The following is a 144,179-nucleotide window of genomic DNA, read 5'->3' as shown; positions in this document are numbered from 1 at the left end:
GCTGATGGTCTAGAGGGGGAGACCAACACTGGGATTAAGAAATGAATAATGAGGGGGAGACCCGGGTTCAGGTAGTCTTAATCCTCCCACAAGAGAATCAATGTGGTTTAGCGGAAAGAGCCCGGGCTTGGGAGTCAGAGGTCATGAGTTCTAATACCGGCTCCTCCACGTGTCGGCTGTGTGACTTTGGGCAAGTCACTTAACTTCTCTGGGCCTCCGTTCCCTCATCTGTAAAATGGGGATTAAGACTGGGAGCCCCACGTGGGACAGCCTGATCACCTTGTATCCGTCCCAGAGCTTAGAACAGCACTCAGTACAGTGCTAAGCGCTTAGTCCTGTGCTCTGCATACAGTAAGCGCTCAATAAATACGATTGAATGAACAGTGACACGCAAATTAGCGAAGCGTTCCATATTTTCGGCCTGTTTGCTTGTCTTGCTGTCTGCCTCGCCCCGTTTGGACTGTGAGCCCGCTGTTGGGCGGGGGTCGTCTCTATTTGTCACCAAATCATACTTTCCAAGCGGTGCTGTGCACACAGTAAGCGCTTAATAAATATGACTGAATGAATGCTCGGCACGTAGTAAGTGCCTAACAAATACCATGGTTGTGAAGTAAGCTCTCGATGACCCGGAAAGGTCAGGCCCCATGGAGGCCCGGGGCACCGGCAAGTAGGGCTCAGCGGAGAAAATAGCCCGGCCGCCGCTGCCCACCCTTTCGGACATGAGGAGCCCGCCTAAAATTAGCTGGACGGCTCAGAGCCACATCCACCACAAAGTGGCATTGGCAACGGACTGGGGACGGGGACGGGAGGATTCTGGCTGCCACCCGGGCCGAGACCCTGTGCCCAGGTAAGGCCCGTGTCCCAAGGGTTTGGGGGTCCCACCTGGGGCGAGGTTTGGGGTTTGGCTTTCCGGGGAGGCCTGGGGCTGCCCCCCAAACCGCTCTCTTCCCTGCCGGCCGAAGCTGGGGGGCCGCCATCCCCCTGCTCGGCCCAGTGGGACAGTGCAGGATTTGGAGAAACAGCATGGTCCAGTGGAAAGAGCCCGGGCTTGGGAGTCGGAGGTCACGGGTTCAAATGGGCTCAACCGTCAGCTGAATGACTTTCTAGACCGTAAGCCTGTTGTTGGGTAGGGCCCGTCTTTCTATGTTGCCGACTTGTACTTCCCAAGCACTTAGTACGGTGCTCTGCACCCAGTCAGTGCTCAATAAAAGTGGAAAGAGCCCTGGCTCTGGAGGTTCCAATCCCAGCTCCAATCAATCAATCAATCAATCGTATTTATTGAGCGCTTACTATGTGCAGAGCACTGTACTAAGCGCTTGGGAAGTACAAATTGGCATCACATAGAGACAGTCCCTACCCAACAGTGGGCTCACAGTCTAAAAGGGGGAGACAGAGAACAGAACCAAACATACCAACAAAATAAAATAAGTAGGATAGAAATGTACAAGTAAAATAAATAAATGAATAAATAACCACATGTCTGCTGTGTGACCTCGGGCAAGTCACTTAACTTCCCTGAGCCTCAGTTACCTCATCTGTAAAATGGGGATGAAGGCTGTGAGCCCCACGTGGGAAAATCTGATCACCTTGTATCCCCCCAGCGCTTAGAACAGTGCATTGCACATAGTAAGCACTTAATAAATGCCATCATTATTATTATTAATAAATACGATGGAATGAATGAAAGTCACAGCTTCTCTGTGCCTCAGTTACCTCCTCTGTAAAATGGGGATTAAAACTGTGAGCCCTCCCATGGGACAACCTGATCACCTTGTAACCTCCCCAGAGCTTAGAACAGTGCTTTGCACATAGTAAGCGCTTAACAAATACCAACATTATTATTATTATTTATTTGGGAAGGGGAGCTCCAGGAGTGTGCACCGAGCTCTGGTAGGACTGGCCCACACGGGTGGGTGATGAGTGATGGGCAGGGGAGGGCAGGAGGAAGCCAGACTGGGCAACACATCATCGTCATTATTATTATTATTATTGTTGTTGTTGTTGTTGTTGTTAAGTGCTGTCAAGTCATTTCCGACTCCTGGTGACCACATGGATATACTTTCTCCAGAACGTTCTGTCCTCTGCCAGAATAATAAATAAATAATAAATAATGATTATGGAGAAGCAGTGTGGCTCAGTAGAAACAGCCCGGGCTTGGAAGTCAGAGGTCATGGGTTCTAATCCCGGTTCCACCACTTGTCTGCTGTATGACTTTGGGCAAGTTACCTAACTTCTCTGGGCCTCAGTTCCCTCAGTTCATTTTACAGGTATCATCTGTAAAATGGGGATGAAGACTGTGAGCCCCACCGGGGACAACCTTGATAACCATGTATGTCCCCCAGCGCTTAGAACAGTGCTTGGCACAAAGTAAGTGCTTAACAAATGCCATTCTTATTATTATTATTACTTATTAAGTGCTTACTATGTACCAAACACTGTTCTAAGCGCTGGGGAGGTTACAGGGTGATCAAGTTGTCCCACGGGGGGCTCACAGTCTTCATCCCCCTGTTACAGATGAGGGAACTGAGGCACAGAGAAGTGAAGCGACTTGCCCAAAGTCACACAGCTGACAAGTGGCGGAGCTGGGATTAGAACCCATGACCTCTGACTCCCAAGCCCAGGCTCTTTCCACTAAGCCATGCTGCTTCCCTGTAATAGTAATACATAATCCGACAGGGAACCAGCTCCATAAAGCCGGGACCCCGTCCCCGGGGAGGCAGGGAAGGAAAAGTGAGGGGTTGGAGGGGAGCCGCCGGGTGGGACCAGCGGCAAGGCGAACGACCTCTCCCGCCCCGTGGCCCGGACCCCCATGAGCTGATCAGGAGCCCCAGGTTGGCAAACCCCTTGCAGACGGGGGCCGAGTTGAATATTCTGACTTAACACCTCTAATTCAGGAAAGCAGCGTCATCCTGGGGAAAGAGCACAGGTCTGAGAGCCAGAGGATCTGGGTTCTAATCCTCGCTCTGCCACTTAATAATAACAATAATAATAATGATGGTATTTGTTAAGCGCTTACTACGGGCCAAGCACTGTTCGAAGCACTGGGGTAGATACAAGGTCATCAGGTTGTCCCATGTCTTAATCCCCATTTTACAGATGATGATGATGATGATGATGATGGCATTTGTTAAGTGCTTACTATGTGCAAAGCACTGTTCTAAGCGCTGGGGGGGGATACAAGGTGATCAGGTTGTCCCACGGGGGGCTCTCAGTCTTCATCCCCATTTTCCAGATGAGGGAACTGAGGCTCAGTGAAGTGAAGTGACTTGCCCAAGGTCATTCATTCATTCATTCATTCAATTGTATTTATTGAGCACATACTGTGTGCAAAGCTCTGTACTAAGCGCCTGGAAAGTACAAGTTGGCAACATATAAAATGGCCCCTACCCAACAGCGGGCTCACAGTCTAGAAGGGGGAGACAGACAACAAAACAAGACATATTAACAAAATAAAATAAATGGAATGAATATATACAAGTAAAATAAATAGAGTAATAAATATGTACAAACATATACAGGTGCGGTGGGGAGGGGAAGGAGGTAAGGCGGGGGGGATGGGAAGGGGGAGTCAGAGGTCATGGGTTCAAATTCCAGCTCCGCCAACTGTCAGCTGTGTGACTTTGGGCAAGTCACTTAACTTCTCTGAGCTTCAGTTCCCTCATCTGTAAAAGGGGGATATTGACTGTAAGCCCCCCTGGGACAACCTGATAATAATAACAATAATAATAATAATAACAATAATAATAATAATAATAACAGATGAGGTAACTGAGGCACAGAGAAGTTAAGTGGCTTGCCCAAGGTCACACAGCAGTCTGCTGTGTGACAAGTGGCGGAGCCGGGATTAGAACCCACGACCTCTGACTCCCAAGCCCGGGTTCTTGCCACCAAGCCTCGCTGCTTCCGTTGTTCCGTGACCTTGGCTAAGCCACCTCACTCCTCTGGAACATGGTTTCCTCATCTGTAAAATGGGGGTTAATTCCTCTTCCTTCCGATTCAGACTCGAAGCCCCGTAAGGGACAGGGACTTGGTCCAACCCGATAATTTTGTATTTACCCCAGTGTGTAGTATGGGGCCTGGCACATAGTAAGCACTTCGCAAGTTCAAACAATCAGTCTATCGATCAAATCACAGGGGAAGTAAACTGAAAGGAAAAAGTAGATTTTAGGCTTTCATGCCATAATCCCTTTTTCAAATTATTTTTGAATAAGTAGAGGGGTGGAGAGCATAGTGGTGTGACAGTACTAGGTCAGAGGCTAGGAGATTAGGGTTTCAATCCAGCTTCTGAGTTACTGAAACATTGCCGTGGTCACAGAAATACTTAATCCTCGCACCACTTCCCAGTTTTCTGGGCCCTTTCGTGGCCCAGTCCTCACCTTCCTACCAGGTTCTCTGGTGTTTCTGCCCATTTTTCTTCAGAATTCCAAGTCTCTTGGAAGTAATGGCTTTGGTGTTAGAGGGACAGACACTAAAAATAATATTGGGAGGAAGAGAGGGAGAGCAGGTTGTGGAGGATTGGCTAGATGAACCGCAAAGAGCCCAACAGTCACAAATCACAAAGTGGCAGACAGAGCGCTGCCCGTTGTACCCGAGATGGAAAAGGCAGCTGGTTAGATATCTATCTTCACAGCTACATTCATATATCCTGGTCTGAACACCAGCTCGGCATCATCTTACAGAGCTCCTTGACCAACTCAGAGGTGCCGACGACGTCCACGTTGGCGGAGATGACGGGAATCCCTGAGTAACTCTGTTCAGATTTCCAGAATACAGAGGATCCTGTGAGATGCACCTCACTGCCAGACTTCAGGGTGCTGTGCTTGGGTCTCAACGAGACATTCTTGAAGTCGAGTTTCACGACGTTGTCCATGCGGGACACGGTGGGAAATTCTGGGTGATGTAGTCCCTGTGGAAAGATGGGGAAGGGGAAAAAGGGAGAGGGAGATGGTTGAAAGAAAAGCAGGTCAGATTGGAGGATCTAGTCTGATCACAGAGACTCTCATTTTTCTGACACCCTTGGGGACAAGGTCCTGGGGACAGGACTAGTCTCTTTCTCCAATGAGGTCAGAGGTCCTGGTGGTCTGTGCTTGGCTCCAAAAGATGCTCTCTCTCCTCCCTGTGCATTGTCCCCCTCACCATTTCTGCTTGCCAAAGCCCTTTAATTGTCACTCCTCAGCTGGCAAGAGCTATGTGACACTGCCAGACTTAACGCTTCAGCCTGCCCCGATAAGCCAGTGTGCTTGTGACAAGATTGCAAGCTCCTCGAGGCCAGGGATCATGACTACTAATTCTACTGTAATCCAGCAATCTCACTTCGCTCCTCTACCTACTTACAGTACCTAGATCTTGTCTAACTCACCGCCGACCCCTCGCCCACATCCTGCCTCTGGCCTTTAACTCTCTCATTCATTCATTCCTTCAGTCATATTTATTGAGCGCTTAGTGTGTGCAGAGCACTGTATTAAGCACTTGGGAGAGTACAACAGTAAATGGACACATTCCCTGCCCACAATGAGCTTAAAGTCCCTTCCCTTCATATCTGATAGACCATCACTCTCCCCACCTTCAAAGCCTTATTAAAATCCCATCTCCTCTAAGAGACCTTCCCTGACTAAGCCCTCATTTCCCTTACTCCCTCTCCCTTCTGCTTTGCCTTTGCACTTGGATTTATACCTTTATCCACCTCACTCTCAGCTCCACAACACTTGTGTAACATATCCAAAATTTATTTTAATGCCGTGTCCGTGTCCCTGTTGTAAGCTCCTTGTGGGCAGGGATTGTGTCTAGCAACTTTGTTATATTACACTCTTCCAAGCATACAATCAACTTATCAATCAACGACCAATTGATAATAAGCTTTGTAGGTCTACCTCTTAATGCTCCACCCCTTAAAAGTCCATCCCTCAGTTCAATAAGCTAAAATTCTTCCACACTGCTCACAGAGGTAGGCCACCTTTCTACATTGTTTCAAAAACAGTTGTGTGTATGTCAGTCAGGAGGAGATGATGTGGTGATTTAATTGAATTCTGTGGCCAAGCACTTTTTATTCTTTTCAGCCTCTTTGTAATTTCATGTTTCTCTTGGGCTGCAATTCAGTGCCAGTGACCTTGGTCCACAAAGTAGGCTCATTCATTCATTCAATCATAATTTTTGAGCTCTTACTGTGTGCAGAGCACTCTACTAAGCACTTGGGAAATACAGTTCAGCAAGAACTAGAGACAATCCCTGCCCACAACGAGCTCACACTCAGTTTTAGAGGTGGGGCAGACTGACTTGTAGAGCTCCAACCCAAAACCCTATTTTCTGGTGGCCATGTAGAAGGACTGGACAAGTAAGATACAGGCAAATGGCAGGGAAGGAGGAGGGCATTCGACATTTTTTATACATCCAAATCCCTTGCCCTGTTTAAAGAAAGATAGGAGATAAGCAAGAATAAATAGGCTGACAGATGAGAAATGAGGCAACCATTGTGAAAAGGGTCATTAGAGTAGCACAATAATTTCAGGTATGAAGAGCAATTCATACCTGCAAACATACAAACACAGGGAATCATCAAATCTTTTTCAGAAAAACCTTCTCATAAAAAGTCAATTCTTCTCATAGATTAAAAAATGGAGTTTTTTTGTTTTTGCTAGACTGAATCCCCAATATTTTTCTATTTTATCTTGTCTTGGGTGAGAAAAGCCTTAGATTTTCTTTTCAGTCATACCCATTTTTTGCCCTGTGTTTGTCAAATGATGTAATGGCATGAAATTCTTGGCTGAAGATGTGCCAAGAACTTGCAACAAACCTTTCGCTATCTCATTATCATAAATGAGGTGGGTGGATCATAAATGAGGAAGGCTTTCTTGCTATTAACAGTTGAACTTTTCATTTAGGTTAAGCCCAAACCTTTCTCTCACATTTCCCATTTTAGCCATGAACTAGCAAAACAAATGATTCAAAAGAAAGGAGATACACAGAGCCTTAATATGCTGATGTCACTCATTCTATTGTTGCAGTAAAATGGATAGAACCCTGGGTTAAGTAGATTTCAGTCCTAGTTTTAGCTCTGCCATTACTTAATAAACATGTTTGTACTGGGGAGATTGATTTTTTTCACTGAAAACATTGTTTTGACAGTATTTCTACATAGCGTAAGTGATCAATGAGTATTACACAATAGTAAGAGATAAAACAAATAACAGAGACATATACAGCATGTCTCCCATTCATACTCACCCAAAAAACCCTAATACATGTGCCCGAAAGGGAATAGTCACTTCAGCCCAGTTTAGTTGATGACATTTTCCAGATGTCCAATAAGGGATAATTCTGTTCTGTAATTAAGTGACTTTGAAGAGATTAATGAGCAGACAGCTACAGAACTGAACAGCTATACCTCCTCAAGTTAGGAAAAGCTTCACCCCAGGAATCCTATAAAAGGGTGACTTCTCCCCCAAATAAAACCTCAAAACATAAATAGTTACACGAGGCTTTTCTGCTCAACCCTTACACGCCCACCTGACCCCTTTTTTATGTTATTTATTTTGCACTTACTATGTGCCAGGCATTGAACTAAGCACTGAGGTATATACAAGATAATCAGGTTGGGCTCATCCCATGTCCTGCATGGGGCTCAAAGCCTTCATTCCCATTTTACAGGTAAGGTAACTGAGTCACAGAGAAGTTAAATGACTTGCCCAGGTTCACACAGTAGACAAGTGGCAGGTCCAGGATTAGGACTCAGTCCTTTTGATTCCCAGGCCTATGCTGTATCTGTTAGCCTCACTGCTTCTCTATCATCCTCTTCCAAGGTAATAATAATAATAAATGTGGTACTTGTTAGCCTCTTATGATGTATCAAGCTCTGTATTAAAGCGCTGAGGTTGATACAAGATAATCAGGTCTAACACAGCCCCTTTTTCACATGGGGCTCAAAATAGGAAGAGGGAGAACAGGTATTTAATCCCCATTTTGCATATAAGGAAACTGAGGCACAGAAAAATGAAGTAATTTGCACAAAGTCACACAGCAGGCACGTGGTGGAGCCAGGGTTAGAACCTAAGTCCTCTGATTCCCTTACCCATGCTTTTTCTATTAGGCCATGCCAATGATCCTAGGCAGGCAGACTCCAGCTCTTTTTTTCTCAGATAAGGAGGACAGAGGAGCAACAGTTATTCCCCCAGAGATTAATCTTATCCTCTCAGAGACAGCTTAGAACCATCAAGTTCCTTTCCTTCTTTCTACTTGTTTTATTACCTTACCATGTCTCCTTTCTCCACCTTTAAACCCCACAATTTTCTAGGCAGAATATGTGAAGTGGCCATTTCTGCCGCCACTGCTAGGCCTTAATGATGGTATTTGTTAAGCACTTACTATGTGTCAAGCACTGTTCTAAGCTCTGGAGTACATACAAGTTAATCAGGCCTCCCTTGAAATGTTCTCTTTATTGCCATCATTAGCAGGAGACAGTCATCCCAGGGTTAGGTGGAGATTTTGGGGTGCTCATGATCCTATATTGGTCGACAGTCCAATCTTTGACAAAACCAGACTTTGATATGCCTGCCTAGATTCTAACCACTAATTCTGAATCGATCAATTGTATTTATTGAGTGCTTACTATGTACAGAAGCATAAGAGAGAAGAGAAGCATATAAGAGAAGCAGCGTGACTCAATGGAAAGAGCCTGGGCTTTGGAGTCAGAGGTCATGGGTTCAAGTCCCTGCTCCGCCAATTGTCAGCTGTGTGACTTTGGGCAAGTCACTTAACTTCTCTGGGCCTCAGTTCCCTCATCTGTCAAATGGGGATTAAGACTGTGAGCCCCCTGTGGGACAACCTGATCACCTTGTAACCTCCCCAGCACTTAGAACAGTGCTTTGCACATAGTAAGTGCTTAATAAATGCCATAATAATAATAATAATAATTATTATTATTATTATTATTATTATTATTATTATTATTACAGAGTACTGTACTAAGCTCTTGGGAGAGTAAGACACAACAGAACTTAGCAGACACATTCCCTGCCCATAACAATCTTACAGTCTAGAGGGGGAGACAGACATTAAATGAATAAATAATGTATAATATATAATTTAAAGGTATGTGCATACATGCTGTGAAGTTGGAGGTGGGGCAAATATCAAATATCCAATACAACAGAATTAGCAGATGCATTCCCTGCCCATAACAAGTTTACATTTTAGAGGGGGAGACAGACATTAACATGAATAAAACAATTATGTATAATTATAATTTAAAGCTATGAACACAGTTCTGTGGGGTTGGGGATGTGGTGAATATCAAATGTCCAAAGGTCACAGATCCAAGTGCGTAGACCACACAGAAGGGAGAGCGAACCAGGGAAAAGAAGTCTTAATTGGGGAAAGCCTCCTGGAGAAGATGTGACCTTAATAATGCTTTGAAAGTGGAGAGAGCCATGGTCTGGCATATATGGAGAGGAAGGGGGTTCCAGGCTATGGGGAGGATGTGGGAATGGGATTAGCACGGTGAGTAAATTGGCGCTAGAGGAGTGGAGTGTGCGGTCTGGGCTGTAGTAGGGGATTAGTGAGGTGAGGTAGAGTGGGGCAAGTTGAATGAGTGCTTTAAAGCCAATGGTAAGAAGTTTCTGTTTGACGCAGAGGTGGATGGGCAACCATTGGAGGTCCTTGAGGAGTGGGGCGACATATGGCATAGTGGTTAGAGCACGGGCCTCAGAGTCAGAAGGTCATGGGTTCTAATGTTGGCTCTGTCACGTTGCTATGTGACCTTGGGCAGGTCACTTTATTTCTCTGGACCTCAGTTACCTCATCTGTAAAATGGGGATTGAGACTGTGAGCCCCACTTGGGACAGGGGCACTCCCTTCTAGGGTGCATTTGAAAAGAAGCCACAACTTCTGAAGGATTGTTTTACACATTTTTGCTGGGCTCTGCAGAGCAAGCTGGGGACCAGGGGATCTGTAACACATCCAACAGTGAACATGGATGAACAGTAAGACTCAACTCCAGTACCACCCACACACCCCCAACTTTGAAGGGCTGTTACTCATCATAGCAAACAGTGACTAAACTACAGGGCACCCCATTAAAGCCACAGTAAGGCTCCATTGAGTCAAGGGCAGAGAAGCCTAGTGGACTCCTGAGGCCAATGTTGGCCCTCTCTCACCGACACCAGAGTGTGTGAGAATCTGCTTCTACATGTGTGTTCCCTTGCCTTAATCTCTGGGGCTATGTTCATCTCAACAGCAGCTATGATAGAGATCACAAAGAGAAGAGTAGTAAGAGGTAAGGGAAAAAGAGTTGACTATGTTTCACATAATTTGTTATCCAACAACAAATACCTAAAAGATTAACATATACTGGAATATAATTGTCTAATCTTCAATAGTCGATTGATAAATTAACAGTATTTATTGAGCAATTATTGTGTGCAGAGCACTGTACTAAGCACTTGGAAGAGTAAAATTGAGTTAGAAGATATAATCCTTGCCTCCAGATGCTTACAATCTGGTGGGGCCATCAGACATAACATAATTATATTTAGAAGAAGAGAAAGGAAAAGTGGGTTTGCAGGGAGTAAGTGCCATACAACTACTATTACTACTACTACTACTACTACTACTACTACTACTACGAATAAGAATAATAATAATAATAATTCTGGCATTTGCCAAGCACTCTACTAAGCCCTGGGGTGGATGCAAGATGAGCCTGGGAATCAAAAGAATCTGGGTTCTAATCCCATTCGGCCACTTGTCTGCTGTGTGGCCTTGGGCAAATCACTTAACTTCTCTGGGCCTCAGTTACCTCAGCAGTAAAATGGGAATTAAGACTGTGAGCCCCTCGTAGGACATGGACTGTGTATAACCTGATTAGCTTGTATCTATGCCAGTGCTTAGTATAGTGTTTGGCATACAGTAAGTACTGAACAAATGCCATAAAAAAAGAAGAAGAAAAAGTCTTTGTCCTAGGTGAGACTCACGGAGCCTATGGAGAAGAGAGAATCCCCAATTTACAGATGAGATAACTGAGGCCCAGAGAAGTTAAATGACTTGCCCAAGGTCATACACCACTCAAGTGGCAGATGCAAAATTAGAACCCAGTTCCCCTGATTCCCAGACCTGTGCTCTTTCCACCAGGCCACACTACTTTGGTGGGTTGTACAGAGTGTAAGTCATTAGGTACAGAATTGTTATGTGTGGTTGTGGGTGCACAGATGTGCAGTTGAAGTAGTTGTGCTGAAGTAGCAGTTGGGGGGGAATATGAACTGGGAAAAAGAAAGCTGAATTAGGAAGATCCCCGGGAGGTGATATGATTTCAAAAGGGTTTTAAAGATAGTCACATCTGTGGTCTTGGGAGTGTTCTGGGCATGAGGAAAAATGTGAGCTAGGGGTCAGTGGTGGAAAGAAGGAGAACAAGACATAGTGAGTAAGCTTATCTTGAAAGGAGTGAAAAATGCAAGCAGGGCACATAATGGGAGAAAAGAGTGGATAAGTTAGATGGAGAGATCTAATAAAGTTCCTTTAAGGTAATGGTTAGGAAATTCTGCTTGATGTAGAGAAGAATGGGTAACTCCTGATTGTTTTTGAGGAGTGGGGAGATGTGGGCAGAGCAGTGTTTTACAAAAATGATCCAGGCTATGATGTGAAGTGTAAACTGGAGATGGGAGAGACTAGAAGCAGAGAAACCCATGAGAAGTCATTTGACTGGGATATGACAAGAGTCTGGGCAAAGCTGTTGGCCTTTGGATGAAGAGGAAGTGGTGGAGCTGGGAAATGTTGTGGAGGAAAAGCTAATAGGATGTAGCAGTAGACTGTGCAAGTTGAAAGAGGGTAAGGAGTCATGGATGATGCAAAGGTTATGAGCTTCAGAGGCAGGGAAGGGAAGCAGCATGGCATAGTGGATAGACCACGGGCCTGGGTTCCAATGTTGGCTCTGCCCCTTGTCTGCTGTGTGACCTTGGGCAAGTCATTTCACTTCTCTGTGCCTCAGTTACCTCATCTGTAAAATGGAGGTTGAGACTCTGAGCCCCATAGGGGATGGGGACTATGTCCAACATGATTTGCTTGCATCCACCACAGCACTTAGTACAGTGCCTGGCACATAGTAGGTACTTAACAAATACCACAATTATTATTATTGTCAATTGCAATAGAAAAACCAAGGAGAGGAGAGAATTTGGGAGCGAAGATGAGGCATTCAGCATTGGACATAATGAGTTTAAGGTGAAATATCCTGGATGCAAGATGACATGAGAGATTGCAGAAAGAGAAGTCATGGAAAAGCAAGGTAGATTAAGAATCACCCCCACAGAGGTAAAATTTTAAACTATGGGAACACACTCCCTTATCCATCACCCTTACTTACACTTGGATTTGCATCCTTTATTCAACCCTCTCTCAGCCCCACAACACTTGTGTAGCTATCTGCAATTTATTTGTTCATATTAATGTCAGTCTCCCCCTCTAGACTGTAAACTCATTGTGGGCAGGGAATGTGTCTACTAAGTCTGTTATATTGTACTCTTTCAAGTCAGTCAGTCAATCATACTTATTGAGCACTTACTGTGTGCAGAGCACATACTAAGTGCTTGGGAGAGTACAGCATAACAATATTGCAGACATTCCCTGCCCACATGAGCTTACAGTCTAGAGAGGGGGACAGACATAATATAAATAAATGAAATACATACATCATCCTCTCTCAGGATCACATCTGGAGAGTTTCTAGTACTCTACCAGTCTCGGCTATGGGAGGAAGAGTCAAGCAGAGACATACCCATTCCATTCCTAGCTTTGGCAGTGGCTAGCGAGTGGGAGGCAGTCTGCTACAAGTGAAAACTCACCTGTGCTGGGCAGCAGCGGCATGGGAGAGAGTCGAGGATGGAACTCAAATTTACTGTGCGAAGGAAGGCAATGGTAAACTGCTTCTAACAAAAGAACTTTATGGATACACTACAAGAATGATTGCAGATAGAGGTGGGGCATTCTGGAAGAGATGTGTCCATGGAGTCACTATGGGTCAGAAACAACTCGACAGCGTAAGACAAGACAAGACATAAATTACAGATATATACATAAATTACTCTTGAGTGCTTAGTACAGTGTGCTCTACACACAGTAAGCACTAAATATAATTGATTGGCTAATTGATTGATTAGGGCTAAGAACATATCCTTGAGGGTCATCCACAATTGGAGAATGGGAAGCCAGGAAAATAGAAAAAAGAAGGAGAGGTCAGAGAGGTAGCAGGAGGGCCCGGAGAAAATAGTCAATAAAAAAACAAGGATAGGCAGTATTTCCAGGAGAAAGAAATATTCCACAGTGTAAATGGCAGCTAAGAGGTAGAGGATTAGGACAGAGTAGAGCCTATTCGATTTATCAAGGATGAGGTCATTGTTGACTTTGGATAGTGAGTCCAGCCAAGTGGAAGCAGCAGAAACTTGGATTCTAGAGAATCAACAAGGGAGTTGGAGGAGAGGAAGTAGAGGCAGTGGCTGTAATCATTCCGTTTGGGGGAGTATGGACAGGAGTAAGAGCAGGGAGATGGTGAGACAGCTGGAGCGTGCGATGAGATCCAGACAAGACTTTTTGGTATATGAGAGATATGAGGGTGTTTGAAAGCGGAGGTTAAAGAGCCATCGGACAGTGAGTAATTAAAGATGGTGGTCAGGGAGGAAACAAGAATGAAAAATGTGTTTAAAGGTGAGAAAGGATGGGATCAGAGGCACAGGTAGAGGAGGTAGACTTTGAAAAAGGTGATTGATGGTTGGGAATGGTCAAAGAGTGGATGTAAAGATGAGGGAGTTGGGAAAGGGTAAGAGAAATTTTGGGGCCCTCAAGCTCCAATCTTGGTCAACAGTTTAATTCCTGACAAAGCCAGCTTTTGACATGCTAGCATGGAAGTGCTAGTAAGCGCTTAACAAATACTATTATTATCATTATTGTTATTAAAGAGGATCTAGGACCAAAAACAATCAACATCCAAGGCACTTGCCTTATGAGTAGTTTCCCCTTCTAATATTGAAATACACGGCCTCTTCTGACAAGACTACTTTTTATCTCTTTAAAGAAGCAGTGTTGCTTAGTGGAAAGAGCCCGGGCTTGGAAGTCAGAGGTCATGGGTTCTAATCCCAGCTCTGCCACTTGTCAGCTGTGTGACTTTGGGAAGTCACTTCACTTCTCTGTGCCTCAGTTACCTCATCTGTAAAATGGGGATTAAGACTGTGAGCCCCCATAGGACAACCTTATTATCTTGTATCTACCCCAGCGCTTAGAACAGTGCTTGGCCTATAGTAAGCACTTAACAAATACTATCATTATTATTATTATTATTGTTCTCTGTGCCTCAGTTCCCTCATCTGTAAAATGGGGATTAAGACTGTGAGCCCCACGTGGGACAACTTAATTACCTTGTATCTACCGCAGCGCTTAGAACAGTGCTTGGCACATAGTAAGCACTTAATAAATACCATCATTGTTATTATTATTATCACATTTTGTTTGAGATATTTACACTTAACTCCACCTCTCGGTATTCCTGATAAAAAGAGAGCTCATATCAGAGAGTGGACGGGCAACACTGTGATTTGTCACTACTCTACTTATTTGGATAAAGTTAGTTTGTTTGATACTTGGGTTGTCAGATCAGATCATATTTTAGTACCTTTGGCTATGTTTAGCCCCCTGGCATTAGGTGAGGTGGGAGTTATGTATTTAGGGACCAGATGGCTCGGGGGTCTGGTAATGGGATATGGAACATTTTACTCCTAGGTCATTGGTTTAAATCTGGATTGGCTTAAATCTGGGCTGCTATTGGCTAATTCGTGGTCTATATGAAATGGAGTAGTGGCTTATTCTTATCTGTAATCGGCAGGACTCCAAGTTACAAAAACTCATCACTCTTAGTTCTAATTGGCATCATCCTTGTTATCGGCTTCATTAAGAAAGCCAAGGGCTGAAACTCGAACTCTGTATCTGAGTCAGTCTTTGGGGCCCATTCAACTTTTGGCCATTGTGTAGAGTCTACAAGTCAGTGGACCATACCATCTCAATCTCTGCCTGATCCCACACCACAAGGTGTAGAGCCAACTGAGCCATGGCATATCCCTGCCCTTGACTTTATCAATCAGATTAGAAGATGGCCTACTTAGGCATCTTTCCAGAGATGCCACTCTTGTTGCTCTACCTGGTCATCAGATTTTTCTTGGGAAACTTAAGAATTACGTAGGTAATACAAAATGACTTTTAAGATGATAATGGTGGTATTGATTAAGCACTTTGTACAAAGCTCTGGGGTAGATACAAGATAACAGGGTAGACACAGTCCCAGTCCCTCTCAGGTCTCACTGTCTTATCCACATTTTACAGAAGAGAAAACTGAGGCCCAAAGAAGCTAAGTGACTTGCTAAAGCCAAGCTGCCAAAGATCACTGTAATCTGCACCTTAGCGAGTGTTTTGTTCCCTTTAGCGTCACAATGGAACTGGATTGTCTAAAGTTCCAGGGCTTCCAGTAATCAATCAGTCAAATTTATTGAGTGCTTACTGTGTGCAGAGCACCGTATTAAGGGCTTGGGAGAATACAACATAACAGATTTGGTAGATCTATTTCCTGCCCCCAAGGACCTCACAGTTGCAACTCAATGTTTCATACACAAAATCTATTTTGGATTACTATAAAACTGCTTGGCTTCCTGAACTTTCTTTAGTGACTTCAAGTTACTAAATGGGGTTGAGTCCTTTTCCTAAATTCAGCCATAGCAAGAAACTATTGTATCAAGCCCTAATTGAAATGCATAGTATAGTATGATATAGTATATACTATATGTAGTGTAGTATATAGTATGTATTATAATATAAGCTATACATAGCCCCAAAGCATTTATATATATATATATATATATATCTGTAATTTGTTTATTTATATTAATATGTCTCCCTGCTAGACTGTGAGGTTGTTGTGGGCAAGGATTGTGTCTGTTATATTGTTGAGTTGTACCTCCCACATGCTAAGTACATACTCTGCACACAGTAAGCACTCAATAAATATGATTAATTGATATTTTGAGGACTAGAAATGCCTTGATGTTTTATGTGCCTCACAAGTAAGTTTGTACCCAAAGATGCAGATTAACTCCTGAGTTATAAAGGACAGGAAAAACACCTTCGTTCAAAATCACTGCTGTAGGTTATTTTGTTTTAGACCTTAAAGAGACCACCATTAAAAATGGATTCTGGGTGGCCTTTTTAATAGACTTTAGGTTGTTTACTCAAGAGTTGAAAGTGTGTGTGGAGCTGGGGTTTTTTTTAATGGTATTCGTTAATCGCTTAGTATGTGCCAGGTACTGTACTAAGTGCTGGGAGAGATACAAACTAATCAGTTTGGACACAGTCCATGTCCCATTTGAGGCTCACAGTCTCACTCCCCATTTTACAGATGAGATGACTGAGGCACAGAGAAGTTCAGTGACTTTCCCAAGGTCACAGAGCAGATAATTCGCAGAGCCGGATTTAGAACCCAAGTCCTTCTGATTCTGAATGCCCGTGCTCTATTAACTAGACTACCCTGGCTGGATATTTACTTTCCAAGGTTCAGAATGAATTTTTTAAAAAAACTATCTGCTCCCTCTCCTGATCCTCTAGATATCCTAAAGAGAGAATAGCCACTTACATCACGGAATGTCCTATTCATTCAGTCAGTCAGTCAGTCAGTCAGTCATTCAATTGTATTTATTGAGTGCTTACTGTGTGCAGAGCACTGTACTAAGCACTTGGAAAATACAATATGACAATAAAGAGAGACAATCTCTGCCCACAGGCTTCCAGTCAAGAGGGGGGAGACAGACATCAAAACAGGTAAACAGGCATCAGTATAAATAAATAGAATTATATATATATATATATGTACATATATATATATGTGTTGCGGGGATATACAAGAGCTTTCCCTGCCAACATCAGTTCAGTTCTTTCTCATCTCTTTGTATCCCATCACAAATGGACTAAGTCTTACTTAATTGTGACTGAACATCCACGTACTGATTATTTTCTAATTTGAAAGAGGGGAATGTAGGAAGAAAAAGAGAAAAAAAATAGAGAGAAATTTCTGCTCACTGGACCCTTTCACCTTGCTCACCAAACACGCATGTAGTCATTTAGGTAAACATAGAGATCTGAATTTTGCAAATATCTCTTTTCTGTTAATATGTAAATTGGATTTTTCAACCCACTGCTTAGATAAAATGAAAAAAAGCACTCCCTTTAAATATGGGTCACTGTTGGAGTCCGTTGATTCAGAAACAAATGCTTAGTTTATTCACAATATCCCAGAATGTCTGGGCCTAAGAAATTTGACCTTTTAAATAAGGAAGTTGGAGTAATTGTACAAGCTGTGCCATCTTGCCTGGTGAGGTTAACTACAAAGGACTCGAAAATATTATTTTCTAGTTTAGTAATCACACATTTGCTATAATTATTGCCTAGAGAGGAAGACTCTTTAATACAGTATGACTATCCCAGGTATGTGTACATGGATTTATTAAGCACTTTGTCATAAAGCACTTTACAGACTTTGGGAGCAACTTGCTTTATATTTTTTTAGTTGTGAAAAAAGAACAAAGGTGGCTTTTCTGAATTCACCCTGTAAAAATGGTAATGAGGAAAGAGATGATGTCTCAGTCTAGTGACCCAACCACTAAAGAAAAGAGAAGCAACGTAACTTAGCAGACTTAGTTAAGTAAAGAAAATTTGCAAGGCTTTGATAAACTGTGTTTTCATGACAATTCTCTTGACTTGCTTTGTGAGATTCTTCTCTGTTCCCCAGTTCCCTCAAGCAAAGATCATAGAGACCCACTTTATGGGAGTGAGTACTTTCAGTGGTCTGGAAATTTGCAGGTGGAGAGAAGAGGGAGCAAAGCTTACTACTGTTGCCACACCAACTCTTTTAAGTTGGCTTCTATGACCAGTCATAAACATTGGATTATTACTCTATTTATTTATTTATTTTACTTGTACCTATCTATTCTATTTATTTTATTTTGTTAATATGTTTGGTTTTGTTCTCTGTCTCCCCCTTCTAGACTGTGAGCCCACTGTTGGGTAGGGACTGACTCTATATGTTGTCAGCTTGAACTTCCCAAGTGCTTAGTACAGTGCTATGCACACAGTAAGCGCTCAATAAATACGATTGATTGATTGAATGGAGCTAACATTTACTTAGCTCCAAACTTTTTGAACAATTCAAAGTACAGAACTTGGAGCTCTTTGTTGGCATTGTACTCTTTTGCACTGTACTCTTCCACTGCTTAGTACAGTGCTCTGCACAGAGCGGTCAATAAATACCATTGATTGATTGATTGGAAAGCTCCTTTTAGGCAGAGACCATCTATCCCTGCTCTTTCATATTGTACTATCCCCAGCGCTTAGTACAGTGCTCTGCCCACAGGCAAGGATCAATAAATGCCACTGATTGACTGATTGAATAAGGAACTTCGTCAATACAGAAAATTACTGCTTTACGGCCCTAACCCACCCCACAACATAACAAGGAGGCTGTCTGCTTTTCTCCGGAATGTTTTTTGAGTTTTAGTCCAATTTAGTTACAAAAGTGAAAAAAAGAATCATTTGATATTTTTAATTTTAGGATATTGACTTTAAGAACTGGGGCTCTTTGCTAACAGCTCTTAATAGGTTCCGTGAAAATAGAATGTTAAGCCAAAGATCAGATATACAGTTTTGAGTCCCATAGGAAATAATGTAAAGTGCATTAAATACATTCCAAGATCCAAAAAATCCACCACATCAATATTGACCACATCGACATTTGCTATATGTGTATGGAAATATCTGGGTGATTTTGATCCTGATCATTTGTACTTAAACTTGATTCAGGTATGCATTGCACAATATTTTAACCTTTACTATTTACAAGAGATGTTATCATCTTCATGAATAAATGTTTAGTACCAGGATGATTTTCCCTCCACTTATTTCTGCCTGATGAAATATTGCCTTTGAATTCCTTCTAAGCTCCTCAAGGGCAGGAATTGTGTCTTCCAATTTTATTGTACCTCCCAAACACTTAGTACAGTGCTCTGTACACACTGAGTGCTCAATAAATATTATTGATTGATTGGTAGTGTGATTTTTCCTGCCAGTTATTTCTGCCTAGTAAAATATTATCTTTGAATTCCATGGCTCCATTTTGGATCTATGCCTTTAACAGTAATCCCTAAACAGTGGAATACACATACAAGATTGAAATTATATCAGTCAATGACATTTATTGAGTGCTTAGTGTGTGCAGAGTACTGTACTAAGTGCTTGGGAGAGTACAGTAGAATGATACAAAAGAATAATGAGCCCATTTTTTTATTAGTGATGTGTATATATCTATAATTCTCTTTATCTATTTTGATCATATTGATGCCTGTCTACTTGTTTTATTTCGTTGCCTTTCTCCCCCTTCTAGACTGTGAGCCCGTTGTTGGGTAGGGATTGTATTTGTTGCCGAATTGTATTTTTCAAGCACTTAGTACAGTGCTCTGCACACAGTAAGCGCTCAATAAATACGACAATGAATGAATGAACGTTGGGTAGGGACCGTCTCTATATGTTGCCGGTCTGTACTTCCCAAGTGCTTAGTACAGTAAGCACACAGTAACCACTCAAAAAATATGATTGAAAGAATGATTGATAATGAACATCACACACACACAATCACTCACACACACACACGCACACTCATATAGAATCATTGGCAATTGCCACACACAAAATTACTACGTAATAGTCTACAAAGGAAGAGATAATTTTATGATTATATTGTTTGGAAACAGTCTCTGAGAAAACAACAAACTGCCTGTTGAAACCAGTAACAACAACAGTTTAATACCTCTCTACTTAGATCTATAGTTTTTGTAAAACCAATTGCTGAGGGAAAAACATTTTTTTGTTATCTTGGATCTTATTAGCTCAAGTGAGGAAGATGCTATTCATAGTTTGCTAAAATTTCTGATTTAATTAACTGAGGAATTAACAGCCTAATGGTGATTCATGTAGTTAATGCTAATGTGATTACCGGTGTGGAGTACAAAAACAGTTCTGACTTTTTTAGCCTCCTGATATGTCCACACGTTCTAAAAATAGAAACTGAGTGGAATCACCCAGTGCCTGGCATACTGGGATTGAGAGACTCACCACACAATGTTATGAATAGAAATTATTCAAACGATATTATCTTACTAGTGCTTTGCAAATAGCTATTGACACATCTTCAGTGCTTCACGGAGGAAATTAAAACAAAGGAACGAAGATCTTAAAAGAGCTGAAGATATATAAAGTAAACAAATTCAAACCTCCCTAATCATAATTAAATCTCCTATGCTTCAAATTTCCCAACTGAAGCAGTGATCACAGTAAAACCCCAACTTTAAGGAAGAAATGATCCTTCAATTATCAGTCCTACCCCCCGCTTCCACCTCCTCTCCCCAGGTTTGCAAGGTATTTTTGAAAGAAGGATATTTTTCACTATAACAGCTAACAGCGGTTACTTAGGGCAGGGGAGGGGGGAAAGTGTGCTGCTCACAAGGACTAGCTGCTTTTCTGTTTGCTGCTATTGGCTTTAGAGCCATCACCCGATTTTCTTGTCCATGGTCTTGTAAATTCATCCATTCACTTGTATTTATTGAGCGCTTACTGTGTGCAGAGCACTGTAAGTACAAGTCAGCAACACATAGAGACAGTCCCTACCCACCAACGGGCTCAGAGTCTAGAAATCACTTAACTTCACTGTGTCTCATTTTCCTCATTTGTAAAATGGAAATTAAATGTCTTTTCTCCCTCCTATTTAGACTGTGAGCCCATATGGGACAGGGGTTGTGTCCAAACAGATTATCATGTGTTTATCCCAGCATTTTTTTAATGTAAATACTAAGTGCTGGGATAGATACGAGTGAATCAGGTAAGACAGTCCATGTCCCACATGGGCTCAAAGTCTTAATCCCCATTTTACAAATGAGGTAACTGAGACACAGAGAAGTTAAGCAACTTGCCCAAGGTCACAAAGCAGATGAGTGGTGGAGCAGATTTAGAACCCAGTTCCTTCTGAATCCCAGGCCTGTGCTCTTTCCATTAGGCCATGCTGCTTCCCAATACAGTGTTCGGCACATGGTACGCATTTAACAAATAGCACAATTATTATTATGTTCTTTATTCATGATAGATTTAACGGGCATGAAACTTTATAGGCAGGAAGTGCAGGCTTTAGCATTTTTAGAATTTGAGTTCTTTAATATAATAAAAAGTTAACCTAAAAGATAACCCAAAAAATAGCACAGCTCTTCCAAGGTTTGGATGCTTTGACTTAGCCAAATTTAAATTTCCCCTAGTGATTCTCAAAGAAATAGGAATTTCAATATATACACAACTGTTAAGGATGATGAAATAAATAATTTCAGGTCCACCTAGTTGCTTTATGGTATTTATGATATGTTTTATTATAAGACCCAAAGCTTTTGTAGTTCACCTGCAACCCCAAATTTTACTTCTGATTCTTAAATTCAGGAGGTTACAAGACCTTCCCCAATTAAGCCCTCATTTCCCCTACTCCTTCTCCCTCTGCATTGCCTATGCACTTGAATCTGTACCCTTTAAGTGCTTGATATATCCATACATACACCCTCAGCCCCACACCATGTACGTATATATCTGTATTTTATTTTAATGTCTGTCTTCCCCTCTAGACTGAAAGCTCCTTGTAGGCATCTACCAACTCTATTGTATTGTACTCTCCCAACACTTAGTACAGTGCTCTGTGAGCCAGTTGTGAGCAGGAATTGTCTCTGTTGCTGATTTGTACTTCCCAAGCGCTTAGTACAGTGCTCAGCACATAGTAAACACTCAATAAGTACAATTGAATGAATTAATGAATGCTCTGCACACAGTAAGTGCTCAAAAATATCACAGATTGATTTTGCTATGTCAGAAAGGCAAATTCCGATCTCTTGATGTTCTTCCCAGAAATCACATGGGGATGCTTTCAAGTTACTTTAGAAATGAGAAATGGACTTCGAGTAGGGTTATTAAGCGCTTAGTACAGTGCTCTGCACACAGTAAGCACTCAGTAAATATGATTGAATTCATTTATTCATTCATTCATTCAATCGTATTTATTGAGTGCTTACTGTGTGCAGAGCACTGTACTAAGCGCTTGGGAAGTACAAGTTGGCAACATGAAGAGACAGTCCCTACCCAACAGTGGGCTCACAGTCTAGAAGGGGGAGACAGAGAGCAAAACAAAACATATTAACAAAATAAAATAAATAGAATAAATATATATAAATAAAATAAATAAATAAATAGAGTAATAAATACATACAAACATATATACATATATATAGGTGCTGTGGGGAGGGGAAGGAGGTAAGGCTGGGGGGATGGGGAATGAATGAACATATATTTCCATATTTCATCAAGCACTGATAGTATAAACATATGAAGCTTTGCAGGCAACAGGAAGACACAGCCTCGATGTTGTCCTAGCCACAAATCTCTGTGTGGGTTTCTCTTCCTTTTCTTACCAGTTCTTCTTCATTCATTCATTCAATCATATTTATTGAGTGCTTACTGTGTGCAGAGCACTGTACTAAGCGCTTAATACCTTCTTGTAACATTCTTGTTACAGAATACCTTCTTGTAACATTGCATCCAGCAAACAGTAATCTGTGATAGGCCTGTTTTTCTTAGCCATTTCTCCTCTTCCCCATGCTTTTGTAGATCCGGCTGCTTAATACGTGGGTGTTCTTTACCTCCGTTTGCAACTTTGAAATAGCAATCTGTTCCGAATGACTGCGCCCTGGATCTACAGTGGAATCCTGTAATATCCCTCATTACTTTCTCACAGTAGTATCAGATTGCTTTAATGTTCCTTTTGCTGTGGGACATGCAAGTTAAGGAGTGAGACTCATTCTGTCAGTGCTGCAGATAAAGGAATGACATTGCTGCCATCAATCAACGTATTTATTGAGTGTGTGCTATGTGCAGAGTACTGTACTAAGCGCTTGGGAGAGTACAATACAACAGAATTAGCAGACACGTTCCCTGCCCATAACCAGCTTGCCAGGTTAACTCTAAATTTATCGGCATCTACTTGACAGAGTAGTGTTTTCAAGTTTTCTGCTGCTGTTTTTCGGTTTTCTTTCTTTCGGTTTTCCAAGCAAGTACTTGCAGGGTCATTTGAATCAGAAAGGAATCAGAAAGGACAGTCTTCTTGAAAATCTATTGATTAATTTCTAAGAAAAGTGTGAATCTCTTATAAAACCACTGGTCTGAAGCCCATTCACTTAGAGAGAGAAGCAGTCTGTGATTTGGAATTTTCTCTTTTCAATGGTTTAACAACAAGCAGTGCACCTTTAGAATATCAATGGCAACTAAAAACCTTCAAGTGGTTTTGTTCGCTGCAAAATACCTAGCTTTAATTCATTCATTCATTGTCGTATTTATTGAGCGCTTACCGTGTGCAGAGCATTGTACTAAGTGCTCGGGAAGTACAAGTCAGCAACATATAGAGACGGTCCTTTCCCAACAATGGGCTCACAGTCTAGAAGGGGGAGACAGGCAACAAAACATGTAGACAGGTGTCAAAATAGTCAGAACAAATAGAATTAAAGTCATATGCACATCATTAACAAAATAAATAGTAAATATGTACAAGTAAAATAAATAGAGTGATAAATCTGTACAAACAGGGGCTGTGGGGAGGGAAAGGAGGTTGGGCGGTGGGGATGGGGAGGAGGAGAGGAAAAAGGGGCTCAGAATTTGCAATAGGTTAACCAGATGTCATTCATGTTTGGAAAGAGATTTGGGACAGGCATTTTTGCATTAGAGGAAATGCGTGGGGGTTTATGAACACCACCAACTTCAAAGTGCTATGAATAGAAGGTCTAAGAAACTACACCCTTTCTAGACTAAACTTCAGTGGAGTAAGTCCTTAGTAAATACTGTCACTACTACTACAAGGGAAAATGTTCTTTCTTCCTCTCAGCAATTACACAATTGTCCAAGCCTTGACTCTTGATGGTGCTCTGAAGAATAATGCAATATTGAAAGTGATACTGTACTCTCAAAAAAAAAGATTAATACTGTTTCATTCAATCGCATTTATTGAGCACTTACTGTGTACTAAGCGCTTGGGAAGTACAAGTTGGCAACATGTAGAGATGGTCTCTACCCAACAACGGGCTCACGGTCTAGAAGGGGGAGACAGATAACAAAATAAAACATGTGGACAGGTGTCAAGGCAGCAGAGCAAATAGAATTATTACTGTTTAGTTATGGACACCTGACAATCGAGTTCCTTAAGATTAAAAATTCCAAGCTTCTATTTAAAAATGCACCAGGGTATGGATGTAACAACTCTGTTGCATTGTACGCTCCCAGATGCTTAGTATAGTGCTCTGTACACAGTAAGTGCTCAATCAGTGCCACTGATTGATTGTGCAGGTCAGGATTTTAGAATGGTCATTTTCCAGGTCTTTGGAAAAACATAATAAATCCAGAAAACTCCTTCTATTTTAATATAATATTAACTCCCAGTGTTAGCATTCTATTGAAGGCTTCCAGGATCACGGATCTTTCAGTTTCCCAGACAGTTCCATGATCATCCCCAAGTAAATAACCCTTCTATAGTTGAATGGCTGATTGAGAAGCAGCGTGGCTCAGTGGAAAGAGCACGGGCTTTGGAGTCAGAGGTCATGGGTTCAAATCCCGGCTTCGCCAATTGTCAGCTGTGTGACTTGGGCAAGTCACTTAACTCCTCTGTGCCTCAGTTACCTCATCTGTAAAATGGGGATTAAGACTGTGAGCCCCCCATGAGACATCCTGTTCACCTTATAACCTCCCCAGCACTTAGAACAGTGCTTTGCACATAGTAAGCACTTAATAAATACCATCATTATTTATTCATTTATTTGAAAAACACCTGAAAGGCATTTCCAAGATCAGATTCATCTGTGTTCAACATCTATGCAAGTTGACTCTTACCTTCCTGGGGCATTTTTAAATAGGAATCAGGAATTTTTAACTAAGAAACTGGATTGCTCAGGGTCTGAAACTAAGCAGCATTCATCAACTTGTTGGAGGGGAGTACAGTATCACTTTCAGTATCACATAATTCTTCAGAGCCACCGCCAGTACTTGAGGCATGAACAATTGCTGAGTGGATGAAGGGAGAAGATTTTCCTTTATAGTGGTAATAATAGTATTTATTAAAGGCTTCTGTGGGCACTGAACTAACTACTGGGAAAAAATATAAAGGTGGAAATTAGGCACAGTTCTTGTCCCTTGGGGGACTCACAATCTGAAAATAAAAAGGGGGAGAGGGGACTGGAGATGGACACATACTCACTCTGTTCTCAACTCACCTCTTAAAACCAATAACGACTCTTCATGAGGGACTTCATAAGGAGCATGGAAACTCAGGAGGTAACTCAAGTCGTTGTATTTTTCTCTTCCATTTTTGCCCCATCATCTGTAAGACTGGGATCCCAACATCAGATATATTCTGAATTAGCACTCATTGAGAAATATATATTTTTTTAAAGATCACAGTATTCCAGTGTCCAGAAGTAGAAAGCATCGAGCTAATTTCAGCTAATTTTCTGGACTGCTCTTTATACCTGTGAGACAGATAGGTTTGGAGGCAGTAGAAATGTTTAGATCTAAGGTGTCAACAGAGACCAGGGGAAATAGGGAGTCTTCATTTTGTCAAGAAAGTTGTAGAAAGAGCATTTTTCCCTAGAAAAATTTTGCTTCAGATTAGAATTTGAACTGGCGAGAAGCCAACTCTTGTGGTAAGTACAGACAGGGCAACTTTCCTGGAACCACATGCTGGTAGCTTCATTTCCAAATCCACTCTTGGAATCATGGCATTAGCATGACTGGCTGATGATAGGTAATATTTCCAGCTTTCTCCGGCCCAGCCCTGGTCTACATAACACTGGGAAGCTAGGCACTTTGTTTCCACAGTGATGATGTTCTTCAGTTTGCCAGACCCCCAGGTAACAGTTTGTCATAAAGATGATATCCTTCCCCTAAACGGCAGGTACAGTGGTAATTCAGTCTCGCAAATAAGTTCAGAAAACAGTTATCCCACAGAAAAACAATTTTGACTAGTCTGCCCCCCCACATAAGAGAAAAAGATGGTGTATGTGTTTATTTATAAGGGGTATGGGTTAGGTTGTTTATTTACATATTACATTCTAATGAGTTCTTTGTGTTAAAATATTATTGCTGTGGACAGATCCTATACATGGAAGTAATGTGGCTAAAAGACCTATAGTCTATTTAACAATCCTTCCCACTCTGAGTACATGTAAATATTGTCTTTACCTCACTGATATGTTTGATATATTTGAAAAGTGCTTACTAGATGTCAAACATCATTCTAAGTACTGGAGTAGATTCGAGTTAATCAGGTCAGACACAGTCCCTGTCCCACATGCGGCTCCCAATCGAAGTAGAGAGAAGAACAGGCATTGAATCCCCATTTTACACAAGAGGAAAGTGAGGCACAGAGAAATTAAGTGACTTCCCCAGGGTCACATAACAGGCAAATGGTGGAGCCAGGATTAGAACCCAGGTGCTTTGACTCCCAGGACCATGCTCTTTCTACTAGGCCACGCTCCTCTTTTAATATGAAGGACACGTTACCTATAGGTCTATATAAATAACCTAACCCATATTAACCCCTTTAGACTGTAAGCTCCTTGTGGGCAGGGAACATGTCTACCAACTCTGTTTTATTATACTCTCCCAAGAACTTGCTCTGCACACAGAAGCACATTCAATAAATATGATTGACTGATTGACATACACCTGTCACTGTTTTTAAATCTGTCTTTTGGGCTTCCACATTTTTCGATGCTCTGCTCAGAGATTAATCTATTGGTAGCACATTGTCTTATTTACTCTGCTATTTCCCAAAGGTCCACCAAGCAATCAGTCAATTGGTAGTCTTTATTGAATGCCTAACTTTTTACTAGATGGTTGGGAGAGTACAGTAGAATTAGTATATGTGATTCCTTGCCCTGAAGGACTTACAGTCCAGTGAAGGAGACAGGACCTAACCTAAATTACATAGAAGAGGAAGTAATAGAATATATAAGATATGTAATTAAGTGTTATGGAGAAAATATTGGAGCCACGTTGAGAGAAGCAGCCTGGCCTAATGGATAGACCACAGACCTAGGAGTCAGAAGGACCTGGGTTCTAATCCCAGCTCTGCCACTTGTCTGTTGTGCGACCTTCTCTATGCCTCAGTTATCTTATATATAAAATGGGGAATAAGACTGGCAGCCCCATGTGGGCCAGGGACTGTGTCCAAAGTGATTATCTTGTATCTACCCCAGTGCTTAGTACAGTGCCTGGCACATAGTAAGTGCTTAACAAATACCATAAAAAAATAATAATATCCTCTTTTTTATGTCCTCTGAAGCACATTCATCAAATCAGGTAAGTGTCTGGATGACTGTCTTAAAAATTCTTCATGGTGCTTATAGCTTGAGCATCGGAAGAGTTTCCCAGGGGTTCAGAAGTGTATTTTGACATGAGATTCCAGTTCCCTCATCATATCCTTAAGCAAGGCTGCATAGAATAGATTGAAGAGGATTAGACCTTCCACACAGCCCTGATACATTTTAATGGTGTTGAAGAAAGATGGACCTTCAAATATGAACTTCTCAGAGCAAAGATGAGAAATATTACACTGAAACACTATATTCCATTCTCTAAGAATCCCATTTAGCAGGGCATATTTTTAGAAATTTTAAAAGTAATTTTATTTACTACGCAAGGCATATTTTTAGAAATTTTAAAATTAATTTTATCTACTATGCCCCTTCACTTTGACAAAGTAGATTTTGATCAGATGATGGTTTGCTTAGGGATTCTCATTAATAGGGAATGTGACAGGAGATATCTGCCTTCATTTTCGAAGTGGTGTCTTTGAATTTAAGATTTCAATGGGCATGAATGGGAATTGGGTTAAATTCTTACACAATCATTCATAGCCAGCATTTATTGAGTGTCTATCTTTTATTAAGCACAGGGGGACTTGCACTAGTACTAAATGACATGACCCTGACCTCAAGGAACCTCAATGCATTATTTTGAAAATGTAATAAATAATATAGCGGTTTTGATATTGAAACAGATTCTGTGTGTGGCTTAGTGGAAAGAGCCTGGGTTTAGGAGTCAGAAGTCGTGGGTTCTAATCCCGGCCTCGCCACTTATCAGCTGTGTGACCTTGGGCAAGTCACTTAACTTCTCTGTGTCTCCGTTACCTGATCTGAAAACTGGGGATTAAGACTGTAAGCCCCATGTGGGACAACCTGATTACCTTGTATCTACCCCAGTGCTTAGAACAGTGCTTGGCACATAGTAAGCGCTTAACAAATACCATCATCATCATCATTCTAAAGGGGCTTGCATAGTGCTGTCTGGTTTTCTTTGTTGTTTTTTCTCCCCCTTTGGGAAGATTTCTGAAGCAGCGTGGCTCAATGGAAAGAGCCCCAGCTTTGGAGTCAGAGGTCATGAGTTCAAATCCCAGCTCTGCCAATTGTCAGCTGTGTGACTTTGGGCAAGTCACTCGACTTCTCTGCACCTCAGTTACCTCATCTGTAAAATGGGGATTAAGACTGTGAGCCCCCTGTGGGACAACCTGATCACCTTGTATCCTCCCCAGCGCTTAGAATAGCACTTTGCACATAGTAAGCGCTTAACAAATAATAAAATTATTATTATTATTATTAATTCCAACTCCACCGCATGTCTGCTGTGTGACCTTAGGCAAGTCACTTCACTTCTCTGAGCCTCAGTTACTTCATCTGTAACATGGGGATTAAGACTGTGAGCCCCACCTGGGACAACCTGATCATCTTGCATCCCCCCCAGCGCTTAGAACAGTGCTTTACACACAGCAAGTGCTTAACAAATGCCGTCATTATTATTATTATTATTATTATTATTATTATTATCTTTTGTTATGAAGTCATGCTTGCATCTGTGTCTTGTAAATTTGCACACCCCATATGTAATAAGGAGGGGCTTATGAACACTTGTAATGACATTGCAAAATTATGGTTTCATTGGTCCTTACAATGTGTGTTTTCTGTTTTAGAAAGCATTAAGACCCTGGACAGAATGGTAAACAGCATGACTTAGTGAACAAAGCATGAGCCTGGAAAACAGAGGACCTGGGTTCTATTCCCTGTTCTGCCACTTGCTGTGTGACCCTGGGCAAGTCACTTAACTTATCAGTGCCTCAGTTTCCTCAATTTCAAAATGGGGATTAAATAGCTATTCTCCCTCCTACTTGACTGTGAGCCTCATTGGGACAGAGACTGTATCCGGCCTGATTAACCGGGGCGACCTCAGCACTTAAAACGGTACTTGACACATAGTAAGTACTTAACAAATACCATTTTAAAAAAAAGAATTAGCAGGGGTAAAAAGGCTAAATCCAGACATTTCTTTTTGAAATGGCCAGTGCTCATTATTTGGAAAAAAAATTAAATGTGTCAGTGCATTTTTAGGTTCATCCCAAAGGTGAATCAGCAAACCTACCTGAGGATCTAGCTAAAAGGTGAAATTCTAGAGGTAGCACGAGGGACTGGTTGCCTATAGGTGCCGTTCCTGCAGTGGAATCCCTTTGCTCAGTGTTCTCCTGTCCAATCAGGTGGAATGTTTCCCAGGCACATGGTTTATACAGCTCAAAATAACTCGGGACCTGGGAACTGACAAATGCTCCGGCTCCGGTGGTGACAGGTTGTCCAGCTTCTTACAGCCATCTTCGCCGAAACGAAGGTTAACTCCTCATGCCCAATGGACTGCTGCTTTGTCCCCAAGGAAGAGAAGAGTTTCCACATTTTCTCTCGCTGTTCATCTTAAACTTCTCTTGGATAACTGTCATCGTTGAGAAGAACCAGAGTTGGACAGCCCCATCTGGGTCAATTTAAAAAGTAAGGTAATGTCTGATCTTTCGTTCACAAGTGTGTTTTGATAACAGCACCAAGGCGCTCTAACTGTGGGAGAAAGAGTATTGAAGAATGCTACTTCAAGTTGATATGTTAGTCATGGAAAATGACTAACTTTCTAAATATGTGGCAATGTCTGATGTGTTACATAAAGTATCAAGAAGGAGAAACAGAGTGTTCTGCAGAATAATAAAACTTAGAGGGGGTTGGTGACACTCTCAGAAGCTACTCCCTGTTTGGGTCCTACAATAGAATCAGCAGAAGGAAGTCGTGCCATGGAATCTTTAGAGTTGGGATTTTCCTGATGTTCATTTTCCTGTGTGCCTGAGCAGATAATGGATTGACCCTAGAACATATGATTCCAGAGTAATGTATATTTCTTTCTTAAAGAAAAGCAAACCCAAGACAATATGACCCATAGAGACTTTCGTTTTAATTTTTTTAAACATGTAAAAGGATACGGCTTGCTATATTTAGTGTTGGGAGATCTGCTGTCTGGATTAATGTACACAACAGCTGCAGAAACAGTCCTGCTCAAAGGGCACTGCTCTTTCTCTCCCTCTTTCTCTCTCTCTCTGCCTTCCCAACTCCACCAGAATGACGTTTGAGTGTCAGTAGCAAGTGTTTGGCCCAATATATTGCAATATTAAGCAGTAATTAGAGGCACATCTAGAATTATATTTTTAAAAAGCACCTAAACCTTTAGAAGGGAGAACAGATGAATGCCTGTTATCCCAGGAATAGGGGAATATTACACTAGTATTGAAGGAATTCATTACTTTCTTGCCAGGTTTTTTTTGTTCAGTTCTTGTTGTTTACAGATCCTATGTCCTTGTGTTAAAAACTTCAGCTAAACCTAATCACTACCAAAGGATCGTGTTTCACGAACTTCAGTACTGTCTCTATATGTCACCGATTTGTTCTTCCTAAGTGCTTAGTACAGTGCTCCGCACATAGTAAGCGCTCAATAAATACGATTGAATGAATGAATGAATAATTATTTTTTAAATAATTGGTTTTTTGCTCCTCCTCTGCCTTAAATACAAATCATTCAGTTAGTGGTATTTAGTATTTGTCCAACAGAATTAAAATGTAGTGATTTCCTAGCTCTGCAAAAAAAAATATTCTTCAGGAAATTGAAAGTTTCCTAAGTTACAGTAGTTCTGGAACAATTTTTTCAGATGTGACTGTGCTTTACAGTAATAAACCATGACACGAACAGTTGGGCGCTAGCTGAATTCTGGAGGTTTGCACTTTTGCTTCTGCTTGCAGAGGTCTGGCTAACACAATTTGGAGCTCAAGATATTATTTGAAATCTCTGGACCTTCTTGTTAGCATTGGCTATCTGGAAAAGGCCGGGGAGGGTGAGAGGACGGAGGTCTTGATTGCCAAAGGGCCTAAGGTTCCTATCAGTGGATCTGTCATGATAGGGAGTAAAACAGTACATTAAGAAGAACTGGATTCTCATTCCTTAACTGGTGAGGATAAAATAATTGTTTCCGCAACCCTAACCAATAGGTGGGAAGAGCCATTAGGTGTAATCTGGGTCCCCGGTGCAAGTGATTTTGCAGATTTAGCAGTTTTAAAAGAAGTGAATGTTTTCTAAGTCGTTAGGTGTTGACTAGTCCAGTGGTGTTCTTAAAGGCAGCATCTAGTGTAAGAGGCAGAACATGATAAGGATATGTTGAGATTAGATTTGAAGGTGACAGATACTCCAGATGTTTGACCAGTTACCGCCATTATCATTGAAAGCGTATTTTGAGTACATACAGTATATAGACAGCACTGTTCTAAATGACTGAGAATATAATAGTGAAAGCTGTAAAAGAATAAAAGATGTGGTCCCTGCCCTCAGGGATACTCACTCCTGAGGAGTTTATCTCAGGAACCAACAATTTTGATATTACTGCCCTCAGAGAAATACCAACTGTCTATACTGATTGGGATCGAGGGTCATTTTCATAATGGAAAATTGAACCAAGTATTCATGGTGCCACTTACTCTCTTAGGGCACCCATGGCCATAATAATAATAGTGGTATGTGTTAAATACTGCGTAATAAGTGCCGAGGTGGATATAAAATAATCAGATTAGACCCAGTCCTGCTCCCAATTTCGATCACATTCTAAGTAGGAGAAAGAACAGACATTTCCATTTTACACATGAGGAAACCGAGACACAGAAAAGCTCAGAAGCAGCATGGCTTAGTGGAAAGAGCATGGGCTTGGGAGTCAGAGGATGCGGGTTCTAATCCCAGCCACCACTTGTCTGCTGTGTGACCTTGGGCAAGCCACTTCACTTCTCTGTGCCTCAGTTACCTCATCTGTAAAATGGGGATTAAGACTGTGAGCCCCACGTGGGACAACCTGATTACCTTGTATCTATCCCAGTGCTTAGTACAGGGCTTGGCACATAGTAAGTGCTTAAAAAAATACCATAATAATAATTATTATTATTAATAAAAGCTAAGTGACTTGCTTAAGGTCACCTAGCAGGCCAGTCCTCTGACTCCCAGCTCTTTGTTCTTTTCACTAGGCCACAGTGACACCTAAGAAAGAAGTCAAGAAGCAGGTCATTTCCTCATAGGGGCACGTGCCTGCATTGAATAGGTGGGAATCACCTATGGCCACCTTAGTTATTAGTCAGAGAATGCCTTATAGTTATCTTTCAGGAGGGCTTTGGCTAGTGGGGAACATCCGTGTTTCTGCTTGGCCTTGTTAATTGGCGTTCTACTGACCAGTAAGTGGACTGAGATGCCAAAGTTATCTTAATCTTAAAGTAAACAGTGATCTTCAAGTGCTGATTGTATGGTCTAAATATAATGAAACATAGTAATATGTAATGTACTACAAATTATACAAGGTATATAAATATGTATGCCATTAAATTAGGTTTGTCTTTTTTTAAAAGTGGGAAGTATGCTTTACACTGTAGCAATGTTGATGTGTAAGGAATATTATCTAAGAAAAGACTTGGGAAAATAATTACTGGGCAAATCCCAACTTTTAAGAAGCGTGTTGGAGACTAGCATACAGGGAATTCCCAGACAAAAGCCCGAGTGGAAAGTCTAGGACACAGCATTTCCTAGTGGAAAGATCATGTGACTAGGAATCGAGATATGAATTCTAATCCCTGCTCTGCCACTGGTCTGCTGTGCCTCAGTTTCCTCATCTATGTAATCAAGATAAGATACCAGCTCTCCCTATCACTTAGATTGTGAACATCATATGGGGCAGGGACTGTGTTGTCTGATCTGTTTTCTTGTAACCACCTCAGAGCTTAGCAAATTACATGGCACATTGTAAGTTCTAATCAAATTTCTCCCCTTCTCCCCAAGAAAGACACCTCACTTACAACCTCCAGATGTCAAGGGGAATCAAGCTCAATAATTATCAGTGAGAAATTCTAAATCAACATTTACCATCAGAGTCATCTCAATGTTGGGTATTTGGTAAGGTCTCTTGAACATGGAGCTCTGTGTTCAAATTAATCAGATTAATCAATCAATCAGTGGTATTTACTGAGCTCTTGCTGTGTGCAGGGCACAATACTAAGTGCTTGGGAAAGTACGGTAGAGTTGGTAGACATGATCCCTGTCCTTAAGGAATTTACAATCTAGTATGGGAAACAGACATTAAAATAAATTGCAGGTAGGAGAAGCAACCAGGTGTGACATATGTACTTGAGTGCCAAGGGGATAGATGAGTATCAGAGAGCTTAGGGGTATGGATTTAAGTGTATAGTTGATGCAGGAGGGAGGGAGAATAGGTTGGGGAGATGAGAGATTAGTCGGTGGGGGCTTCCTCCCCAAGGACCATGTTCAGTAAGGAAAACAAACAAGTCTTTGGGTGGCTGGTTGCTTGTACACAGTTCGTTTCCACCAATCAATCAGTGGTTTTTGTTGAGTGCTTAATGAACAACTTATGAAGCGTTTGGAAGAATATAATACTATGGAGTTGGCAGGCACAGTCACTGCCCTCAAGGACCTTACAATATAGTGAGGAAGAAAACCTTTTCTCTATCCTAAAACCCAGGACTGGCTTTAGAGATTTGGTCACACTGAGGCAGGAAAGAATTTGTCGCCCCTCCCATTACTTACCATATTATTATCTAATACTGAAAACATTGGCACCATTACAGATGACATGATGTTACACTGCGTGTGCATACATCATCATCCTTGGCATCATTGGAGAAACAGCTTGGCTCGGTGGAAAGAGCACGGGATTGGAAGTCAGAGGTCATGGGTTTGAATCCCTGCTCTGCCACATGCCTGCTGTGTGACCTTGGACAAGTCACTTAACTTCTCTAGCCTCAGTTCCCTCATCTGTAAAATGGGGATTAAGACTGTGAGCCCCACGTGGGACACCCTTGATTACCTTGTATCCCCCCCCAGCGCTTAGAACAGTGCTTTGCACATAGTAAGCACTTAACAAATGCCATCATTAGTATTATTATTATGTTATACTGCACGCAAATTCAGCAGAGTGTAATGATGTCATACACCGCTCTCTTATTCCAGAGTTATTGTGTTCCCTTCCCAGGTTCACACAGGCGCTTCCTCCTACAGGTAAGGTGACAAGCCACCACACACGCCTGCCCCCCTGCTGCCGCCCCTGCCATGCTGCACCTTGAAGCAATTGCCTCACCTTCTGAAGACGGTTTTCCTAAAACCCCATGGAGTAGTTGGAGAATTTAAATTTCTTTTCCTTTAATATGTGTTAAGATGTTAGGAAAAGGACAGAAAGTAGCCATTTTACAAAGTACAGATCCATAACGTGCTATATCTTCCCCCTCCCCATCCCCCCCCACCTTGCCTCCTTCCCCTCCCCACAGCTCCTGTATATATGTTTGTACATATTTATTGCTCTGTTTGTTTTTTCTTGTACATATTTACTATTCTGTTTACTTTGTTTTGTTTATATGTTTTGTTTTGTTGTCTGTCTTCCCCTTCTAGACTGTGAGCCCGCTGTTGGGTAGGGACCGTCTCTATATGTTGCCAACTTGTACTTCCCAAGCGCTTAGTACAGTGCTCTGCACACAGTAAGCGCTCAATAAATACGATTGAATGAATGAATGAATATCTGTGATTAAAATTCACTCATTCATTCAATTGTATTTATTGACCACTAATTGTGTGCAGAGCACTGCACTAAATTCTTGGGAGAGGACAATATAACAATAAACAGATGCATTCCCTACCTGCATGGTTTAGTAAAGGTTAGTGGGTGTTCCCCAACCTTATTCTTCTTTCCAGTTTTGTGAATTCTGATATCCATGCAGTTGAATGTTCTTTCAAGAACATGAGAAGCAGCATGGCCTAGTGGCTAGAACACGGGCCCTGGAGTCAGAAGGTCATGGGTTCTAATCCCTGGCTCCGCCACTTGTCCGCTGGGTGACCTTGGGCAAGTCACTTCACTACTCTGTGCCTCAGTTACCCCATCTGTAAAATAGGGATTGAGACTGTGAGCCCCATATGGGATAAGGACTGTGTCCAACCTGATTTGCTTGTATCCATCCCAGCACTTAGTAAGCACTTAACAAATACCGCAGTTATTATTACTATTATTTCAATAAGGGTTTTTAGGCACCAATTATAGTTTCCATCAGCCTGTTTCCCCATTTCCTACCACAGAGCCCTTTCTCATGTTCTGATCAACCTGCACATGATCTACTTTCTTACTTGTTCCCCATCTCCCAGTCTCCTTCAGCTCGAAATCATTGATCATTCAGCCTAAAGTGTTTTCACGAAGATGCCTTCACCAGCGCAAACATGTACTGTATAAATTGAGCCATTACTGAGTGCCAATTTTCCGGTTTCAACATTGTCATTCCATTATGGCAAGTTACCCAGGGCCTTGACATTACCCTCTCAAAGCAGAGAGAAAAAAAGAGATTGTGTGTGTGTGTTTTCTCCTACCCCACTTAATCTCCATCCTTTACCCTAGCTGCAACTGAATTTAAGCGCATGTTAGCTGACTCAAGGCTATCAGTTCCAGGATGGGAGGGTTTTAAGAGTCAGAATGACTCGCTGATGTGCTAATTCTGCTCCTTAAACCACTTCCTTCTAGGCCACGCCAATGAACTGTTGATTCCGAGGACTGATTTATTCTAACAGCGTGTTTCTCTTGCCTTGTTTTTCTTTTACAATTTTAAGGTTTTTGAGAATTTAGACAATGATTTTACCTCGTGTTCAGTCTGGATTTCAAAATGGGTGCTGCAGAGTTTTGGCTCCTGTGAATGAATGCCCAATAAATTCCTCCTGATTAATGGACAGATCTTTAAAGAATGTATGTTGGGAATAGAAATAGAGTAGGATTAGAAATCTCAATAGCATCATACTATTTTTGCTAGGTAAATGGAGGACGTTTATCTGAAGTACACTATATGGAGTGACCTAGAGAAGCAGAGTGGCCTATTGGAAAGAACATGGGCCTTGGCGTCGGGGGACCTGGGTTTTAATTCTGGCTCTGCCACTTGCCTGCTGTGTGGCCTTGGGCAAGTCACTTAACTTCTCTGTGCTTCACTTTTCTTATTTGTAAAATGGAGATGAAATACCTTATCAGTCAGTTGTATTTGTTGAGCACTTACTATGTACAGAGCACTGTATTAGGCGATTGGGAGAGTTCAGTACAACAGAATTAGCAGACATGTTCCCTGCCCATAACGTATTTGCAGTCTAGAGAGACTGTGAGTCCCATGTGGAAGAGGAACTGTGTCTGGCCTGATTGCCTTGTACATACACAGTGCTTGGCATATAGTAAGTGCTTAACAAATACCTCAATCATTATTGCCGTGATCCATCAGGCTTTTCATGTGGCTCCGAACTCTGCACGGGGCATGGACCATCGCTTATTGGCTATAGCCCATTTCCTCAAATACTGGCACCCAGAACTAACCAGATCCCTGGGATCCTTCAAGATTAGCCAACTACAATCTCATACCACTAACCCACAACCCTGGATCACCTCCGCAGCCCGCTTCCTCCGCTGCTGTTGCAGAGTGCCACTGGAGGAAATCCAGACACCTGGCGGACCTCATCCATCTCAGATACGTCCTCACCTGTTTTAATTTTGCCCTCTCCTCTGCGCAACAAAAATACTTCTCCATCGTTATTGACTCCCATACCCATTAACCCACACCAGCTGTTCCCAATGTTTAATTCCCTCCTCAACCTCCTGTCCCCTGACCCACCCCCAGTATCTTTCCTCTAATGACCTGGCCACATATTTTACTGACAAAATAGAAACCATCAGTTGTGATCTCCTAAAATCTCCTCTGCTCCTCTCCAGTCCTTCCCTCTTCCTGCACCCTCTTGGACTCTCCTAATTTTCCCAACAGCATTTCAAGAGGCGATATCTCTCCTCCTCTCAAAATTTATTCTCTCCACCTGCAACACTAGCTCCATCCCTTCATACCTTAGCAAAACAGTTGTTCCTTCCCTTCTTCCCTTCCTGGCTGCCATTTCCAACCATTCACAACTTCTCATAGAAGATTAGAACCTTCTGTGTGACCTTGGGCAACTCAATTTCTCTGTGCCTCAGTTACCTCATCTATAAAATAGAGATTTAATACCTCTTCTCCTTCCTCTTAGATTGCAAGCCCTGTGGGGGACAGGGAGTGTCTCTGCCGTGATTATCTTATATCTTCCCCAGTGCTTAGAACACTGTTTGACACATAGCAAGCACTTAAGTACCACACACTAAAGAAAACCTATGTTCATGTATTCCCTATTATAAAAAAAATCCCTCCTTTGGCCCCTTGGCTCCCTCCAGTTATCACCCAATCTCCATCCTACCATTCCTCTCCAAACTCCTTGAGTGAGTTGTCTGTACCTGATGCCTCCACTTCCTCTCCTCCAATTCTCTCCTTGATTCCCTCCAATCTGGTTTCTGCCCCCTTCATTCTATGGAAATGGTCCTTGCTTAAATCACCAATGACTTTCTTGCCAAATCTGACAGCCTCTACTCCATCCTAATCCTCCCCGACATCTCAGCTGCCTTCGACATTGTACGACTTCCCCTTCTTGAAACATTATCCAACTTGGTTTCACTGACACTATCCTCTCCTGTTTCTTCTGTATCTGCATGTTACTTCTCAATCCCATTCACAGGCTCCTTCTCTGCCTCCCACCCTCTGACAGTGGAGGTTCCTCAGGGCTTAGTTCTGGGTCCCCTTCTATTTTCCATTTATTCCTACCCCCTTGGAGAATTAGATCACTTTATGACTTCAACTACCATCTTGATATGAATCATTCCCAAATTTATCTCTCCAGGCCTGACCATTCTCTTTCTCAGCAGTCTGGCATTTCCTCCTAGCTTCAGGTCATCACTATCTGAATGTCCCACCAACATCTCAAACTGAACATGTCCAAAACAAAACAGACTGTGAGCCCTGTGTGGTACAGAGACTATGTCTGACCTGATTAACTTATATCTACCTAAGCACTTAGAACAGTGCTTAACACATAGTAAATGATTAACAAACACCATGTAAAACTCTGTCCTCTCCGTGCCCTTCCCATCACTGTAGACACCACCACTCTTGTCCCTGTCCCACAAGCTCTTAACTTTGGCATTAACCTCAACTCACCTCTCATTCAACCCACATATTTAGTCTGTCACCAAATCCTGTCAGTTCTATTTTCACAGCATCGCCAAAAATCTACCCTTTCATCTCCATCCATCCAAACTACTACTGCACTGATTCAAGCACTTAATCATATACTGCTTTTAATAATAATTATGGTATGTGTTAAGTGCTTACTACGTGCCAAGCACTGTTCTAAGTGCTAGGGTAGATACAAGGTAATCAGGTTGCCCCACATGGGGCTCACTGTCTTAGTCCCCATTTTACAGATGAGGCACAGAAAAGTTAAGTGGCTTGTCCAAAGTCACACAGCTGACAAGTGGCAGAGCTGGGAGTAGATCCCACAACCTCTGACTCCCAAGCCCGGGCTCTTTCCACTAAGCCACGCTGCTTCTCTACTTCATCACTTCACCGCTTCTCTACTTCACCACTTTTACAGCGTCATCAGCCTCCTCATTAACCTCCCTGTCTCCTGTCTCTCCCCTCTTTAGTCCTCAATTCATTCTGCTGCCACATCATCTTCCTTAAAAAAAAAAAACCAGTCCAAGAACCACCACATCAAAGCAGAAACTCCTTACCATCGAGTTAAAAACTTAAATCAGCTTGTCCCCTTCTGCCTTACCTCACTAATCTCCTACTACAGCCCAGCCCACACACTTTACTCCTCTAGCACCAGTTTGCTCACTGTGCCACATTCTCATGTAACTCACCGCTGATTCCTTTCCCATCTCCTCAATCTGACCTGGAACTTCCTCCTCCTCCATCTATGACAGACCTCCACTCTCCCCACTGTCAAAGCCTTATTAAAATGATATCTCCTCCAAGAAACCTTCTTTAATTAAAACCTCTTATTCGCTACACCCTCTCATTTTTTCATGGTATTTGTTAAATGCTTACTATGTGCCAGGTACTATATAACTATATATAATTGTGTAATTTTCTAACCACTAACTGTATGCCAGGGACTGTACTAAACGATGGGGTGAATACAAGCAAATCAGGTTGAACAGTCTCTGTCCCACTTGGGGCTTACAGTCTTCATCCCCATTTTATAGATGAGGAAACAGGCATGGAGAAGTAAAGTGACTTGCCCAAGGCCACACAACAGGCAAGTGGCAGAGGTGGGATTAGAACCCATGACCTTGTGACTCCCAAGCCGTGTTCTCTATCCATTATGCCACGTGCTTCTATATTAAACACTAGGGTATATACAAGCTAATCCGGTTAGACACAGTCCATGTCCCACGTGGGGCTCACAGTATTAATCCTCACTTTACAGATGAGGAAACTGAGGCACAGAGAAGTTAAGTGACTTGCCAAAGGTTACACAGCAGATAAGTGTCAGAGCTGGGATTCGAATCAGAAGCAGTGTGGCCCAGTGGAAAGAGCCCTGGCTTGGAAGTCAGAGGTCATGGGTTCTAATCCCGGCTCCACCACTTGTCTGCTGTGTGACTTTGGGCAAGTCACTTAACTTCTCTGTGACTCAATTACCTCATCTGTAAAATGGGGAAGAAGACTGTGAGCCCCACGTGGGACAACCTGATTACCTTGTATCTACCCCGGTACTTAGAACAGTGCTTGGCACATAGTAAGCGCTTAACAAATACCAATATTATTATTATTATCTTCATTCAGCTTCTGATGGTGATTTGAGAAGCAGCGTGGCTCAGTGGAAAGAGCACTGACTTGGGAGCCAGAGGTCATGGGTTCTAATCCCAGCTCTGCCACTTGTCAGCTGAGAGACTCTGGACAAGTCACTTCACTTTTCTGTGCCTCAGTTACCTCAGCTGTAAAATGGGGATTAAGACTGTGAGCCCCACTTGGGACAACCTGATCACTTTGTATCCCCCCACAGCACTTAGAACAGTGCTTTGCACATAGTAAGCGCTTATCAAATGCCATCATTATTATTATTATCCTTCTGACTCCAAGGCCAGTGCTGTGTTCTCTCTCTTTGTGTTGCCTACCCACTTAGATATGTAGCCTTTAAACACTAGATGTTCACCCTACCCTCAACACATATGTACAAACCTGTAATTCATTTATTTATAGTCAGTCCCCTCCAGAGTGTAAACTCCTTGTGGGCTGGGAACGTGTCTACCAACTCTGTTGGAGTGTACTCTCCCAAGCGCTCAGTACAGTGTTCTGCACTCAGGAAGTTGCTCAATAAATACCATTCATCTATTAGCCTCTCTTCGTTTGAACAGTGGAGGTCAAGACCAATTTCCCCAGTTGTGTCTTTCTTAAAGGGTGTTCTACTAATAGTAGAATATATAGCAGAACATTATATGGCATTATATATATATATATATATATATATATGTATCTGTTATATATTCTGTTGTACGTGTAGAACAGAATGTGTCTGTTTTACTGTTATATTGTACTGTCCCAACTGCTGAGAAGCAGCTTCAGCCTGGCTTAGTGGAAAGAGCACGGACTTGAGAGTCAGAGGACATGGGTTCTAATCCCAGCTCCACCACTTGTCTGCTGTGTGACCTCAGGCAAGCCACTTCACTTCTCTGTGCCTCAGTTACCTCATTTGTAAAACCCATAAGACTGTGAGCCCCACATGGGACAATCTGATTATCTTGTATCTACCTCAGCACTTAGGGCAGTGCTTGGCACATAGTAAGCATTAACAAATACCATAATCATTAGTAGTAGTAGTAGCAGTAGTAGTAGTAGTGCAATGCAGAGTAGTGACTGACTAACTAGTAATAGATTAAAACTGGTTGAAATGCCAGCTCCAGGAATTGCAAATTCTGGCAATGTTGTTATTAAACTGCCCCTTTTATCATACCATCCTTTCTAAAGACTGAGAGAAAGGTCCATCTTTCCCTAACCACAGGTTCATTTTATAATGCTTCCAACAAGAAGTGGCATCACATAATAATGATAATGGCATTTATTAAGCGCTTACTATGAGCAAAGCACTGTTCTAAGTGCTGGGGAGGTTACAAGGTGATCAGGTTGTCCTATGGGTCACAGTCTAAATCCCCATTTTACAGATGAGGTAACTGAGGCACAGAGAAGTTAAGTGACTTGCCCAAAGTCACACAGCTGACAATTGGCGGAGCCGGGATTTGAACCCATGACCTCTGACTCCAAAGCCCATACTCTTTCCACTGAGCTGTGCTGCTTTACATGACCTTTCAGGGTAATTTATCAAGTTTTAGTGCTTGGTTTGGGCCTGCTGAGTATAGAATATTTCCATGATAGAGGACAAAGCCCTTGGAGAAATATAGCTTTAACCCAACATTTTTTCTTGCAACACCATTCTATAAGGCTGATGGATCATGACTAAAATGGAAAAATACAAACAGCTAATAATCCAAAGAAGACAGCTATTGAATTGTACCAAATATATTCTCCTCTAGTCTCTCTTCTAGAATCAAATTCTTAATGGTTCAGCATCAACATGTGTGCATAATCCTTTCTTTCAATCCCACATCACTGTATCCAGACAGTGTACTTTTGTTGGAAGAACATTCCTTAATTCCATCTTCTGGTTACTGCCAGCTTCCATTGTCAAAAACATGTCATCTGGCTGAACTAAATGTAGTCCCTTCCCTGTTTCCTGATTACTGCCTCCTAATGTGAGATTGAGGTGTCTAGAAGCTCTGGAAATTTTATAGTTTTAAGAAGGAAAAAAAAAGTTCCCAGTCTCTATCCCAACCATGGACCTATTTCATTGGTCTTAAAAAAAAAAAGATATCTGATCTGAGATCTTGTCAGATCCCATTTATTTTCATCCTGACCCGTTTCCCTTCAAGTTTTTTTTTTTAAATAGTATTTGTTAAGTGCTTACTATGTCTCAACATTCAAGGCACTGGGATAGATAAAAAATCAATTGGGTTGAATACAATCCCTCACACATGGGGTTCACAGTTGAAGTAGGAGAGACAACAAGTATCAAATCCCTATTATACAGATGAGGAAACTGAGGCACTGAGAAGTTAAGGGTCTTTCTAAGATCAGACATTAGGTAAGTGGCGGAGCTGGGATTAGGACCCAGGTTCTCTGACTCCTAGCCCCGTGCTCTTTCCTCTAGAGACTCTGAAACACTTAAGAAAAAAAAGACATACAAATCTACTGAATATTTTATAAACTTACCCAAATGCACCTTTTCCTCCAACCCCCAACATCAGATTCAGGAATTTCACAGTACTTTGTGGCTGAGGTTTTGATTAAGAAGACATGGAATACGCAGGAGGTTCATCCCTCCAGTAGTACTTTTTGTCAAAATTCAGCTGTGTGGGGCAGAAAAGCATTAGGTTGAGCTTGGGGAAAGGGTGTATTTTTTTTTTCCAGTGGAGCTGCAGCAGCGTGGCTCAGTGGAAAGAGCCTGGGCTTGGGAGTCAGAGGTCATGGGTTCTAATCCCGGCTCCACCACTGGTCAGCTGTGTGACGGGCAAGTCACTTAAGTTCCCTGAGCCTTGGTTACCTCAACTGTAAAATGGGGATTAAGACTGTGAGTCCCACGTGGGACAACGTTGCTTACCTTGTATCTCCCCCCAGTGCTTAGAACAGTGCTTGGCACATAGTAAGCGCTTAACAGATATTATTATTATTATTATTATTATTATTATTATTATTATCTGGAAGTTCTTCTGGTTGCTAGCAGCTGCTGTGAATGTGGGTGGTCTTGTTCTTCCTCCCGGAACTCTGGAGTCTGAACTGAGGCCACTCAAAGTGGCAATGAGAGAGGAAATACAGTGCGGGGGTGGGAAGTCATTAAATGTTGATGGGCAATTGGACATGCTGACACCATGCCAGGTTCCCATGGCAGGATGGGAAACTAAAATAAAGTATGTATGTGGCACCAAAAGTGACTCCAAAAGTGATAATGCTGTATAATCCCTTTTGACACGTTCTCGGCACTTAACGTGAGTTTAGCACTGCAAGCTCAGCAGGACGAAAGCATTTTTCCAACACAATACCCACTTTACAAGTTATATATATCCTATATAGACAAGGCTAAAGGGTTGAGTTAATCAATCAATGATATTCATTGAGTACTTACTGTACGCGGAACACTATATGAAGCTCTTGGGAGAGTACAGTCCAATAGGGTCAGTAGACATGTTCTCTGCCCACAGCGAGTTTACAGTCTAGAGGGAAGAAAGACATTAACATAAATTACAGATATGTACATAAGTGCTCTGGGGCTAAGAGTGGGGTGAATATCAAGTGCTTAGGAGATACAGACCCAAGTGCACAGGTGATGCAGAAGGGAGAGGGAGTAGGGGAAATGAGGGCTTTCAGGGAAGGTGTTTTGAAGGAGTTGTAATTTTAATGAGGCTTTGAAGGTGGGGAGAGTTGTGGTTTGTCATACATGAAGCAGGAGGAAGTTCCAGGCCAGAGGAAGGAGAGGGCAAGGGGTCAGTGGCAAGGTACAGTGGGTTGGTTGGTGATAGAGAAGCAGCATGGCTCAGTGGAAAGAGCCCGGGCTTGGGAGCCAGAGGTCATGGGTTCTAATCCCAGCTCTGCCACATAACAATAATAATAATAATAATATAATGGCATGTATTAAGTGCTTACTATGTGCAAAGCACTGTTCTAAGCACTGGGGAGATTACAAGGTGATCAGGTTGTCCCACGTGGGGCTCACAGTCTTCATCCCCATTTTACAGATGAGGTAACTGAGGCACAGAGAAGTTAAGTGACTTGCCCAAAGTCACACAGCTGACAATTGGCGGATCCGGGATTTGGACCCATGACCTCTGACTCCAAAGCCCGCACTGTTTTCCACTGAGCCACGCTGCTTCTCTACACACATGTCCGCTGTGTGACCTTGGGCAAGTCACTTAACTTCTCTGAGCCTCAGTTCCCTTATCTATAAAATGGAGATTAAGACTGTGAGCCCCCGTGGGACAACCTGATCACCTTGTATCCGCCCCCCCCCCCCAGCACTTAGAATAGTGCATTGCACGTAGTAAACGCTTAACAAATGCCATCATTATTATTATTATAGAGGAGCAGAGGGTTGGCTTTTGTTACAGTGAGAGATCACCAAGGTAAAATGTTAACTTAAAGTGTGGCCTAATGGTTACAGCACAGGCCTGGGAGTGAGAAGGACCTGGATTCTAATCCTGGCTCTGCCACTTGTCTGCTGTGTGACTTTAGGCAAGTTGCTTCCCTTCTCTGTGCTTCAGTTCCCTCATCTGTAAAATGGGGATTAAGACTCTGAACCCCACTCGGGACAGGGACTATGTCCAGCCTGATTAGCTTGTACCTACCCCAAAGCTTAGTATGGTACCTGGCACATAGTAAGCCCTTAACAAATACCACAATTATTAATATTAAGAATTATTAATAATATTAATAATAAAGTAGGAAGAGGGAAACTGCTTCAAAGCCAATGATAAGGTGTTTCTGTTTGATATGAAGATGTATGGGCAACCACTGGAGGTCCCTAAGGTGTGGGGAGATGTGAACTGAATGGTGTTTCGGAAAAATGATCCAGGCAACAGGGTGAAGTAAGGACTAAAATGGGAGGAGACAGGAGGCAGATAGGTCAATGAGGAGGCTGATGCAGTAGTCAGGAAGGGATATAATAAATGCTTGGTTCGGCATAGTAACAGTTTGGAGACGAAAGGGCAGATTTTAGCATTGTTGTGGAGGTAAAACTGACAGGATTTAGTGACATTGAATATGTATGTTGAATGAAAAAGATGAGTCGAGGATAATGTCAATTTACTGGCTTATGAGACACAAAGGATGGTAGTACCATCTGAAGTGATGGGAAAGACAGAGGGAGGACAAGATTTTGGTGGGAAGGTGAGGAATTCTACTTTAGACATGTTTTGTTTGTGGTTTCGGCAGGACATCAAAGTAGAGATGCCCTGAAGTCAGGAAGGAGGATGAGACTAGAGAAGGAGAAAGGTCAGGGTTGGAGAAGTAGATTTGAGAATCATTTGCGTAAAGATGGTAGTTGAAGCCATAGGAGTGAGTGAGATCTCCAAGGGAGTTGGTGTAGATGAAGAAAAGAACCCAGAACTGAGTCTTGAGGGACTCTCACAGTAAGAGAGTTGGAGGCAGCGGAGGAGCCTGTGAAAGTGACTGACAAAGGCAATGACAATTCCTTAGCCTATGCAACCAAAATAAAATACAAATTTCTTGTGAACTGTTTATTTTATCATCTCTAAATTAATCCCGGAAGGAAATGTAGTTGAACCTAATTCACCATACATGTTAGAAGCAACAAAAGTTTACCTGCTTTGTGAGAATGACTATTTATAATTTATCTGGTTTAGATAGCTGAGTGCAATCTCATAATGCTATGCTGTTTCTTCAGCACTTAAAATGTACCAAGTACTGCATTAAGCACTGAGCAGACACAAGACAGTCACATCAGGCAGATTCCGTCCCACATAGGGCTCCATAACAAATCAATCATATTTATTGAACACACTGTGTGCAGAGTACTGAACTAAGCACATGGGAAAGTACAGTATAACAGAGTTCGTAGACGCATTCCCTGCCCATGAGTTTACAGTCTAGAGGATGAAATAGATATTAATATAAATAAATAAATTACACATATGAACTGTGGGGTTGAGGGTTGGGTGAATAAAGGGTGTAAATCCAAGTGCACGGGTGAAGTAGAAAGCAGTGGAAGAAGAGGAAACGGGGGCTAACAGTGAAGGGCTGCTGGAGGAGATACGCTTTAAATAAGGCTTTGAAGGAAGGGAGAGTTATTGTCTGTTGGATATGAAGGGGAAGGGAGTTCCAGGTAAGGGACAGAAAGTGGGAGAGGGTCAGTGCCAAGATAGATTAGATCAAGGTACAGTGAATAGGTTGGCATTAGAAGGGTAAAAAGTGTAGGCTGGTTTGTAGTAGGAAATCAGAGAGGTAAGATAGAAGGGAACAAGATGATTGAGTGCCTTAAAGCCAGTGGTAAGGAGTTTCTGTTTGATGTAGAGGGGAACAGGCAACAACTGGAGGTTCTTCAGAGAGGGAAAACATGGACTGAATGTTTTGTAGGTAAATGATCCAGGCAGCAGAGTGAAATAAGGATTGGAGGTGGTAGAGGCAGGAGACAGGGAAGTAATCAAGGTGGAATAGGGTAAATGCTTGAATTATTGTGGTAGCAGTTCGGGTGGAGAGGAAAGGATGGATTTTAGCGATGTTGTGAAGGTTTAAGTGACAAGATTTGGTGACAGATTGAATAGGTTGAAAAAGAGAGATGAGTCGAGGATAATGCCCAGGTTACGGGCTTACAAAGCAGGGAGGATGGGAAAGATGTGGGAGGACAGGGTTTGGGTGCAAAGATGAGTTTTGTTTTGGACATGTTAAGTTTGAGGTGTTGGCAGGAGGAAATACCAGACTCTAGAGAAGGAGAAAGAGCAGGGCTGGAGAAAGATTTGGGAATCATCCACATAGAAATGGTAGTTTAAGCCTTGGGAGCGAATGAATTCTCCAAGGGAGTGGGCGTAGATAGAGAATAGAAGGGGCCGAGACACTGAGCCTTGAGGGACTCCCACAGTTAAGGTGTGGGAGACAGAGGAGAAGCCTTGGAAAGAGACTGAGAATGAGCAGCCAGAGAGGAAGGAGTAGAACAAGGAGAGGACAGTGTCAATGAAGATTAAAGTTTTGTTGGATAGTATCCAGTTTTTCTTGTTCTGGTTGAAAAGATTTCAAAATAAAACAAAATCTATAAGCTGGTAATACAGAAGAAAATAAAAAATGAAGTTACATATAATGTTTGATCCCCAGATAGAGAAAAAAAAAAAGCACAACAGTTTGGGGATTTTTCACAGTTTCCATGACAGAGATTTGTTGAAATAAGATTTTTAGGAAGAAGTCAAATTGATACCTGTCTCTTTCTATATACCTTGAAAGAGATACAGAAACAGAGGCACAGAGGTAGAGAAGAAGTGTGGCCTAGTGAAAAGAGCATGAATGTGGGAGTCAGGGGACCTGGGTCCCAGTTCCACTTTTTTTTAAATGGCATTTATTAAGCACTTACTATGTGCAAAGCACTGTTCTAAGCGCTGGGGAGGCTACAAGGTGATCAGGTTGTCCCACGGGGGGCTCACAGTCTTAATCCCCATTTTCCAGATGAGGTAACTGAGGCACAGAGAAGTTTTAAGTGACTTGCCCAAAGTCACCCAGCTGACAGTTGGTGGAGCCGGGATTTGAACCCCTGACCTCTGACTCCAAAGCCTGTGCTCTTTCCACTGAGCCATGCTGCTTCCCCTTTTCTGCTTCCACTTGTCTGCTGTGTGACCTTGGGCAACTCATTTAACTTCTCTGTGCCTCTCTTCCCTCATCTGTAAAATGGAAATTAAAACTGTGAGCCCTATGTGGGACAGGGACTGTGTCCATCACGATTATACTTTATCTATCCCAGTGCTTAGTACAGTGTTTGGTACCTGGTAAGTGCTTAACCAACATCACTAAAAAAAATTATATAAATTACCAGGTCAGGTCCATAGAAGATACTTTAATATATATATTAAAGCATATATATATATGCTTTGTTTTGTTGTCTGTCTCCCGCTTCTAGACTGTGAGCCCATTGTTGGGTAGGGACTGTCTCTATATGTTGCCGACTTGTACTTCCCAAGCCGCTTAGTACAGTGCTCTGCACACAGTAAGCACTCAATAAATACGACTGAATGAATATATATATATATATATATATATATATATATATATATATATATATATATATGTATGTATAATGTGGTCTAGAGGAAAATGCATGAGGTTGAGAGATAGGAGAAAGACTCTATTCCCAGTACTGTCACTCATCTGTTGTGTGACCTTAAGCAAGTTACTGAACATGTCTCTGGGCCTTATTTTCCTCAACTGTAAAGCGGGGGCTAATAAAAACTGTGATTTTTTACTTTGAGGGGATGTTGTAAGGACATTTGGAAGCAATATGGTAGCATTTTGTAAAAGAAAAGCACTGACCAAATAGACTGTAAGTACCTCTAGGGTAGGGAGTATTCATTCATTCCATCATATTTATGTGCAGAGCACTGTATTAAGCGCTTGGGAAAATATAATACAACAATAAAGAGTGACAATTCCTGCCCACGAGCTCACAGTCTCGAGTCTACCAACTCTATTGCATTGTACTCTCCTAAGCGCATAATACAGTATTTTACACCTAGTAAGTGCTCAATAAATACCATTGATTGATTGATTAAGGTGTCTTTGTTCTAATGTCACCTATAATAATGATGCCATTTATTAAGCACTTACTATGTGCAAAGCACTGTTCTAAGTGCTGATGCCTTGGATTTTTTCTGTCTTTTTAAAAATAACTCCTTTATTTAACCAGATATGTCTTTTCCATGAGTCTGCCTAGTCATTTTTTTATCTACCTAACTATCCTTTATCTTCATGTTTTTCAAATTATATAGCTAGAGAAGCAGTGTGGCTCAGTGGAAACAGCACGGGCTTGGGAGTCCGAGGTCATTGGTTCAGATCCTGACTCTGCCTGTTGTCAGCTGTGTGACTTTGGGCAAGTCACTTAACTTCTCTGTGCCTCAGTTACCTCATCTGTAAAATGGGGATTAAGACTGTGAGCCCCACATGGGACAACCTGATCACCTTGTATCCTCCCCAGTGCTTAGAACAGTGCTTTGCACATAGTAAGCGCTTAACAAGTGCCATCATTATTATCATTATTACTGAGATATCTAATTACTAGGCCCTCCTTGTCCTACCAAGTTACCAAAGAACACTGACACAGAAGTACACGTACCTGAGCAACAATAGAATTACCAGGACTTTACTAAAAGTGCCTTTGACACTATATCCACACAGATGGTGATAAGCATAATCAACCATTGATGGATTCATTGACTGATTTGTTACTACTGGTAATTTTGCAGGCAGAAGAGTTTGGATCAATTTATGGGTAAAAATAAACTCCTTAGAAGGCGCTAAAAAGATGAAATAGATTAATGAATGAAGTGTTCATGATGGGTTGTTAGACGGAAAACTTAAAGTTATTGGGAAGTACTTCCCTATCACTGAGAATGTAGATCAAAGATGTCAAACAGCACCATGCTATTTCTCTAAATATCCTCACTGCCATAACCGAATGCAGAAACCTGTGCTAAATGGATCATTTGTCTGCTCCAGTAGAGTATTGCTCATGTTCTTATGAAGGTATTCTAATTCTGGCTTTTCCACTAGCTGTGAGATTTTGAATAAATCATTTTCATTCTACGGAAATACTCAGGGCACATCACCCCCTTCCTCAAAAATCTCCAGTGGTTGTCTATCCACTTCCATATCAAACAAAGACTCCTCACTATTGGCTTGAAAGCTCTCCATCACCTTGTCCCCTCCTACTTCACCTCCCTTCCCTCCTTCTACATCCCAGCCCACACACTCAGCTCCTCTGGTGCTAACCTTCTCACTGTGCTGCTACCTCTTCTGTCTCACTGCCGACCCCTGGACCACGTCCTACCTCTGGCCTGGAATGCCCTCCCTCCTCAAATCCAACAATCACTCTTCCCCCTTCAAATCCCTACTGAAGGCACACCTCCTCCAAGAGGCTCTCTCAGACTAAGCCCCGCTTTTCCTCAGCTCCCTCTCCTTTCTGCATCACCATGACTTGTTCCCTTCACTCTTTCCCCATCTCTCTGCCCATAGCACTTATGTATATAAGTATATATCTATAATTCTACTTATTTATATTGATGCCTCTTTACTTGTATTGCTGTCTATCTCTTCCCCTTTAGCCTGGGAGCCCACTGTGGGCAAGGATTGTCTCTTTTTATTGCTGTATTGTACTTTCCAAGCACATAGTATGGTGCTCTTCACACAGTAAGCACTCAATAAATACGATTGAATGAATGAATTAATTTATTCTTTGTGCCTCAGTTTTCTCAATTATAAAAAGGAGACTGTGACATTTCACCTGAGGAATACTCTGGGGAGATGAATAATTAAGGGTCATTCAACCCTTACTATCGTCATATGTGTTATACATTGGGCATGGCTGACTTAAAACCAGAAGTTGCTTTCACAGCCTCATGCCAAAGCTTTGTGAAAGAACGTGATTCTAAAGAAGTCTCAGAAAGACAAAAATTCCAAGCTTCCTTGCACGGCCTGAGTTTTAGTAATGAAAACACGTTTTGGCAAGACTGTGCTTTGCAATTTATCTTTCCTACCCTTCCCTGGGGTCACTTCAGCACCAAAACGTTTGATAATTTTCCTATCTGTAGCAGTGGTGAATATCAGCAGAGACTCAGATAGTGCCTTAGGAATTTGGCTGTTGGCCTAAAAAATACAGATTGGGATGAAACTGGGACAGAGAGAGCTGGGACAGGGATGCTTCCAGGAAAGAGGGAGAAAAAGAATGAGCACTGAAACTTTTGTCTGAATGTAAACCCCATATTTATTATTTAAAAAAGCCAAATGAAATTGTTCTCATCACATTTTAAAGAACCAAGAGAGAAAAACATAAGAAAAATTGGGGCAAAAGAACTTTATGTAGTCATGGCCTGGATTTGCCATTCTTTTTACATTCATTATATTATTAGTAATAGTACTTCTTACTGTTGCTAGGTTATAATTAGTAGCATCAATGATGACAACAGTGTTAATTAAGTTACCACAGTGTGCTTGGCATACTATAAATCATTTAGAGAGAGGCACTGTTTGTGCATTCAGGGCTTCACATTCTAATGTAGAAAAGGTAGTTGTGAATACAACTACCTAAAGTCATAAAAATTTTCTGTTTTGCTTTCTTGCCTACTCTTGTTATCATATTTTGGAAAGTGAAGTCATCCCATTATGTGGTTCTACTGAAAAACATTTATTTGCAATTTATTACTCACTGTATGGGAGTACTTTACATTTGTGAATAAATGAATCCCTCAGATCCCTGAAACCTTGTAATAAATCAATCAATTGTATTTATTGAGTGTTTACTGGGTGCAGGGCATTGTACTAAGTGTTTGATAGAGTATGACACAAGAAGCAGCATGGCTCAATGGAAAGAGCATGGGCTTGGGAATCAGAGGTTATGGGTTCAAATCCTGACTTTACCAACTGTCAGCTGTGTGACTTTGGGCAAATCACTTCACTTCTCTGGGTCTCAGTTACCTCATCTGTAAAATGGGGATGAAGACTGTGAGCCCCACGTGGAACAATCTGATCACCTTGTATCCTCCCCAGTGCTTAGAACAGTGCCTGGCACATAGTAAGCGCTTAATAAATGCCATCGTCATCATCATCATCACCATATAACAGACGGATCTCTGCCCACAGTGATCTTGCAGTCCAGAAGGGGAGATAGACATTAATATAAATAAATAAATTACAGATATGTACATAATGCTGTGGGACTGGTTGAGGGGAGGAGTGAATAAAGGGAGCACATCAGGGTGTCACCCTCGCACTTGGATTTGCGCCCTTTATTCACCCTTCCCTCAGCCCCATTGGCACTTAGGTACATATTTATTCACTTATATCAATGTCTGCCTCTCCCACTTACTGTAAGTCTATCATGTGCAAGGAACATGTATACCTACTCTGTATATTGCTATAATGCACTCTCCCAAGATCTTAGTACAGTGCTCTGCAAGGGTGACACGAAAGAGAGTAGGAAAAGAGGAAGTGAGGGCTTAGTCGGGGAAGGCCTCTTGGAAGAGATATGCCTTCAGTAAGGCTTTGCAGGTGGGGAAAGTAGATGTCTTTCAGATATGAAAAAGGAGGGTGTTCCAGGCCAGAGGCAGGACATGGGTAAGAGGTCAGTGGTGAGATAGATGAGATTGAGGTACAGTGAGTAGGTTAGCATTAGAGGAGTGAAGTGTGTGGGCTGGGCTGTAGTAGGAAAGCTGTGAAGTGAGGTAGGAGGGGCAAGGTGATTGAGGGCTTCAAAACCAATGGTAAGGAGTTTCTGTTTGATGCAGAGGTGGATGGACAACCACAGAAGGTTCTTGAGGAGTAGGAAAACATGTACTGAATGTTTTCGTAGAAAAACAATCCAGGCAGCAGACAGAAATATGGACTGGAGTGGGGAGAGAGGAGGCAGGGAGGTTAGAGAGGTAGGTTATATAGTAATCAAGGCAAGATAGGATTAGTGCTTGGATTAACATAGTGGCAACTTGAATGGAGAGGAAAGGATAGATTTTAGCAAAGTTGTGAAGATTTAACCATCAGGATTTAGTGATAGATTGAATATTTGGGATGAATAAGAGAGAGAAATCAAGGATTGCCAAGATTATGGGCTTGTGAGACAGGAAGGGTGGTGGCGCCATCTACAGTGATGGGAAAGTTATGGAGAGGGCAGGGTTTGGTTGGGAAGATAAGGAGTTCTGTTTTGGACATGTTAAGCTTGAGGTTACAGGGGGACATCCAAGTAGGGATGTTTCGAAGGCAGAAGGAAATGTGAAACTGAAGAGAGGGAGAGCGATCAGGCCTGGAGATGGAGATTTGGGAGTTATCTGCATAAAGGTGGTAGTTGAAGCCATGGGAGTGAACGAGTTCTCGAAGGGAGCAAATGTAGATGGAGAATAGAAGGAGACCCAAAACTGAACTTTGAGGGACACCCACAGTTATGGGGTGGGGGATAGAGGAGAAGCCCATGAGAGAGACCAAGAATGAGTGGCTAGAGAAAACCAGGGGAGGGCAGTGGCAGGGTAGCCAAGATTGGATAATGTTTCCAGGAGAAGGGGGTGGTCGACAGTGTCAAAGGCAGTTAAGAGGTTGAAGAGGTTTAGGATGAAGTAGAGGCCATTCGATTTGGCAAGAAGGAGATCATTTGTGATCTTTGAGAGGGTGGTTTCTGTGGAGTGAAGGGGATGGAAGCCAGACTGGAGGGGGTAAAGGAGAGAATTGGAGGAGAGGAACTTGAGGCAGTGGGTGTAAACAACTCAAGGAGTTTGGAGAAGAATGGTAGAAGGGCGATGGGACAATAACTGGAGGGAGCCATGGGGTCAAGGGACTTTTTTTCTAGGATAGGGGAGGCATAAGTGTGTTTGACAGCAGTAGGGAAGAAGCCACTGGAGAGCACACAGTTGAAGTTGGCACTCTGTGAGGGAAGAGGTAGGGGTTTTGATAAGGTATGAAGGGATGGGATTAAATGTACAGGTGGAGGGGTGGATTTTGACAGAAAGCAGATCTCCTCTTGAGATACTGCTGGGAAGGAAAGGGAGTTGAAGAAAGGGCAGGAGGAGGGAGGGACTGGAGAGGAGAAGTGGAGATTTTAGGAAGATCGGGCCTGATAGTTTCAATTTCCTCAGTAAAGTAGGTAGCCTGGTCATTAGAAGCAAGGGATGGAGGAGACGGGGAGACAGGGTTTTTGAAGAGAGAGTTTGATTGATTGAAGAGGGAACTGAAGTAAAGAGGGTTACCCATAGTAATAATAATGATGGTATTTTTTAAGCACTTACTATGTGCAGAGCACTGTTCTAAGCCATGATTACATAGCAGTGGCAACATCTGGAAGCATAATCTTCTACAGTAAAGGGCTTTCCTGAGAAAAGAAAGAAAAGTGTCACATTGTTGGTAGCCAAGTTAACTTAGTTTTTTTTTTCTATCTTGAATGTCTAGCAATGCATTTTCTGTCAGAGGTGAGTCTGTTAATTGACAAAGGATATTTTATTCTGTTGGTGTGTGTGCATGTGTGTGTGTGTGTGTGTGTGTATTGATGCTATTGATGCCTGTCTACTTGTTTTTTGTTTTGTTTTGTTGTCTGTCTCCCCTCTTCTAGACTGTGAGCCCATTGTTGGGTAGGGATTATCTCTGTTGCTGAATTGTACTTTCCAAGCGCTTAGTACAGTGCTCTGCTCACAGTAAGTGCTCAATAAATACGATTGAATGAATGAATGAATGAATGAATGTGTAGCTGTTTGTTTTTCCAATGGTATTTGTTAAGCACTTGCTATGAGCCAGGCACTGTACTGTACTGGAGTAGATACAGGCTACTCAGGTTGGACACAGTCCATGTCCCATATGGGACTCACATTCTTAATCCCCATTTCACAGATGAGATAACTGCAGCACAGAGAAGTGAGGTGACATGCCCAAGGTCATACAGCAGACAAGTGGTGGATCCAGAATTAGAACCCAGGTCCTCTGATTCCCAGACCCATGCTCTTTTAAATAGATCACACTGCTTGTCATATATAGTAGAAATGGCATTACTATTACCAGATCGTGATGGTCATAGTCTGTATTTAAGTCCTCCCCCTATTTCAGCCAAGCATAATTGAGTTCACATTTATTTCATATTTTGAGAATAATCTCAGAGTCTGTGGAGTAAATGATGTATTACCAGTACCTTACTTACAGTCATATCTTGTTCTAAGTTTCTTGTTTTTAAGAAAACGCAGTAACAAATTGACCATTCCTGAGGAATGATCCTGTTCTTCGCTTTTGTTGATAGCATGCAAGAAGACAGCATAGAAGCTTCCACTTCTATATCTCAGCTCCTCCGGGAAAGCTATTTGGCTGAAACCAGACATCGAGGAAACAGCGAGAGGAGCCGGGCAGAGCCATCCGCCCACCCTTTCCATTTTGGCAGCGCTTCTGGAGCGACTGAGGGAGGAGGAGGAGGAGGAGGAAGAGGAGGAGGAGGAGGAGGGGGACAGGATGACCTTCCAGATCTCTCTGCCTTCCTGAGCCAAGAAGAATTAAATGAAAGTGTTAATCTAGCAAGGCGGGCTATCAATCAGGATCCCGTGGAGGAGACCCAGTCCCATGTGTGCCGTCCTTCTGAGCAGCTGAAAAACTCTCCAAAATTGGGTTCGAACAGGCAAGTGGCCCAAACTATTCCAACTCTCTGTCAGGAGCTCTCGCGGGCTCCGGCCGACTCTAAAGACAACACCAAGGAGCAAAAGAAGTCTCAGTACAGTTCCGAAGCTCAGTCCAAAAAAGTCTTCTTGAACAAGGCCGCAGACTTCATTGAGGAACTGTCTTCGCTTTTCAAAGCCCACAGCTCCAAAAGGATCAGACCCCGAGCCTGCAAAAACCACAAGAGCAAATTGGAATCTCAAAACCGTGTGGCACAGGATACCAGTTCTGGAGTCTCCGATTTGTCAGAAAGGCGAGAGAGATCTTCAGTCCCCATCCCCATTCCCCGAGACACCCGGGATAATGAAGTGAATCATGCCCTTGAGCAGCAGGAGGCCGAACGGCTGGAAAACGAACGAGCTGCCAATGAAGTCGCCAGTGGGGAGGTCACCCCGGGATCGTCGCCTTCTTCTTTGTATTATGAGGAGCCCTTGGGACAGCCGCCTCGTTTTACTCAGAAATTAAGGAGCCGAGAAGTTCCCGAGGGAACCCGAGTGCAACTGGATTGCATAGTAGTAGGGATTCCTCCGCCTCAAGTCAGGTAAACCTATCCCACCAACTACTTTGCAAGATCAGTAAGTGCATTTTCCTTGATAAAAAAAATTTCCCAGAAGCAGTGTGGCTCAGTGAGAAGAGCACAGGCTTTGGAGTCGGGTCATGGGTTCAAATCCTGGCTCTGTCAATTGTCAGCTGTGTGACTTCGGGCAAGTCACTTAACTTCTCTGTGCCTCAGTTACCTCATCTGTAAAATGAGGATTAAGACTGTGAGTCCCCTGTGGGACAACCTGATCACCTTGTAACATCCCCAGTGCTTAGAACAGTGCTTTGCACATAGTAAGCACTTAATAAATGCCATCATTAGTAGTAGCTGTAGTAGTAGCAGGGACCAGTTGATCCCTTTAAGGAAAGCAGATGCAGAGGAGAGCCAACTGAATCAGCTCACTGGTAAGCATGTTAAAGGAGAGGGTCGATTTTAGAGGAGAACAGTGAAGTTGATACTCTGTAAGATGTTGGTGTTTTTCTGAAGGATGCTAATTCTCAGTCAGGTTAAAAGCTTGATGTTTGACTATGTGATGTCTATCGTTCATGGTTATGAACTTGTTTTGAATCTGATTTAAAAGGCATCAGTGTCTAAATCCCTCCTTGGGAGTAAATTAAGCCTCATGGAGTGCACATCATCTTATTTAGGCCAGTGGGGCTTAGTTAGTTTATTTACTGCTGCACAGTTTATGTAATGTATTAGTTCTTTTATTGCCACAGAGGGTCTTAGGCACTGAGGGAAAATCTGTCTTAACATCCTAGAATCCATAAGAGAGGAGTTTTGGCTTTGTGTTGGGACACAGTTTATGTGGATAGAATCCCACACAGGATTTTTTTTAATCCCAAAAGTTCTGAGCATTTGGGATTCAATTGACGTAAGGACACCATGAGCCATGAAGCAGACATCCTATAGACTTGTTGCCTTAGAAGCAATGTAAAAACTGAGATCCAGGGCTTTGCTACCAAATACCAGCCTAGTTGGAGGATAGGACTTCTGGAAAAGATGAGTTGCTGCTCTCAAGCCTGTGGGTACCTATGCAGTTTTTTAAAAAAAAATGGCATTTGTTAAATGCTTACTATGTGCCAGGCACTGTTCTAAGCACTAGGATAGATACAAGCTAATCAGCTGTGACAAAGTCCATATCCCCCTTCTATACTGTGAGCCCATTGTTGAGTAGGGACAGTCTCCATATGTTGCCAACTTGTACTTCCCAAGCGCTTAGTACAGTGCTCTGCACACAGTAAGTGCTCAATAAATATGATTGAATGAATGAATGAAATCCCACATGGGGCTCCTAATCTTAATCCCCATTTTACAGATAAGGTAACAAACACAGAGAATTTAAGTGCCTTAGCCAGGGTCAAACAGGAGACAAGACAAGTGGCAGAGCAGGGATTAGAACCCAGGTCCTTCTGACTCCCAAGTCCAAGCTATAGCCAATAGGCAATGCTGCTTTAAAGACAACTTCTAAAAACTGAGGAAATTCCTGAACAATGAAACCTTAGGAGTCAGGCCTGAATCCCAAGTGCTCAGGACTTTTATGATTAAAAAAAATCCTGTGTGGGATTCTATCCACATAAACTGTGTCCCAACACAAAGCCAAAACTCCTCTCTTATGGATTCTAGGATGTTAAGACAGATTTTCCCTCGATGCCTAAGATCCTCTGTGGCAATAAAAGAACTAATACATTAAGTAAACTGTGCTTCCACTGGAAAATCCTTCTGGGCCAATACCCATGGGGAACTGATCCATGGCGCATTGGCCATCATGAGCAACTGTAGATGGTAGGAGCTGTCAGCTAAAGGCCATAAGTGAGTAGCACCTGGAAGTTGAGAGATTTCGACTCTTCAGACCTCCCTCCCCACCCACTCTCAAATTTTCCTGCTGAGACACTTGAAGTTTTACCAGTAATGGTATTTATTGAGCACCAGTTGCATTTATTGAGTTTATTGTGTGCAGAGCATTTTATTAAGTGTTCAGAAGAGTACAATATGGAAGAGTAGATAGAGACCAACCCTGCCCACAAAGAGCGTAAAGATCAGAGGAGGAGACAGACATTAAAATAAATTGCTGATAGACATGTATATAAGTACTGTGGGGCTAGGGGAGGGCTGAACCCTTTTAGCATTCTAGGCTGTAAGTTCACTGTGGGCAGGGAATGTGTCTGTTTATCATTATATTGTACTCTTCCAAGTGCTTAGTACAATTCTCTGCACACAGTAAGCACTCAATAAATCTGAGCGATTGAATGAATGAACAATGGCATTCATGAACTTGCTATTGACCAATTCTGTTTCTTTGTTCTCTCTTACTGCTTATCCCAGTTGTTACTCAGGATGGATGTAGCACAATACAAAATCAGAGCCCTCTTCAAGTTGCCATAATTTTATTTCAGTCTCCGACCGTTCTGCATGTGCAAAAAATTTACCAGCCCACAAACATTTTTTACAAACCAATCCTTCCCCTATTATATTGCTTTATGGTGGGGAAAGTAAGAAAAATCAGTTTTTTGTACAGACCTTCCATATGTTGTCACTGACTCCTGTCATATATGGGTCTAGTGGCTTAGTGGAAAAAGCACGGGCTTGGGAATCAGAGGACATGGGTTCTAATCCCAGTTCCGCCACTTGCCTGCTGTGTGACTTTGGGCAAAGTCACTTAACTTCTCTGTGCCTCAGTTACCTCATCTGTAAAATGGGGATTAAGACTGTGAGCCCTACAGGGAAAACCCAATAACCTTGTATCTACCACAGGACTTAGAATAGTGCTTGGCACATAGTAAGTGCTTAACAAATACCATTATTATTATTATTATATTTCCTAAATGCTTCTCATAAATGCACACTAATAATAATTAATAATTAATCATAATAATAATTATGAGAAATAATATATGAGAATATATGAGAAATAATAAAGATAAATAATAATTTCTCCAGGGAGAGTAGCACAGAATACGGAGTAAATTCATTTTATTCCCAGTGTAACTTTTAGGTGGAAAGCAGGATAGTAAAAAAAGTTGAGGATGATTTTAAACATACCGCAAATCTGGTTCATTGTCGTATTCAGGAAATAAATACTGTGGAAATGAATCGGTCACATTTCACAATGTGAAATAGTTGGGTAATTCAGTCTATCCTTTTGGGAATTTTCCAATCAATCAATCATATTTATTGAGTGCTTACTGTGTGCAGAGCACTGTAGTAAGCACTTGGGAGAGTACAATATAACAGAATTGGTAGACATGGTCCCTGCCCCCAACAATCTTACAGTCTAGAGGACTGTTAATTTCTCAAGTGAAATTAATTTACTTAACCATTCTTGTTGCAGTCCTTTGCATGCATAAAAAAGTGTGTTATCAAAAAGAAAAGTTCTTATTCCCACTAATGAATCCAGTGTAGAAATGGGATTTAGAACCCCTTAACAAAGGGTTCGGAATTTCTGCTGGATTGTGTTTGGGGTTTGGTGAAAGCATACAAATCTTGGCTTCATATTTCTTGGGGTCATGGCAAATATATCCTTGAAAAACAGAGAGTTCTGTGAGTAACCCATAATAGAAATCAGAGGAAAGAGCTGTAGGAATTTACAGGAAGTTGCTCTGATCCTCCTTCCGTAGCTAAACTGCAGTGATTATCCAAGAATGTGCAGCTGGTTGTCTTGGAAAGGTATTTATTCTCCTACTACTTCTGAAGCAATGTAAATAAGCTTTTACCAGATACTGGCTCCTCAGCTGTAAAATTCTGCTGGTGGTGCTGCCTGCTAGTTCTTGCTGAAAGTAGTGCTGCTCAAGAAAGACAAGGCTGCCATCGTTACGTCAGTGTTTCTTACACAAGTCAGTTGAAATGGTCATTAATTGATCAAGAAGCTCTAACCATTGGGTTGTATCTCCAGTGCCCTGGAAGCTCTACCCTGAAGCTTCTTCAATAAGGCTCTTTTGTTTTTCTCGAGAGCTGTAGCTCTCATTTTATAGTCAGGGGTTGAAACCCACACAGAACAGGGTAAATAGTTTACTATCACTGTTTTCATTATTTTAGTGAACATTATCAAAATTTTTTGATTCTTTGGTCAATTTTTCCTGAACAGTGGTTCTTATACCACAAGTAATCTCCATACACATTTGTCTCTCTGTGTAACATCCGGAATGGATGTGTATCAGAGAGGTAGTAATGTGACTTCTCAGCTGATTCACAAAATGGTCATATTTGCATGTGTCCACTGTATATTTGAAGATAGTTTTTTAGTAGAAAAACTCTGTCTGTTGGAGACAAACCCCCATTTGCCAAATCTAACATTTAATGGGGATTAAACAGTGCAGACAAAATTAACGTTCTTGGAGACACTGACCACTAGACCTGCCTCCAAGTCAGGTGCGGGAAAAATGATGTCAGCACGTCTATCTGTCTTCATTTGTGGCTTTCCCACTTATCAAAGCCTGCCTCTGTGATGGAGCCCATCTATGCTCAGAGACAGAGTCGGATGAGATGTTCTCTAATTCAGAGGACAGGCTTGTCTCTATTTGTTGCTGAATTGCACTTCCCAAGTGCTTAACACACTGCTCTGTGCAAAGTAAGTGCTCAATAAATACGATTAAATGAATGAATAAATGAATGAATGAACACCCTGCTGGTCTATATGTGCATATCCAGCAGCTAATGGTGGCTTGTTTTCCCCTGGCAATATTGGGCTGTATATCAATACAATTCCTCAATCACTTTGTGGTTTCTAAGCATTCCCTGAACTCTTTGAATCCTGAGGTCATTGAAAAACATTGATCAGTAGTATCAGTGACCCCAGGACATCCTGGGGTCTGTGTAGCCCCTATGTTGGGAAGGGGACAGGTTGTTTTTAGTCCACCTGGTTGAGGACAACCTCATTAACAGAGCCCAGGGGTGGATTCTGATCCAGCAGAGGTACTCTCCAGCCCATCAGGGCCTAGGCAGAGAGGAAAGGGGCAAAACACAAAGCCAAGCCTTTGACCAGGTGAGGGAAAACAGGGGAAGAAACATAGAGTCTCAGGTCAGTGGTAGTAGTGGTAGTAGTAGTAGTAGTAGTAGTAGTAGTAGTAGTAGTAGTAGTAGTATTTAATGTGTGCCTAATGTTTGCAAAGCACTGTACTAAGAGCTTGGGAAAAAATACATTGAGGAGAAGCAGGTCCATCAGTAGAGGAATCCCAGGCTAACCAGGAAGCATATGTAAGGATGAAAAATTTACAGTATTCTTTGGCTAGCCCATAGTGGAACTATGGTGAAGAAATTACTTTCAAATATTTGATTATATGCCTAGTCAATATGATGGGAAAGTTAGGTGGAAGGAAGAGAGGATTTGTGAGGGAAGATGAATTTTAGACATATTTTTCTTGAGTTGCTGGTGGAATATCCACATAGGGATGTCCTAGAGTTAGGAGAAAATGTGATATTACAGAAGAGAGAGATAAGGACTGGTGAAGTAGTGGGATAAGAAGAAGCATAAAAGTGATAGTTGAGGCTATAGGAGTGAATGAGCTCATAAAAGGAGTGATTGTGGATTGAGAAGAGAATATAGAATAGAGCTTGAGGGACACACAAACCCCCTGACCCAGAGTTCAGGAATGGGGGTTAGGGGAAGAGTGCTGGAGGAAGAGTCAGCAAAGATACGGTCAAAGGTTGGCCAGAAAGAGAGGTAAGAGGAGAACCAGAAAAGAATTGTGTTGGAAAAATCAATGTTAGGTAGTGTTTCCACAATGTCAAAAGCAGCCAAGATGTCAAGAAGGTTTTAAAAAATGTAAAGTTCGTTTAATTTGGCAAGAAGTAGGTCACTGGAGGCTTTTGAGAGAACAAACAGTCTCAGAGGAGTGAAAATCAGATTGTAGATGTCCAAGGAAAGAGTTGGAAGAGAGGAAATGGAAGCAGCTTATATCTATAACCTATCGGAGGATTTTGGACAGGAATTGGTGCCAGAAGATGGGGGCGATAGCTGAAACATATAGAGGAGTCCAGATTGAATGAATGAACGAATTATGGCTTTTTTTAGGATAGGGGAGATGTGGCAGAGTGACATACTGCTTGACCTTGGTCAAATCACTTAAATTCTCTGCGCCTCAGTTTCATTGTCTGTAAAATGGGGATTCAACACCTGTTCCCCTTCCTTCATAGACTCTGAGCCCATGTGGGACAGGAACAGGGTCCGATCTGATTATCTTGCATGTACCAGAGCACTTAGTACAGTGGTTGGCACATGGTGTTTAATAAATACCACATTTATCTATGCTATTATTATGATTATTAGAATGAACTATCAGTGAATAAGTATCTTAAGATGGCAGTCAGGGAGGGAAGGGAGTGGGAGCAATCGTTTTTAGAGGGTGAAAAGGGTCAAAGGCACAGGTATAGGGGTTAGATTTGAAATGTGGCAGGCTATCACCTTTTGAGAAACACCAAGAAGGATGAGAGAGTGGATGTGTGGGTGGGAAGAAGCTGGGAAGGAGAGGGAGACATTTTGGGAACTCATGCTGTTTCAATTTTGTTGAACCAAGTATTTAGCAATATCATCAAGGGCTGGAGAAGAAGGCGATGATGGTCCTGAAGGTTTCAGGAGGGAGATGAGAGGGGCAATGGGCATGGCAGTCATGATATTTCTCCCAAGTTCTGAACAGGGATAAGTAGCAGCCAAACAGCAGACTAGAGTTATACAATTAGGGAGGACTGTAAGAATGCACAGGAGGTTCCTCTGCCTATTTCTCCCTCATCTTAGCTGGGGAATTTGGAAAAGTAGCAACCCCGTCAGGAATTTTCCTAGACGATTAAAAGGTCATCTTTCTTATCATTTGGAAGTGCCCTCATCTTTTCCAAACTGTTTGACTCATTTCTGCAGGGTTAATTTTACTCATGAATCACATCTGGCATGAGCTGCCATCCAGAAAGCACCATGAGAATTTGAAGCTCTAAAACCAGGCAGCTTGTCATAGCATTTCTATGAACGCATTCCCTGTCAGACACTCAGTCAGATGTTTTTACCTCACATTATCCTCAGAGGTTTTACTCTCCAGCTAGGTCATTTGTAACAAAGTAGCCAGATGATGTGTTCATTTGGAGTAGGTCATGAAAGCATTTTTATAATAATAATAGTGTTGGTATTTGTTAAGCGCTTACTATATGCAAAGCACTGTTCTAAGTGCTGCAGGGATACAAGGTGATCAGGTTGTCCCACGTGGGGCTCACAGTTTTAATCCCCATTTTACAGATGAGGTAACTGAGGTACAGAGAAGTTAAGTGACTTGCCCAAGGTCACACAGCTGGCAGTTGGCAGAGCCAGGATTTGAACCCATGATCTCTGACTCCAAAGCCCGGGCTCTTTCCACTGAGCCACGCTGCTTCAGGGTGGATGTTCTTTGTGTTGGTTGTCTGCTTGACCTGCATGGAAGCTATTGCAGACATCCATGGAAGGAACAAATATATAGGTGACAGAAGAGATTGGCTCCTATGTAACTTGGAGTGAAAACCCTTTTTGTTATGGACATTTCCACTCTGGCAAATGAGTTGGTTCCTTCGAAAGGAAAATAAAGGTTGGAAATCCAGCATAGCTTATGTTGCTTTTTCAGACTACAAATAAGTTGTGAGTTCATGCTGTATGGTTAGCACCCTGATTGATTGATCTTCCTTTGCTTATGCTTCTCTTTCTTCACAAATACGTAATGACCTCACCTATGTTTGTTCTCCGCTCCCAGTGCCATATCATAATGCACTTCATAATAACATTTGGAAATAATACTGCTCTCATCTTCCTTTTTAAGCAAAGTTTACACCCTCAAATTTTGAAATCATCATTTCATGACCAGAAGATGGTTGGGGTTTTTTATGTTTTTTTTTTTAATTTCATCTCTTTAAGGAAAAGGAAAACCAGCCAGGAAAGGAATACAAATTAGTTCCTTGGGAACATTTACTATATATTGAAAAATAATACTTTTAGGGATTTTAGTAACTTTAGAAGGGCTAGTGATATAGCCCCAGTAACTCCATACAGTATTTTTTTTTAATCAGCATCACCTGGGTCAGAAGGCTTTCTATGGGATCCCAGTCCTCCAGAAACAACAAAATGCAAGATGCCATGGACAAGGGCAGCATTATGTACACACAGTTGTAATACCTTCTCAGCATTTAATAAGAGTCTGAATTATCATATAATGACCTGGGAATGCCTTTCTCCCTTGCATTTACATTATAATTCTATTTTTAAAATGGGGCAACTGGGGCACAGGACAGTGAGTTTTCTGAAATCACAGAGTAAGGTAGAGCAGCAAATCCCAGGCTCTATATGACTCTCATACCACAATCAAATGGATAGAGCCAGGGCCTGGGAGACAAAAGGACCTGGGTTCTAATTCCGGCTCTGCCACTTGTCTGCTGTGGGAACTTGGGCAAGTCACTTCACTTTTCTGTGCCTCAGTGCCCTCATCTGTAAAATGAGGATTAGGATTGTGAGCCCTCTGTGGGACAGGAACTGTGTCCAACCTGATGATTTTGTATCTACTCCAGCACCTAGTTCAGTGCCTGGCACATAGTAACTGCTTAACAAATACCATTATTATTATTAGTAGTAGTAATAATAATAATCATTGTTAATATTTCAAAAGCACTTATGGTGTGCAAAGGACTCTACTACAAGTACGTTAATTGAGACATGGCCACGAGGACGGTTGAATAAAACAATAAGACTATCATTCAAACAACAATGAATACAGTTAAAAGTTCATTTACACCACTAGTAAAATAAGCAAATTAAGCACTATTTAGTGGGGGAAGTTCTCAACTGCAGACAAACGGTAAACTGCCACAACCTTTCCAGCATTCTAAAAGGTGAGAAGATTGGCTGCACACCAGTTGTTGTCACCAGGTGAGTAATGGATATGTTCTGTACTGCTCTTGGGAAGGCTCTGAAAAGCAAGCAGATTGGTTGTTCTAGAAATTTCCAGAAATAATAATAGTAATTGTGGTATTTGTTAAGTGCTTACTACGTGCCAGGCACTGTTCGATGCACTGGGGTTGATACAAGATAATCGGGTTAGACACAGCCCCTGTTCCACTAGGGCTCACAGCCTTGATCCCCATTTTACAGAAGAGGGAACTGAGGCTCAGAAAAATTAAGTGACTTGCCCAAGGTCACACAGCAAACAAGTGGCGGAGTCGGGGTTGGAACCCAGGTCCTTCTGACTCCCAGGCATTTCCACCAATATCTACATTTAGGGCTTAGCCCAATGCCCTGGATTACAACCCTTACAGTTTAACTATGTAAAGTTTGAAAAACAGAGAATAGAAGTGAATGGTTCCTCTAAACTAAACCAAAGAAGATTGATAACATGTAGGGTTTTTGTTGGTGGTGGCTTGTTTCTTGCCTCAAAACACACTTCACTTTAAGAATGCTAGGTTGGAGCAGGATAGAAAGTCCGTGGTCTAGTTTTCTGGTGGGCGGTTGAATATGTTTTGCTTCTGTTGTACTTTCCTAAATGTTTAGGGCAGTGCATTGCACTCGGTAATAATAATGATAATAATAATAATAATGGCATTTATTAAGCACTTACTATGTGCCAAGCACTGTTCTAAGCACTGGGGAGGGTACGAGGTGATCAGGTTGTCCCACGGGGGGCTCACAGTCTTAACCCCCATTTTCCAGATGAGGGAACTGAGGCCCAGAGAAGTGAAGTGACTTGCCCAAAGTCACACAGCTGACAGTTGGTGGAGCCGGGATTTGAACCCATGACCTCTGACTCCAAAGCCCGGGCTCTTACCACTGAGCCACACTTCTTCTCTGTAGGGAGGTATTCAGGTATTCATTATGCTAAAATTCCTTGCAAGGCCTGGGTCTGTACCATCCCGAGGGCCCCTCTCACTTATGCTCCACCAAACTCCCAAATCTCCAAACTCCATTCTTGGCAAAAATCAAAGACTACTGCCCCTTACTCGAACAAGGGGCAGGGAGAAGGTAGAGCTGGTGATGATTGTTAATGGATACCTGCCACCTCTGTCATGAAGCCAGAGGATGGGCTGACACGTGCTGGGGGACGGGATTGCAGGGCAATGACAGCACCACCCCACTTCCTCTGACATCGCTCATGTACAGTGGCCATTTGGGGAAAGCGTAGTTTGGGCATCATCTTCGTTAATGCCTCAAGTGGCCATCATTTTGGTAGGGTTGGAAGGTTCATGATTGGAGTAAACATGTCTTAGTGCATATTTGGGACCACATCAACAAACCCTGTGTTACTCTGACCTTGGATATATGGGGCAAGTACTGGGCTAGTGGCTTGTGAATTGCTAATATCTGCTGTGCGTTTATGATTCACCAGTGCTTGTTAGGTCAGGCCTGTTGCAAGAAAAATAGTTAAAGGAGAACTTTCTACTGAAAACTTAAGTTAGGGAAATCATAACTGCCTGTTCTCAATATGTCCTGTTAGACTCTGTGATGGGCTTGTTATGTTTCCTCAACTTTTAGTTGGTTTTCATTTACTGGATGAAGAATTAAGATTATATACATATGTATACTTATATATGGAGAGAGAGAGAGATGCCCTTCATGTTCGAAAACCACAACACTAATGGTGAACTTTACCTCTGAGTGTATTATATGTGACTGCAAAAGCATTACTCCCGCAGTGCCAGCCACAGTGTACACACGTTAAAGCATCCCCTTCAGTTGTCATATTTGGTGCTTGCAACAACTGACTTCACTGTTGCATTTGCCTACTTGTTTCTACTTGTTTCTTCTACTTGTTTCTACTTGTTTCTTCTACTTGTTTCTTCTACTTGTTTCTACTTGTTATAAAGCTTTTGCTCAAAAAGAGTCACTCCTTATTGAAAGCAGTAGAGGTACTGGTCTCTCCTCAGCAATTGACAAGGTTTCCTCTGTATATCTTGCTCTTGCTTCTCAACTTCAGCTTTATTTATTGCAGTTGCTTAGGCAGCCTGCTTCCATTCATCTTCCTTACTCATCCTATCATCCTGCATAGCCTTGTTCAGGTGACCACTGCTTTAATTAATTAATACCTGACCTTAATTGTATCGTAAGCAGTAACTATTCCTGGATCCTACTTGACCTGCCTCTTCCAGAGAGGCTGATCCCATCGAAAAATTCAGGCTTTGGCCTGCTGGAATTTCTAAAGATTTACCAGCACTGCGAGTGTGATGCTGCAAGGGACACTGCCTCTTTAGTGGCCCTAGAAGTGTGCTGGTGGCTTAGGTAGCCAAGTCAGGGCTCCAGCAGGAACAACAACAGCAAGGGCTCCCCGGGGAAAGTTAATAGAGATTTCCTTTTTTTCTTCTGAACTCAATCAATCCATCAATCTGTCAGCAGCTTTTATCGAGGGCTTTTATTATGTAGCATGCAATACTAGGCACTTGGAGAGTTCAACAGAATCAGGATACTTGATTTCAAGGAGTTTACAATCTACTATGGAGGATAGTGTCCAAAGTAATGTACAGATTAAAAGGAAGAAGGAAAAGGGATTATGTACAAGGGTCGTAAGCTCATCCCCTAGTAATAATAATAATAATAATGGTATGTGTTAAGTGCTTACTATGTGCCAAGAACTGTTCTAAGCGCTGGGGTAGATACAGGATAATCAGGTTGTCCCATGTGGGGCTCACACTTTTAATCACCATTTGACAGATGAGTTAACTGAGGCCCAGAGAAGTGAAGTGACTTGCTCAGGGTCACACAGCAGACAAGTGGCAGAGGCGGGATTAGAACCCACACCCTCTGACTCTGTACAGTGCCAAGCACTTAGTACAGTGCTCTGCACACAGTAAGCGCTCAATAAATGTGACTTAACGAATGACTTCCAAACCCGTGCTCTTAGACTACCAACTCACTATGGGAAGGGAACATGACTGCTAATTCTATTATATTGTACTCTCCCAAATGTTTAGAACGTATTTATTACTCTATTTATTTTACTTGTACATATTTATTCTATTTATTTCGTTAATATGTTTTGTTTTGTTGTCTGTCTCCCCCTTCTAGACTGTGAGCCCGCTGTTGGGTAGGGGCCGTCTCTATATGTTACCAACTTGTACTTCCCAAGCACTTAGTACAGTGCTCTGCACACAGTAAGCGCTCAATAAATACGATTGAATGAATGAATGAATGAACATGTGCTACACATAGTAAGTGTTCAATAAATACCATTGATTTGATTAAGTATTGGGGTATATAAGATATTTACATAAGTGCTTCATTTCTTGTTTGAAAAAAGGCTTGTCTGAATTCTAGGCTGAACTTCTCTAATTGCACTTTATCTTCATGTGCCATAACCATTTCACTTTTTACTTTGGGATTTAATTATGGAAAATGAGTATTTATCCAAGAGCTATAAATAGATATCTAATAATAGAGGGAAAACTTTGAATTTTAGCTTCTGGTGTTTATTAAGCCACTAGGAAATTTTCTATCATTTTTTCCCACGGAGTTTTTTTTCGCCCTTTGCAATCACTTTGCATGCTATTTCTACTAATTTCATATATTACTGTACCTAATTGTGACTTTTGGATCAAAAATCCCAAACCGCAAGTAAAATGAAGGAGTTTGTATTTCTAAGGATTGAAAGAGGTGGATCCAATTGTGGCCTGAATATTTTAACCATTTTTCTTTTGACAAGCCTAGCCTCTTCCCACCTGCCTTTTGTGGAAAAGAAAGGACTTTCATGAGTAGGGACTGGAACAATCATAGTGAATAATAATAACAATGATGATGGCATTTATTAAGTGCTTACTATATGCAAAGCACTGTTCTAAGCGCTGGGGAGGTTACAAGGCAATCAGGTTGGCTCACAGGGGGCTCACAGTCTTAATCCGCATTTTACAGATGAGGGAACTGAGGCCCAGGGAAGTTAAGTGACTTGCCCAAAGTCACACAGCTGACAATTGGCAGAGCTGGGATTTGAACCCGAGACCTCTGACTCCAAAGCCTCCAAAGACTTCAAAGACTCTTTCCACTAAGCAATGCTGCTTTGTATCCTTGGTAGTCTACTGGGATTGAGCGGATTTGTAGTTCACACATTAGACTCACTACTGGGTATGTGTAAGGGTACTGTTGGAAGGGACTAGCCATGAAAATCATGACATCCTCTACTCAGCTGAGTACAGCTGGCACCTGAAATATTTAGCATCTACCCAGCCTGGTAGGCTGATTTACAGTTCAGATTGAGTTGAGGCCCTTAATCCAGGCCCCCTCAGTGCCGAGTTCACCCGATTGACACACACAAAAAAAATCCATTTGTCTTTGCAGTTTGCCAAGTCATACATATTTCTTGAGGGAAAATTTGAATTTTTGAAAGTTAAGGCAACAAGCACTTCAAATTTCCCCCATCTGGTCTTATTGCTCTTCTTTGTACTTATCCTTCAATCAAAATATCACTCAATCAGTGACCTCTATCGAGCACCTGCTTGTGCAGAGCACTGTATTAAGAGCTTAGAAGAGTACAGAAGGGTTGATAGATATTATCCCTACTCTCAAAAAGCTTACAGTCTAATGGGGGAGATAGTAAAATGAATTATTCATAGGAGGAAGAAATAGAGTATAAAGCTCAAAGAACAAAAGAGCTACATGAATATGTGAGTACTTCAGTGCTTTGGTGGTGCTGAAGTGGTGAAGAGGCTGTTGGGGGGAATATAAAGTGGGTAGATTAGAAAATAATTGATGAAGACCTCCTGGGGGAGATGTGATTTTAGAAGGACTCTGAAGAAGAAGAAAGCAGTGGTCTGTCAGATGTGAAATGGGAGGGGGTCCGAGGGGGGGATGGTAGGAGCACTAGGTCAGCAGTGGGAAAAACAAGAGCAGGGCAGGTTGAGTAGGCTAGTTTTGCAGGCAGAAAAAATACAAGCTGGGTTGTAATGGGAGGAGAGAGTGAATAAGCAGGAGGGTGAGAATTGTTTGAGTGCCTTAAAATCAATGGTCAGGAGTTTCTGCTACACAAAGAGAGGAATGGGCAACCATGGGAGTTTCATGAAGAGTGGGGCGACTTGAGCAAAACCTTTTAGAAAAATCAGTCGATCAGTCCTACTGGAGTACTTTATGCAGAGCATGGTACAAGTGGAAGGGAGAGTACAATAGAGTTAGTAGATATGATCCCTGCCCTTGCTGGGCAGCAGAGTGAAATATGGTCTGCAGGGATTGAGACTGGAGGCAGCTGTGATATGACAAGTACCTTGACCAATGTGGTAGCCATTTGGATATGCAGAAAGCAGTATATTCTGGAAATGTTGTAGAGGAAGTACTGACAGGATGTGGTGAGCAACTGAGTATGCGGGTTGAAAGGAAGGGAGGGGTCAAGGACAGTGCCAAGATTATGGGCTTGAGAGACAGAGAGGACTGTGGTGTTGTCAACAGTGAAGAGAAACTGGAGGAGAGGAGGATTCATTCATTCAATCGTGTTTGTTGAGCGCTTACTGTGTGCAGAGCACTGTACTGGGCACTTGGGAAGTACAGGTTGGCAACATATAGAGACGGTCCCTACCCAACAGCAGGCTCACAGTCTAGAAGACTGTTCTCCCTCCTCCTTAGTCTGTCAAACCCTGGTAAGACAGGGACCGTGTCCAACCTGCCCTGAAATTTATTACATTACTTGGCACCTGTATATATGTATATATGTTTGTACATATTTATTACTCTATTTATTTATTTATTTTACTTGTACATATCTATTCTATTTATTTTATTTTGTTAGTATGTTTGGTTTTGTTCTCTGTCTCCCCCTTTTAGACTGTGAGCCCACTGTTGGGCAGGGACTGTCTCTATATGTTGCCAATTTGTACTTCCCAAGCGCTTAGTACAGTGCTCTGCACATAGTAAGTGCTCAATAAATACGATTGATGATGATGATGATTTGGGAGGGGAGATGAGTTCGTTTTGGGTATGTTGAGCTTATGATGCTGCCGTGACATCCATACTGGGTTGACCTGGAGGTAAGAGGGAATGTGAGACTGCAGAGAAGAAGAATAGTCAGGCCCAATGAGGTAGATTTGGGAGACTGCCTCATAGAAGTGGGAGTAGACTTTGTGGGAGCAAGTTGAGCTTCCCAAGAAAATGAGTGTAAATCGAGAAATGAAGAGATCCAGAACAGAGCCTTGATTGTTGATAGTTGCATTTTTTAAAGTATTTATTTGTTCAGTATTTTCGTTTTAAATTTGAGCTCATTGAGAACAGGGACTGTATCTAATTAATTTATGTATAATTTCCCCTGTCATTTGTCCAGAGCTTTGCAACCAATCCATAAAACTCAATCAAATAGCTTCTATTTACTGCAGAAAGTATAGCCCTTCAGAAAATTTGGTAAGAAGCCAAGTCCCACTAGAGGAACCCTGGATACGTGCTCTAAAAGGCACCAGCCCCTTTCTTCCCAGCTTGTAACCCCGTATGAAGTAGGAGAAGTTGTCGGTTTCCCAAAGAAGCACTACGGTAACCTGTACCTATTTTATCCGCTTCAATTAGCATCGCTATAAGCAGCTGTTTAGTCTTTGACTCCCCACTGAATTGGCCTCCGGGGTCTTCCTAGGGAACGGAGCCATCTGTTCAGCTGGTTGTCACGTTTTTGTCATGACGGACTGTCATCTTGCCTTGCAGATGGTACTGTGAAGGGAAAGAGCTTGAAAACTCACCAGACATCCACATCATCCAGGCAGGAAGCCTACACTCATTGACCATTGCGGAAGCTTTTGAAGAGGACACGGGACGCTACTCTTGCTTTGCTTCCAACATATATGGGACAGATTCAACTTCTGCAGAGATTTACATAGAAGGTAAAGTAAGAAACTTTCTCACCCTACCTATTGTTGAGCATTAAACCCTAAGTTTACCAGGTTGAACAAGGAGATGAAGTTAATTCTCGTTAGAATTGTTGATGGTTCAGTTTCTATTTAGTCACTAAGCCTTGAGTTTTCCAGGAATGATGTTTCGACAAATAACCGGAGAAGGATGTTCGTTCCAGTTACTGTTTGGACGAATTGAAGGATATTAAAATGAACAGAAAACAGGGACATTCTGCCAGCCAAATAGATTTTCCCTTCTTGGCCCCATATATCAGACTAGATCCTTAGAGAATTAGGACTTTGTCATCTCCCTCGACAATAAGGAGGAGGCAAATGTTTTGAGATTGTCACAATGCTACTTTTCCACGTCTCTTCTGCCAAAGACAAGTAACAAAAAAAATTTCATGGACTGTGGCTCACTAATATTAGGGCTGAACGGAAGGGCAGACTCCCACGCTGACAATGTTCGAAGTCCATCTTAATCCCTCTCTTCTTCAATCTGCATTGGCCGAGGGAATCATTGCCACTGAAGAATGTCATCTGTTTTCCAAGGAGCATAATCACTTCTCTAGGGTTTTTCTCACATTTCACCCGGTGATAGAAGAAAGGCAGCAAGAGAGAGACTGCTGTCCCAGACGCAGCTCCGGAAAGGAATCTAGAGCAAGTCTTCTTCCACCTGCTACCAGCTTGGCCTCTCTGCCGCTTCCTGCAGCCGGACCTCCCTCCACCCGTCCCTCATCCTGGAGGCCCCACCTCGTCCCTTCACCCGCAGCCCCTGCAGACATTTTCCACGGGTCAGAGACCCCCAAACACACTCAGAGGGCAGAGGCTGGGAAGGGCTGAAGTTGGACTGGAAAGCTGGACCCTAGTCCTGGGCAAATGAAGCTCCCTTCCCTGGGCTAGGGTCATTCCTGATTCACATCTCTTCCATCTCCCTGTCTTGCTGCCTGTTTCACGGGCTTGGGAAGGGCATCTGGGTATGGGCCTTTGTCCTGGCAGTGGCTCCCAGCCCTGAGCTGTGTTTCATGACAGCTGTGGCACCTGTTGAAACCTCAGAGGCTTCCCAAAGAAGACATTAGCCCAGAAGCTGCCCTCCCATCATTGCCAGACACCAAACTTCCACTTACTGCCTTCTTCACCCCTGAGCACTCTTGGGCTTCTGCCTCAGGAACAAAAATTGTGCATCCTCCACTGACTATGCCCATTGAAGACACTGGATTTTTTCATGCAGGAGAATAGGGGGGAATTCAATCAATTCGTTTTTATCCCAAGATCCAGATTTTTGATATCTCTCAAATTGCTTAAAATAAGTGAGATTTGCCTGTCTGGGAAGCAGCTTTAAATACTTCAAAGATGACAGTCCCTTGTTTTTATTCTTTTCCCCAGGTGCCTCTTCTTCAGATTCAGAAGGAGACGTTGGCAAGGAAGAAATGAATCGGTACTGCTAATTGCACTGATTTCTATTAGCTTGCTTTGAGGGGGAGCCTAAGCCTGATTCTTAATTTTGACAGAGGTTGGAGACATTGTGCCAATTGATTGGTTCTTTGTTGGGTTTTTTAGCTAGAATTTGGAATCTCTTCTTCAGGGTTCAGGAGAGTGCTCCTCGGAGCTTGCAGCTAGTTGTCCGCAAAGGCCAGGTTGCTGATGGATTATTCATTCATTCATTCAGTTGTATTTATTGAGCACTTACGGTTTGCAGGGCACTATACTAAGCGCTTGGAAAATACAATTTGGCAACAGAGACAGTCCCTACCCAACAATGGACTCACAGTCTAGAAGGAGGAGACAGACAACAAAACAAAATACCATCAGTGGAACTAATTGCGCACTTACCAAGTTCAAAGCATCGTATGAAGCCTTGTATTGTACTTGGGAGAGTACAATACAACAGAGTTGGCAGACAAGTTCCCTGCCCACAGCAAACTAGTTGAAGCTACACACAAATTTCCTATTCTTTTGTATGATTGTGGCCTAGTGGAAAGCATACAGGCCTGGGAGTGAGGAACCCTGGATTCCAGTAATGATTCTGCCACTTACCTGCTGTGGGATCTTTGGCAAGTCATTTAACTTCTCTGTGCCTCAGTTTCCTCATCTATCAATGTGGCTTCAATATTGGTTCTCCCTCCCTCTTAGACCGTGAGCCCCATGTGAGATAGGGACTGTGCCCACTCTATCTTTTATCTAGTTCCAGAACTTGGTACATAGTAAGCACTTAATAAGTACCATTATTATTCTATATTTTAAATGATTCCGATAGGTCTCTACATCATAAAAAAAAATTATCACTGCAGCAAAGGAAAAACTGGTATTCCTGTAACTCAATATTTTATATTTTCTTATTAAATTTTAAGTTTAAGCATTACAATAATGTAACAAACCTCATGACCTTTGTGAATATTATCTCAGCACTGAGATAAATTGAGTCCTCTAACCAAGATGTAATTGGGTTCAGTAGTTAGAGCCCTGGACTAGAAATCAAGAGATTCATTCAATCATAGTTATTCATTCATTCAATCAATCATATTTATTGAGCACTTACTGTGTGCAGAGCACTGTACTAAGCGCTTGGGAAGTACAAGTCAGCAACGTATAGAGATGATCCCTACCCAACAACGGTTCACAGTCTAGAAAGGGGAGACAGACAATAAAACAAAACAAGTAGACAGGTGTCAAAACCATCAGAATAAATAAAGTTATAGCTATATGCACATCATTAATAAAATAAATATAGTAAATATGTACTAATAAAATAGAGTAATAAATATGTATACAAGTGCTGTGGGGAGAAGGGGGTAGGGCAGAGGGAGGGAGGGGGGCAATGAGGAGGAGGAAAAGGAGAGGAGAAAGGGGGGCTCAGTCTGGGAAGTCTTCCTGGAGGAGTTGAGCTCTCAGTAGGGCTTTGAAGGGAGGAAAAGAGCTAGTTTGGCAGATGTATGGAGGGAGGGCATTCCAGGCCAGAGGAAGGACTTGGGCCAGGGGTCGGTGGTGGGACAGGTGAGAATGAGGCACTGTGAGGAGGTTAGTGGCAGAGGAGCGGAGGGTGCGGGCTGGGCTGTAAAAGGAGAGAAAGGAGAGGAGGTAGGAGGGGGCAAGGTGATGGACAGCCTTGGAGCTGAGAGTGAGGAGTTTTTGCTTGATTCGAAGATTGGTAGGCAACCACTGGAGATTTTTGAGGAGGGGAGTGACATGCCCAGAGCATTTCTGTACCAAGATAATCCAGGCAGCAGAGTGAAGTATAGACTGAAGTGGGGAGAGACAGGAGGATGGGAGATCAGAAAGGATGAGATCAGATCAGAAAGAGATGTTATTCATGTTTCATTACTAAGCAAGTCATTTCTGCTGGACTCAATTTTCCTCTCTTAAAAACAGAGCAAATTTCACCATCTATCACCATCTATCACAGGATATGATTTAATAAGATAAGATCCAATCAGTGGTTTGAGAACGTTGGATGAATAGGGCCAAACAGGAGGAATGACTGTATTATTAATCTAAGATTTTCATCTTTATTGTCATCATTAAGAAACCTGGGTTAGTAGGTCGCAAGTGAACAGCACTACACTGAGTGCTGTCCAAAGTTAATGAAATACTTAATATGGAGCTTATTATCTAAAATAGGCAAAACCAAGGCAAACCTATAAAGGGATATAAAAACACATATCAAGAGTTTAAAATATCTAACATAAAGAGTAGAAAAAGGTGACTTTAGTATTATGCATGACATTAGAGCTACTCCTCACTAAATGAAAAGGCAGGCAGTGGAGCTGTATGTATTACAATCCATTGATAATATTTTTAAAATTTCATAGGGTCCAAAAGAAAAATGAGGTTTCATCACCTCCAGCTACCTCTGCAACCAGCTTACCAGATGGACCACAAATGCAACCTACTGTGGTCCAGCCTACAGTGTCAACTGTTCAGCAGGTAAGAGAGACTAGGTGTAAAAATTACAACAACAAGTAATAACAATCTGGGCTGGCTTGCCCATGGCCATGGCAGTGACTGTGAATATGTGAATATGTGGGAGAGGACAAAAGGAGGACCATCAGCCTCTCTGCCTTATCAGGGCAGCCCCTAGCTCATCTAGCAGATGAGCACCAGGCCAACCTCGTTCACTTCAAGTTTATCCTTTCCTGCCTTAACTCTGCCCTCTCCTCTGCCAGGCAAAACTATTTCTCCTCCCTTATTGACACCCATGCCCATCATCTCCATCAGCTCTTCCTCCCTTCTCAGGCCCTCTGTTTCTCCCCCTCCTCCCTCCCTCACCCCCATCGACCTGGCCACCTACTTCATTAGTAAAATTAACTCCATCAGGTCTGAGCTCCCCAAAGTCACTCCTCCCCCTTCTCTAACGCCCCTGCTCTCAACCCTCTCCACTACTTTCCCATCCTTCCCAGCAGTATCCTCAGATGAGATCTCCTCCCTCCTCTCAAGTGCAACTCAGGCCACCTGTGCTTCTGACCCCATTCTCTCTTATCTTATGAAATCTCTCACCCCATCCCTCCTCCCCTCCTTAACTTCCATCTTCAACCGCTCACTCTCCACTGGTTCCTTCCCCTCTGCCTTCAAACATGCCCATGTCTCCCCCATCCTAAAAAAAACCCTCTCTTGACCCCACCTCCCCTTCTAGTTATCGCCCTATCTCCCTCCTACCATTCCTTTCCAAACTTCTTGAACGAGTCATCTACACTCGCTGCCTCGAATTCCTCAACGCTAACTCTCTCCTTGACCCCCTCCAATCTGGCTTCCATCCCCTACATTCCACCGAAACTGCCCTCTCAAAGGTCACCAACGAACTCCTGCTTGCCAAAACCAACAGCTCCTACTCTATCCTAGTCCTCCTCGACCTCTCAGCTGCCTTCGACACTGTGGACCACCCACTTCTCCTCAAAACGCTATCCAACCTTAGTTTCACAGACTCTGTACTCTCCTGGTTCTCCTTTAATCTCTCTGGCCATTCATTCTCAGTCTCTTTTGCGGGCTCCTCCTCCCCCTCCCATCCCCTTACTGTAGGGGTTCCTCAAGGGTCAGTTCTTGGTCCCTTTCTGTTTTCTATCTACAGTCACTCCCTTGGTGAACTCATTCGCTCCCACAGCTTCAACTATCATCTCTACGCTGATGACACCCAAATCTACATCTCTGCCCCTGCTCTCTCTCCCTCCCTTCAGGCTCGTGTCTCCTCCTACCTTCAGGACATCTCCATCTGGATGTCTGCCCGCCATCTAAAACTCAATATGTCCGAGACTGAACTCCTTATCTTCCCTCCCAAACCCTGCCCTATCCCTGACTTTCCCATCAATGTTGACGGCACTACCATCCTTCCCGTCTCACAAGCCCGCAACCTTGGTGTCATCTTCAACTCTGCTCTCTCGTTCACCCCTCACATCCAACGTGTCACCAAAAACTGTTGCTCTCACCTCCGCAACATCGCCAAGATCCGCCCTTTCCTCTCCATCCAAACCGCTACCCTACTGGTTCAATCTCTCATCCTATCTCAACTGGATTACTGCATCAGCCTCCTCTCTGATCTCCCATCCTCCTGTCTCTCCCCACTTCAATCTATACTTCATGCTGCTGCCTGGATCATCTTTGTGCAGAAGCGCTCTGGGCATGTTACTCCCCTCCTCAAATATCTCCAATGGCTACCAATCAACCTACGCATCAGGCAAAAACTCCTCACTCTCGTCTTTAAGGCTGTCCATCACCTCGCCCCCTCCTACCTCTCCTCCCTTCTTTCCTTCTCCAGCCCAGCTTGCACCCTCTGCTCCTCTGCTGCTAACCTCTTCACTGTGCCTCGTTCTCACCTGTCCCACCGTTGACCCCCAGCCCATGTCCTCCCCCTGGCCTGGAATGGCCTCCCTCCGCACATCCGCCAAGCTAGCCCTCTTCCTCCCTTCGAAGTCCTACTGAGAGCTCACCTCCTCCAGGAGGCCTTCCCAGACTGAGCCCCCCATTCCTCTCCCCCTCACCATCCCCCCGCCCTACCTCCTTCCCCTCCCCACAGCACCTGTATACATGTTTGTACAGATTTATTACTCTATTTATTTTACTTGTACTTATTTACTATTCTATTTATTTTATTTTGTTAATATGTTTTGTTTTGTTGTCTGTCTCCCCCTTCTAGACTGTGAGCCCGCTGTTGGGTAGGGACCATCTCTATATGTTGCCAACTTGTACTTCCCAAGCACTTAGTACAGTGCTCTGCACACAGTAAGCGCTCAATAAATACGATTGAATGAATGAATGAATGAATGAGTCCTGTATGTAGATGAGCAATTCTGCTCTTCTATTTTATGAGGGAGACACATAATATAAGATATATGTGTATTGAGATATATATGTATTGAGATACTGTGTATATATATGTATATACATTATATATATCAATTACCTGCTTAAGCTCAATTATATATTATCTCTTGACCTTCAATTTGCTATTTCATGAAACCTAAAATAATTCTGCTTTCCAAGATGAAACTGTAACATTCTCTTCTGGAGATCATTGGTGTTTCCTGTCAGTTGAGGAGCTCTAATATTTGATTTCCTCAGCTATATTTCTTCAATATTAGTACTGGGACATCACATTTTGAATTCATTCATAAATCCATTCTGTTCTATTGGGATCATCATCATCAGTTGTATTTATTGAGCGCTTACTATGTGCAGAGCACTGTACTAAGCGCTTGGGAAGTACAAATTGGCAACATATAGAGACAGTCCCTACCCAACAGTGGGCTCACAGTCTAAAAGGGGGAGACAGAGAACAAAACCAAACATACTAACAAAATAAAATAAATAGAATAGATATGTACAAATAAAATAAATAAATAAATAGAGTAATAAATATGTACAAACATATATACGTATATACAGGTGCTGTGGGGTAGGGAAGGAGGTAAGATGGGGGGATGGAGAGGGGGACGAGGGGGAGAGGAAGTATCATCATCAGGAATCCTGGTTGGGGGGATTGACGGCCCCCTCGGTTTCCCCTTCTCCCTTTCCCTTCTCCAGCTCGTTGTGGGCAGGGAATGTGTCTGTGATTTTGTTAGAGTCTACTCTCCCAAGCACTTAATATCATGTTGTGCACACAGTAAGTGCTCGATAAATGCAACTGAATGATCCAGGAAGTTAGTCAATCATATTTATTGAGCACTTACTATGTACAGAGCACCGTATAATATTAGTATAATAATAATAATAATAATGGCATTTATTAAGCGCTTACTATGTGCAAAGCACTGTTCTAAGCACTGGGGAGGTTACAAGGTGATCGGGCTGTCCCACGTGGGGCTCACGGTCCTCATCCCCATTTTACAGATGAGGGAACTGAGGCACAGAGAAGTTAAGTGACTTGCCCAAAGTCACACAGCTGACAATTGGTGGAGCAGAGATTTGAACCCATGACCTCTGACTCCAAAGCCCACGCTCTTTCCATTGAGCCACGCTGCTTCTCTAATAATAATATAGTATAATAAATATAATATAATTATATAATGTAATAAAGTTGGTAGATACATTCCCTTACCCATAATGAGCTTACAGTCTAGAGGGGGAGACAGACGTTAATATAAATAATGAATTACGGATTTGTACGTAAGTGCTGTGGGGCTGGGGGAGGGGTGAGTAAAAGGAGCATGTGCAAGGGCGATGTCGAAGGGAATGGGAGAAGATATTGCTTGTTTTCCTCTGTTTTTTAAAATAATAATTGTGGTATTAACCTCTGGGGTGGATACAAGCAAATAGGGTGACACAGTCCCTGTCCCACGTGGGGCTCACTGTCTCAATTCCTATTTTACAGATGAGGTTACTGAAGCAAAGTGACTTGCCCAAGGTCACACAGCAGACAAGTGGCAGAGCCGAAGTTATGCAGCTGGAATAATAATAATAATGATGGTATTTGTTAAGCGCTTACTATGTGCAAAGCACTGTTCTAAGCGCTGAAGGATACTGGGCTTAAAACTGTTTTTCAAAACACAGAGAAATATTTTTCAAATTGGGATATTTCCAGTGGAGCTAGGTAACAGTAGGAAATAATGAATGTGAACTTTGCAAATGACCAAAGGGTAGAATTAGTTTGAAAATGTAATAATCTGGGGAATTCACATCAATACATTGGCACTGAATTTAATAGAATCATCAAGAGGCCTTCAGGCTGATCAATTTTTTAGTTCCAGGAAGTTTGGGAACTGTCAGTTATCCTGGAAATAATAATAATAATGGCATTTGTTAAGCGCTTACTATATGCAAAGCACTGTTCTAAGCGCTGAAGGAAAAGTCCATTCCAAAAATGAGATCCTACAGGGCACATTCAGAGTCTGGGGTGGAGGGAAGGACCTGAATGTTATGTTTCAGGGGATTGTGATGTCTTATGCTTCAATTAGGAGTGTTTCATTACCTCATCGCTGTGCCCCCTTATATTTTCTTTTTGATTTGCAGTGTCAGAGTCCTACCAACTACTTGCAAGGATTGGATGGAAAGCCTATCATAGCAGCTCCAGTGTTCACAAAGGTAATCAAAATCCAACTCCCTCCTGATGTTCCATGACACAAATTTCATAGATAGATGTGCTCGCGGGATACCACCTTTTAAAAAGGATCCTACCTAACAGAAGACAAACTTACCAGAAATTTCTTCTCTCAAAGGACTGGGCCTTGGCAATTATGGTAGCAATTAGGATCCTGGTTTCCACCAGTGACTTCTGGGGCTGTAAGCAGATGCTTGGTCCATTGACACATCACTCTCTCCATGCTCTGGATTGCACCCCTAAGTCTCCAGTTTGAACCTGCAATGCAGTGCAGTGTGTGACTGGTTCTAAGGTCTCAGGCTGTGGCAGCTCTGGGAGACAGGGTAAAAGGAAATCTGGATGCTTGGGGGCCTAGAAAAACTGCCACTGTAGAAGCAGCTTTCATTTCACTCTCTGATTTTGGTTGTTGTGATCCTAGATTGAAACTTTAAAAGCAACCATGCCGAAAGAGACCTTCTAGACCTCTCAAAGCCATGCTATGAGAAGCAGTGTGGAAAGAGCACGGGCTTGGGAGTCAGAGGTCATCATCATCATCATCAATCGTATTTATTGAGCACTTACTGTGTGCAGAGCACTGTACTAAGCACTTGGGAAGTACAAGTTGGTAACTTATAGAGACAGTCCCTACCCACCAGTGGGCTCACAGTCTAAAAGGGGGAGACAGAGAACAAAACCAAACATACTAACAAAATAAAATAAATAGAATAGATATGTACAAGTAAAATAAGTAAATAAATAAGAGTAATAAATATGTACAAACATATATACATATATACAGGTGCTGTGGGGAAGGGAAGGAGGTAAGATGGGGGGATGGAGAGGGGCACGAGGGGGAGAGGAAGAAAGAGGCTCAGTCTGGGAAGGCCTCCTGGAGGAGGTGAGCTCTCAGTAGGGCCTTGAAGGGAGGCAGAGAGCTAGCTTGACGGATGGGCAGAGGGAGGACATTCCAGGCCCGGGGAATGACGTGGGCCGGGGGTCGACGGCGGGACAGGCGAGAACGAGGCACGGTGAGAAGAATAGCGGCAGAGGAGCGGAGGGTGCGGGCTGGCCTGGAGAAGGAGAGAAGGGAGGTGAGTTAGGAGGGGGCGAGGTGATGGACAGCCTTGAAGCCCAGGGTGAGGAGTTTCTGCCTGATGCGCAGATTGATTGGTAGCCACTGGAGGTCATGGGTTCTAATGCCTACTCCTCCACTTATCAGCTGTGTGACTTTGGGCAAGTCACTTAATTTCTCTGTGCCTCAATTACCTCAGCTGTAAAATGGGGATTAAGCCCCACATGGGACAACCTGATTACCTTGTATCTACCAAGCGCTTAGAACAGTCCTCTGCACATAGTAAGTGCTTAACAAATACTATTAATATTATTGTTATCATTATTATTATTACCAAAGGACTATAAACTTGTCATGGAAAGGGAAATGTGTCTGCTTATTTTTTGGTATTGTACTCTCCCAAGTGCTTAGTACAGAGAAGCAGCATGGCCTAGTGGGTAGAGCACAGGCCTGGGAGTAAGAAGGTCATGGGTTCTAATCCCAACTCTGCCACTTGTCTGCTGTGTGACCTTGGGGAAATCACTTCACTTCTCTGGGACTCAGTACCCTCATCTGTAAAATGAGGATTAAGACTGTGAGCCCCACGTGGGACAACCTGATCACCTTGTATCTGCCCCAGCACTTAGAACAGTGCTTGGCACATAGAAGGCGCTTAACAAATACCACAATGATTATTATTATTAAAGTGCCCTGCACATATTAAGTACTCAATAAATGTCATTGATTTATTGATTGATTGATTGGGCCTATTAGCAGAAGGCAAGCCTATATCGCCATAGGAACTTTCATTACAAAGAAATTCACACTGTCAATTCACCGAGGAAATGGCCTTATAGTGTTGCAGAGACAACTTTTCTAAAACACGTGAGGGGTTTCAAACCAACCCACTTGCCTCTGGCCTGAATTTCCCTTTTCCCTTTGAGAGATGATAACTTTCATTCTTTTAAAATCTTTACCTTGTTGTTGTCAACTTAGCGTCCTTGGGTTTAGCCAAAGCATTTCTGAAGATAAAAGGAAAGCCAATCATATGGAGTTATTCAGATAAAAATCCAATGTCACAACCCCAATCTTTCCTGAAGGTTGGTATCCCAGGGCACTGGAGCAGGGAGAGGCTGGGCCGATGCCCATGTTAGCTGGTCTGGGACAAGTTCGTGGCCGTGGGAAATGAGCTGAAGGTTGATGCTATTGCTTCAGAGAGATCTGGAGCCTCTAAGTGAAAGCAAGGAATAGAGGAGGTTCCCAAAGGAAGCACACTATCCAGCGATATCGCGTCCTGTGTCAGCAGAGGGTATAGAATGTAATACTGGCAATGTGCTTGAATTATGGGTTCTTTATAACCACAAAGACAGGGGAGGTACAGTAGAAGAGGAGAGAAAAATGAGCTGACAGCTATCTCATTGATTGATTTTGAGAAAGATGTAGACTAACCTGATGACTTTAAAGGCATTTTTGAAGCCCAGAATTGTCCTTTTGGGGGTGGGGTGGGGGGGGTTGAGTGAAGAATAAAAACTCCCTTCTCATCGCTATCGCAGGTAGGTGGGGAAGATGGATGTGAAAAGAGGCATCTCCCCAACAGTCGCTCATTTTTCAAGTAGAGTCAGCTTGATTCTTGAATGTTTGGAACCCAGGATGACCTGGGTTCTAATTCTGGCTCTGCCATTTGTCTGTTGTGTGACCTTGGGCAAGTTACCTCATCTGTAAAATGGGGATTAAGACTGTGAGTCCCACATGGGAAGGGACTGTGTCCAACCCAATTTGCTTGTTTCCACCCCAGCGCTTAGTACAGTGCCTGGCACATAGTGAGCACTTAACAAATACCACAAATAGTATTGTTATTCAAACCAACCTGTCTTGGAATCTTGAAGTAATTTATTTTTGATGGCAGGTAGTTTCCCATGATTGCCAGAAAAGACTATGGAAATCTTGTTAGAGAGTGCTTCTGGAACATTGTATATTGTATACACTCACACACACGGAAAAAAACCAAATACCAATTAATCAATAATATTGAGTTTTTACTGTGTGCAGTGCACTGTACTAAGAGCTAGGGAGAGTAAAATATAATAGAGTTGTAAACACAGTCTCTGTCCAAAATTTTGGTGATGGGAAAAGACATCAGAAAAATGTTTGTTGGGGTTTTTTTTAAGATTCAGAAGGGGAGAGGGGAGAGAGGCAGTGTATTAAGCTGAACGAAAATATTAGGTCCTCCTGTTAGCTCTGCCAGTGACTCCTTCAACTTACCTCTTAACCCTGGGCCTTAGTTCCAGGGGGCTAAAACCTGGCAGAACTTTGAGATTTGGGGGGAGGAAAGATGCAATATGAGAACATAGTATTAGTGTAGGTAGAAACTCTGGGGGATTATTCTTTAGAAGAAAACACGGGCTGAGGTTTTTTAGCACTCAATATCTGAAAAAGTAACTGGAGGCCTTTGCCAGATCAAGCCTAGGAAGAAGGAAGGGGGAGAGGGAAGAAGGGGGAGAGGGGTGATTGTGTGTGTGTTTGTATGTATGTGTGTGTGTGTTCGTGTGCATGCAGCCTGCTTTTGGCCCCTTAAATGGGATCAGGATTGCTCCTGCGTGGACACTAGGACAGGCTGTAGCTCAGATTCCACAGGGGCTTAGCAGGAGCAGCACACTGTGTTAGTTTCCGTCAGTGAGGGCATCGCTGAGGTCATAACCACTGCCAAAGTCATTAGCCACAAATTTCTCTGAGTCAGAGCCCCGGGTGGCAGCTGTCATGTGTCTCTGAGCCATGGTTACAGACTAATTTGTACAATTTTATACTCTCTCCTATTAATGTCCCTGATTGATGCCTAGATTTCACAACCTCTCTCACTCCGCAACATCATTCCTTTGCAATAATCATAAACAACCGTAAGTTGAGTATAGTAACATTAGCCCAAATGCACCAAACCTCTTTATAGGCATGTTCTCATTTAGCCTCCCAGACCTGTTGGGAGGCTGGCGGGTACAGGTAATAATATCCCCCATCATTTTAGAAAGAATTATGTCCAGGAGCGCTGAGCTTGGAAACAGTACTTAACATTTCCGTGCTCTCCACACCAAAGCTAGGGAAATAACTCTAGATGGAAAGGGTGGTGACTTATTTAACAAGGCACTCTCTGCTCCTCTATATGTTACTGTGCTGAACACCCTTTGCGTTCTCATAAATGAAGAAAAAAATTGTTCTTGCACGTCACGCATATGAGGGGAGGCAGCTGATCGAATTAGAACCTTACCCCAGTGCCATTCCCACTCTAACCGCAGCTGCTTTGGCAACTCTTCAAGGCTCCAGCTGCTTCAGCAGTAATTTGAAGAGTGCAGGGGTGGAGGGGGCAGGGGAAGTGGGGGATGGGGATGGAGGGAGGAGAGCCCATCTACTACTTATATAACAGCAGAGGCATGAAGCCCTGAGCCAGCTGGGCTGTGAGCCTGACCTAAGGTTCTGATGACTTCATGGAACCTTCCTCCTCTGAAGGGATTTTCTACCCCATTCCCTGTGATTCTCTCCTTCCCTCCTCTCACCTAACCCTCCGGCATTTTCCCCAACTTTTCTTCCCTTAAAGATGTGGCATTAAAATATGTACGTGCATGCACACACAAACACACATCCACCTGTGCCCCCACCCACAAATTCACAGCTGCTGGAGGGTGGGCTAGTTTTCCTGCCACCCGCCTCTACCTTCCTCACAGGGAGCCTTAGGGATGAGAGAGTGCTTTGAGCTACAGGATACAGAAAATGACTCTAAACAAACAAATGAGATATGAGAACTTAAATGGTTAAAAAAAAACAAGAACATATTTCTCAGTTTCTTCCCTATTTTGTAAAAGTAGGTGTTTATCTGAAAAAGTGTCTGATCAATCAATCGTATTTACTGAGCGCTTACTGTGTGCAGAGCACTGTACTAAGCGCTTGGGAAGTACAAGTTGGCAACATATAGAGACAGTCCCTACCCAACATTGGGCTCACAGTCTAAAAGGGGGAGACAGAGAACAAAACCAAACATACTAACAAAATAAAATAAATAGAATAGATATGTACAAGTAAAATAAATAAATAAATAAATAGAGTAATAAGTATGTACAAACATATAAACATATATACAGGTGCTGTGGGGAAGGGAAGGAGGTAGGATGAGGGGGATGGAGAGGGGGACGAGGGTGAGAGGAAGGAAGGGGCTCAGTCTGGGAAGACCTCCTGGAGGAGGTGAGCTCTCAGTAGGGCCTTGAAGGGAGAAAGAGAGCTAGCTTGGCGGATGGGCAGAGGGAGGGCATTCCAGGCCTTGGGGATGACATGGGCCGGGGGTCGATGGCGGGACAGACAAGAACGAGGCACGGTGAGGAGATTAGCGGCAGAGGAGCGGAGGGTGCGGGCTGGGCTGGAGAAGGAGAGAAGGGTGGTGAGGTAGGAGGGGGCGAGGTGATGATGTTCTGATCTAATAAAACCACTGGAAATAATGGTAAAAAGAGGAATTTGGGGTTTTTAAATGTATTTTTGTATATAATACCAGGCTCGTGATTATTTCACTTTCATACAAAAACTTAGATATGCTGAGAATATGATTGATAATCAGATGGGATTTGAAGCCTGTGAGAGTGGAAGATGGCAGGGAAGTGTAAGATAGCAGAAGAGAAAGTTATTTTCTAGCAGCAGAGGAGGGACAGGCTGCTATTCTCTAGATGCCCTATTGTTCTCTAATAAAAATAACGGAATTATCAGAGTCCACTTCATTTGACATCAGTCTACCAGTAGTATATATGGAGCACTGATTCTGTACAGAGTACTCTATTAAGCCCTTGGGCGAATACATTTGAGATACTAAGCACAATCCCTGCCCTTAAGGAGTCTAAAATCTGTCCTGTCCCATACATTTTGAGTTAATGATGCTATGATGTAGGATTCATTCGTACATTCAGTCTTATTTATTGAGTGCTTACTGTAGGCAGAGTACTGTACTAAGCCCTTGGGAGAGTACAATACAACAGTAAACAGTCACATTCCCCACCCACAATGAGTTTACAGTCTAGAGGAGGAGAGACTGACATCAATACAAATAAATAAACTACAAATATGTACATAAGTGCTGTGGTGCTGGGAGGGGGGAAGAGTAAAGGGAACAGGTCAGGGCGACACAGAAAGGAGTGAGAGACGAGGGAAGGAGGGGCTTAGTCTGGAAAGGCCTCTTGGAGGAGATATGCCTTCATTAATGCTTTGAAAGTGGGGAGAGTAATTGTCTATCAGATTTGAGGAAGGAGGGTGTTCCAGGCCAGAGACAGGACATGGGCCAGGAGTTGGTGGCGAGATAGGAGAGATTGAAGTACAATGAGAAGGTTAGCACTAGAGGAGCAAAGTGTGTGCATTGGGGTGTAGAAGGAGAGAAGTGAGATGAGGTAGGAGGGGGAAAGATGGTGGAGTGCTTTAAAGCCAACGGTGAGGAGTTTTTGTTTGGTGCAGAGGTGGATGAGCAACCACTGGAGTTTTTTGAGGAGTGGGGTGACATGTCCTGAACGTTTTTGTAGAAAATCAACCAAGCAGCAGAGTGAAATATGGACTGGAGCGGGGAGAGACAGGAGGCTGGGAAGTCAGAAAGAAGGCTGATGAAGTAATAATAATAATGACGACATTTGTTAAGCACTTACTATGTGCAAAGCACTGTTCTAAGCGCTGGGGAGGATAGGTGATTACATTGTCCCACGTGGGGCTCACAGTCTTCATCCCCATTTTACAGATGAAGTAGCTGAAGCTCAGAGAAGTTAAGTGACTTGCCCAAGGTCACACAGCAGACATGTGGGGGAGCCGGGATTAGAACCCCTGACTTCTGACTCCCAAACCCGTGCTCTTTCCACTGAGCCACGCTGTAATCCAGGCAGGACAGGATTAGTGATAGTATTAAGGTTGCTCAAGTCAGATTCGCTGCTCGTTCAAATTTCTTTTTATAAACTCCCCAAGAGCTTAGTAGTGGCAGGAGAAAAGCTGAAGGAAGGAATGAGACTTTTTTATGAATGTGCAGGCTCAAGATCCATCAGCATCCCCCATTCCAGGCTCCAGTCCCCTACTAGAGTGCCACATAAAAAGACCCCAATTCCTCCTTTCCTCTCCACAGTTTGAGTGTGACACAGGGGGAATGCTTATGGGATGGGTTGGAGATGGGAGAATCCCAAGTGAGGTCACCAATGTTAATGGAGATAGTCATATTTTGGGGTCCATTCAACCAGGATGGAGGGACCGAATTCTACTGTGACTGATTCTGGAATCAGTCCTGGCTGGAGGGTCCCTGCTGTTAGGTTCTGGGAGGCAGGAGTAAAGCTCCCCTCTGTCCCCTGGCCCCTTTGTAGATACACACAATTTATATTATAAAACTTGAATATTCCCAGCTGGGAAGCCAAGGGCCCAATCATCCTCCTTAGAACAGACATCAGAGAAATTGACAAAATGAAGTGTTGTGTCCCGTGAGTGACATCTTCACTTTAGCAACCAAGTGAAGAAAACAAGGAATAAGATCCTTCAGGAAAAGAGAGCTCTCTTAGAGCCAATCTAACTTTGTTTTCAAAGGAAACTTGAGAGATGGGAGCCTCTTGAGCCTGCTATACCCACTGAACAATCCAAGATTGATCTGACATTGGGTGGGAGGAAGAAACTTCAAAATCAAGCTGAGCACTGGAATCAGGAAAATGTACTGTTTCATGTTCTCGCAATATTCTTTCCCACTACAGATGCTGCAAAACCTATCAGCCTCTGAAGGGCAGCTGGTTGTCTTTGAATGTCGAGTGAAAGGAGCCCCATCCCCGAAGGTGGAGTGGTACAGGGAAGGGACACTGATAGAAGATTCTCCTGATTTTCGAATATTACAGAAAAGTAAGCTGGCCTATTGGAGTACTTTTCATATGCTAAACTTTATACTTTCACATTTTAGAGCTATAAATGTGTTGAAATATTACTGTTTTCATAAATCTAAAATCTGGAGCATTTTGGTCGGTATGGAAGAAAGCTGATTGTACAAAATAACTGGAACTGAGACTACAGGAAAGATTGCAAAACCAAACAAAATCGAATCTGGCTTAGATATCCAGACAGGATCAAACCTTGATATGCCTCATTACTCAGACTTTCATTCAGCTATCTAAAATAGCCTTGGTTTGTATAATGGTTTGGTTTGGTTTGGTTTTTATAGTCAGGTTTCTTTAGTGCTCTCTCCCAGCCAGCCCAAGATGCTCCTTGATATTTAGACTTCCTCATCCCCCAAAGCATTTGCATTTGTACTCCTATTTGTATTTGGCCTGAATTAGATGCCATGGAAGGCAAATGAAATAGAAAAGATCCCCATCCTCTTGGAGCCTAAAGTTTAAGCCCAAACAACAGTGCCAAAGAAAAAATTGTTAGGGATGCACAAACATAAGTACAGTGAAGGACAATTTCTATGAGCAGAAACTTTACATACACCTTTCCAGCCAAACTTCCTTTCTAATTCAGTGCTCTGTACATAGTAGGCACTCACAAAATACTGAGTAAATGAATAAACGGTAAGTTATATCTACAGCACTTCTGAAAGTAGCAAACTGAGGTGTGAGATTCCAAATGAAGTTTTAGGGGAAAAAAAACCAGCATGTCAGTTAAATAAATTAATGCAGCTTGTTAATTTTACTACTTGTCATTTTCTTTTAGAACCTCGGTCCATGGCTGAGCCAGGTAAGAGGCCTTTTACAGTTTAATTTCTTAATATGGAACAATGGAAGTTGTGCTTTACTCACGGAAAACAATTAGAAGAACATTGACATTAAGAATAAAATTAACTGTAGTAGCAGAAATAGCATTTATCGAGTGGAAAATACTGCACTAAGCATTTGGGAAGTACAATCCAGCAATCACTTACATTTACTGAGCACTTACTGTGTCCAAAGCACTTTATTAAGCTCGTGGGAGAGTATAATGTAACAGAGTTGGCATACAAGTTCCCTGCCCACAATGAGCTTGTAGCCTACAGCAATAATACTTTCCCTGTCCACAAGGACTTACACTCTAATGGGAGATGAAGGCATGAAGCATTTACAGAGAAAATAAAATGAACAGTTGAATGTACAACTGAATAAACATATAGATACGTTAGATAAGATAGTAAAGTTCTGAGGATGAATATACACAAGTACATAAGTGCTAGAGAGATTATCGGGAAAGGCATGTTGGAGGAGGTGGGATTTGAATATGGAGATGACTGCAGTCTGTCAGATTTGGGAGAGAGGGATTTCCAAGCCAGGAAAATGGTGAGTGAGGGGATACAGGCAGGAGAATCAAGAACGAGGTACAGCTAGAAGGTTGGCTTGGAAGAAATGAAGAGAGTGAGTTGGAGCCAATCCAGCTCTCTGCTTCTCCTCTGTTTTCCCGCTGGAACCTACCTATTAAAAACTGAATTGCACAGTTTCACTTATGACAGAAGGTGAGTAAGGAAAGGGAGATGTGAAGCTCAAATAATTTGTACGGGTTTATGTAAAGCTCTGGCCGAAGAAGAAGGCCATGAGGGCTTAACAAATGCCATAAAAAATACATCTAAAAAGTAGGTGGCTGAATAAATAGCTAAAATCATAGTTTTAAATTGTTTTAGGATTTCACTGACCCACATTGCCCACCTTTCAACACCAATAACTGAGATTTGCTGCATTTCATTTTAGCCCTGGATGCCGCTTCCATCAGCCTTTAAGTTGCAGGAGCTCAGTATTTTGGAAAAAACACTCACAGGAGTCAGTTTCTGTTGTGGGTAGGGATTGTGCCTACTAACTCAATTGAATTCTCCCAGGTTTTCAGTTCAGGGCTCTGGACAGAGTAAATTCTTAATAAATACTGTTGACTGATTGACTTACAGACTGAGAAGATGAGAAGGCAGTGCCCCTCAGTGAGCCAGTGTGTTTAAAACAGCTCTTTATGCTCCTCTGGACCAAAAATGTGACAGGAAAGGATTTCTCATTATACTAGCCCCTTCCCCTCTCTGCAGTATTCCTAGATTCCAGTTCTTTTTCAGACTCTACCCCTTCCTTCTCCCTGAAACATCTGTACCACAAACGCTATTCTCTTTATGTAGCCAGTTATTCATTTATAGACCTCAAATGTGATTGCAACTGTGTCCCTTAAGGAAAGGCCCACATTAGATCCTGTTTGATTTGGCAGCCGCAATCCAACAGGTTGGCCAATTGAGGAAGACAGAACCACACTCTTGGCCATTTCAGGCCTCCCCGCCTCACTCTGCTGAGTGAAATCAGAGCATGCCCATCCTCGGGGGCCCCAGTTACAGTGGTGAGGTTTGCCAATATCAGAGGGTTACAATTTTGGCCCCTTATGTCATGTTCTCCTCAAAGCCACAGAGCACCACTCTCTATCTCCATTTCGTCACTCCATTATCACGGCCTCGCAGTTCTTGTAGCCCGGTGATATTTCTTCTGATTCCCATCTCAGAATAGAATTCCTCATCTGTCCATTAAGATCTTTTTGAGTCATACTGGTCATGTTTTCCCATCCAGTGGCCAAATACACTGTCAGTCAATCAGCCTGTGTGTTTTCAGTGGCCCTGGGATACATAATATAGGACTAGGATTTAAGTATGCATAGTAAATATTAGACATGGTCCCTACCCTCAATAATAATAATATTTGTTAAGTGCTTACTATATGCCAAGCACTGTTCTAAGCACTGGTGATAACCTTGGACATAGACCCTGCCCCTCATGGGGCTCACAGTCTAGGTAGGAGGCAGTAGGATTTAATCCCCACTCTATAAAGGAGGAAAGTGAAGCAGAGAGAAGTTAAGTGACTTGCCCAAGATCACACAGCAGGTAAAAGGGGGAGCTGGGATTAGAACCCAGGTTTTCTCACTCCCAGACCCATGCTCTTTCCACTAGACCATGCTGCTTAATATCTAGTATGAGATAAATTCCCCAAACTTCTGACACTCTCAAATAATTTAGCTGTTACCCAACTCTGAGATGTCAAATCTCCCATCCTATTTTTCTTTTAGGGACATCTGCTTTCAATGTCAAGTCTTCTGGGAAATGATCACAGAGTAGCGGTTCTATACTGTCCTGCTAATGTTTAAAATGTCTCCCATCCAATGACAAATATACTTGAGTACAGAGCACTGTACTATGCAACTGAAAGAGAACAATAGAGTGCAATAGTGGTAAAAGACACTGTCTCTGTGCTTCCAGAACTTACGATCTAATAGGAGAGACACAAAATCATTTAAATAGGAGGGAAAATCAAACAATCAGTATCAATTAATGGTATTTACTGAGCACTTTGTACTACCTTCTTGGGAGAGTACAATACAAATACAATACAATGCAATACAATGTACTGGTCAAAACAAGATAATGGAAAGGTAGATAAGTGAATAAATGGGTGTTTAAATAGAAAAGTATATAAATTGCTATGTATATAAGTGCTGAGGTGACTATTGGGAGAAAAGACCTAGAGAATAACTTTCTTTCCAGTAGTGTGTTGAAGGTAAACCATTGTCTGCTCTCTTCTAGAAGAGGTCCTGCCCCTTGCCTCATCCCACAGTGATGTCACCCAGATCACCCCCAAGAAGGTCTGGCAGCTCCATTCTGGGGTCTAACATCCTAGGAATGTGCCTGGCCTGCTAGCTGGAAATAGCCCAACTCTGCTGGCATCTAACCCCTTTGGTATATTTACCGAGCCCGAGTATCATTATCCTATGTAGTTTAAGAGAATTGCCTTGGAGTAGAAAATGGAGAATTCACTGAGGAAGAGGAAATAGGTCTCATTTATTTATTTGCTTTTTTTTTCAACCATGCCATGTACTCTACCAAGGAGTAGGATTTGTTCCCTTTTAAACAGTCAGAAAACCAAGGCATAGAGAAACCAAACCATTTTTATTATTTATCCACTGCCAGTGCTTTCCATGGTGCCCCTTTGTGAAAACTTGCCTTGAGGCTTCTCCACAGTTATTCAGAGCTGATAAAAGAGTTAGGATTAGAAATCACCCCTCCCTCCTACCCAGAGTCATTATTAGAGGTTAGTGAGCCTTTGCCACAGCACTGATTGCACACATGCGAACTCCAGCATAATTTCTAGTGCCAAGGTACACAATGGGTGTTTCTCACTCCTTTTCCCCTATTTGCCCAAAACTGTATACCTTTCTGAAGTTTCCCAGTCCTCCTGCCTCCAGAACTGATTTTTAAATTTCACTGCCTGGTTGGATGAGGGTATAGTCACTGAGGAGGGGAGACTGATGGCTGAGAAGGGCCTATGACCCTGCCTCAAATGCCCACCTTCTTCCCTCCTCGCTCCAGGAACAAGGGTGTGCTTTCTTTATGGTATCTGTTAAGTGCTTACTATGTGCCAGGAACTGTACTAAGCCCTGAACACAGTCCCTGTCTCACACAGAGCTCACAGTCTTAATCCCCATTTTGCAGATGAGGTAACTAAGACCCCAAGAAGTTAAGTAACTTGCCCAAGGTCACATAGGAGACATGTGGTGGAGCTGGAATTTATTTAGTTATTTTACTTGTACATATCTCTTCTATTTATTTTATTTTGTTAATGTGTTTTGTTTTGTTCTCTGTCTCCCCCTTCTAGACTGTGAGCCCACTGTTGGGTAGGGACCGTCTCTATATGTTGCCAACTTGTACTTCCCAAGCGCTTAGTACAGTGCTCTGCACACAGTAAGTGCTCAATAAATATGATTGATTGATTGATTGATTGATTGGAATTAGAAGCCAGGTCCTTCTGATCCCATGCCTGTGCTCTATCTACTAGACCACCCTTATATTCCCCACATGGCTTGACTTGAGTGGTGTCCCTTTGCAGCACAAATCCTCCCATGGTATGGAGCCCAGGTCCAATCTGATGGGAACAGGGCTGCCACTTGTCACCTCAGTGTGTGGGGACTTAAAACAGTGGAGGAGTTTAAAAACTCTAACTAATACTGGTGGTCTAGTGGAAAGAGCACAGGACTGGAAATCTGGAAACCTGGCTTCTAATCCTGGTTCTTATCCTGTGTGTCTTTGGGCAAGTCAAGAACAGTGCTTTGCACATAGTAAGTGCTTTATAAATGCCATCATCATTATTATTATTATTATTATGAACCTCTCTGTGCCTCAGTCTTTTCATCTGTTCCTCATCTCCCTTAGACTGTGAACCCCACATAGGACAGAGACTGTACCTGACCTAATTGTATCTACCCCAGCTTTTAGCACAATGCTTGGCCCATAGGGAGCCCTTAACAAATGCCTTGTTGATAATGATGATGTGATAGCTCCATTTCTTAAACCTCCTTCTTCTTCTTACTCTGTCCTTACCTTTCACCCAGGACCAAGCTGGTCAGGTATTCATTCCACAGAACCCACAGTGGCCAATTGAACAGGGGTCTCCTGACCAGTGCATTGAACCACTCAGCTATTGCAGGATTGTTCCTCATTCCTAAGGTCATTTTTTTAATGGTATTCGTCAAGCACTTTTGTTGTGCCATGCTTTGTACTAAGCTCTGGGGTAGATACAAGCTAATCAAGTTGGATACAGTCCATGTCCTACATAAGGCTCACAATCTGAATCCCCATTTTACACATGAGGTAACTGAGGCACAGAGTAGTTAAGTGACTTGTCCAAGGTCACACGGCAGACAGGTGGAGGAGCCAGGATTAGAACCCAGGTCCTTCTGACTCCCAGTTCATGCTCAATCCACGAGGCAATGCTGCTTCACTAACTTCTTGATTTCCCAGCCTCCTTATATCAATCAACCAATCATATTTATTGAGTGCTTATTGTGTGCAGAGCACTGTACTAAGCACTTGGAAAGTGCAAATGTTTCTAAGATTTCAGTTTACCAGTTAGTTAATTACCAGTTAACTGTGTCTGACCTGATTAGCTTGTTTTAAGCACTTAACAAATACCCTCATTATTATCAGTCTACCCCAGTGCTTAGTATAGTGCTTGGCAAATACCACCAATGTGATTATTAATCAATCAATCAATCAATAGTATTTATTGAGTGCTTACTGTGTGCAGAGCACTGTACTAAGCGCTTGGGAAGTACAAGTTGGCAGCATATAGAGACAGTCCCTACCCAACAGTGGTTTCACAGTCTAGAAGGGGGAGACAGAGAACAAAACAAAGCATATTAACAAAATAAAATAAATAGAATAGATATGTACAAGTAAAATAAATAAATAAATAAATAAATAGAGTAAGAAATATGTACAAACATACATACATATATACAGGTGCTGTGGGGAAGGGAAGGAGGTAAGACGGGGGGATGGAGAGGAGGACGAGGGGGAGAGGAAGGAAGGGGCTCAGTTTACCCATTCTTGTTGTTCATCATGCAAGCTAAAGTCATTAAATCATAGACTCTGGGACTGAATATAACCCTGAGGGCCATCCCAATCTCCAAGGAGAGGCGAAGAGCCAAAACTCTATCCAGAAACAAGAAGCCATACATCTAATACCTATAATATATACATATAATTTTGAAGGTCTCCAAAACTTCCTTCAGTCACTCATTCTAGTGTGCAACAACCCCATAACAACTGGACTCTGGCAGCTTTGCAGGTCATTGAAGGTTGGCAAATGATGTTCAATCGATAAATATTTCATTTTGCTTGTTTTGTAGAGGAAATTTGCACTTTGGTCATTGCGGAGGTGTTTTCAGAAGACTCGGGGAGTTTCACCTGCACTGCAAGCAATAAATATGGTACAGTGTCAAGCATTGCACAGCTGGCAGTAAGAGGTGAGGGCCTATTTCAATAGTTTCCTTATTTTAGAAAGTCAGGCTTTGTTGCTGCTTTTCTGTCTGAATGTATTCAATTACCCCTATCTCTCCTTCTTAGGCACCAAACCACCAGGGAAGATTTATATTTCCTTTACTGGGATCCTTACTTTATTGTAACGAATTGAGAACCAAATGAAATGAATGTAACTTGCTTTTTTTTTTGCCCAGTCATCCGCACACTGTGGGCTCAGATTGAATTTCTTGCCCCTTTTTATTTCCAAGATTTTCGTGTGACTAAACTCTCCATTTTTGTATAAACTGGACATTATTTCCCAGCTCCACACTCAATTAACTCACTTTGTCAACCTTGCCTTTTATAGGACTAAATTTCTAGGCATCTCAGTACTTTTTGAGAAGCAGCATGACTCAATGGAAAGGGCATGGGCTTTGGAATCAGAGGTCATGGGTTCAAATCCAGGCTCCACAAATTATCAGCAATGTGATTTTGGGCAAGTCACTTAACTTCTCTGTGCCTCAGTTATCTCATCTATAGAATGGGGATTAAGACTGTGAGCCCCCCATGGGACAACCTGAGCATCTTGTAACCACCCCAGCATTTAGAACAGTGCTTTGCACATAGTAAGCACTTAATAAATGCCATCATTATTATTATTATTTTTGAGATTACACAGTACATCCATTCTTTTCACCAGTATAATCACTCATTCTTGACATACTTTCAGTGGAGCTACATTGGTAAAGTGTAATTTAAATACATGCTATCAGCATTTCGAAGAAGATGGGATGAGCGTTAAAATGTTTGCTCAAAGGACATCAGTAAAGAACCAGACCTCGATTTTAGGTAAAGGGACTGGCTTTGCCTCTCCTTTGCAAATTGTTTTCAAAATTCATTTTGACCTCTGAATTTCTATTCAGTTCTCAAAGTTGGCACTGGATTAATCTACCCATGTGTATTAATGCCAACCTTCTCCCCTCAGCCATCTTCACTTCCATAACCAGCTCTTCATAGCCATAGGCCAGTTTCAAGCCAGAATTTGGCCGCTGCAGACAGGTCATGGAGCATTTAGGAAAGAGAGAAAAAAAGGGGCAACATGGAAGCAGTTTGGTGATGGCAAATGGCAGATTATATGAACAAGGGTTGAGCTGTACCCTTGGGCCTTTCTGTTGTACCTTCCTGCCCTCCCAGTCATCACAACTTGCTGCAATTGCGGAAGGGAGAGAGAAGCAGCAGAGCTCCCAATGTGTATCTGTGCAAGGCCAGCAGTGGATTTATTTTTCCTTTTGGGGGGGTATGTAGGTAGGGGGTGAGGAACCTGACTGGGATGGGGGAGGGGAGTCAGAGGGATCGTTGGGAGGAGTCACCAGAAGAGCTGGTTTGAGAATCTCACACCAGGCAAAAAGATCATAGCAGTAGTTCTTCCATAGAGTCCCCTGAAAACAGAAACTCCTTACCATTGGCTTTAAAGCAATCACTCAATTTAAATTGTATTTATTGAGCACTTACTGTGGGCAGAGCACTGTACTAAGTACTTGGGAGAATACAGTATAATAGGGTTGGTATATGTGTTCCCTTCCCATAACAAGCTTATGATTTAAAGCATTCAATCATCTTGCCCCCACCCAGCCCCATCTTACCTTGCTGATTTCCTACTACAACCCATTTCACTCACTTTGCTTTTCTAATCCCAACCTACTTACTCACTGTACCTCAGTCTCATCTATCTCACCATTGGCCTCTCGCCCGCATTCTCCCTCTGGCCTGAAACTTCCTCCCACTTTGTATCTGATGTACCATCACTCTGCCCATCTTCAAAGCCTTGTTAAAATTACATCTCCTCCAAGAGATTACATCTCCTCCAAGAGCCTTCCCAGACTAGGTCCTCATTTCCTCTCCTCCTTCTCCTTTCTGCATAGCCCTTGCACTTGGATTTGTACCCTTTCTCACCCCATCCTCAACCCCACAGCACTTATCTGTAATTCATTTATGTATAGAAATGTCTGTGTATCTCTCTCTAGATTGTAAACCCCTTATGGGTAGGGAATGTGTCTACTAACTCTGTTAAATTGTACTCTACCAAGTGTTTAGTACAGTCCCCTGCACTCAGTTAGTGCTCAATAAATGATTGATTGGTGAAAAACCGAACGAGGAAAGGAGAGTCTTCAATTCATTTTAAGCCAGCTGGCCAATCTTCAATAAGTCCTCTGCCTGACTTCTTCTCAAACCTGGGCACATGTGGGTCAGGATTTTATTTTCATGCCTGCCCCATACCCAGAGAGCTCTTATTAGGCACAAAGGGAAGATGCACGTTAAGAGAATCTGGTCCATTAATTTTCATCCCACAGTGAGGTTCCTGGCTTCATGTTTGAAGTTTGCCGTACATTATTCAGTGTTTGTGATACTTCAAAGAGGGGGGGTGTTTTTCTCTAGCCAAAGAAATTAGGAATTCTCTCTCATTAATGTGCAGCTCGTTGTGGGTAGGGAAGGTGTCTGCTAATTCTGTTGTAGTGTACTCTCCCAAGCACTTAGTACAGTGTGCTGCACATAGTAAGCACTTAATAAGTATGATTGATTGATAAATAATTTCACAGCATGAACCAATTACATCTAGTGATACCAGGCATGGTGGATGAGGCAAACAGCCCAAGTCTCTTGCTTTTTCTTTCAGGGCCTGAGGACCAGAGCAATAATGTGAACCACCACACATCCAGCTCCAACAACAACTCAGCCCTGGATGAGCCCCAGCCACCTCAGCCCAACCCAGGACCCCTTCCGGTGGAACAACCCCCAAAGCCCAAGCTGGAAGGAGTTCTGGTGAACCACAACGAGCCAAGGTCTAGCTCCCGGATTGGCCTCCGAGTGCACTTTAATCTTCCTGAAGATGACAAAGGCAGTGAGGCATCCTTCGAGGGCACATTGGGAGCTGCCAACCAGATCAGATCTGACTTTTTCCAGGATCGGATCAATGGACAGGCTGCCAAGATGCCTGAGCCTTCTTCACCTATCAAAGAGCCCCCTCCAGTACTGGCTAAGCCAAAACTGTGAGTAGAGAGCCAAATGTTTTTGTGAGTCTTTCCTATAGCTGGAAGAGAGCAACTGGACTGCATCGAAAGTATACCATGCCCTCCCCAGATAATCCCTTCTCCTGCCTTACAGATAGGATCATCAGTGGTATTTATTGAGCACTTACTGGGTACAGAACACTGTACCAAGTGCTTGGGAGAGTACAATACAACAGAATCGGTGGACACGTTCCCTGCTCACAACAAGCTTACAGTCTCTTAGCTGGGGAGGCAGATGTGACATGAACCACACAGTAAGGCTGGGCTGTGGTGAATAAAGTTTCAGGGCTAGTAGAGGATGTGTCTGTGATCCTGTCTGATCACTTGATGTTCACTGTGGCATGTAGGGGATGCTGACAGAATCCCCCAGTGAGTCAGAGGTGGTACTTGTGAATCCATACCTCAAAATCATTTAGAAGGTTGGACATTACCACAACTCTTTATACCTTCAGTTGGGTCTGAAGTTTGATGCCACAATGACTCTTTCCATAGGATACGTGGCCTCTAATTTGTTTCCCTTCTTCCTTGTCTCTCATTCGATCATTGGACAGTGTCCTGCCTAGATAATGGGTTTCATCATTTTGATTAAGAGGATATAGGTAGGTGGCTTTGGAAAATATTAATTAAAAATCTAAACTCTCGGTTCATCTCTACCAGACCTGTTTAGGATGATTTTCTATTTTACCTGTTCATGCAATTCCTGGATTAATGTCTCCTTCTTTTCAAGTTCTTCTTGGGCTGACTGAAGAAACACCAAACAGTTTTTTAGAAGTCCCTGTTCAACTGCTTTGTGACATAGGGTAGACCTTCACATATCATCTCCCTCTCTCAAATAACCTCCTTCTCTCACTTCTCTCACATTTTCTCCAGTGCTGCCCTATTGTAGAATAAGAACAGCCGACCACTATTTATTCTTCATATAGTTGAAGATAAATGTGTCTTGCAACCTACTTTTCTCTAGACTAAATGAGTCCAAATTTGGCTTCCATATATTCTCAAAGGTCCTGGGTCATCTCACAAGAATCAATTACAAATGGCCTTTTTCCACTTGGTCTTAAGCAAATAGTTAATTGCCACCTAGTTTTTGGGGTAATGAAGTAGGGGAGCGGGTCTTAACGATATTGAAGGTGGACAGCCATCAAAGGAGGCTGCCTTTGGAAAATTTGGACATTTGAACCTAAAACTTGGTTTCAGGCCCCCAGAGTCTTGGTGTTGAATAGTTGAGTAGTCCAGAGCTGTCAGAGTAAACCTACTGTCTTTTCTTTTTCCCCATTTCTCTCCCTGGAGCAAAAAAGTTTGATCACTCTTCAAGTTGTACAGAGGGCAGCCCTGAGGAAGTGTGAGGACTAATGGCTGTCCTAGAAAATTGAATTTAGATCTAGTTTTCTTTTGGGGAAGAAGGAGGGATAAAGAGAAAGACTTAGGGAGAGGGGAGACCTGGTGAATAGGCTTGAAAGAAAAGGTGGGTCACCTGTGTTGTTTCTGCTTCCTCCCACTCACCCCTAGTCATACCTTGGGAAGAACCACCCAGCCATCGAGCCCTGTATTTCCATATGGTAGTTGGGTGGCCTAGTGGAAAGAACACAAAACTGGGAATCAGAAGACTTGGAATTAAGTAGCAGCTCTGCCCCTGACCTGCTCTGTGACCTTGAGCAGGTCACTTAACCCCTCTAGGCCTGTTCTCCCTGCCTCTTTGTAGGTTGTGAAGCTTGTGGGGGCCAGAGACTGTGGCCAATCTGATTATCTACCCTGAAGCTTAGAAGAGTGCTTGGCATATAATAAGCACTTAATAAATACCATAAATTAATGGTAGGCTACAGAATCAATTGAAAGCTCAGCTAGACCCTGAACAGTGTAACTAATTAGCCTCATGCCTCCCCAGGGAGGCATGTAATGAACCCATACTAGTGGACCCCAGCTGCAGGGGAATTGAGCCCCTCCCAGAGGTGGGTAGACCTGGCTAAAGTAGCCCAAAAAGCTGGCTTTTAACTTTCCAAAAGGAGGAATGACTCCCTTTACAGAACCTATATGGATCTTGGGGAGCCAAAGTAAAGCAGGTATTTAAATTGACGTTGTAAATCCATCTTATTTCATGTTTGGTACACCTCAGTTTCTCTTAGTTTCTGCCTATTTCTTTATTGGTCTCTTTCTCCACCTCCCTCTCAGTATATGACTATCTACTCTGCTGTCTCTGGTAGTAATGGTATTTATCAAGCATCTACTATATGTAAACCCTTGGGAAAATACAGTAGAAGCCCAAGACTTGTTCTTTGCCCCCAAGAAGCTCATGTGTGTTTCAGTGTGGCAGCACAGTCTCTGATATCCATATTTGAGAAACACTGCTCTAGAATATGGAGTGTAATATCTAGCAGTAGGAATCAAAATGCCTCTTGAAATTTAACAAGGACAAAAAGAATACAGAAGAACAGAAAAATTTATCACCGAATGATGGCCTAGCCCCTATTTCTCTCTAAGATGAGATAGCTCATTTCCCATATGCTACCTATTCTATTTCCATAACTGTTACAATCTGTCAGCTATAGCATGTCAACAGTACAAACAAGGCCTAAAGATATTCTTCCACAGAAGCTTTCTTTATGACATGACAATTACTGAATGGGATCTGCTGAGGCCTCCCTGCCTGCTAAAATAATGAAAACCATTAACAATTTAAAGGTTATATATTCTTCTACTTCAGGGTGGAGCAGTGCCATCAGCTTCAAAACTAATTGCAAGAGCTTTCCTAGAGTAAATTTTAAATTTCCCAACCAAATTTGGCATGTCTTGACATTTGCAAAATCCTCAATTATGCTGCGATGAAGAGGAATTAAAATCAGACTACTGAATCTCCCTCCACATTCTCCTGAAGCAGTGGAAATGGAAGACTCTCACTCCAAGCCACTCATATTTAAATCTTTGTTTATTGATTCCTATAATGCTCCACGGCTACTTCAGTAGAACTCTTTTAACTTTGGTTTATTACATTGTAAACGGGAAGCTATCTCTTTAATAACAGTGATGATTGTGGTATTCGTTAGGCACTTAGTATGTGCCAAGCATTGAACTAAGTAATAACAGTAATAACTGTGGTATTTGTTAAGTGCTTACTAGGTGCCAGGCACTGTACTAAGCGCTGGGGTGAACACAAGCAAATCGGGTTGGACACGGTCCCTGTCCCACGCAAGGCTCACAGTCTTAATCCCCATTTTACAGATGAGGTCACTCAGGCCCGGAGAAGTGAAGTGGCTTGCCCAAGGCCACATAGCAAACAAGTTGCAGAGTCTGGGATTAGAACCCATGACCTTCTGACTCCCAGCCCCTTGCTCTATCCACTACGCCAGGCTACTTCTCAGCTGGGATAGAGAGTCTGAGCTCGTGGGCAGGAAATGTGTCTGTTTATTGTTATACTGTAGTCCCCCAGGTGCTTAGTACAGTGTTCTGCACAGAGTAAGCGCTCAATAAATACGATTGAATGAATGAATGAATCAATAATCATTCTATCCATTCATTCAATCTTATTTATTGAACGCTTACTGTGTGCAGAACACTGTACTAAGTGCTTGTATCAGTGATACTTATTGAGTGCTTACTATGTGCAGAACACTGTTCTAAACTCTAGATTCAAAATAACCAGCTTGGAGACAGGCCCTGCCCCATATGGGACTCACAGACCCCGGGGAAGGGAGAAAAGGTTCCCCATTTTACACATGAGGAAACTGAGGCACAGAGAAGTTAAGTGACTGGCCCAAGGTCACACAGAAGCCAAGTGACAGAGCCAGGAATAGAACCCAGATCCCCTGACTCTTAGGCCCATGTTCTTTCCAGGTGGCCACACTCCTTGACTTTGCCCTGTTTTCTGATGGTTTAGCAGGTAAACCATGGGCCGGTTAGCTTAGTTGGTTAGAGCGTGGTGCTAATAACGCCAAGGTCGCGGGTTCGATCCCCGTATGGGCCATCAGGTTTTTTAATTGACATCTCTTAGACTGTGAGCCCACTGTTGGGTAGGGACTGTCTCTATATTTTGCCAACTTGTACTTCCCAAGCGCTTAGTACAGTGCTCTGCACACAGTAAGCGCTCAATAAATACGATTGATGATGATGATGAGGTAAACTGGTTCTTTTAGGTAAGGAGGGAAGAGGCATCTTGGACTCCTAGAATAAGAAAACAAAATGTTTGAAGACTCTTTGTGTTGAATATCAAAGCCTTACAGATAGGTTCAAAACATTTTCACCCATCTGCAAACATTTCTTCTACCCTTCCCACATCTGCAGTATTATAGCCGTGATGCAGCTGATGGCCAGATGTAAGCAGTACTCTGGAGAAATAACTACCAGTGATGGTGTGGGGCATATTTTCTGGGGTTTTAGTTTCACTGACGTCTTTCAGGCTCAACCTACTTGCTTTCAAATCCTAGGACCATGTGGGCTTGTGTTAATTTGCGTGGCTGTCATATGCAGGAGTTCGGGACGGAGTGCTATTTGCACAAGGGGCATTTGATTGGATTACGTATGTGCCTGGGTGCCCCTATCTGACCTCCTTTCCCCCAGTTGAGGGGCTGATTGTTAATGAGCCACGCTCCTCTGATTAGTTCCTTCAGACAGGATCTGATTTGCTTGAATCATCTGACAGTCATATGCAGCAAGGAAACTGGGACTTGTAAAATCGTGTGACCCTCACAAGTGTCACTGTGGTCACCCTGTTGAAAAAAGACTTCTGTAAATACCTCATGGCATGATTGGAACAGACTACCTTGTTTTCATGTCACGGCTCCTGCAAGGCAACAAGTAGTTTCTGTTTACGTAGTGCTTTTAAAATGGGCTCTCCAGGAAATAGAGTGAGGACCCCTCTGTTGGTATTGTCACTGAGCTACTTTATTTTGGGGTTATCATTATACCCTGTTAGTTTCTTGCTCTGATTTATTGACCGAGTGGCTGTGTCAGGCAGCAAAGTTTGTTAGTTAAAGGCGTTTATTGATTTGGATTTACTTATAATCATGTCAAGACCTTGACTTTCCTGCTTCCTTAAAAGCAAAATAGTTGTGAATAAGCCATCCAAGATAAACCCCGCTGTTGCCAAGCATTTTGACAAGACCAGGAGAGCCAAGCCAAGAGCTGCTTTACCCAAATAGGATTCAAAATTCTTCTCTGACATGGTGTTTGGAAGTTGTCATGGACTATTCTATTTAACTCTATTAATAACTTCAAATAATGATCTCAGTATCCAAGATACTAGCCGTCAGAGAAGTTTGTGCCAGACTCTTAAAGGATTTGGGGCTCTAGTGAAATGAGCCAAACCCATATAGTCAAGATCAGGGCTCCAACCTATGATGCAATAAAAAAGACTGTGAATACTTTGGATCAGGGCAGAGCATTTAAGAATGAAAGTCATGTGTCTAACGAATTGTCTGGAAATGAAACAGCATCTCCAAGGGCTTTTCCAAGGTCTAGATGGACAGGAGATCCAGAAGTTCTCATTAGCTCCTAAATGCCCCAGACTCACAAATTGTCAGATGGTATTGCTCATCTTGATTTTCTTCTGACTTGAGGGTCTCTTGCTTCCCATATTTCCTTAGAGGAATTCACCAAATGGGACTGTGCAGACATTTCCAAACCTAAAATCCCCTAAATTGGGAAAATTCCAAACTTTGCAGCTAAAATTCATGTTTACAATTTCTGCCCCTGAGAACACAGGAGGAGTTGGGAACTCCGTATTGGATCCAGAGAAGCAGCATGGCTCAGTGGAAAGAGCACGGGCTTTGGAGTCAGAGGTCATGGGTTTCAAATCCCAGCTCCACCAATTGTCTGCTGAGTGACGTTGGGCAAGTCATTTCACTTCTCTGTGCCTCAGTTACCTCATCTGTAAAATGGGGATTAAAACCGTGAGCCCCCCGGGGGACAACCTGATCACCTTGTAATCTCTCCAGTGCTTAGAACAGTGCTTTGCACATAGTAAGCGCTTAATAAATGCCATCATTATTATCCAATTGGCTTTCAAATAATTAGAGAAGCAGCATGGCCTAGTGTAATGAGTGTGGACTTGGGAGTCTGAGGACTTGGGTTCTAATCCAGGCTCTGCCACTACTGTGTGACCCTCCCTAGGCACGTCACTTAACTACTCTCTTCCCTCATCTGCAAAATGGGGATTCAATACCTGTTCTCCCTCCTACTTAGACTGTGAGACCCATGTAGGACCTGATTATCTTGTATTTATCCCAGTGCTTAGTACAGTGCTTGGCACATAGTAAGTGCTTAACATAACTTCTCTGGGCCTCAGTTCCTCATCTGTAAAATGGGGATTAAGACTGTGAGCCCCCCGTGGGACAACCTGATCACCTTGTAACCTCCCCAGCACTTAGAACAGTGCTTTGCACATAGCAAGTGCTTAATAAATGCCATCATCATCACTATTATTATTATTATTGTTGCGTTAATAATTAGGTTTACAATGCTGAGGGTTTCATGCCTGCAAAATTCTTATTTCCAATAACAGCTCTGGGAGGCAGGCTATTATTGTGTGCCTATCTAGAAAACAGGAAACTGAGGCACATAGAAGTCTTCCTTTGGCCACCCAGCGTGCCTGGGGAAGGATTTATAATTTCACCCCTTGAGAAACTTGTCAGTTGGATTAGGTATTGGGTCTGTCTGTCTACGGGCCCTGGTTTAATTGTCTGATGACAAATGGACTGATACTCTCAGTGACACATTTTTCCCTCCTCTCTTCCCTCCCTGTTTTATATATAGTGATTCCAATCAGTTACAACAGCTCCACAACCAAGTCCTACTGGAACAGCAGCATCTCCAACACCCATCTCCCTCCTCTCCAAAGGAATTTCCTTTTAACATGAGTGTGCTGAACTCCACTTCCCCCCCAGCACCTCAACCAGTGTCAGTAACCATCAAACCGACCAAGTCTTCTCCGTCACAGATATTCAGCTATGCCCGGCCTAAACAGTTCTTCCCAACCCAGAATACCGCATCGAGTGCTGAGTCTCCATCTGGTTCCCCAGGTTTTACGTTCAGCGGTACACTCCAAGCGACGCAGAGGACAATGAGCAAGGAAAATCTCTTGGGCTCTCACTCCTCAGTGTCAATCAGATCCCCAGTAGGGTTTTCCAGCCTAGGGGATCCACCTGTCGCTGGTCCAGCGGAATTGGCCCGGCCTCCACTCACACTTCCTGTCGCCAGCGGGAACAGCTTTCAGCCCCGCAGCGTGTCTCCATCCCCCGTCTCCCCTACCAGCCGGATCCAGAATCCCGTGGCCTTCCTCAGTGCTGTTCTTCCTTCTCTCCCAACCGTCCCACCCACCAATGCCATGGGCCTTCCCAGGAGTGCACCGTCTGTGTAAGTGGGGCAGACCATTATTGGGATTTCTGGGGGATCCTGCTCACAGTTGGGTTGGAGTTGAGTCAAGATCTGCTCACAACCATGGTTCTCTCATGGTTCTCAACTCTACCACCCAATTAAGGAGCAGTTTTTGTTGGGTTCCTCAGGAATCCCATGTTTCAAGGAGAATATAGTGGAGATAAATAAAGACTAGCGTCTTAGGATAGAGTAGAGGAATTGAGTCCATGGTTACAGGAAAATGAGGATTCTGGAGACTCTTTGGAAAAATTAAATGCTATACAGGGCTATTCATTCTTTCAATGGTATTTATTGAGTGCTTACTGTGTGCAGAGCACTGTACTAAGCACTTGGGAAAATGCAATATAACAATAAGCAGAAGCATTCCCTGCCCACAATGCACTTACAGTCTGAAGCGGGGAGAAGGCTAGGAGATGGCTCTCCCTCTCTTGCTCGTTCCCTAACTGGTCACCCTCGCCACTAAGCCCACTCCCCAGGGCAGGGTGAGCCACGCCCGGGCCCCCAACACAATTTAGGGCCTTGTCAAGGGCCCCGGGCCCAGGGCCCCTCGCCCTGTCCGCAGTTCCAAAGCGCCCGTCCAGCTCCCGGCTTCTCAGCAGCTGGATGGGTTTCTAGATTGTAAAAAATGCTGGATGTAATGCTTTAGGGGCATAACAGCCAAATGTGGTAGGCAATGTGACTACTTGTGGTGTGTCACTACAGTCGATAGATTTTAATGGTCTAATGAGGATGTAATGTTTAGTTATGATAAACTGGAAGAGAAAACCATTTCGGGACAGCGTCAGGCACACTGTAATCACTCAGTAACTGTTTCATGATGACAGTGGTATCTCATCTCATGAATTTATTAATAAGACCTCTAAAGATTGGTGATCCAGGCCTAAGAGAGAGTTTGAAAAGAAGACTTAAATTTTCTGGAGAAGTAGACAAGTTCTCTTAGTGTTCAATCACTCTATCAATCAATTAATGGTATTTATTGAGCTCTGACTGTGTGCAGAGCTAGCTTGTAGTTTGAGCCAAGCCTCCCTTTAGAGCTTGGTAGAGTACAATACAAGAGAGTTGGTTGACATGTTCCCTGCCCACAGGAATCTGTAGTCTAGAGGAGGATCTTAAAGTGTTCGCAGTTTTACCTATTTGACACCCAGTAATTTACTGTACAGAAATGACCTGCCACCAGTTATTGTTGGTTGATTGTTAAATCAGTCATGGTAATTTTTTAAAAAACATTAAATTCACAAAAAATTCCATTTGGCCACTAAATTTATACTGGTTCTTCCCATGCAGTATTGCCCATACAGAGGGCCTAGTTCTTGCTAGTGTTTGTTTTTTTCTATTGTTCCTTCTAATGTCAGTTTACAGCAAATACAATACAGACTTCCCCTAGAGACAAAGAATTTCGTGAGACTAACATAGAAGAGTATAATAATAATAATTCTGGTATTTGTTAAGCACTTACTATATGCCAGGTATTGTACTAAGTGCTGGGGAGGATACAGGCAAATTGTGTTGGACACAGTAGAAAGGAGACCCAGAGAAGCAGCATGGCTCAGAGGACAGAGCACAGGCTTGGGAGTCAGAGGTCATGGGTTCTAATCCCAGCCCTGCCACTTGTCAGCTGTGTGACTTTGGGCAAGTCACTTAACTTCTCTGTGCCTCAGTTCTCTCACCTGGAAAATGGGGATTAAGACTGTGAGCCCCATGTGGGACAACCTGATTACCTTGTATCCCCCCAGCGCTTAGAACAGTGCTTGGCACATAGTAAGTGCTTAACAAATGCCATTATTATTATTATTATTATGGCATAGTGGAAAGAGCACAGGACTGGGAGTCAGAGGACTAATGCCGGCTTTGCCAATTGGCTTGCTGTGTGACCTTGGGCAAGATGCTTAACTTCTCTGTTTCAGTTCTCCTGTTCTCCCTCCTACTAAGACTGTTAGTCCCATGCAGAACAGGGACTGTGTCCAACATAATTAATTAATTAACCTAATTTATTTGCATCTATCCCAGCATTTAGTACAGTGTCTGACACATAGTTGACACATACTAAGTGCTTAGCAAATATCATTAAAAATAAAATAACAATAATAATAATAATAATTAGATGGTTCTTGAAAGGAAACATAGGAATGTAAATGTAGCATAGGGATAATGTAACGTAATCATAGGGATAGATGTAAAGGGGGGAAACTATCAAAAGGTTCCTCCAAGTCGTCTTTGTTGTCCCAAATGGAGATTAAATACCAGTCCATGTGGACTGTGGGTTTGGACCAGTATTGGCATTGCTTATGGTCTTGTGTTCTTAATATTCTAAATTTCCCTTTAAGCTCACTGCTTAGTTCTTATTCAACCTTATTCAACCTACCCTGATTTATTTTATTCTCCAGGCCCGTGGGCCAGCTCTTACTTTCTTTTATGCTTGTGTCAGTAGTGGATTTCTCTTACAGACCATCCCAAGGCTTGATGAAGAAAAATCCAAAGTCTCCTCAGCTAGTGACTGATGATTTCATTCGGGAAAATAAGGCCACGGTGGTGCTAGACTTGGAAAGAAAACTGAATTTCAATGATGCCAGATCAAACCAGCAGGTAAACCTCTCCTCACAGTTTTTCATTTTGTACTCCAAGGTCACTAAGAGCAGGTCTTTGCGGATGCAGACTTGGGAAACACATGATGGTCAGGTTGTTTTCACCCCAGTCGTAATAAGCTGAACTGGACCCCCATTTCAGGGAACAGTTCACACTGTGTATCAAATTTTCCCTCTCCAATCTCAAGTGGGAAAGCCATCTGCAGTTTTATCCAGAGTAAAACTTTGAGGTAAAGTAGAGAGGGATGTCTGTTACAGCTAGAATATAGCTGTTTTAATCACTAGTGGGACCAAATGACTGATTTTCCATTGCAACGTATTGCCAAGAACACATTAAACTGAATTCTTCACTCTGATACTATTTAAGACTCAGACTTAAGAGAAAAACTTGTGGGTGTCTCACAAAACAGGACTTGGCAGTCTGAATGATTAAAGAGGCTTTTTATGTGGGTCTAGACATCTCATTTGGGTTAATGGGTAATTCCTTAACTATTGAGACAATTTATTTAGGACCCGTGTTTTCAGGCATATGTTGGTCATTCCCAGCATAGAAGAAGAGAAAATAAACTTGTCAGATATTCCCACACACTCAAGCTCAACTCCCTTCCCATATAAACCCTCTTCCACAATCTCCCATTAATGATCTCTCTGCTCAAGGAGAATTTGGAGTTGGATCCTTGCTATTGTCCTTTTATGAGAGGCAGTGAATTAAAGGCTACACCCTGCACTTGATTACAGATTAAGAGACTCTGTTCTGCCCAAGCAGGGTTTACTTTGTCTAACCTAAAGGAAGCAGAATTACAGGTCTGGTCTCCCAGGTGGAGAGGAACATCAGGAAGGGGACAAAGGACTAATGTAAAGTTGAGTTTTAAAAGATCAGGAATCCGGCCAGGCACCGTCAATGTGTAGATATCAACTGGGTTCCAGGTCTGATATCAATCAATCAATCAGTGGTATTTTTTGAGAGTTTACTGCGTGAAGGGCACTGTACTAAGTGCTTGGGACAATACAGTTGTATGGTCGCTGGGGAGACAGATATTAAAATAAATTACAATCGGGGAAATATTGGATATTTGCAACTTTTTATCTTGGAAACTTACACATCTCTTCCCTCACAGAGGTGGGGAAAGAGGGATATGGGAAAGACACGTTCTGGTTTGAAGGGGAAAGTGGGAAGCTACCTATGATTTCCATACAATTAAAAAAAAAAATGACTGTTTTCCTTCCCATCACACCTCTCTTGGTGTCCTAGAAGGAAATGTCACTGCTGACATTCATACCTGAAACTGTATGCCTGTGGACTACATAGTGTTCATATTCCCCTGGAATAAACTTTGTTCTTACCTACACATAAAGACCTATAAAGCGAGTCAGGTTATCTCTTTCTTCCATAATTGTGAAATTCTCTTTTTATTTTGTATGCTCATGCCTTAAAAGGAAAAGAATGTACTGTATTATGTCTTCATTCCTAAATGTTTCCTCTCTGCCCCTTGATTCCAAGCAACCAAGGACTTTCTCATTTAAGCCATCATTATTTCTTTCAAAGCAAGAAAAATGGTCTTTAAAGGGCAACTTCTTGGTTCACGTTCTAAAGAAGGTACTGAATAACGTTTTAAAATAAATCCTGTAGGTTTCTCCTAGAAGGGCAGCTCAAAGAGAGGAGTAAATTTATCTTACATGCCAATTATATTCCAAATAGTCTTAACCCTTTTCTTTCACAGCTTCTCCTCTAATCACCCTGACATATGATCTGTTTGTCAAGTGAATTGTCTGAGGTCCATCCTTCTTTGAAAATTTGATTTTAGTAGCAGGGCTGGACCCTTCCAGTGAGGTACCAGGAAAATCCTGAGATCTGTTGTCTGAGTGGGCTAATTTTGGTTGAATCTGTGGCTGTACGGGTTGAGTTAGAAATGGATCTAATAATGGCTCCTTGCAGGCTTCAGAGAGTTCCAGAGTGTGTCAAGAATGGAGTCTGAGCATCAGCCAAAAATAGAGGAGCTTTCCACTTTTCTCTTCCCCTATCCAAGCCCCCTCTTCACGCCCCCTCTCAAGCCTCCTTGCCAAGGATTTATCAGTCAGTTTTTCAGAGCCAGGCAGTCCCTCTGAATTTCTTTTCTTTAAATCAATGAAGAGCAACAAACAACTAATATTTTTGTCATGGCTTTCTTTCAGGAAGAGGGTAAGAAGGGCTGATTCCCTTCCATTTTACAGCTAGCGAAACTGAGGCACAGAGTTATTGTTACCTGTAGTGGACTCAGGCATCTTTTCCCTTGCCCTGTGTTGTCTCCCCAGCTTCTAGTGCAGAGCACTGCACTAGGGGCTTGGGAGAGTACAGTGGAACAGAGTTGTTGAACATGGTCCCTATCCACAAGAAGCTTACAGACAAGAGGGTGAGATGTTACATTACAGATGTGTACATAGGTGCTGTGGCGCTGAGGGTGGACTGAATATCAAATGCTTAGAGGGTGCAGATCCCCAAGGAAAGACTGTTTCTCCTAATCCAGAAGTATTTTCCCATGATGTGTCCACTGTCTTTCCAAGTGCCACTGAAATCAGACCATTAAACTTAGTGAAGGGGAGGAAAAGAATCTTGTTAAAAAAAGAAACTCCAGACTACATTGTTAACAGCCCCAAATGCTTTGTCCCATCTTTTGTCCAACAGCCCCTTTGCTCAGGTGACTGCCCAGAGTGGTCAGCTGTGTCCAGCCAGCTACCTCAGTTCAAAGCAAGGGCTGTGAATTAGCCAGGTAATTTGCTACCATGCCAACATGGCCTATTAGCCTTCAAAAGTGAAAAAGCCATCCAACCAGAATGATTTATTTCCTAACTTAAATCCCCTCAATGTTGAGAGCTGATCAGACCTAGGGACTCAGACATAGCATTTGGTTTTCCTTATCAAAACCTTAAAATGCATGACTTTAATCTTCTCTAGACCAGCTACAGGATATACTTTTTTTTAATTGGCTTCAATTACAAATTGTTTAGCATCGTCACTTGCTTTTAGAGGTAAATCACAAATCAAGAAGCCAAGGCCCCATTTCTTTATGCACTCTTTGTGAATCGATTACTTCAACTAATTTCCCAGTTGTTTCTTTGACTCTCAAAAGGAAGCCTTTAAAGTGCACAAGCAGATAATAATAATGATGGTATTTGTTAAGCGCTTACTGTGTGTGAAGCACTGTTCTAAGATCCCATATGAAGTCTTCCTTTCCATTAAAGAAAGGTGCATTTTCTCAGTGGCTCCAGAACTTTTACCACTCAGGAAGCAGTGTGGCCTTGCAGAAAGAGTGGGGGCCTAGAAGTCAAGGGACCTGGATTCTAAATCCTGGTTCCACTTGCCAGTTCTGGGATCTTGGACAAGGCACAACTTCTCTAAGCCTCAGTTTCCACATCTGTAAAATGGGGATTCATTCATTCAATTGTATTTATTGAGCACTTATTGTGTGCAGAGCACTGTACTAAGTGCTTGGGAAGTACAAGTCGACAACATATAGAGATGGTCCCTACCCAACAACAGGCTCACAGTCTGGAAGGGGGAGACAGAGAACAATACAAAACATGTAGACAGGTGTCAAAATCATCAGAACAAATAGAATTAAGGCTATATGCACACATCATTAACAAAATAAATAGAATAGTAAATGCATACAAGTAAAATAAATAGAGTAACAAATCTGTACAAATATATACAAGTGCTGTGGGGAGGGGAAGGAGGTAGGGCGGGGGTATGGGAAGGAGGAGAGAAAAAAGGGGGCTCAGTCTGGGAAGGCCTCCTGGAGGAGGTAAGCTCTCAGTAGGGCTTGGAAGGGAGGAAGAGAGCTAGCTTGGCGGATGTGTGGAGGGAAGGCATTCCAGGCCTGGGGAAGGACATGAGCCAGGGGTCGACGGCAGAACATGGTGAGAACGAGGTACAGTGAGGAGGTTAGAGGCAGAGGAGCGGAGGGTGCGGGCTGGACTGTAGAAGGAGAGAAGGGAGGTGAGGTAGGAAGGGGCGAGGTGATGGACAGCCTTGAAGCCGAGAGTGAGGAGTTTTTGCTTGATTCATAGGTTGACAGGCAGCCACTGGAGATTTTTGAGGAGGGGAGTAACATGCCCAGAGCGTTTCTGCACAAAGATAATCTGGGCAGCAGAGTGAAGTATTGACTGAAGTGGGGAGAGACAGGAGGATGGGAGATCAGAGAGGTTCAATACCTTGTCCCCCTCTTGCTTAGACTGTGAACCCTATGGGGAACAGGGACTGTGCCTGCCAATTACCTTGAATGTACCCCAGTGCATAATACGGTGCTTGGCACAGAGTAAGCACTTAACAGATACCATGATTATTATTATTATTATTATTTATACTAAGCTTTAGCAATGACATGTCTTTGGTTCTTACACTCTTCTTCAATCAGTGGGTGGTAAAACCAGAATGAATTCCTAATGGAAATAGTGTATCCAATCAATCAATGGCATTTATTGAGTGCTGACTATGTGCAGAGCACTGTACTATGCACTTGAGAGAGTACAATACAAAAGAAGTAGCAGACACACTCCCTGCCCATACAAGCTTACAGTCTAAATGGGGAGATGGACATTCACATGAGTAAATAAGTAAAATTCAGTTTAAAGATATGTACATAAATGATGTGGGATTTGAGGTAGGGAAAATATCAAATGTCCAAAGGTCACAGATCAAAATGCATAGACATGGAAGGGAGAATGAGCCGGTGGAAAAAAGAGCATAATCAGAGAAGGCCTCTTGGACAGGATGTGACCTTAATAAAGCTTTGAAGGTGGAGAGAGTGCTGGTCAGGTGTATGTGAAACAGGAGGGAGTTTCAGGCTAGGGGGAGGATGTGGAAAAGGGCTCGGCTGCAAGATAGATGAGATTGGGACACAGTGAGTAAACTGGTGCTAAAGGAGGGGAGTGTGCCAGCTGGGCTGGAGTAAGGGATTAGTGAAGTGAGGTAGGATGGGACAAGCTGATCGAGTGCTTTAAAGTCAATGGTAAGGAGTTTGTGTTTGATGAGGAGGTATCCAAATGGACTAAACGTTTTTGTTGCTAAATGATCCATGCAGCAGAGTGAAGTATGGAATGGAGTGGGGAGAGATGGGAGGCAGGGAGGTCAGTGAGGAGGCAGATGCAGTAGTCAAGGTGGGATAAGATAAGTGCTTGGATCAGTATGGTAGCAGTTTGTATGGAGAGGAAAGGGAGAGTTTTAGCAATGTCGTTAAGATAAAACGGACAGGGTTTGGTGACAGATTGAATCTGGGGGTGAAATGAGAGAAGTGAGTCGAGAACAACACCAAGGTAACAGGCTTGTGAGAGAGGAAGGGTAGTGGTATTGCCTACAGTGAAGGGAAAGACAGGCAGGACAGGGTTTAGGTGGAAAGAGAAGGTGTTCAGTTTTGGGCATGTGTAATTTGAGGTGTCGGCAGGACAGCCAAACATATTAGCTGGGTTCAAGAGGAATTGGAATAATTCATAGACAAGTAGTTCTTAATGGGTTACTAGATGAAAAGGTTGGGATTTAACATTAGGGAGATGGAATTAATGTTAAGAAGGACAACTATCTTACAGTTCCTTCCAACATTCTATTGTTTCTGTTCAGGACAAAACACTGGGCTGGGTGGATCGCTAGTCTGGTTCAGTAATAGCATTACTCATGATCTTATTTCTTGGGAAATTACAGCACAGGTCCCATTCAGCTAACTGGCCAAAGAGGGACACAAGTGTTTATGGCTCACAAATGACCCAACGTTTTCCCTTTGTTAATGCTATATATTGACCTTGTAATACAGTACAATGCTAAATCATGTACCCGACTTGAGTTTACTTTGCTCCTTCTACCATTCTATTATCTTTGTTCCTTCAACCCTTCAATTATTCCGTCACCTAGGGGCTTTGATTGTTTATTCAGTAAGTGGCATTTATTGAGCACCTGCCATCACTATTGACGGCACTACCATCCTTCCCGTCTCACAAGCCCGCAACCTTGGTGGCATCCTCGACTCCGCTCTCTCATTCACCCCTCACATCCAAGCCGTCATCAAAACCTGCCTGTCTCAGCTCCGCAACAATGCCAAGATCCACCCTTTCCTCTCCATCCAAACCGCTACCCTGCTCGTTCAAGCTCTCATCCTATCCTGTCTGCCTTCATTCCATCTTTAGAATCCGCTCCTTCCACTCCATCCAAACTGCTGTCAGGATGATCTAAAGACTTATCTTATCCCCCCTAGACTACTGCATCAACCTACTTGCTGACCTCCTTGCCTCCTGTCTCTCCACTCTCCAGTCCATACTTCTCTCTGCTGCCCAGATCATTTTTCTAAAAATAGTTCAGTTCATGTCTCCCCACTTCTCAAATACCTCAAATGGTTGTCCATCCACCTCTGCATCAAACAGAAACTCTTTAACATTGGCATTAAGACACTCAATCAGCTCACCCCCCACTCCTACCTAACCTCACAGTTCTCCTACTACAACCGAGCCCAAACACTTGGCTCCTCTCCAAACTGCCCATTATATGTAATCTCTTTGATCTCCCCTAAAACTCTTGACCATGTCCTTCTTGCTTGGAACTCCACTTTATATCCAACAGACCACCACTTTCCCCGTCTCTGAAGCCCAACTAAAATCACACCTGCTCCAAGAGGCCTTGTACTCTCCCAAGCTCTTGGTACAGTGCTCTGCACACAGTAAGCGTTCAATAAATACCATTGATTGATTGATTTTACTAAGTGCTTGAGATAGTATAATAGAATCAAGACCCACAAACCCTTCCTTCAAGGGGTTTATAATCCAATGGAGGAAACAGATAAGCCAAAAATATTCATAGAAAGAAAAGCAAGAATATAATCCCAATAGTCATGTTTTCACTACTGACAACACCCAGACTGATGTGAGAAATAACCCAGAGAAGTCACTGTGAAAAGGCAGAGCTGAAGCATCCTGGTACCCAGCTCTGCTTCTTATTCCTCTAAAGTTTGCTCTTGATCCCTAGAGCATGTGATTGTCAATGTCAATTGTCAATTTCTTCTCACTCCATTACCTCCCTCTGCTAGAAAACAACATATGATGAGAATGTGGCCAGCAAGTCTCGGGAACCAAGCAATGCTCCCCCGATCTTCAGCTTTGGTGCAATTCAGGATGTGTCTAAGGTACAATGCTGTTCTGCCCCGTTCCTCACCCTACGTGATTACCTCAAGATTGGCACTACTGGATTTTTGCATTGTCCCACCGATGCAAGGCATCATTTTGTCCCTCCTTAACTGTACCTGGGATGAGGGCGACTTGTGGTCAGGAAATGACATCCTTTTCTGTGTTTCTGCTACAGAAAATAGAGTAAACGCTTAATAAATGCAACTGAATGAATGGATCAATGAATGAATGAATGAATGAATGAATGAATGAATGAATGAATGAGTTAAATCCAGTGGTTATTTCATGAAAAATGCCAAACCGAGCCCCTCAGGATAATTTCCTCCAGGTCCTGTGTGGGTTGGCCATGCTTGAGAGTCTTGCCTGAGGCTCTGTGAGAGTTTAGAGTTCAGTCCCAGTTGGTTATAAGTCATTGCTGAATGGTAATCCTCTTTAAACAGCTTCAAATCAGAGACCAACTAGAAAACTCTTAAAGGCCTTTCAGCTCCATTTTTTCATGAATGGTATTTATTTAATGCTTACTATGCGCTGAGCACTGTACTATCTGCCAACAGTGTTGGCAGACACATTCCCTACATCAACAAAGACAACGGTGTGCAACTCAAGCTTGGTTTCCTGAGGAATTCAGCTCTACCGCTTCTGGCATTTATTTACAAATATTTAAATCTTGGTGTTACATTTTTAGGAATCCCAATCCTCTAAATTTAAGGGAATTTAGTGGGTCATGATTCTGCCAGGCCAGAAGAGTGGAATGGCTCCAGTTAGCTAATAATAGACTGTGCTTCTCCCATGTGGGACAGGTAATAATAATAATAGTGTCTGCTCTGTTGTACCTACTCCAGCATTTAAAACAATGCTTGGCACATAGTATGCGCTTAGTAAATATCATATTAACTCCCCTCACATCCACTCCCACTCGAACAAAATCACCATATTCTGGTTTCTTGCTCCACCTCCCCAGTTTAGCCATCATCCCACCAGCCTGTTTCAGTGGTGACAGTAAGAAAATCTTACTCTCCCTCTGCTACTTTCTCATTCACTTCCTCTCTTTAAATGACTACTAGAGAGAGTCTTTCCCCTCAGTCCTTTAAAAAAAAACTACCTCTTTAACCCTCCGTGATGGATGGCCTATGTAGGCATGCCATTTTTCTCTTGCACTGATATCAGTAAGTGAGGAGGGAAGTTGGTGAGGGGGAAGGAAAGATGGATTCTGCATTATTAGATGTGTCTCTGTTACAAACTAGAATTTAGCTGTCTTAATCAAGTAAGCTCTATCCATCAGCTATATCTCCTAGATCCTTTTCCATAGGCCAAGAGACAGTCCTACCGTTAGACTTCAGAAAGCCAAGCATAGTTTGAGTTGCCTCTGCTTTAATCAAGCTGACCCTAACCACACAACTTCCGGTTTTCCTACATGAGGGCCCTAATCAAAATTAATCCTGCCTTTCTTCTCCCTCCTTTCTCCTCCTCTTCTGCCTCATCCGTAACCTTTATCCCCACTGCTTACTTACTCATCACAGAAGACCAACAACATTATCTTCCCCATCTCTTCCGTCCCGTAAGCTTGGCATTATCCCCAACTCATCTCTCTCATTCAACCCACATATTCAATCTATCACCAAATCCTGTCGGTTCGACCTTCACAACATGGCTAAAATCCACCCTTTCCTCTCCATCCAACTTCTACTACGCTGATCTAAGCATTTATCAAATCCCGCCTTGACTACTGCATCAGCCTCCTCCTGACTCCTGTCTTTCCCTACTCCGGGCCATACCTCACTCTGCTGCCCAGATCATTTTTCTGAAAAAACATTCAGTCCATATCTCCCCACTTCTCGAGAACCTTCTTTGATTGCCCACCACCTCCATATCAAACAGAAATGCCTTACCACTGATTTTAAATCAGTCAAACAACTCACCCCTCCTACCTTACTTTGATGTACTGCAACACAGCTTGCATGATGCTTCTCTAGTACCAGCTTGCTCACTGTGCCTCAGCCCCATTTCTCATGCCACCACTCTTTTCCCCCATCCTCCCCCTGACCTGAGACTTCCTCACCCTCCACATACGCCATACTACCAATCTCCCTACCTTCAAAGCTTTATTAAAATCACATCTTCTCCAAGTCCTTCCCTGACTAAGTGCTCTTTTTCCCTACTCCCTCTCCCCTTCACATTGCCTGTGCACTTGGGAATACTTGTTGAATACTTGATATTCACCCCAACCTCAGCCCCACACCATCTATGTACATATTGGTAATTGATTTTATATTGTTGTCTTCTCCTCAAAATTGTTAGTTTCTTGTGGACAGGGAACATGTCTACCACATCGGTTGTATTGTACTCTTTCCAGTGCTTAGTACAGTGCTCTGCACTCAGTAAATGCTCGATAAATGCCATGGATTGACTAACATCTGTAACCAAAGGAAATCAAATTACTCCTTAATCCTGGAGGGCAGCCTGGAAGAAGACACCTATATTGTGTCCTGGTGATGCTTGGTGAGCCAACCCCAACCCTTCTGCATCATCGAAGCAGCGTGACTCAGTGGAAAGAGCCCAGGCTTTGGAGTCAGAGGTCATGGGTTCAAATCCCGGCTCCACCGCTTGTCAACTGTGTGACTTTGGGCAAGTCAGTTCACTTCTCTGGGCCTCAGTTACCTCATCTGTAAAATGGGGATTAAGATTGTGAGCCCCACATGGGACAACCTGATCACCTTGTATCCTCCCCAGTGCTTAGAACAGTGCTTTGCATGTAGTAAGCACTTAACAAATACCAAAATTATTATTAATTATTATTATTATCTTGCTCTGCCAGCCTTAAGAGGCTCCTCTCCATCAGTTCCAAGGAGACTTTCATTCCAAACTGAGAAGTTGGTCATAGTATATAATAATCTCAACTGAAATATTCCTCTCTTAAGGATGCATTTTTTCTCCTAAAGCAAACACAGAGCCTGGAAACTCCCATAACTCTCTTGAGCTGCTTGGCTTCAATATGTGCATTGTTGGAGCCAATTCCCAATAGTATCCCATTGTCAAATAGGAATGTTGACATTGATGCATGTTAAACAGGGATAGATGACATACATCGTGGTGGCATTAGAATCAGACCTCCCAGAAGGAATTTAGGCATTTAGCTTGTGAGTCAGTTTACACTTTTGCAGGGACATATTAAAGGGGAGCAGTGGTGACAAGCTGTTCCACCCCTTCACATGATGCAAAAAGTCACCATCCCTGAAAGCTTTGCACCCAGAAATGCCACCCACTAAAAATTTCTGAGGATTTTCCTGGTTTGTTGGGTAAAGGAAAACTAACCTTGGAATCAACGACTTCTAGCTGGACAAGACAATGAAAACACAGATTCTCTAAAAATAATAAACAGTGTACCTTTCCTCAGAGGTGGAATTGTTCCCAGTTGAATTTTCAAGCAGGAATTTCCTTTCTAATCTGGCCCCCAGTGCTAACCCCACATTGGGTATCTCTGTGTTGCTGGCACAACTTTCTGCTAGGAAGGAATGTATCTTAACCTTCACTCATTCATTCATTCGATCATATTTATTGAGCCCTTACTGTGTGCAGTGCACTGTACTGTTTGGAAAGTACAATTCAGCAATAATTCAACCTCTGACTCTAACTACCACCCCAGGATCCCTGTCAGACTTTCAGTTTGACAGAATAATTTCATGCTTTTTGAGCTCCTCTGTTTTTCTCATGCCCACGTCTGCTTTAGGTGGCTTTAAAATAGGTCAGTCAATCAATCAATCGTGTTTATTGAGCGCTTACTGTCTGCAGAGCACTGTACTAAGCACTTGGGAAGTACAAGTTGGCAACATATAGAGATGGTCCCTATCCAACAGTGGGCTCACAGTCTAGAAGGGGGAAGGTCCCAAGTTCAGGAAGGCTGCAAGAGTGTGTATGGAAGGATTTGGAGGAAAGATATGAGAATGCTAACCACTTATAAGGGCTCTACCTCAGCGCTTACTTCAGTCCTTTGGCATAGAAAGCACTTAACAAATATCATTATTATAATTATTAATAACCCCCAAACATCATCTATCAACCCCCCCTTTAAACTGGAAGCTCACTATGGGAAGGGAATGGGTCAGTTATATTGTTGTGTTGTACTCTCCCAAGCTCCTAGTACGGTGACCTGCACACAATAAGGGCTCAATAAATATGATTGATTGATTGATGTGGACTCCCTAACCAATCTGGAGGCACATACAAAGAAGCACGTACTGCTGCTTTGTCTCCTTAAACCCAGTCCAGTACTAGCAAAGGAAATGTTGAACTACAACAAAAAAAGTACTAGCTACCAAGTTCCTTTACCAACGAGTTGAAATGTGAGCAGGGAATATGTTTGCAATACAACAGTGCTCTGCACACAGTAAGCGCTCAATAAATACGATTGATTGATTAACAATAAACAGACACATTCCCTGCCCACATTTCAACAATACTCTCCCAAGCGCTTAGCACAAGGTTCTGCACACAGTAAGCACTCAATAAATACAACTGAATTGAATAAATGAAATGAAACTGGAAGGGCAACAGCCTTAAAAAAAAAGCAATATCTGCTCTGTCTGTTTTTCTTCAAATGCTTTTGCCACCTCAAGAAGGTTCAAGAAGCTTTTATATATAAGAATATATTCTGTTGCATCACCGTACCTCTAATTTATTTTATTGTCGGTCTTCCCCTCCAGAGTGTAAGCTACTTGAGTGCAGGGATCATGTCTACTAATTCTATTGTACTCCGCCATGCATTTAGTTCAGGGCTCTATCCCGAGTAAGTGCTCAGTAAATGCTGCTAATTTATTGATGACAAGCTAGTAAAAGGTAATATGCGGGACATTGGATGATCCATTTCATAATCATTAAAATGGTTGTTAAGCTGGACAACATCACCTTCTTCCTCCAAGTATCTTTTGGTCCTTTTGTTGGAAAAGGAATTCAGACTATTTGTTCAAGTATGCCATTTCTGATGGTTTTATATTCCCTGGTTTGGGGTTCATTTGAAATATCTAGATTTTGGTAGATGTGAGTATGTTTCAGTGTTGGAAACACATACATAAATGGAAAGCTCCCGAATACTGGATCTGTAACAATCACGGGGCTCACAGTCTAAGTAGGAAGGGGAACAGTAATTTTATCCCCAGTTTATAAATAAGGAAACTGAGGCACTGATTCTTTTCTTGTTTTTTGTGTGTGGTATCTGTTAAGTGCTTACTATGTGCCAGGCACTGTACTAAACACTGGGGTAGCTATAAGATAATCGGGTTGGACAGTCCCTTTCTCACACAGGGCTCCAAGTCTTATTTCCCATTTTACAGATGAGGTAACAGGTACAGAGAAGTTAAGTGTCTTTCCCAAAGTTACACAGCAGACAAGTGGCACAACCAGAATTAGAACCCAGGTCTCTGAGTCCAAGGCCCAGGATTTCTGTTACACCTCATTGCTTCTTTTAACTCTCTGGCTTCTCCTCCTCAGTTTCTTTCACTGACTCTTTTTCCACCTCTCACCCTGTAACCGTGGGCTTCAAGGTTGTGTTCTGAGTCCCCTAATCTTAACACTCTACATCCACTCACTCAGGGAGTTCATCCACTAACATGGCTTCAGCTACCATTTCTATGCAGGCAAATCCCAAATCAATCTCCCTCGTCCCAACTTCTCACCACCTCTGCGATCTTTCTCCTTGCCTCTGGAACAAATCCACATGGAGTTGATACCTCATCATCATCATCAATCGTATTTATTGAGCGCTTACTATGTGCAGAGCACTGTACTAAGTGCTTGGGAAGTACAAATTGGCAACATATAGAGACAGTCCCTACCCAACAGTGGGCTCACAGTCTAAAAGATACCTATATCTGAAAGCATACATGCAACTCAACACAGGCAAGAAATGTGTTTCAGGCATGTTGGCAAAATGAATTAGAGACCACAATCCAGGGAAATGCTTCATATTTCACGTACATTTGGAAAACATGGTAAATTTGGTTTTATAGAATTATAGACTTGACCTTAACCGAGAAGTCAGTGCTGCTGGTGGCTCGACTCAATCAATGACTGTGACTGTGACTAAATCTTTTGTGTCCTTGTCCATTTTGTCCAAGAAAATCAGTCAGCCAGTCATATTTATTGAGCACTTTCTCTGTTCAGAGTACTGTACTAAGTGCTTGGGAAAGTACAATATAACAAAGTTGCTAGACATGTTCTCTGCCTACAAGGTGCTTACAATCTAGAGGGGGAGAAAATATAAAAAATAAAGAAAATAGAGTAGTGCATCTTTTCTGGCCCTTTGTCATTCCCGGTAGGCTTTGTTTAGACAGCAGTGGGTAAGAAAAAAAAAAAGCTATGGCCTTACTGCCAGTAGGACATAGACTTGAGTTGTTTTTGTCATAGTGCTGATAGCTTGTGCTGAGTCATTCACACGCTCTCAGCTGTCTCCACCCTGCCCAGCTCCACACATTTCAAGGTGCTGGTGAAGGACAACTGTGGTTCATTGTCATCATCAGCAGACCTCTGTTCCCTCATGCATTTGGGAAGCCAAATATGACACTCAGAGTGGCTCAGTAAAGGACAAGGCCTTTGGAGACCTTCCCAGACTGAGCCCCTTCCTTCCTCTCCCCCTCGTCCCCCTCTCCATCCCCCCCATCTTACCTCCTTCCCTTCCCCACAGCACCTGTATATATGGGTATATGGTTGTACATATTTATTACTCTATTTATTTATTTATTTATTTTACTTGTACAGATATATCCTATTTATTTTATTTTGTTGGTATGTTTGGTTTTGTTTTCTGTCTCCCCCTTTTAGACTGTGAGCCCACTGTTGGGTAGGGACTGTCTCTATGTGTACCTCACTGTACCTCGCTCCCCTCACTGTACCTCGCTCTCCTCACTGTACCTCGCTCCCCTCACTGTACCTCGCTCTCGCCTGTCCCGCCATCGACCCCCGGCCCACGTCATCCCCCGGGCCTGGAATGCCCTCCCTCTGCCCATCCGCCAAGCTAGCTCTCTTCCTCCCTTCAAGGCCCTGCTGAGAGCTCACCTCCTCCAGGAGGCCTTCCCAGACTGAGCCCCTTCTTTCCTCTCCCCCTCGTCCCCCTCTCCATCCCCCCGTCTTACCTCCTTCCCTTCCCCACAGCACCTGTATATATGTATATATGGTTGTACATATTTATTACTCTATTTATTTATTTATTTTACTTGTACATTTCTATCCTACTTATTTTATTTTGTTGGTATGTTTGGTTCAGTTCTCTGTCTCCCCCTTTTAGACTGTGAGCCCACTGTTGGGTAGGGACTGTCTCTATGTGATGCCAATTTGTACTTCCCAAGCGCTTAGTACAGTGCTCTGCACATAGTAAGCGCTCAATAAATACGATTGATTGATTGATTGATTGATTGCCAATTTGTACTTCCCAAGCGCTTAGTACAGTGCTCTGCACATAGTAAGCACTCAATAAATACGATTGATGATGATGATGACAAGCAGTCATTTCCACTTTCTTACAGTTGCTGAGCGGCTGAAAACTAAATGGTTTAATGTCTCCCACTTTAATAATGATAATGATAGCGTCTATTAAGCACATACTATGTGCAGAGCACTGTTCTAAGTGCTGGGGAGGTTACAAGGTTATCCCACGGGGGCTCACACTCTTAATCCCCATTTTACAGATGAGGTAACTGAGGCACAGAGAAGTCAAGTGACTTGCCCAAAGTCACACAGCTGGCAATTGGCAGAGCCAGGATTTGAACCCATGACCTCTGACTCCAAAGCCTGTGCTCTTTCCACTGAGCCGTGCTGCTTCTCTTTCCATCTCTCCCTTTCACTTTCCATCTTGCATGCTATTATGTAGAATCGCATCGGTGCATTCAACGATTTAATTGATGAAGGTGAACAATCCTGGTGCATTGTATTTCTCATAAAGGGATTAGGGTTCTTTTGGCAGTAGATGTTGGGACTGTTGGATTGCGAACTGCCTTTGGATGGTGAGGATCATGAAAGGCAACGCGTGTGGTATTTATTCTCATCTGTGTCCTTTTCTGTTATTTGTTGTTTCATCTCTCCTTGTGTATCTTTGGCCAAACTTCTCCCTCGCCCCCCACCAAATTCTTGTTCTTAGATTGTGAGCCCCTTTGAGGGCCAGGCACCTTACCTATCTTAATCCTTGTGTTTAGTACAGTTCTTTGCAAATAATAGGTGCTTAATAAATATTATGACTACTTCTCTGAAACTGTCATACTTTCATTTAAGACCCCTGCCTCAACTCTGCTGCTTCAGAATAGAAAAATAATTCTATCCGTCCACTTTGATCCCTTATCTTGTTATGTCACTTGTCTCCCGTCATTGTAAGTCAATAACCTCTTTCTTTTGCGAGTCTTACCTTTACCTTGATGGAGTTTTTCGCCACAGGCACCCCGGAGAAGCCTCGGTTCTTAGATTTAAGGACCAAGAACCTGTGCAAAGGAATTGGTTAGAGCGCTAGCCATTTGCACGGTGACATGTGCGTTCTCTCATTTCTGTTAATCACGTTCCTGCTGGGGCATGGGGTACAGGGAGCAAAGAAGTGGGCAGGCATACACTGTAAAGTACATATGTGGCCTTCACCCATACTAGCCAGACTTAGGCAGAACTGGGGCTAGAACCCAGATCTCCCGAGCCTCAGAGATAGTCTTTCAGTAGAAAGAATTAACTGCAGATTCGATCTTACTTTAAACTGACATCCTGCATCCCTTTTTGTAATCCATATTTGCTAGCAGATCTCAAGACAAAAGTTGGCAGGATGTTCAGCAGCAGCAGGAAAATATATATACTTAGCACCATGTTAAGGCTGTTGTGGCCCCAGGGCACTGAAAGCCTGGGGATACTCCAGGCTAAAGTTCACCTCCTCCCACTATCTCCCTACAAGGCTTGGGCCTGAAACAAATTAGTGGTCCAAGGCCATCACTTTCAGAGACCAGGGAAGAGAGAGGACAGTCCTCCCTCCTAGCCCAGGGCCCAGGACTGCATCCCCTAAAGTCCCTGGAGTAATTCAACCCTTCTGGAAATAAATTTCTGTGGTACTTATTAAACACTTACTTTGTGCTGAGTTCTGGAGTGGATACAGGATAATCAGGTTGGACACAGTCACTGTCTCACATGGGGATTACAGTCTAAGTAGGAGGGAATAGGATTTAATGAAGAAACTGAGGCATAAAAAAGTTGAATGACTTGTCCAAGGTCACACAGCACACAAGTGATGCAGATGGGATTAGAACCCAGGTTATTTAACTGCCAGGCCGGGGTTCTTTCAACTAAGCCATGCTGCTTCCCTCATATAGATTGCTATTTTAAGATGACCCTTTGTTTATTGGTGCTAAAAATTGCAAAAATCACTTTGGTTCGGAGGCAGTATGTTCATTAGTTTTACTCCCGGAAAGTCAAGGGTCTTTGTGTTTTGGATTTCGGATAGGACTGGAGAGAGGGGTTTTAACCTGCTGTCACTTAAAATCTCAGGTTGTTATGTGGAGAAGCAGCATGGCTCAGTGGAAAGAGCACGGGCTTTGGAGTAAGAGGTCACGGGTTCAAATCCTGGCTCCACCAGCTGTCAGCTGTGTGACTTTAGGCAAGTCACTTAACTTCTCTGTGCTTCAGTTACCTCATCTGTAAAATGGGGATTGACTGTGAGCCCCCCGTGGGACAACCTGATCACTTTGTAACCTCCCCAGCGCTTAACAGTGCTTTGCACATAGTAAGTGCTTAACAAATACCATCATAATTATTATTATTATTATATCATCCCACTGCAGGAGACATTGGCTAGAATAAGGACTAAAGAGGGTGGGTGATGCAAAGAAATGATTTGAGGACCCAGACCCTGCCACCTCACGCCCTGGATTCCTTGCCCATGATTAAGGCCATTTAGCAGTGAGGAAGTGTGAGAAAGATCAAGGGGGGAGGGTCTTGCCACCGTTCACCCAAAAGCCAGCCACCTGACTTCTGCAGCGGCAAACTGGGAAATTCCCAAAGTTCAGGACTGCCGAACCTCTATATAGGCAGAGCTTCCCGCTGCTTGAAGGAGGTTTTACCAGGCTCTGGTGCCCTTCTGAAGCAGTGGAGAAACCCTCAGCCATGCCTCCACCTCTGAGGAGTCTGTTTGAGCCCCACTCGGAAAAGGCAGCAACTGGAATTACCCAGGGTGACACAAAGATGCAAGAATTGAGTCAGACAGTGACTCCACAGCTCCAATGAGTGCTGTTGTCATGGGAAGAGCTGCAGCTTCCTTCCCGCAAATGAGATAAGAGAGCAGGCACCTCTGGTCACCAGCAGGTAAGGAAGGACTCCAGTTGTGGCCGGAGTAACTTGGGATGAGGACGACAGTCCTGAATGCTCAGGTCATGTCCCCAGGCAGTCCTGAGAGCCCTTATTTCCTGACCTCCTACTGAAACAGATTCGACCTTTTTGACAGGAGTACAAGATTTCGAGCTTTGAGCAGAGACTGATGAATGAAATAGAGTTCCGCCTGGAACGCACCCCCGTGGATGAATCGGATGATGAAATCCAGCATGATGAGATCCCGACTGGCAAGTGCATCGCGCCCATCTTCGACAAGAGACTCAAGCACTTCCGAGTCCCGGAAGGGTCTCCCATCACTTTCACCTGCAAAATCGTGGGGATACCCGTCCCGAAGGTAGGAAACGCCAGACAGAAACTCCATTTCCCCAAGCCGAAATAAACAGGGGGGAATGGAGAAATGATCTCTAAATCTCAGACCGAACTTATGCACTAGTGCAGGATTTCCAATGAACTGTGGAGTATCTTTACCAACTCTGTTATACTCTACTTTCCCAAGCGCTTAGTAGAGGTCTCTACATACAGTAAGTGCTCAATAAATAATATTGATGAAGTGATTGATTTACTTATCAGATGAAATGCAATTCCAGACAATTTGGCTAGGCTGGTTTAGCAGGACTAGTAAAGATAAATGGCCTTGCACATTCATTCATTCAGTTGTGTTTATTAAGCGCTTACTGTGTGCAGAACATTGTACTAAGTGCTTGGGAAAGTACAATACAGCAATAAAAAGTAACAGTCCCTGCCCACAATGAGCTCACAGTCTGTGGGAGGCGGTGGGGGAGGGAGGGGCAATACATTAGTACTGGCCTATAGGCCCCAGGCTTGGAGGAAATTAGACCAGACCAAAAAATAAATCAGGCTGGGGACACAGAAGAATTGAATGAGAAATGAAAAAGAAAACAATAGCCAGCCCTGGGCCTGCACATCTTTAAGCCACTGATACACATCTTCGTCATCAGTCTTTAACTGATATTTTTCTATTCACTAGCATGTATCTAAACTAAACTCTCAGTGTGCTGGCCCTCACTAGCTCTATAGCTGGATCAGAGAAGCAGCATGGCTCAGTGGAAAAAGCACGGGCTTTGGAGTCAGAGGTCATGGGTTCAAATCCCGGCTCTGCCAATTAGCTGTGTGACTTTGGGCAAGTCACTTAACTTCTTTCTGCCTCAGTTCCCTCATCTGTAAAATGGGGATTAAGACTGTGAGCCCCCGTGGGACAACCTGATCACCTTGTAACCTCCCCAGCGCTTAGAAAAGTGCTTTGCACATAGTAAGCGCTTAATAAATGCCATCATTATTATTATTATTATTATCACTGCTTTGGCAGTGGCAGATGGAGGAAGATTTGGAAAACTGTATGGGCTAGAAAAGCCTAGTGAGGTGGTAGACCGTTTTCAAGCCTTCTTTATGTCTGAAAAGCATCTAGGAGGGGTTATAGCGGAGACATTTTTTTTTTATTGTTACAGGGAATAGCATAATAGGGAGTTGAGATTACTTCTCTCTAAACTGGAAGCCCAGCCGCCTGGGCTTCAGACCCTCTGGTCCTCTCTCCCTGGAGACTTGATTTGAAAAGTTCAGATTTTGTTGCAGCAGAGGTGCAGGGGTAGGGAGGGTCAGCACCAAAACACTTCAACTACAAATGAAAACAGATTTTATTTAAACTGAAACCAAAATAAATAGAAATGGGACTGTGATTTCTGAAAACTTGGCTTGGATTTAGAGGTAGTGGGGAGCAAGGGAGCCAAGTCTGGGAGTTCATGTCTGGGAGTGAGGTTGGGTGGGAAGATGGAAAAGGAGTTAGAAAAGAATTCAGGAATCTGGAGAAATTTCAAATCCCCATCTCAATCCTGTTACCAAATACTGCTTTAGACCCCAAAAACTTGACATTAAATACAGATGATAATGGAATTTATGGCTTATAATATTCTTGATGAGGGTTCAGAAGCTTTATCCTTATCCAGTAAGTCCTGGGTGATAATAATTAATAATTATGGTAATAATCATGGTATTTTGTCAGCGCTTCCTATGGGCCAAGCACTGTACTAAATGCAGGGGTAGATACAGTTAATCAGGCAGGTATAATCCCAGTCTCACATAGGGCTCACAGTCTAAGTAAGAGGGAATAAGTCATGGGCCACTCAGTCAGGGAGTCATCAAATATTTTTTATTGAGCATCCCTAAGCATGAGTAGTTGCTTTGAGGACAGACAAAATAATAGATACAAGAAACTTCCAGACCCAGTGTAATCATATGAAAATAGTGAATTGTAGCCATTCAGGGTCCTCCTCCTTCCCCTCCCCACAATATACAGAGTCATCTTCTCCTCTCTGATGTCCTTCAGGTTTACTGGTTCAAAGATGGCAAGCAGATTTCTAAGAAAAATGGACACTGCAAGATGAAGAGAGAGGGGGATGGGACATGTTCTCTGCACATTGAAGCTACCACCAATGATGATGATGGAAATTACACCATAATGGCTGCCAACCCACAGGTAGGCGAATGTACCTCCTTCTTCAGCCTCTTGAGGACAAAGATTTTTTGCATTCACGAATGAATTGAATCTTGTTTTTGTATGAAATCTTCTGCCAGGAGAGGTTGTCAAAGGTTAAGCAGATATCATCATGAACAGAGCACAGACCACACTTCAAAGATGAAGTGTCTACTTCCAGAGCCTCCAATGATGCATTGAATGATCTTGGGAGTGTTATTCAATCCCTATGTCTCCTTTGTCCCATGTGAAAGGTGGGGACGCAGGAGGGAGCCAAGTCTGGTTACTCCTAGGAATATTTGGGGATTATGACTCTGAGTATCTTGGAGAAGGCATTATTTAATCATGGACTTTTCTTATCATTGAATGGTTGCTTTTTACTCTTCCTAGAACAGGCTATTTGGCCAGAAAAAAGGTGCTCAAATATTCCCAAAATTCAAATTGAACCTGAACTGAACCTTCTTTATGGTTTGGAAATATTGGGAAACCAACACTTTTCATTTTTCCAATTACTAGAACTCCCCCAGAATTTACACAATAGAATACATGCTCCCTTGCATTCCACCACAAAGAGAAGAAAGCAGAAATCTCACAAGAATGCTAATCCTCATGTGGGGTGAAGAAAAGATTAGGCTATGCCTTCCACCTGATCGCCCCATTCTGGGTATCTCAGTGGGCAAAAATCTGTTCGCTTTGAATTACACTTGGAAGTGATCATTAATGTACAATGGGGGATTAAGAACTGTGCCATTGTTGGTGGAATCTCTTCTAATGATGGTTGTCTCTCAATCAATCACTGGCATGTTTTGAGCCCATACTGAATGTGGAGCAACGCATTAAGTACTTGGGAGAGTCCTCAGAAGCAAGACATGTCTTTCCTGCCCTCAAGGAGGTTACATGCTATTGGTTAGAATCAAAGGAAAACATTATTTACCAACAGTGTGGGCTGGAAGAAGGAGAAGGATTTAATGGGAGTAATAGAAAGAAACAGGATGAAAGAGGTGAGGATGAGAGAGGTGAATAAATAATTGGCATTACAAATAAATATATGAATAAATAAAACTATACATATGTACACAAGTGCTGATTAACATACGTCAGTGCTGGGATGAGTTTTAGGGTTGATGTGACTGGGGTGCTAAGATTTAATTGGGGAACACTTATTGGAGGAGATGCTATATTTTAGGAGGACTTTGGAGATGGAAACAGCTGTGCTCTGGCAGATTTGTGGGTGGAGGGAATTCCAGGCTGAGGGAAGCAATATGAGAGAGGGATCAGAGGCAGGAGAATTGAGAGTAAGGTATAGTTAGAAGATGAGTTTAGAGCAGAGAGTATAAGCAAGGGGAGTAGCGGATAAAAAGAGCTGACATGTTAAGTTGGAGGAAGTTGATGGAGAGCCTTGAAGTCAAAGGTAAGAAATTTAGGCTTGATGTGAAAGGAGGGAAGGTTTTTGAGGAGTGGAGAGGTGTGTGCAGAATGACATTTTAGAAAAATGATATAGACAGCAGAATGAAGTATGGAATGGAGAGGGGACCGCCTCTATATGTTGCCAGCTTGTACTTCCCAAACACTTAGTCCAGTGCTCTGCACACAGTAAGCACTCAATAAATACAATTGAATGAATGAATGAATGAATGGAGGGAGGGAGATCAGTGAGGCCGCTGATAATGTAGTCTAGCTGGAATATATAAGTGGCAGAACCAGGAATGTAGCTCTTTTAATAGAGAAAAAGGGGTGAATCCAGGATGCTCCCCACATACTTATAGGTCATGATCCCCAGTTCCCTTGGGAAGTCCATTGTTCTGTCTTCATTTCCCAGTTAAGGGAACAAACCTAAAGTAAAGGACATATTGCCTGTCGTGGTGGAAAAATGAAGGTGAAATGCATCTACACATTCCTTTTCTGTTTCCTAGGGGAGAATAAGCTGTTCTGGTCACTTGATGGTTCAGAATGGGCCCATGCGTGGTCGATTAACAACTCCTCAGTCTCACAGGTAAAGCCAAGCCAAGAACTTTCAATAGGGTAGTGTTGGAATACAGGATAGAAAGAATATCGACTCTTTTGAAATGTGTGTTGGGGAAGGCTTTTGCAAATATCATGGACTGCCCAAAAGACAAACAAATTGATTTTAGAGCAAATTAAACCAAAGTGGTCTTTGGAAGACCAAATGACTCGATGTAGATTAGCATATTTTGGACACATAATCAGGAGGACTAATTCTCTGGAGAAGACACTAAAAGTCCAGGGAAAACATGGAAGAAGCAGACCAGTAGCTAGACGGATAGAAATCATAACAACAATAATAGAAGAACCATTAGAAAGGTTGCGGATTATGGCAGAGGACAGGACGTTCTGAAGAAAGTATATCCATGGAGTCGCTGTGACTCAGAAACGACTCAATGGAACTTAATAATAAATAATAAGTATTGGAATGCCGTGCCTAAAATTCACACAACTACTCTTACATTTACTACTAATACTACACACCCTGAGACGGGCTTCATCTATAAAATACAGACCAGAATATGAAATCAAGCTTTGGAGTGACTCAGAATGAGCTGGAGCCTTTTACAAGCACAGGCTGTGCCTTAGAAAATGGCTTCTTCTGGGACAGAAAAGAGTAATCTCCCTCTAGGGTAGCGGTGAACTTGGGGGGGCAGGTGTTTGAGGCAGAGAGAGCGGGGTGCATATTCTGGCTGGGGTTGGTATTTCAGTCAGCTAATTGTGCACTAAAAAAAGGACAAAATGAGGGCCATTCCATAAGCACTAAAATACCCAGGTACAGCCCTACATGCATTGTTCACTTTGTCTCTGATTCTGACTTCCAAGATCGTAGTTTGGCACGATGACAGTCATTCCCTAAACTCTGCGACCAATAGCTATCAACAAAATGAGGAAAATTGTTGCTTTTTCTTTCCCTGGAGCATTTGAACAAACATTTTATTGCAGGGGGAGGTCTCGGATTCAAGAAGGAGATAAAGAACCGTTACAAGAACGCTTTTTCCGGCCTCATTTCCTTCAGGCTCCTGGGGATATGGTGGCTCATGAGGGACGACTTTGTAGACTGGACTGTAAGGTACTAAATCACTCATTGCATACTCCCCTATATCCTAAAATGCAAAGTTACTCATCTTCCACATCCACAGTAGATGGAAATGTTCCACCACATCTACAAGACTCTTTGACCAGAGCCACACCGAGGAAATAATTCTAATGTAATTCAGGTTCCTTGGAAATCCCTTGGAAACCCACAAATCTGATTGTGTTATTCAGTGAGTAAGTAATTCTAGCAAACAGTTGAGTTCAGTATCCATCAGGTAGTTACTGCCTGAAGGGAGACCCAACCTTTGAAAGATGGCGGCCAAGGTGCCTTAAGCCTAAGGCCAACATATTCCTTCCTTCATTCATTCATTAATCGTATTTATTGAGCACTTACTGTGTGCAAAGCGCTGTACTAAGCACTTGGGAGAGTACACTATAACAAGAAACAGACATATTCTCTGCCTATGAAAACAAGACCTCAGCCTCCTGCCCTAATGACTTCTAATGATCAGCCATGCTGGATCAAACCAGTTTAATCTTGACAGTGGTCCCCCGAAGAACTGTTTTGGGAAAATTCACCCCAAAAACAAGAATGCTCCACCGTGGATATGCGACTGAGACAGGCAAGGTGGAAAAGGAGATGATGGTATGGCATTTAGGAGATAGAGAGTGAGGATGGCATGAATTCTTAGCCTTTGGGCATAGGTGACTCTGATCATCTGTTGACTATGTGAGTAATATTTAGTGCCCTGTAGAATGATTGTTCATGCCTCTCTCCTCCTCATCCTTTCCCTTAAAGCAATGTTCTGTGAGGTCACATCTCTCCCTACCCTCTCTATCTAACTATGGCCCACAGATTCACATTTCAGACTTTTATCTGAAGCTCTAGAAACTCAAGTAACAGTAGGACCTGGGTCCGTTTACCTAGAATAAGGTAGTTAAAGGCATATTCCCCTATCTCATCAGGACCATGAATTCTTCTGGAAAGGGTTCAACCTTATGTTTTGGAGGTGTACAATGTCCATAGCTCAGTACAGTGCATTGAAAGCTCTTTGAAAAACAAGGATTTGTCTGCTCAGTCCACCATTTAAAAAAAAAACAGAGACAAAATCTGCCAGGTGATGGGGATCTCAAAACAATTCAAAGTTTCAACCCATTGAAGTTTCAAGTGAACCTCTTAAAGCTCAGAGTGGCTATTTTCTAAAAGCATCCCCAGTTGGAAATGAAGTACTGTTTCCAGGCACAAAGAGCCAATGCATACTTGGTGACTAGATCCCCACTTTGAGGCCCTGACTCTATTTCTGAAACATATTGCAATTACATTCAAATCTGGGACTCATCACAACTCATGACATCTACATCAATCAATTGATCAATTAATTTCATCCCATCCTGGGTGAGGAGAGTCATGATTGCTGCTGAGGTGACAGGTGACGCCCTGAAAATCCTGACCAGTGAAAGGCAGGTTCTCCCAGGTGTACTCCACTCCCTTCTACTCCAGACTCCGGCCCTCACCCAGCAGGTTCTCTGCGGTCTACCTCCTATCTCACGTGGGCATGGGTAGAGACTGTTGCCAGGGGAACCAGATGGTCACTTGACTCAGCCACCATGTCGTTGACTAGGTGAGTGGTCTGCCACCCCCGGAGTTGACGTGGCTACTCAACGGCCAACCTGTCCTACCAGACACCACTCACAAGATGCTGATCAGGGAGACTGGAGTCCACTCTCTCCTCATTGACCCTCTCACCCAGAATGACGCAGGGACCTACACATGCATGGCCACCAACAAAACAGGACAGAATTCCTTCAGCCTGGAGCTCACGGTAGTAGGTAAGATTTCTCATCAGCATACTCCCGCTCATTGATACGGAATTTCATGGGATGGATTCGTAACCCTTTTGTAAGCCTCACTCCACCACCAGCTCAACCAGGAGGAGCTTAAGTGAGCAAAGCAGCTGGCCACCCCCTTCAGCTGACAATAAAGCAAGGTAGTGATGCGGGCAAGATTGGAATTATGAACTCTTTTCTGATTCTAGAATGGTTCTTATAGGCTTCTCAGGAAATAAAATACATCAGCTTCAGGCCTCTGGTTCTTGCTTTTGTCTTAACTGGCTGCTGCTGCTATGTCTTTTCCCTTTCCTCCTTGATCTCCTCTCAGTGAAAAAACTTATGGGGAGGAGTTTATACCGAGGGAATGCTTGGATAGATAGTGTCTCCCTTTCATCAGTCTGCTGACAAAATCTTGGCCTGGGCACCTATTGCTCCCTACTACAAAGTGGCTTAATCAGAAGTTCTGCCTGTGTTTGCCATCATTCTAGGAAGCACATTTTTGTGTGTTTAAAAGAAGAGACTTCCTACAGAGAAGCACCCTCCAAAGGGCACACCAAATTGCTCTGGGAAAGCAGGCACAGCCTGTATATCATTAATGAATTCATTTCTGCATGTTACGATTAACACAGACCAACAACCTGCCCAAATCAGGACTGTTTCTCAGAACCACAGTGCCACCACTGAAAGAGCTACCATGGTCAAGTGGACACAGCATGGCCTAGTGGAAAGAGCATAAGACTTGGAATCAGAGGACCTGGGTTCTAATCCCAGCTCTGCCATTTGCCTGCTGTGTGACTTTAGACAAATCACTTAACTTCTCTATGCCTCAGTTTCCTCAACTGTAAAATGGGCATTCAATATGTTTTTTTCCCTCCTACTTTTATTGTGAACCCCATGCAGGACAGGGACTGTGTCCAACCTAGTTAACTTGCATCTACCCCCAGCATTTATAAACAGAGCTTGACACCTAGTAAGTGCTTCACTTATGATAACGATGATGATGATGATGATTTTTGTTACCTGGAATGGTCTCCCTCTAATGTTCAGCCCATGAGTAAGGTGCACCCCTCAATATGGTAGTTATTTAGCAATTAATTAATCAATCAGTGGTATTTATTTAGCACTCATTGTGACTACAGCACTGTACTAAGCACTTCGGTGAGTACAGTAGACTTCGTATATGTGACCCCTGCCCTTGAGAAGTTTACAATCTAGTGAGGGAGACAGACTTTAAAAACAAGAAGGTCTACAAATATATACAGAAGTGGTGGGGTGGGTGGGTGATTACAATTTTGTGCGTATTTGAGGCAGAAGTGCCACTTGAGAGACAGATGAATAATTTCGACCCCAGTTGTTCATTTGTCCTGGCTTTCTTTTTAGATGGGAAAATGTAGTAAATGGAAAATGAAAGAAGTCATGGAAACATGTTTGGGGTGGAGTTGGGGGAGAGGCAATTGAGAATATGAACAAAGAGATAGGTGCCCACTTACTTTAAAATCCCTATGATGCCACCGGCTTGCAGTGCAAACCCAAAGCACTTGGTAACAAGACATAACTGTGCTTTTCTCTCCAAGCCAAAGAAGTGAAGAAAGCACCAGTGTTCCTGGAGAAGCTGCAGAACTGTGGAGTCCCAGAGGGTCACCCGGTCAGATTAGAGTGCCGTGTGGTGGGCATGCCCCCTCCTGTCTTCTTCTGGAAGAAGGACAACGAAACCATCCCTTTCACCAGAGACAGGATCAGGTATCGTGCCCCCTCCCAGTGCCCACCGGTCCCTGCCCAATCTGGCTGGTTCGGCCATTCACATGGGTTCTGACCTCCCAGAGTTTGAACCTTCCCATTAACTGGCTAGAAGGGTGCATAATTCTCAGGCAATTTCTTGGGCACTGATGGTGAATTTCATGCGCTATAAGGAGGATATCATTCCTAGCCAAGAGCTCACAGACGGGTTGAGAGACAAGAAATGGAAAGGTAGATTGAATACAGCATGCCATCCTTGCTAGTAACATTAGCCAGATTCTTTGGAAGAGAATACTAGTCATGCACCACTCACGCAGATCAAACTCATTGGCTCAGTGGAAAGAGACTGGGCTTGGGAGTCAGAGATCATGGGTTCAAATCCCGGCTCTGCCACTTATCAGCTGTGTGACTTTGGGCAAGTCACTTAACTTCTCTGCGCTCAGTTACCTCATCCGTAAAATAGGGATTGAGACTGTGAGCCCCGTGTGGGACAACCTGATTACCTTGTATCCCCCCCCAGCGCTTAGAACAGTGCTTTGCACATAGTATGATGTGCATGGTTGTGGTTATGGTTGTACATATTTATTACTCTATTTATTTATTCATTTATTTTACTTGTACATTTCTATCCTACTTATTTTATTTTTTTGGTATGTTTGGTTTTGTTCTCTGCCTCCCCCTTTTAGACTGTGAGCCCACTGTTGGGTAGGGACTGTCTCTATGTGTTGCCAATTTGTACTTCCCAAGCACTTAATACAGTGCTCTGCACATAGTAAGCACTCAATAAGTACGATTGATTGATTGATTGATTGATAGTAAGTGCTTAACAGATACCATTATTATTATCAGCTGTGTCAACTTTGAACCCAGAGGACAGCTGAATCAATATGTTGGTCAGCCTGTGTCCAACCTAATTATCTTATAGTTGCCTAGTGCTTGACACATAGTAAGCACTTAACAAATACCCCAAGTAGTTGTAGTAGTAGTAGCAGTAGTAGTAGTGTTTTTGCATTGGGACTTGTCTGCTCTTGTGAGTAGATTAGGGATGAGTTTAGACTATAAAGATAAATGATAAGCAGGAAGAGAGTCTAGATCATCAGCCCAATCCACAAACAGATGGCTTGTGAACAACCGTTGGGTCCAGATTCCCTAAAGAGTTGTTTAAAGTTAGGATCTTGCTGTTGCGGGGTCTCATTTCTCCCCTTTGGAATTCTTAGTCACAAGGGGGGCAGGAAAGCAGGTGTAGATGACCTCAGTTGGAGTTAAGTTTTCCTTGTGGTAAAGAATTGTGACACATCCACTTCTTTGAGAATGGGAGCAGAAAAGGGAGACCTATAGGAAAAGAAGTAGAGTGGAGAGGCTGAAGCCATTTCTTGATTAAATGTAAACCAAAGGTGAGATTAGAGAAAGAAATTACTCACCTAGAGAAAGGAAAATTGGCTTTTTCATTGTAATCGTAGGTTTCCAGCAATGTGATTAGGGAGAAATGATGCCCTTTCATACTGTTTGGATCACATCATTAGTTTAAGTAGTTTAATGTAACAACAATCATGACACTACACATCCTACTAAAAATTCACAGTGTTATCTCTCCTTCCTCCAGCATGCACCAGGACACCACTGGCTACGTCTGTCTCTTTATCCAACCAGCCAAGAAAGCGGATGCCGGATGGTACACGCTGTCTGCTAAGAATGAAGTTGGCATTGTTTCCTGTACTGCCAGATTGGACATATATGGTAAGTGTAATGTGGCTGGTTTCATTCAATCAGTCAATGGTATTTACTGAGTGCTTACTCTGTGCCGAGCATTGTAGTAAGCCTTTGTACAGTACAACAGGGTTGGTAGACATGATCCCTGCCCACAAGGAGCTTACAGTCCAGAGGGGAAGGACTCAATTTTAGACTCCAACTACAGCCGCCTTTATAATTGAAATCAGACAGCCTGGACTGGTTTTAGCCATAAACAAATTGATCTGCTAATGCTGGTGCCGTTCAGGTTTCAGGGTTCAAAATGGTCAGCTGAAGAGTTGCAAACGTCTTTCACCATCTGGTGTTCATTCACATGCTTGAGCCATCTTGGTCCAGTTTGCCAGGGTGCAATGGGAAAACCTCCTGGCTGGAAGAGGAAATTCACTTTCAGTAACTCATGATGGTTTGCGTATTTGTGAATGTCCTAATTTTTGACTACCTATTAGTCTGACAAGAACTGCAATTCGCAACCACCTGGTGAATTTCATGTCTTGATGAAGTGGTTTTCGGAAGGCATTTAGTTCTATTGGCTGTATCTGTCAGCATCTCCACCTGTACTCTTCTTACCGTCCCTCCACCCTCCTTGAACTCATGGCCCCCTTGCTATGCAACACCCGCAATTTGTCTCTTCTCCACTGTGACTTTTGTCTTTTCACCCTTTTTTAACTTAGTGCCGGCACTTACCTCGCACGGGCCAAGAAGCGGCTCCTTGGCCCGCCAGGCTTGGGGCTGGGGGGCGGTGAGGACGGATTGAGTCCAGACTAGGGCGGAACACAGAGGAAAATCCTAGGGGGGGTGATTGCTCCCCCAACCCTGCCTAGCCTGTCCCCAGCCCCCAGCTTTTCCATCTGAAGACACGGGAGCTACAGGCCGGGGAAGGAGTCGGTGGTGCTAAGTGGCTGGGAGCTTGGGGAAACCACAGAGAAGGCAGGGGCAGGAAAGCGGTGCCCGGAGCCAGTAAGAGGGGAAGAGAGTGGGAAGGAAATCATGTGCGGCCTGCTTTGTCAACAGTGCAACAACTGTGTTGCCAAGGTATCAGCCACAGCCGATGATCCAATTTGTTGATTATCCAGCTCCCTGATTATACCATTTTCTTCCTACTGCCTTTGAGCCATTTCCCAGGCTATAAGCACCAGTCAGTCAATCATATTTATTGAGTACTTACAGTGCTAATTCCCTGCCCACAACAAACTTACAGTCTAGAGGGGCAGATAGACATGAATATAAAGAAATTACAGATATTTACATAAGTGCTTGGGGCTGGGAGGGGGAATGAATAAAGGGAGATAGGGTGATACAGAAGGGAGTTGAAGAAAAGGAAAAGAGGGCTTAGTCGGGGAAGGCCTCTTGGAGGGGATGTGCCTTCAATAACGCTTTGAAGCGGGGGAGAGTAATTGTATGTCGGATATGAGGAGGGAGGGCGTTCCTGGCCAGAGACAGGATTTGGATGAGAGGTCGGCGGTGAGATACAAGAAGCACCCCACCAAGCACCCCTCCATTGGAGGGACAAAGGAAGGGAAGGCAGAGTAGAAATGAAAGCATTGCACTTAGAATACATGTCATGGGCAGGGCTTTTCAGAAGGGTTGGGAGTGGAGTGAGGAACAGTTAACCTGGTGTGGGGCCATTAGTCATATGATATTAGTCAGTTTCTTATGCTCTACTCTTCCTTATACTGCATTTCCCCTATTTGTAATTTATTTTAATGTCTGTCTCCCCTGAAGACTGTAAACTCACTGAGGAAAGGGATTACATCCACCAACTCTACTGTATTTTACTCCCCCAAGCACTTAGTAAAGTGCTCTGCACACTGTAAGTGCTTATTAAATATTATTGATTGATTGTGACAGGAGGGAGGAAAGGAGAGTCTAAAGAGTAGAAGAGAACAGAGGCAAAGATTGAGGCAGACAGTGAAAGGGAGATTCAAGGACAGTGGGAGAAAGGCTTTCAGTCAATCAATCAATCATTGGTATTTATTGATTGTTTACTATGTGAAGAACACTGTACTAAGTGCTGGGAAGAGCACAATACAACAGAATTAGTGAACATGCTTCCTGCCCATTATGAGCTTACAGTCTGGAGGGAAGCATTTTAAAATACCATGAATGGTTCATGGATTTCTGCTACTTTTCATTATTAGCCTAATTTTAAAAGAGGGTGTTTCTCCCAAAAAAATGTTGTGGTGGTTGCTTATCCAAGCCAAGTAATTTATTTTGCAAACCACCTCTCTCTAGCCGGATGTTTATTTCCTTCTACTACTCTGTATTTGTGAATGTCCTAATTTTTGACTACCTATTAGTCTGACAAGAACTGCAATTTTGAATTTACTTCAGTAGGGCCTATATTTTACTGTTAGGAGAGGTGTACAGGCAGAGATGGCAAGGGAAATCATTGTTTCTTATCCTATGACTGATAGACCATTTGCAAAAATTTGCATGTGTTTTTGGTTACTCAGTCAGTAGCATTTATTGAGCACTTTACCCCAAGCTTGGAAGAGTACAGTAGAGTTAGTTAACACAGTCCCAGACTTATAGGCGTTCACCATCCAACAGGGGAGACAGACACTAAAATATATTACAGGTAGGGGGAAGCAACAGAGTATGAAGATACATGCGTAAGTGCTAAGAGGTAGTGGGTGAGTACCCAACTGCTTAAGTGATACAGAAGTGCTAAAGTGGCAGTGAAGTCAGGGTGAGAAATGGGATGGGGAGGTAAGAGGCTTTCCGCCACCAAAACCTGCCGGTGTCACCTCCACAACATCGCCAAAATCTGCCCTTTCCTCTCCATCCAAACCGCTACCTTGCTGGTTCAATCTCTCATCCTATCCCGACTGGATTACTGCATCAGCCTTCTCTCTGATCTCCCATTCTCCTGTCTCTCCCCGCTTCAATCTACACTTCACTCTGCTGCCTGGATTATCTTTGTACATGTCACTCCCCTCCTCAAAAATCTCCAGTGGTTGCCTGTCAACCTACAAATCAAGCAAAAACTCCTCACTCTTGGCTTCAAGGCTGTCCATCACCTTGCTGCTCCTCCCCCCAACACCTCACCTCCCTTCTCTCCTTCTACAGCCCAGCCCGCACACACTGCCCCTCTGCTGCTAACCTCCTCACCTTGCCTCCTCACTGTACCTCATTCTGTCCTTCCATCAACCCCTGGCCCATGTCCTTCCCCTGGCCTGGAATACCCTCCCTCCACACATCCACCAAACTAGCTCTCTTCCTCCCTTCAAAGCCCTAATGAGAGCTCACCTCCTCCAGGAGGCCTTCCCAGACTAAGCCCCCTTTTTCCTCTCCTCCTCCCCATCGCCCAACCGCCCTACCTCCTTCCCCTCCCCACAGCACTGTATATATTTGTACATATGTATAACTCTATTTATTTTACTTGTACATATTTACTACTCTATTTATTTTACTAATGATGTGCATATAGCTATAATTCTATTTATTCTGATGGTTTTGACACCTGTCTACTTGTTTTATTTTGTTGCCTGTCTCCCCCTTCTAGACTGTGAACCCGTTGTTGGGTAGGGACCGTCTCTATATGTTGCCGACTTGTACTTCCCAAGTGCTTAGTACAGTGCTCTGCACTCAGTAAGCGCTCAATAAATATGATTGAAAGAATGAATGAATGAATTAAGCAGAGAAGGCGTCCTGGAGGGTATGTGATTTCATAAGGACCTTGAAGATAGGAAGAGCATTGGTCTGCCTGATGTGAAAGGGGACGAAGTTTCAGGTAGAAGGAAGGGTGTAAGCAAGAGGTTGGAGGGTAGAAAGATAAGATTGGGGCACAGTGAGTAAATTGACTTGAGAGAAATTAAACCTGTGAGCTGGGTGTAGTAGAAAAGTGAGGATAAGTAAGTTGGAGAGGGTTGATTGAATGCCTCAAAGGCAATGGTCCAAAATTTCTGCCTCATGTGGAGAAGAATGGCCATCACTGAAAATTTCTGAGGATGGAGGGACAGGCGCCGAACGACATTTTAGAAAAATGATCTGGGCAGCAGAGACAACGATTCCCAAGCGCTTAGTACAGTACTGTGCATACAGTAAGCACTCAATAAACATGACTGAATGAATGAATGATAGACTGGAGAGGGGAGAAACTGGAGGCAGAGAGCTTTGGGATTACCGCTGATGCAGCCATAAAATTGAGATATGGTAAATGCTTGGACCAGCGCAGTGGCAGTTTGGATGGAGAGGAAGGGGTGGAATCTGGAGATTTTATGGAAGAAAAACCGACCGGATGCTGACTGACTGAATAAGGGTGTTGAAAGAGACAGAGGACATACCCGAAGGGAAAGAGGAAAACCGTAAATATTTTCACGTGTTTTTGATCAGGATATCCACTTAGACTCCATCAAATCATTCTCCCTTTCTGACCGGCTGGTGCTAAATAAGACTAGCTAGCAGGTGGAGGAAGTCCCCTGGGGACTGATGTTTTCTGCTCTTGATCTTCCAGCCCAGTGGCACCAGCAGATCCCGCACCCGATATTGGTGCGGCCCAGCAGCAGCCGCTTTGGATCCCTCCCCAGCAAAGGACTTGACATTTTTTCCGCCTTCTCCTCGGAGAGCACCATGGTGTACTCGTGCTCCTCCCGGACCGTGGTGGAGAGCGAAGAACTTTAGGACGGTCTGAGGGGTTCCTGCCGTGGAGGTGCCAGGGGGAGGAAACAAGCACCCCACCCGTGCCTCGAAGAGATGAGACGAGGAGCCAGGGGGCATCCAGGCCCTGGTTTTTAGTCAGCGTAGCCATGGCTGGAGCATTTCACACTGAAATGAGTGAACTGGGGAACGGTCCGACTCCATCGTGACAGAAGGAGAGCGAGAGGGCGGGAGTGTCCATTCAGGGCTGACCTCTTGGTTTTTAATCTCCAGCCACTGCACCGAGCATCACCCCAGGCCTGGCTTCACTCTGCCTCCTGCCAGCCCTGTGACTGGCTAGTCCTGCCCGATTGGACTCTCTGAAGTTCTGAAGCTTATGCTCTCAGACCTACCCTACAAGAGCTCCAAGCCATCACCAATTTACAGGCTAAAACTCGGTTAGGAAGGGGAGAGTTGGGGGGGAATTAAGGCCATCTCTGACTTGCCAGCAGAGTTGGGAAGCTCAACACTGCACCAGCAGAGCATTTAGCGAGATTGTAGGCAGTAGACAACCGCTTTAGGCAGTAAACCCAGCTGGAGGAGCAGGCCGAGAGTCTGTTCCAGCCCTTGTATGTCCTGGAAGCGCTGAGCCATACAGTATAGTGTCAGGTGTGTGCTTCAGCTGAGGAATGAAAAGCAGCATCGTAGATTGACTGGTGCCCTTGTGCTGTGGGCAAAATAAGAGCCCCACTGTCCCGTCAGCTTCCAATATTCCCTTTCTGAGTTTGATCATGAAACTCCCTAACTTTCTAAAATTTGCTCAAACTGGGTGCTAACTCCCATTTTCTTCCTTTGTATAACAAAACTTCATCTGCTGAATTAAAGAGAAATTGATCAAATGTTATGAAATTTGCCACAGAAAACATAAAGTAAACCTTCAAAAATAACTGCCATATCCTAGAGAAAGAGGAGCCATTATCTGCCCTACCAAGGATAGGTCAAAGTATGAACTCAGAAAAGCCCTGAAGTCGAAATGTCAGTGAAGAAAGCCATCAAACTGAAAATGAAAGCAAAAGAAAACGCGTTCAAATGTTTGGCTCAGAGGCATTTTGTAAATCGGGACTAGGTTTAACATGAATAGGGGGACAAGCATATAGGCAGGAGAGAAAAAGTTTCCTCCTCTGAATCCCCATTTCAAAACCAAGACATTTGGCCTGTCGAGTGTGATATTATTGTCGTTACCAGTGATGATTATACCACCGCAGATGCAGTCACCCAAAAGGGTATTTGAAAGGGCCTCCTACTGGAAGAGTACTGAACATTTTAGATTTTTTTTCTAACATCTAAATTGTTTACAAATCTAAAATATAAATTGTATTTTTACTCTCCTGGCTGAAATGGAGGTGGCTGGGCTAAGCTTTGGGAAGTCCCAACACCAATTAAACAATCCAAGTTGCCCATAAAGCTGCTCAAAACTCAGGAGGGAAATGAGCCATCAAGTTTCTGGCCAGTTGGGACTGCCTTCAGCCTCCAGCACTGTCCAGGGCAGGGACTGTAAACTCTCCCACGTTACCTACGGTCTCTTTGGCGACTCCAGTCTGCCCTGAGATTCAGCCGTAAGTTGGAAGCTGTCCCCTTAGACTGTGCTGGAATGACACCCTAGTGAAAGTGAGAATCATGGCTTCTCTAGGTAGCAGGTTCTCTATAGAAGCAGCATGGCCTAGTGGATAGAGCACGGGCTTGGGAGTCAGGTGGTTGTGGGTTCTAATTCTGGCTCTGCCACTTGTCTGCTGTGTGACCTCGGGCAAGTCACTTCACTTCTCTGTGCCTCAGTTACCTCAACTGTAAAATGGGGATTGTGGGACAGGGACTGTTCAACACGAATTGCTTGTATCCACCCCAGCGCTTAGTACAGTGCCTGACACCCGATAAGTGCTTAACAAATACCACAATTATTATTATTATTAGCACTCTGCTATTTGGTTCAATCAATTAATCAATCAATCGTATTTATTGAGCACTTACTGGGTGCAGAGCATTGTACTAAGCACTTGGGGGAGTACAATATAAAAAGGGTTACACTGACCATGATGAGCTTACAGTCCGGGTTTCTAGGGGTCTAGAGGTTCAGTGAAGGATTCCCCTTCCTAACCCCCAACCTGTCTTTCATCACCCCAGAATTCACCTGAGCTATTTTCTTTTTCTTTTGGAAGACAAATAAAATGTCCCAAGTCCAGTATGGAAGAAATAAGGGTTCCAGTTAATTTTCAGAGCCACCGCCTTTGGGAAACCTATTTTGCCTCGAGCTCAAATTGCATGTGTTGGCCCGTGACTAAAGATTATATTTTTGGCATCACTGCCGTGGAGTTGCCATCTTTATACTAACAAATTTGCTACTATGATATAAAAAAGTCTAATGTGAGAAAATACATATTTATGGAATTTTGCTCACCCCTCATTTTCTTCCAGATTATATCTATCAGCACAAGAAGATTTCTCGAATCACTGGTATGCAACCTTTTCTTAATATGGAAATCGTGGCTATTTCAAACTAAGAACAATGGCCTTTGAAAGTGAAAGAAACAGAGGAACTATAAAATTTTCAATCCTCTGAAAATTGTAGATGCTAACATAGTTAAAGTCTGAAGAAGTAATTCAGGATAAAAAAAAACTCTAGCAGTTAGTAAGACAATAAGCACTGGACTATTGAAACATTTTACCTACAAGTGATTTGCTCTAGGCTCTAAATATTTTGAGTCCATCCCCCCAAATTAGGATCATAATTCATTCAATATTTTTCAATTGCACAAAATTCCACTGATTTCCAAATCTAAAAGTTTCCTTTTGATTCTTCCTGAGCATGATCGTAGATTTTTCAAACACATATGAAGTGGCTTAATTTTTTCTTTTAAATCTTTGTTCTCTAAAATGTGACCATAAATAGACACATTAATTACAGACTATGGAAAGCAACTACGACATACCTCAACAGCCGATCATATTCTGTCGCTTGCAGCTTTCGATGGCAAGCCTTTTATCAGACAGGGATTAGCTGAGTGTTTCCTGCACAAGAGAAAGGAACAAACAGAAGGCTCTCTGGAATCGAACCAATCGACTGTCTAAAGGATCAAATCTGTTGGGTCTACTGAAAACCCGATGAAAAGATGAAAAGAACATGACTTTGTGCCAGCCGCTCCTTTGTGAGGAGTGGAAAAGAGGGTGATGTTTTTAGGGAATCAATCAGTCAGTCAATTGTATAAAGAGAGACAGTAG

At 42.9% G+C, this 144,179-nt stretch overlaps 1 protein-coding gene and 2 non-coding genes across 5 annotated transcripts; all 3 read left to right on the top strand.

The window, feature by feature from the left end:
- Nucleotides 1–12,679: 12,679 nt before the first annotated feature.
- LOC119925996 lies at nt 12,680–12,817 on the top strand. The gene has a single exon (XR_005449915.1). It is a non-coding gene; the product is annotated as a small nucleolar RNA SNORA7 (small nucleolar RNA).
- Nucleotides 12,818–29,916: 17,099 nt separating this feature from the next.
- On the top strand, nt 29,917–142,662 carry MYPN (myopalladin). 3 transcript variants are annotated; one of them, XM_038743789.1, is made up of 22 exons: nt 29,943–30,001; nt 34,556–34,581; nt 54,967–55,914; nt 71,504–71,679; nt 73,075–73,126; nt 75,498–75,612; nt 80,125–80,196; nt 87,977–88,118; nt 88,926–88,949; nt 94,878–94,994; nt 97,664–98,036; nt 104,799–105,398; nt 107,864–108,002; nt 115,048–115,143; nt 125,595–125,816; nt 127,824–127,973; nt 129,884–129,963; nt 130,920–131,046; nt 132,635–132,842; nt 134,417–134,582; nt 136,183–136,316; nt 140,785–142,662. In XM_038743789.1, the coding sequence occupies exons 3-22, from the start codon at nt 54,968–54,970 to the stop codon at nt 140,949–140,951; spliced, it is 4,107 nt and encodes a 1,368-aa protein (XP_038599717.1). In that variant the 5' UTR covers nt 29,943–30,001; nt 34,556–34,581; nt 54,967; the 3' UTR covers nt 140,952–142,662. The 3 variants fall into 3 exon arrangements, with proteins under 3 accessions (XP_038599716.1, XP_038599718.1, XP_038599717.1); XM_038743788.1 differs by lacking the exon at nt 34,556–34,581 and having other exon boundaries at nt 29,917–30,001; XM_038743790.1 differs by lacking the exons at nt 34,556–34,581; nt 115,048–115,143 and having other exon boundaries at nt 29,917–30,001.
- Nucleotides 101,939–102,012, top strand: TRNAI-AAU. Its single transcript has one exon. It is a non-coding gene; the product is annotated as a tRNA-Ile (tRNA).
- Nucleotides 142,663–144,179: the final 1,517 nt, after the last annotated feature.

This window comes from Tachyglossus aculeatus, chromosome 3 (assembly GCF_015852505.1).
Source record: "Tachyglossus aculeatus isolate mTacAcu1 chromosome 3, mTacAcu1.pri, whole genome shotgun sequence".
NCBI lineage: Eukaryota > Metazoa > Chordata > Mammalia > Monotremata > Tachyglossidae > Tachyglossus > Tachyglossus aculeatus.
The sequence above is the reverse complement of the archived record's forward strand: the minus strand, read 5'-3'. Positions and strand labels throughout refer to the sequence as shown.

Bases quoted from the DNA above. Each gene is read 5' to 3' on its own strand.
- MYPN (XM_038743788.1), top strand. From the start codon at position 54,968: ATGCAAGAAGACAGCATAGAAGCTTCCACTTCTATATCTCAGCTCCTC. The intron at 80,197-87,976 runs GTAATCAAAATC...TTCCCACTACAG, and splicing joins CAGCTCCAGTGTTCACAAAG to ATGCTGCAAAACCTATCAGC. The intron at 108,003-115,047 runs GTAAACCTCTCC...TCCCTCTGCTAG, and splicing joins ATGCCAGATCAAACCAGCAG to AAAACAACATATGATGAGAA.